The 144,179-nt window shown below is 33.0% G+C and overlaps 3 protein-coding genes across 3 annotated transcripts; 2 read left to right on the forward strand and 1 right to left on the reverse strand.

Moving 5' to 3' along the window:
- Positions 1 to 530: 530 nt before the first annotated feature.
- On the reverse strand, positions 531 to 110,592 carry LOC147072625 (adipokinetic hormone/corazonin-related peptide receptor variant I-like). Its single transcript, XM_085946244.1, has 7 exons — positions 110,209 to 110,592; positions 46,178 to 46,405; positions 13,996 to 14,200; positions 11,711 to 11,864; positions 8,290 to 8,468; positions 2,445 to 2,530; positions 531 to 773 (listed from the first exon to the last, which is right to left on the reverse strand). The coding sequence occupies exons 1-7, from the start codon at positions 110,590 to 110,592 to the stop codon at positions 531 to 533; spliced, it is 1,479 nt and encodes a 492-aa protein (XP_085802370.1).
- LOC147072626 (lewis-type alpha-(1,3)-fucosyltransferase-like) lies at positions 61,163 to 61,978 on the forward strand. Its single transcript, XM_085945934.1, is given in 1 exon segment — positions 61,163 to 61,978. A coding segment is annotated over 1 exon segment (816 nt).
- LOC147072627 (lewis-type alpha-(1,3)-fucosyltransferase-like) lies at positions 70,887 to 72,035 on the forward strand. Its single transcript, XM_085946231.1, has one exon. It carries the CDS (start codon positions 70,887 to 70,889, stop codon positions 72,033 to 72,035), a length of 1,149 nt encoding a protein of 382 aa, XP_085802357.1.
- Positions 110,593 to 144,179: the final 33,587 nt, after the last annotated feature.

Consider the following 144,179-nt stretch of genomic DNA (forward strand, 5'->3'; position numbering starts at 1 on the left):
GAATAATTTGGTAGGTAGGTAGGTAGGTATCTATGATTTTTGTAAGACAAACGTATTAGGTACGTAGATGATTATACTGCCGTATTGCATGGACTATAAAATGAGCCGCTGCCATTTTCACCTCCATTACATGTCGTCAAGTGGTCACTCGAATGTGGGAAATGTCGCATCGCTATAGACGAATTATTATTTTTCCTTCGTCTGCGAGGTCGAACATTGACGGACTGAAGATCGGTAATAGGATTTGCAAAGTGCACTCTGGTGGTTGTTTTTCTATGATGGGCGATCGACAGATCTACATCACATCCGTGCGATGCGCCGCCGTTTTGACGATGTACACTCTGATAATTAGTGCTATGAAAAAAGTCATTTTTCTTAATGGAAACTCGAAGCATTTGATCGCTGTTCGAATCGATCTGTTTATTGAGGGTGTCGATGCTGGCTTGACTCCCGGGATCCGATCTCTTATCCGAGTGACAGTCGTAGCAGTCATCGGGAAGAGAGAGAACCCCCGGAGAGGAGGCTCTGTCCTATCTCCATCTGGTCTGGTGCCCTCTGCTCCTGTACTCCACAAACATGGAGCTGTCGAGGCTTCTTGTGGTAAGCAAACCCTGATGGGCAAGCGTCCTGTGCAGATCTTCGGGGCAGTCTCGCATATCTATCGGCTGCGGGTTGGGGTCCGAGTGGAAAGAAACAGAGCACGTCGCAAAGTCCGTATCGGCCATTTTGGAAATGCGGCCCATAAAAGTAATCTGCTCCTGGATGCGGACATGCTGGAAAAAGTCATTTTATCAATTTAATTACCATTTACTTAGAGTGTACCTAATATAAGATATATAACATAGATACTAACAATTCCATTCTACAAAATTATATGTATTAAAATCTTCTTCTTCCTGTCGCTAAAATCCTAGTGTGTGGTTGTGGCCTCCTCCAGTACCTGCCTTCATATATGTCTGTCCAAAGTTAGGATTAGGATGCCCAAGGTCTTTAAAATAATCTAACCCATGGCCTCCACAAGATGCGGCTGATATGGCTCCAGCCTGAGGGCCCGGGGTTAGAGGGGCCCGGCCTGGGAGGTCGACAAGTTAAGTGACATAAACACATATCACAAATTGTCTCCAATAGTAAAAAAGTCGCCTGCGGTGCTATTTTACTTGGCAACTAAGTATTAATATTTCCATTTGTAATACTACATATTTATACATATTATTTTAAATTCTCTATAACTCCTTAGTTATAAGCAGACTTGAGAGTGGGTCTATCGATTTAGACCCTTCAGTTGAAGTACGGCCTTATGGTGGAGAGAGTCCAAAAGAATTTTTTAAGACTCCTTTACTTTCAGCTGCATGTATATAATCCGTGGCTCTATCCAACTAATTTTCTCTTAGGGATGCTTACATACTGGAGCTTAAAATTTAGAAGGGATCTTTATTTAGCTACATATTTTTTCAGACTTATACGCGGCGTAAATGTGAAATCTGCCATTCTTGGTGGTGTTGGCTTGTGTGTCTCTGATAATTACCTTAGGAATCGAGGGCATCCGTTGTTTGTTCTCCCACGGTGCAGAACTAATCTGCCATTAGTAATGCCAATTGGGAGGGCAGTAACCATGTTTAATGAAATCGCTTCGGATATTGATATATTCCACTTACGTGAGGGTGAATTTAGGTGGACATAAGTTTTTAAGATAGGGCCTATCAAAGTTCACTTTGTGTGCTTCCATCTACTTTTATTTTGTTATTTATTTTCTTTTTGTATTTCTTATTTTATTACTTATTGTATTATTATAACTCACACTTTTCTGTATTTTTATTTTTAAAAACCACTTATATTATGTCATGTCATGAACGCTTTGAATTTATAATTTGTTATGTTCATTATATGTAAAATAAATAAATTAGATTTGATTTGAATTTGATATGATATAATACATAACATATTTATCTGTCTATTGATATGATAATTGATATAATTAAATAATAAATCATGTGCAGAAATTTATTTTAAGTATTTTTAGTGTGTTTCCAGACTAATAAAAATGGCTATTTATCGAATATATTGAAGGGTCGCATGTTACTTGACTACCACAAAAAGGGATCGCGATCAGTGCTTCTTAATAGAATGCCGAGTGCCGATAAGTCAATAATTCAAGTAGATTTATTTAAAATTACACGGAACGCCCGTAATTTGACCTTTCGCAACCCTGGGGTTCCATTGGAAACTACCATTTAGGGAACACTAGTGTAGAACATCACGGTGTCCCTAACCTAAGTGCAATGTATGGGAGCCCGCCAAACATCCTAGCCTGGTGGCCTGCTTCAGGATGTGGGGGCCATGATCTAACCTGACAGTATCCCTCTGCCTCGAACGAGATTATTGTTTGTCACCAACTATTCTTAGACAGTTGACAAAAATGATGCTATGAATAAATATGTACATACTTTGTGATTATTTCCTCGCGATGTGTTGACAACTCGGTGAATATTGTTGCAGGTTCCCGTACTCCGAGTTGTTGTAGCAGATGCAACTAAAATAAAATATTAAATTTACTCGGAAAACATTAACATAATAATTATTTACTACTTTGAACTCTAACTCAACAGTTACAGTATCTTCATTTATAGTTAATAGTTATCTTGCCCGTGCTTTTCATCTCGAAAGCTTCTAGGCAAGGTCTCAATATATTTATGTGATTTTGTCAAAGCCTGCGTGTTTGTATTTATTTCACTTTCATCAGTCATTGAGCCTCATGGCCTGCGGTAGTGCTAAAAAATACATTACGTATTAATATTTATATCTAAAAACTAAAATTACCTAGAACAGTTTTGTCGAATAATCACTTCATCCAATTTTGTTGTACAGTTTCCAAGGCAAACGATTATTGGAGGAGTAGGAGGATATATAAAAATTTGTTTAAGGTGTAATAGACTTCAAAGGTTCATAATATCTTGTCAAGTAAATCACACAAACATCTCAAAATATATACGTTGATCCCAATTGTAGGCAGGTAATTTTCACCGCTCTAGATTTAGCTTTTTTGGAGTCTTCGAATTTCTGAGAAAATTGTGTTTTATGGTTTAATATAATCACAGATTTGTATAGATATAATAATACCAAAAGCACTCTGTAAAATTAAAAATGGCTCAGAATTTCTATCGCAATTTTAGGCATAAAACGTTTCTGCAAAAATTTACAGTTTGTTTAAAAATGGCACCACTATATATTATTATAAAGTCATTTTATAACAAATTTTGAAAGTGCGTTTTTTCTAATGATTTTGTTTTATGTTGAAATAAATCACAGGCGGTGTAATTTTACTTCATGTTATTACAAATTAACTCAAGAATTTCTGTGTTATTATTGAGTTAATTGTAACCTTTTTTTCTCATAATATAATAGGTATTTATGTAAAAATATTTTCATAATTCGACACCTCCTACGTATAATATTGTAACTAACAAAATGACGTTTTTCATTTTTCGTATCCATAGTATGTATTACATATGATGCCATTTACAGAATTTCAAAATTCGTATTATAAGTGTGATTTTCAAGCATTGCATATTATTGTATCTCAAATTTCTTGAAATTTTTCCAACGTGAAGTATGGTAACGTATTTAGCAATACTATACGCGGGAAACGCGCGGAGATCTTGCCGCGCGGGTATATTGTTACTGCTAATTACGATACTTCACTTCGGACGGGAGGTGACACACCGCTACCACTGTGAACTTTCGGTTATATTGTATTTTTGTATGGTTTGGTAAATATTAAATACCATACTGAAGAGATCTAGACAATGACAATAAATATTGCGCAATATATCCGCCCCTACAGGACTTTAGTGTCAAGAATACAAAAATTGATAGAAAATCTATGCGTGCAAAAAATGTGTGATTAGGCCAGATGGGACAATTAATTATTTATTATTTTTGTGAAAAATCACATCAAGAGGTACTGTTATCATAAACTATGAGATTTATAATGCTTTATAATATTTTTTTTTTAAAAAAACCTCAATTATAATGGTTAAGGTTTCGGGTGATCGAAATAAAAGTGGTAATATGTTGCTAAATTAGCGATAAATGAAAAGCAATGCAGAGTTTTTACTGAAACTCAGTCGTGGCGAAGTTTTACCATTAAATATCATCTGACGAAATATCAAAATGAAAATAACATGGAGCTGGTTAAGGTCTGCAAAAAAAGTTTCTAGCTACATTCTCTATTTGTGACCAATTCGTATTCACAGCTTTGGACAAGGTGGATAATGATCAACGAAGTTGACACAAAAATTGCAATGTTGTATTAACTGATGATATGAATACCAGTGTTTCCGACCATGTTAAGTCGATCCAACCGGTCGAATCAGATTATATTCGACAGCGATCAAGCAAACTTCACTTAGATGGCGACCTGGATTTTACCCATTTATTTAAACTATATAATAAATCGTATGAACCCATAATATACACACATAAAGCTCAAACAGAAAAGCAGTATCAATTATTATTTATAATGAATGAAAATTTTAAATTGTGTTGTGACCAATCGCGAGCCGAATACTACAAGGTTCTAAGTGTTCGTCCTTGAAAAAACAAACCCAACAATGAAGTAGTATTCTAAACTGCCTCATTGTTACTTTTGTTTCTCCAAGGACAAACACTTATAACCTTGTAGTTCTCCACTCGCGCAATGTCACATTTTCAAAAACTTACAAGTCCGAGTAGCATCCACGGAGCAACTCCCAGTTTATGGCAAGAACCTTGCTCGTCAGTTAAGATTATTTGATAAACATGATGTTCAATCACTACACGGCAAAATTGTATCTGCGAATTTCGACTTCCAAAAAAATTTGAATGCCCTTCACGGAAATTTGAGTGAGTACATTTTATTATAAACGTAAATTATCAGTTTGCAATTTCACAGTTTTTCAATTTACACAAAAGGTAGCTACATGATACATATAGCAGGAAGCTGAAGGCAAACGAGGTACAAATGAGGACTCAAGTTGCTTACTTATTGTGGTCTATAAGCAAAAGAATTCAGGTTTTGCTCTAACAATATAGGCCAGAACAGAAATCGCATTGTTTATGACTTTAAAATGACTGTATTTGGTCCATAAATACAATGTTAATGTAAAGCACACATTTTTGGAAAGGGGACATACGCAAAATGAAGAGGACTGCGTTCAAGCCCTGATTGAGACATGTTCGACAAACAAACAAATTTTTGCACCTCCAGAATGGTACTGTTTAGTTGGATGGACAAAACAAGAAGGAAAACCTGAGGATGTGGTAGAGATCAATCACGTAGCATGTTTGATTTCAGAGCTCTATTAAATTATCATATATGGACTAATACAAATTAATATAAATTACAATGATCCGTTTAAGATTAATTACAAGTGCGACTTGTCCAGCACTGTCTACTCGACCATGGTCGTGAAAAGTAACACATAGCACACGCAACGAGAAACTTCATTTTCGGTAAAGGTTCTTTATTCACAAATATTGCCAATTCCAAAAGCTAAGACAGATGATGAGACTGCATATGTGCAACAATGGAATCATTCCTGAGCGTTATCTTGAGTTTTTCAGTAATTTTATACCTGTTAATACCTACCACTGAAATTCCACCAGCAGTTTCTGAGAAAGATTGATTTTATTATTTGTAAATACGAACACCTATAGCAAATTGTGTTTTTGTAGGATGAAAATAAAATCAGCTTAATAATTAATATGTCAGTGTAAAAAATCTCTTTTCGGTTGTAGGTTTTAAATTGTGCATGCTTCTTTTTTCGCATCATATAATTGAAAATAAATTCCAAACTAAAAATATAGTTGCAGAATAATTTCTTTTTCAGTTTCACTTATATTTTAACCTGAAGTGCACCCTTCCACTTAATCACCCATTGTTATTCTCTTGTCTGATTTTCCTTTGATATTTGATATATTATTTAACCAAAAACGTTGGTTTGAAGTGATTGTAATTTTTATTTTTTGCTTTTAATTTTATTTCAATATTTACATACTTCCTTGAATTGGATTTTTGATTGAAATTATTTCTTCTCTATTTTTTTCTGTATGTTTAATTTTTATCATGTCATGAAAGTCTTAAATTTATTTAATGTTTTATTAAATGACAATAAAAGCAATTTTATATAGAGTATTTTTTCCAACCTACCTATCTGACGACCCATACCATAACTTTTAATTATTGTTATTACCGAATTATGATTTTAAATACGCAAAAAATCCTAGGTGAAGGATTGTATCTAACATATACAATATATTTCACCAAAACCATGACGACGTAAATTATAATAAGTATCACATACAACTAAATGCATGTAAGAGGTTCCGCCGTAAACTATTGTATGTGCTTTATACAATATTTCGAACGAATTCTTTTCCGCACTATAATGTTGTAACTGCATTTTCTGATTAACCACAGAAAATATTAGATATCCTTTAATGCAAAACAAATCTATTTATATATAATGTTTGAGGCTTTCACGGTTGTTTTTTATCGTAGTATATTCTTGGGTTTTCACCGTGTCTCCTTCTTCCTTCTTTACTCGACGTTTCGGGCTCGTTGCAGAGGCCATTATCAAGAGATATGTTTTATGATGAAATGTAGTGTATGTATGTGCACTATCAGCAAAATCTAATATTCGAGCCAGTATCCCCGGTCGTAATGATCGACAGATTACTCTGAGCAACGTTTGCTCTTAGATAATCGGATTCAATTTGACATTCTTAGAGCAACGTTTACATTCACATACATACACTACATTTCATCATAAAACATATCTCTTGATAATGGCCTCTGCAACGAGCCCGAAACGTCGAGTAAAGAAGGAAGAAGGAGACACGGTGAAAACCCAAGAATATACTACGATAAATCTATTTATAATTTACAATTGACATCCCAAATTTGGTGCAAAACATTCAAAAGGTCGACTTACACCAAGCTTTTGTATCTTTAAACCGCTCTCCTGTAAAGTTGCGATTTTGAAGTTACAATACTCTACGTAGGAGGTGTCGATATTTAGGTGGGAGTAAAATTTTGGGTGATTACCCGAACGGTATCCATCCTTGGAACAACCCTGGATTTAATATACCTACTCGATTACTGTGCATCTGATGCTGGTGGAATATTCGGCTATATTTTAATTTTGTTTGACGCAGTCAACCAAAGTTGGCGCAGTGAGATTAGGGTAGGTAACAAACGGAACATTGGTACGTAGCGTGTAAAAATTGAAGTAGGTGTCATAAAAATAAATTTCGTTACTTTGCAATATTAAAGCTATAAACCATTTTACATGCTTTTTTGTTGATTTAGAAGGCGTTATTAGAGCTGATAAAAATACGCACAGGCTTTGGCAACATCGACAGAAAATCTATTTATACGAAAATTTGTATTAAAATATTCATAGAAATTCTTAATTTCAGGCACAAAACGGTATTTGCCAAAAAATATTTGCAATTATAATAATCATTGGTCATTTCAGATTTAATTTCATATATTATTTGGGCTCTGTGTCAATAAAACTAGGTTCTTTTCAACTTCGTTCATAAAAGATAAAAAATTTTGTTAGGGAACCTCTCAGTTAGAAACCCCATATTAATAATGTTAAATTCATCGTGTACAAAATTAAAACACCCGCCGCACTCCTCAAGTTAGTAGCAAATATGCGAACTGATAATTAGATCAGAAATTAAATCGTTAGCACTTAGGTATATCTGAAAACCGATCACGAAAACATTTATGTAGGTTTTAGATCGATTGAATAATAACAACAGATGAAGGGCGCAGGTTTGACGTCTGCTATTCAACAGAAACTCCCTTGGTGCTAAAATTAGACGCATTCTGTGATTTCACCCTATATCGCCGAGTCGCTACGAGAATATTATGCAGTATTTTTTTTCAACCATGTCCGATCCTAATAAGATCATTAATAATAATTATGTGTCCGCGGAGTGGCGGTTTGTATTGACAGATTTTGTTTTTACGAGAAATTGATGTCAGCCACTTGCTCAATTCTGTGGGGTTTGTGCCTTACACTCGGGTGGTTGTAGGTACTGTAATCATAATATTATATCAATAAAAGACTGAGATGCAAAATATACAATTTTCAAAAAAATTTAAGTAATAAAACATATTTATTTTGCGGAAATAATATTACTTTTCGGTGATTTTCACGGGTGGAAATCGTAAAATTTTTTTTAGCAGCGGAACTTTTTTGATGACATCGTCTGGTAAAAGGTTTATTTGATATTTACCGGTCAACTTCCGTTTTGGAAATAAACATCCGCAGCAGCGACCGCACTCTCGCCGGAAGTTCATGGCGTAAGAGCCGTACACCAGCGGGTTCATGCACGAGTTCGACACCGCCATTATAAAGAACAAGTCCTGTAGCCAGGTGTCTACCAGCATCGCACTTTCACGGTCGAACATGTACCTGAAATAATTGAATTTTAACTATGTATTATTAAAGTTAAACTAATGTTACATGCCTTGATACGTTTACACTTAGTACAGACCAACATAAATATCCTCACAAACAAATAATTATTGTATGAAACGGTTTTATTCCTATTTGCATTATTGTCTAGATAAAATATTTTAACATAAATACGCATATTAATAAGCATAAACAAGCAATTAGTGTGGCCATGTTAGAATGATTTTTTTTACTCTTTCATCGCAAATACCGACACGCGATTTCGGTTACGATGTGGGTTACATAAACTACATATTATTATAATTAAAAAATAAACTTTACTGATTGGGCATGCGTTGAGTTTCAAACATATTATTCTATTTTGTGCACGTGCGTTTTGTAGAGATAAAAATGCATAGACAATAATTGTATTTATTTGGGGAAAGGTGTACTTTTGTAAGGTTTATAATTTTTTTTAAAACTAATTCTGACAAGACCATAAGGGCCGCGACAAAGGTTTGTATCAACAGATTTTTTAATTGATTCAAAAAAATACCGATATTCACGACTAAACGTTATCTAATACACATCCCACATTCCGTTAAGCTAGGCCAGGGGAGGGCAAACTACGGCCCACGGGCCGCATGTGGCCCGCCGGGTATTTTTTTGCGGCCCGCCATCATTAATTGTACTTCTGATTACGAATAACTTTTGACAATAGATTAAAATTTGAAGAATTTGTTGTTTCGTAAATGTATTATAAATATCAGTACGTCTTCCTTGCGTCTCATCTCACACTATGTAACCACTATTTTCTACGTTGAACATCGTGACACATTTAAATACTTTTAACTCCGCGTTGTATGAAAAAAAATATATGCCCATGATATGGTAAAAAGTTTGAATGGATTTCAATTAAAACTCAAGTTATTCCTTCGACAAATATCGAATAACAACGTGGACCAGTTATAAATATTTCAGAATATAAATTTGAAGAATATGGTAAAATTATTAAAGCCCTGAATGACGATTTTTCACAACGATTTGGCGACATCCGAAAAATTGAGACAAGTTTAGCAATAGTACGCGATCCATTTTCAATAGATGTTGATAGTGTACCGACAGAGCTACAGCTTGAGATTACTGATCTGCAGTGTGACACTGATTTAAGAGAATTGCATCGTCGTGAAGAAATCTACAAAGTTTACAATGCCCTTAATTGAGACAAATTCGACCAACTTAAAGATTATGAAAGAAAAATGTTCGTTATTTTTGGATCAACCTATATAATATGTGAACAAACATTTTCGATCATGAACCTCAATAAAAATTCTTTACGATCAAATATCTCCGATGCCCATTTACAAGCAGTTTTGAGAATATCAACTACAAAATTAACACCTGAATTTAAAAAAAAAATGTTAAAAAATGTACAACAGTTTCATTCTTTTCATTAATTTTTTTGTAATGTTTATTTTTCGTGATAATAAATAGTGTATATCTAAAAATTGTATTTTACTTGCGGCCCGCCGCTCATTTTGATATCTTGAATTTGGCCCTCCATCCAAAAAGTTTGCCCCCCTCTGAGCTAGGCTATAGTTTTTTCGCAAGATTTACGAATATCAGATTTTTTCTATATTTATATGTATTCATAATTCAGAAATATTCATCATTTTTAAATGAAATATTTCGCATTAATCAAAGACGGGTCCATATTTGAATTCCAGCTAGTTAAGTATGTTCCGCGGATTACTCGGGTCTTGATTTTTTTTTAGAAAACCATAATCATTTCGAATGTGTTATTATTTCAAGCTTTTTTTTTAATTAAACTATTTTGTTGTGTCAATAACTCGAAAAAGATTAAAAAAACCATATGCTTATACTGTTTACATGATAGAGTACTCATACAAAAAGTGAAATATGAAAGTTCGAATATTGCTCGGTCCAACTTTTGAATAGAATTCATTGATGATTTAATTCGGATACTGTTTTTTCAATCAATTCATAATGTTTTAAGTTGGTCTTTAAATAATGACGTAGGTACTACATAACATTTTGATCGTAATCAAAATGTTAATATAAAAATAGCAACTGACGTAAGAAGGTGTTTGGTAGAATTAATTAGGAAGCTCTCAATCCTTTACTGTAGGGAATTTCTGTCGACATTAATTAATTGCAAAGTATTTTTACAAAAGCATTATCGAAATAGTGCTACACAAATACATTTTTATTGTGAAACCTTTCCTCAATAATTATTATGAAATCAAAATATTATTTTTCAACATTTTTTACTTGTAGTCAATTTTATATGTGTCGCTGAGTTTCAAACCCCGCTATAACACTTTTTTGAAATAATTAAGATATATATATCGTTGTATTCTTTATTAAAATCTCTACATGAAAATTTTATCGCCTCTAGCAAAATCCGCTACGATTAACTGTTATTTATGAAACAAAATCAATGTGTCTATCAAATCTCGCTATAACACTACTGAAACATTCAAAAACCTTTTTTGTCCAAAAAGTTTTTATTGATTTTCTCAACATAATGAAAAAGTATTATAGCGGGTATTGAAACTCAGCGACACATATTTTGTATAGGAAAAAATAACACAGTACAATAAATCACTACGTAAGGGTTGTAAAAATCTTGAAGGCCCTCATTAAACAATTAATACTTGCAGTTGATTTTCCTTCAAAATATTATTAAGATTTTTTTTGTGTTCTTAATTTACCATTTTCATATTATTTGTAACACTTAATTTCATTTTGTTTGATATTTTTATGAAAACTGGTCTGGAATGGTTTATTGATAAATTGACAAACAAAATATTTGGTTTACCAGATTCAGGATGATTTAAGCATCGAGAAAGATTTCTTATAAGTTGTAGGTATTTCGTAAGCTTTTGATTTTTATGAAGAATGCATTTATTATCAAGTACTGTGAGTTTTGGCTATTTAGGTTTTCATGGTAATATTAATCAGTAGAAATATATGAATGATTTTATATTTTTGACAATGTCCGAAGGAGGTATACAAAACTGATCCCGATGTTTTTTCAAATACTTAATGTGAAATAAATACTAAGCATTGTGTTTTATTTTACTAGGTATAATATCGTTTTAACGAGATAAAATTAATAGTTACTAAAGAAAGGCAAGGTTTAAATAAAAAAAATATGCGATAATGTTGATGCATTCAATTTAAGAAATGATTAAATTGGTTAAAACAGAATTCCTCGGTGAGGATTATTAGCTTACCATAGAGTCATGACAGTGTAGGGCATCCAGCACCAGGCGAAGACAGAGACAATAGTGATGGTCATGCGAAGAGTTCGGCTCCTCGCTCTCTCAATGTTTCTGATGTCCGATCGTCGCAGTTGTATCCTGCTGTTATTCGGTCGGTATCCGAGGTCTGTCCAGATCCATAAAATGACAACAATATTTTTCTAATAAACTTTCATTTAAAAATGTTAACAGTTTGGACCTGTTATGGTTTGCGCCTGCTGTTGCTCTAAAGCACAATCTCCAAAATTTTGAGGCACCAAATGGTCATTCGGTTTCAGTTATTATGTTAATTGTATTTCATATATTGTCTTCAAATGCAAATCTTTATGTTGAATATTCCATGTAGTGCCATAAAAAAATCCATGTTCTTGGGAACAACTTGTAATTGATTGTTCTGGATATTCACCCACACTTTGATTCACGAAATTGATATTTTTAGCAGTACGTTAAAAGTTTTAACGGTTTGAATTCAACATTACAAAGATTACCATCTGACTTGAATTTTCCAATTAAATTATGAATAGTAAGCTCTGTTGGTCGATTATTTTAATCATAAATTTCACGTAATGGCCGAAATGTAGCTCGAATAGATTCATTATTGTTGTAATAGAATAATATAGATGTTAAAAATTCGTATACGTTGTACAACTGTGCATTGTTCCATGATGAGTTGCCGAACAATACTGAACACAAATGTCAATTTTGGTGGGAATCAGAATAAGAGATGACTGCTATGACGTTTTAAAAATTTATAGTAATAATTTGATAACCCTTTATATACAACAGATTCATTATTTATTTTTTGCTGCATAGCAATACAGTTGGCAGTGATCGTGTGTTTTTCGTTTGCTAATTCTTAGGCATAGACCGTCCGGCTCCATCGTCTTTAATGAGTGCGGGTCTTTTTTATTGGATTGAATTGCCTTCCGCGACAGCTACAATCACCCCTTTCTAGTATAAAAAGAATTTCAAGAAAAGTCACGGAACAAAAAGTAGATAGTACAAAAAGTGTCATTAATACTATCCTTCAAATTTCATAAAGAATATACGTCTTCTCTATATTTTAAGTGGCAAAGTTTCAACAGATAAAACAAAGTTGCTTTTTCTTGTGATTTTTGTTTTAAAAATACATTAATTATCTTTAACCTGTCTTTAAAAGTATCATCGGTGATACGTCAAAGTCTTTAAATTGATAAAATATATTTCATTATAATGTATATAGTATTATGTAATAATTTGAATAGTGATTTGTAAGAGTGAGAGTATAGTAATATAGATTATAGAGAGTAGAATTTTAATATTTAATTTTATCACTTTCACTTTAAATAATCAAATAAAAATACTTAAAGAACTATTTTTCTGAGTTAATATTTTATATACTCGTAAGTAGGTGTTTAATATTTAAAATAAAAATGATCAGTGACATATTATATTAAATTCCAGTTGACAAGTTGACTCGCCGAGGTACTACGGTTACTCCTATGTTAAATCCTTAAATACGAAGATCAGTAGTTTCTGTTCGAAAAAAACCAAGGTTAAGCCCCGGACCTGACTCGGTCTGAAGTCTTACAACCCATATCCGTTAAGTATTGTTATAAAATTTCAATCAGCTTTAGATTGCTTTTACAAAATAATCGCATTTGAGGATAATATTATCCATGTTGTATTTTAACGGCCCACATGCTCAGCGTACGTCAAAATGGAGCTTTCATGCTATTTTAAAAGCATGATCCTGGACATTCCTTAAACGTTGTAGATAATCTTTTAACATAATTTTGAAGCCTTATTATCATTTATATTTATTTTAAACATTTGATGGCTGCATAAAGTATTTTTATTACATAAAATAGTATTCTTTTAAACCTCTCGCTCTTTTTAGAATATAGTCATATTTCAGTACGTCCATGTGAAGTGGTGTTAAGATTAGATTAGGTTAGATTAGGTAAAGTTAAGATAGCCCATTGTTAGTTCATCTAAATAATTTATTGTAATATTAATAATGTATCGTGTAGAAATATATTGAATCGTCTTCCAGGTGGAAGCTTCAGTGGTTTCTGTATACAAATTACTTCAGCAATTTTATACGGAATAAAGAAACATCAATAATTTGCCTAATCCTGATAGTTTGTATTTACTTTCATACATTTGGGCCCCCTGTCAATACAAGGATATTTTCATCAACATCTTTGACTGTGTATCTACCATATTAGAAATTTTCTAAAATATAGGTTGCAGGTATTTGAAATGTTATCCGTTACCCTTTGTTTCTCTAGACTTGCTGGTGATCTCGCAGAGAATGCGGAAGTAAGCGATGCTGATGATGGTTAGCGGGATGAAGTACATGGCGGCGACGCAGAACAGGTTGTATGTGATCTCTTGTGCCTCGCTCGCGAAGAATCCAAACGACACGCACTGCTCGAAGTCAGGAGTCGTGGGGTGACGCGACACGTGGAACACGAAGCTCTGAAACAAAGATTCCGCGATCTTATATTAAAATTTGTATATTATCACCTGATCTTTGCAGTTGATATTGGTAACTTGGAACAATACCCTCAAGATATAAAGGATAGGAAGCAGAAGCTTTCAAATGAAAACCAAAACTTGGTTTATACGTTAAGTACTTATTAGTAATGCTGTCACAAAAATAGGAAAAACATCAATAGCCACTATCGTATCAATACTATAAGTACAATTTTCATAACTGAAATATTTGGTTTTGCCAGGAACGAATTAATCGTGAAAGGAGGGTATAACCTGCATTTTCCCAATTTATTCATTAACACCTCTCTCTCCTGGCTGTAGGCATCACATTGCCAGACAATGTGATTAATGTAACGTAAATGTCTAGTGTGTAGTGTAACAAAAATGTAATTCTGTATTATTAATAATGTAACTATTTATGTCTGTAGTTTAAAAAGTGTATGTATACTTTTGTAAACCATTGTAAAGCAAAATAGCCCTCCATTAAGAGAAGAGCTCAATTGCTTCCAAATAAAGAAAAAAACTATAAGTATTGACACCTGTATTTTTTTATGGGAAATCACAATCATGGCATAATATTTTTTTTTTTTTTTACAAAATTGGAGGTTAAAAACTTTAATTACGACAAATGTTTTAAAATTACGATTAGTCTGATTTCATCCTATTTCATTCTGACCATGTCCGATCCTAATAAGATCATAATATGGGCCTCTACGGAGTACAGGTTTGTATTAACATATTTTGTTTTTACGAGAAATGGATGTCGAACACTTTTCCTTAACCTATTAGTTCCATACTCTGACACATACACAAATTGAAAAGCAATATTGTGTACTTGCCTGACCCAAGATTCAAACCTGGGACCCACGATGCTATAAGGCCGACGCTTTAGCCACGCCCCATTTTATATTTTGATATTCGATTAAATAAAATACTAGTTAATGTTTGTTTTTTAGAATTATTAATAACCATGTCCTTGCTTTTTCATACAAGGTGGTTGTTAGTAATTTTGAATAATCGCAAACACCCAGGCTTTGAGAAAAACACATAAATATTGTGTCCTCACCGGGTCGAGCCCAGAACTCTCGGGTGGAAGGCCAGCGCCTTACGCACTTCACCAAGAGACCTGCCTGCTAGTTAGTTCATGTTACTCATCACACTGCGGGGGTAGGATGTGTTTGACACGTCGACCCAAAACAGCTCACTGTCGGTTTACTAGCTTCTAAAAGGTTTATTTATCAATCGATATTTATTTAATATTAGAAAAATACCACCTACTTTATATCTATATTCTCCATAATAATCATTATTATATATTTTTTGGGTGATACCACTGTGTGCACATCTTAATCTTTCTTTCCTCGAGAATACCAACGTTCTACCCCCTTCTAGATTTTTGTGTTTATTCCCGACCCTCTCGATATCTCAATTTACTAGAGTTCAGATTTCTACTTTATTATCAAATTTTAAGTAGGCAATGGATAATTGGCGGAGTTATTTTAATACACAGGAAAAAATCACCACTCCGAATTGAAGATGGAACATTATTTATATTGTTAATGTAGTATGGACGTATTTTAACATATTAAGAGGATTAATTGGGTACCTACATACTGTGACTTAAATAAAATACTCACACATGATTAAATATGTGAATTTGACATTGGTAATCATGAGTTCAATTCTGTGATCGCCGAGTTCATAAATCGAGTAAGGTAATATATTATGTAGTTAGTGCAGTATATCAGCTATACGTAGAAGATTACGTAGGTAATAATTGATCTATATTCATATCTATTCACCATAAACCAATGCTAAGCCAGTCGGAGTTAGTTTATTATAGTCTTACTAATTCGACAAGTTCTCATTGATATTCGGAGCTAGTAATCGCGGTGGGATTTGGAAGATTTATATTATACATATTTTTAATCCGTATGAAATTTTCTTCGTGAGTAGATACCTGACATATATTGAAAATTATTATTGAGAAAGACGTAGACGAGAAACAAAATTAGGCAACCGAATTAATAAGAGCTTAAGCTATAGAAATCCATTAAAAAGTTTCTGAATAATAATGATAAAAATAATATGCAAATTAAATGACATTTTTTTGATTCCATTGGCAATTTAAAAAACTCTCTCGGTAAAATGTAATGTTGAAATGTCAGTAACATTTACATAATAGGTAGTTAATTTATTTCCACCATTGTCTTGCACAAATTACTGCTTTAAAAGATTCAAGCTTTAAAATTGAAGAGGGGTAAATTGAAATGGTGTCTAGTCTAGTTACTCGTATTTTTCTTTAAATTGTCATGTAGCTGGGAACAAAATAACTTTTAAAAACTTATTACGATATTTTAGAAATATTTTATGATGATTATTTTGATCAGGAAAATAACTGTAGAATCTTCTTTTTTAACCTTAACGGCCCACGTGCTCGTCGTAGGTCAAAATTGAGTTTTTATTGTATTTTCAAACCATGATCCTGGACACTCCTTAAACGTTGTAGATAATCTATTTATATAATTTTGAAGCCTTATTATCCTTTATAGTTATTTTAAACATTTGATGACTGCATAAAGTATTTTTGTTACATAAAATAGTATTCTTTTAAACCTCTCGCTCTAATGTTTTAGAATATAGTCATATTTCGGTACATAACTGTGCAGTGGTGTTAGGATTTTTTACGTTTATTAATTTTTAAACGCATTTATGAAACCATTAGTATAATTTACTACGAGATATTTTTTGTAAAATATTCACGATAAAAAATTATATTGATAATCTCTGTGATCCCAAATTTGACAAGAATTAGGCATTTTATTATTCCAAAAATCGGCAAGATTAACACATTTGAAGATGATTCTAAAGATATTTATTATAAGCTATGTCTTTGACCGTTCAAGTGTGATAAATATCTTATGAATAATGATTGCTTTATAATAATTATTGACCTAAGAATAAGGTAGTGTTTTTTTGAAATACGCCATTTCTTTTGTCATTCCCCAGTGATTAAGCTACAACATACGGCCGTAGCCATAAATTGACAAACTATAATTAAAGTAGGGAGTAAAATGATATTGACGCGCGTTAACATAATTTTACTCGCTACTTTAATTATAGTTTGTCGATTTATGGCTACGGCCGTATGTTGTAGCTTAACTACTAGGGAATGACAAAATAAATGGCGTATTTCAAAAAAACACTACCTTATTCTTAGGTCAATAATTATTATAAAGCAATCATTATTCGTAAGATGTTTATCAGACTTGAATGGTCAAAGACATAGCTTATAATAAATATCTTTAGAATCATCTTCAAATGTATTAATCTTGCCTATTTTTTGAATAATAAAATGCCTAATTCTTGTCAAATTTGGGATCACAGATATTATCAATATAATTTTTTATCGTGAATATTTTACAAAAATTATCTCGTAATAAATTATACTCATGGTTTCATAAATGCGTTTCAAAATTATTAAACGTAAAAAATCTTAACACCACTGCACAGTTATGTACCGAAATATGACTATATTCTAAAACATTAGAGCGAGAGGTTTAAAAGAATACTATTTTATGTAACAAAAATACTTTATGCAGTCATCAAATGTATTAAATAAATATAAAGGATAATAAGGCTTCAAAATTATATAAATAAATTATCTACAACGTTTAAGGAGTGTCCAGGATCATGGTTTGAAAATACAATAAAAACTCAATTTTGACCTTCGACGAGCATGTCCCCCCTTATTTTGGAGTCTACCGATATAAATAGACAGATCATACAAGGCTATAAGATAAGCGGTATCCTTAAATTATTATATTGTAATCGTTACAATCGTATTTATATTAAACAGATATCCAAAAATTATTATTTCAAAACAATATTTTCTTCAAAATTTTTGGTTGGCGCTAATAACTCCATCCTGTTGTCGATTACCTTTTATTAATAATATTCAAAATTAAACCAAAAGTACGTAAAATATCCGGTTTACGTTTATAATCACAGCTTTATAAGCATACAGTGGATGCAATCCTTACAGCGTTTTTACAAGGAATGATTAATAATCAACTATACTATCTACTATATTTGTATTTATTGTATTAATCGAATGGCTAACATCCAATCGTCGTTAAAAGTAAATTATCATTAATTCCTTCTATGGAGGTACTAAATTTAATAGTCTCCGCGTATGTTATTTAGGTTTATGGTGTATCCACACGTGTGAGAAAACGCGGAATTTTATCTAAGTAATCTTTTTCTTCACCTTCTTCTTGGTGAGAGAGATGCGCCTAAGCTTTTCGAAATCACGCGACGGCTACGGTGATGGTCCCGTCGTCGGCAATAAACATGTAATCGATGATGCAGCTGGATCCGACGAGTAGTCAGACCATCACGGTGCTCCGCAGTTTGTTCGGCTCTGCATTCGCAATTTGAAGAATCGCTGGAGTATTTATGTTTCTTCATACAGTTTTTTTTTTTTTTTTTTTTTTAAATATTAGAAGATTTATATTGTACTCGTATTAACACATAATAAATTATTATTTACGTAAAGTGGTGAATCTTCATGTGAGGGTATATAGCCTTACATCATAATGATCTCTAAAACCTATTATAGCAGTATCGCCCGGAATTATCCCATTTCCGATTGATCTCGATGAACACCCGGTTTTCTAAACCTGGACAGGTGACATAGGTTGGATTTGACAGAATGGATAAAATTTACGATAAAATCTATGGTGTCTTAGAAATGGGAAATTCAAAGTGTGAAATTGACTTTTTACAATTATAACTACCTTAATATGAATGTTTATTATAATGAATAGAGAAATACGTCAGCATCGGTAGGTGGTATTTAACTATTTTCATTTAACATCATAATATTATTGATGAATTATTTTCTCATTACGTTTTAGATAAATATACCTACTATATTTTTATATAGTGATGTATTTTATACATCTGCTATATCCTATTATGACCCCAAATATTTGGTCTATAACAAAGTTAATCGTATTTTAATGACATTTTAAATTTGTTGATAATTATTCACAATAATATTTGTCACTTTTAATTTTTTAAATCATGCATTATAAAGAGATGAGAGAGGTGTTTCGACAATACATTGGACTACAAAGGTGATCTGGTTATACTTGGGAGAAAAACAGGTGAATTTACATATTATCATTTTCAGATCTCTGGAAGCTGTGTCAATGTGAAAATCCACTAAAATCCACATGTGTATAAATTATAGTAATGTAAGTTGATGTACATACAGTAAGTGAATAATAGTATAAATTAGATATCTAAAGTTTATTCATTACAATAGTATTTTCCATAGACTACCTACTTGCATACCTACAATGGTTTTGTAATTGACATTGTATTCGATATTTCATTGTAATCTTGAGCGCGGGTTCGCAACTTGTGAATCGAGAGTTACGAAAGTTCACCGATTTATACAGGAAACATATTTTATTATCGGTTGTATCAGTAATTTTTAACGGCTTATTTACACTTTTATGGTTTTTTTTTTTAAATTTTATGTACTTATCTAAATACCGGTTTCATTATATGATTGCATATTAATCGTGTATCATAAGCAATACAAAATTTTATCAATTAATTATCTTTACACTCAAAAAGATTCTCTATGGTAAGTATTTTTCCAATATAAAGTCAGTTATTACATAGAGTTTATAGAGGTTTAAAAAATGAATAACGAAAAACAGAAATAAAAGTATTTGTTATAATGTCTCATCTATTATATTATTGGGTATAATAAAAAATAATTTAAACTTCATCATTTTACGATAAAATAACCAAGGAGTAAATACTTTTATTTCTGCTAATATTCTATTTTCGGACGCTCAATTTTATTGTTTTTATTTTATTTTTTTTATCTTTTTTAACTTTATTTCAACTCGCAGTAGAGGAATTCATTGAAACAAACCGTGGTATAATCATGATTAATGAATGACCACCGAGTGCATTAAGGGAAGATTAATAAACTATGGACATTTCAAGTAAACGGCTACACAATATCTTTCACAAACATTAAATATAGCAAAGGAATATCAGACAGGTCAGGTATCAATGACTAGATGCCAAGATTATTGACTGTTGATCAAATATGCACTGGAATGAACAATTCAGTTTAGTGGTTTGGCGATGTATCTATGCATGACTATTTACGAAAAGTCAAGTTAAACATCAGTCAAAATAATAAAAGAAAGCAAATACTGTTTTGTCAACTGGTAAAATGAATGCAACTATTTTTGGCGTTCCCGAGGAATCATTATGATCGATGGCCTACTTTTAAAATAGCAAGACCATAACCAGGACTTATTATATTATAATCGTCAAAAGACGAACCGAATAAAAAACATCTAAGATTGGCGCACGAATAAATTTTCGTCCAACAGAACAAAGCACCGTCCCGCAAATCGACCAGTGCAATGGTAAAATTTGATTAATGGGCTAACTAAAGACTGAAAAGAGAATTTATATACTTACTAAAAAATAAAATTATGTTGTCCTAGAAAAATATCTCATTTAATTTTATCACTACCATCGTATACGATTCACATCATCCGTATTCCTAAAAATACTATTAGATATCATGTCATAAAACATTTTTGACATAAGAGTATTTTTGGCCAAATTATTGGCTATTTTAAAATGTGAAAAGTTACTTGACTTATAAGTTTTAAATTATAACGAAAAGAAAATACAGTCTCTAATATTATTATTATGAAATAACCTTGCATTAAAATAGGTGCATCCAAATTAGGGTAAGGTAAATATTGTCAAGAGATTCAGCGCTCACTATAATAAAGTAGTTATTCATGCTAATTTTTTTCAGCTCAATCGTACATTACAGTACCTAATATATATATATATTATAATATAAGTCATTAATTAATAATAAGTAATATACTTATAATTGTATCGATTATTTCTAGGTTTTAGATAAACGATTGATTATATTAAGCTATTTTTTCTCATTGCGTTAATAGATAATAAAATCGGCAATTGATAGAGATTAGGCAGTAACGCTTAACCTAATATCCGGTGGTGGCTCTGCTAACCATCCTCCAATATTTGATGATTTTGTCTCGACCCTACTGAAAAAGACAAGTACGGAAACAAGCCCACAGGCCAAGTATGTATTGTATTGTATTGATAGTGCGACGTTTTCCGCGACATTTCCGACGGTTTACAACCCCTAGTTAAACTGGCACGGCTTAAGAGATCCAGATTCGTAAGTGCTTTGAGCATTGTGAAAATAATATTATTCAGAGAATCGGAATGTCTCTGAAGCGCTACTTGCAAGACAGTTTCCCAAATAGACCAGACGCTGACTGAATTTTGTAGTGTTTTCATTGTCGGTGTGATATTGATAAATTAAGTTCATTGTAAACGACAATACAGACTAAATTAGAATATTACACAATATTATAAAACTATGTACGTGCGTTAGAAGTTATACTTCTTTGGCGTAACAAAAGAAAAACAAAACTTGTGATAAACTAGATTCTTTGAATAGCTGTTAATTATCTTGTTAAATTACACACTCAAGAAAAAGGATCGCCTATTGGAACGCCGTTGGCTTATTTCTATATACTTATATTACTAAATTATAATAACAATAAGTATAACAAAATAAAGAAGTGTAACAAAAATACTGAATAATGTAAGACATTCGCTTCGAAATATGCAGAAATATTCAATAATTATGGCATTCCGCAATTCATTATTAACCGTCGATGGTATAAAAATGCACAAAATCATTAATAATACATGACTGAACGGCGTATGGTTATTACTGGTATAACCCTTATTAATCTTAAGATCTAAAGAAAAACTTTTGTGCTTTTTTAGTAAATACTAATAAATCGTATTTCTTCGTGTGCCGAATACACATTTACATCACTACAGACATTATAATTGCATTATAATCAATTCATCGATCTTACAGAAAATGATTCGTATGTTCTATACATATTTAGAAGTTGTCTTTATTTTATTTAAGTCCATTATATTCGAATACCCACCCTACGTTTCATAATGCTCTGATACTTGATGATATGTCATGATTAGGGAATCCAATCCCGGGATCCCGGGATCCCGAGCTATTTTCGATACCTATGAATCCCGGGATTGATAAACTAAATTTCGGGATTTCGGGATTGATTTTTTTATCAATTTTTATGGAAAATATAACAGAAAAAATACTTTTAATACAAAATAACTACATTAGAAATAAACTGAGTTTGAATGAAGTTTGATGTGTAGGCTGCCGATTCATTTTATTTTTCACATAGATTATTAAAAATGAGAAAGATTGGTAAAAAAACAATGCTTCGCACTTTTAACAAAGTAATTCCACCATGATATCATACGTTTTACGGCAGTTTCATATTTGGCTGACTAATTAGATTTATGAAGCGGAAAGGCCATAAGTACGCCATGATTATTTGCTTTACTATTTTAAATCTCGCTGATCTATTCATTATGTCTTTACTATCAGAAATAGCAATCTCATATAAAATTCACATTATTATTTATATTACAATATTATTTACTCCATTAAACTTGTGTATTTCCAAGATTTAACGTATACAATATTAACAATAAATGTCTTAAATAGTATAAATTATACTAGATTTATTTTTGACCGATTTTATCAATTATATTTGTAAATATAAAAATTTTATATTAACAATGGAAAAAAATCCCAATCCCGGGACCAGTCCCCGGATCCCGGGATTGTCAAATTGTAATCCCGAAATCCCGGGATCAGAATTTTGGCTCGGGATTGGATTCCCTAGTCATGATGGATTTTGGTCTCATATTGCCTATATAGATGGCTACGTAACATTCTAGGTACATATTCCTAACTACATCCTTTACATTTAGTAATTTTGTTTTACAATGCAGTTTGTAAATTGTATTCATAAATAATAATTATTATTTATATGTTATATTTTTAAGTGTAGGTACTTATTCATGTAAAATGTACCCAATAAAATATTATTAAATTGTCATTTATCATTTATATACATCGATGAAAGTGGAGATATATTTTATTCGTGGAAGTATTTTATAACCTGATCCGTTAAGGACAAGCGAGATATTCCACGTTGTAATTTTATTATATCACGCACTGTTAAGAAATAATAAAATACGTTGAGAAAATAATGATTTAGTTGAGTGTGTTTCTGAAACGACGGTCGGTGGTCCGTTGCCGGCCTGCAGACAATATCTGTCGGACCGCGAATAGAATAATTGTTACTTATTTTAAAATGCATATTATTATGTCAAAAATTTCAAACAAATCGACATTCAAAAGATGAAATATACAGATAGTATTAATCTTTTAATGACACTGTTACGTTGCGTTGGGACATAAATAAAATACAAACATTACCACCGTTTTTCATATTACTAAATTAAACATCAATGAAATTATTATCCGGATCAACAACTGCATATTGATATGAGAAGACCTTTTCGGTCTTGTCAGTAATAAAAACTAAATAGATGTCACTGCAGTGCTTCGTCTCTCCTAAGCAATACTTAAACCATGGTTATCAACTATTCTGGCAAAGATTCAATAGCAGATTTGGCACTGTTATTAACAGTTTATTTACAGATCGGTAACTGCTTATTTTTCTTACCAATATAATTTTCATTGTAGGACTGTTATAATACGTCTGTTATATATATTGGTAAAGTTATAATACAAGATTTAAGAAAATATAAACTAAATACTATTGGAATAATGGTTTTTATATTACGTTAGCAGTCCGCGAAATATTTCTTATATTTTCACCGACCCGCAGGTCAAAAAGTTGTGAAACACTGATTTAGTTGGCAATGTACGTTGATAGCTTTGTGTAATACCCTACCAAGGAATGTTTATTGGCATTCTACAATTAAAATTATCTAAAATCAGTCAACTAATATTTGTAAGGGTGTAGGTATATTTTGCACAAAGAATAAAAATAAGTTATGATTGCATGAAACGTTTACTTACTGTGATAGTGAAATTTACGAATCCGATTACGTCGGTTTTTTATTGTGTAGGTACTTGGTTTAGGGCGTTTAGGCAGTCAAGCGGTAGTCACTGTTAAAACAAAGCGGCTGGCTAAAGTTATATCTCGAAACCGTCTATTTACCGTCAACTTATCGATAGTATAGCAAAATAATCAATGAAAAAGTGTAACAATCATAACGTAGTGTTAAATGTACAAATATTACATAATATTAGAATAAATATGGAATTATTTGAAAATAACTTCTATTCGGAAGCATATCATATATTAAATTTGGTTACAGTTTTAAAATGAAGTTATCGGTATACGGCTATACGGCAATGGCGAAGGGTGTCTTTTGAAGGTGGGTAGGTTGTGATAGATAACTGAAAACAAGTCCTAGAATAGCCATAATTATAATAGGAAATGCTATTTGAATCTTGATCGTCTTCAATATACTAAACAAAAAATATATATTCTACCTTTTTATTATATAATGATATTATACGAAAAAAGACAACAGGCACTGAAATAGATATTTAAAACAGTAATACTCAACCGCCTCAAACGCAATTTGAACTCGATCTAGAAAATTGTGCTCTCACAAGAGTTGGACAGTTAGTCCTCGGGACTGCGGGACGAATCCAGTGCATCGAAATGAATGGTAAGATCTATTAGAAGGAAGTATTAACCAGAAAAAGCCTCGGGTCACGTGATATTAATTATAATGACAGTGGTTTTGACGTTGTGTGTTTAATATTATTATGTTTTCTACAATACATGTGTAATTATTGTTTGTATGTGTTGTGTACGTGAAATGTACCAAAATATTTAAAGCCTTTGTATTATATCTTGGTTTCTGCTACATATTACTAGGTAGGTACCATTACTATTGGGCCATTAGGGGTAGATACACCATGTCCGTGTAGTCGGCAGTCAATAATTGTGACGGCAAAAAACAAACGTGGCCATCTCCATCACCAGTGAAACTGAGTAAATCAACTTTTTTGTTTTTGTAGTTAATTTGTACACGTAAGTTGATAATTTCCTAATTTATGATTATATTTTATTTTAAAAATACGAATTAAACAATGATCAATAGTCGCGAATTCTTAACAAACAAGATATTTATGATTTTATGTTGGAGATGGCAATGTTTGTTTTGTATCATCTGGATTTGACCAGGTTCGAAATAAATACTATTGGACATGGACAGCTTTGTTTTGTTTTCGATCGGTTTTTTTTTGTATTCTAACACACAGGGTTATGTTAAAATAAACTTTCATATAAGGTATTCTATTAAAAAACAGTTTATTTAAAAAAATTAATAATCTTTTAGTTTACATATTCAAATTAGTTTACAATTCAAATGATACATCTTAATAAACTCTATAGAAAATTAAACATGAGGCAATGGCAAGAAAGAAGAATAAGTTTACATTAATAAAGAGTAAAATACTCGAGACAATGATATCAAACACCAATTCTATTTTAAGAATGAAGAATAATAAAGCAAAAACTTGAATTAGAAAAAGCTAATCAGTACTTACGTACGTTACTAAGTAGGTACCTACGATATTAAATCACTTTTACTTTGCCAATCTTCACCGTAATGTTTATTCAGCAAATTGTTGACGTCTGTTAACTTGGCTGGTTTGACGGATACTCCCGGTGGTATTGGCTGAGGGTCAATTTGACCTATCATTTTCCCACATTTTTCAATTCGTTTTGACACTTCTAAATCGCAATTAACAAAATACTTAATTGTCATCGTTTTACAATTTCGATTATTATTTTTTGGGCGTTTTCTTTCGGCATTTGTTGTTTTAATATATTACAGTACCTATAAAATTTTGTTGCTCAGTTTTCTTTGAATGCTTATAAAAAGATTTGTGAAATTCAAAAATGTCATTTGACTTCAATTTGGCACATAAAAAAGCATTTTTGTTGTGGCAAAAGCGCAGTTTTAGGTAATCATGGAGCTGCGTACCAGGAAAAAACAACAATATAAATGTATAACTTATTTCATAATTACAAGTAAGGGGGGGCATGCCCAGCGTAGGTCAAATAGAGATTTTGTTCTATTTTCAAAGCATGATCCTGGATATTCTTTAAACGTTGTAGATAATCTATTTATATAATTTTGAAGTCTCATTATCCTTTATATTTATTTTAAACATTTGATGACTGCATAAAGTATTTTTATTACATAAAATAGTATTCTTTTAAACCTCTCGCTCTAATGTTTTAGAATATAGTCGCATATAAACGCATTTATAAAACCATCAGTATAATTTATATCGACATTATTATAGTGAAATATTTACGATAAAAAATTATATTGATAATCTCTGTGATCCCAAATTTGACAAGAATTTGGCATTTTATTTTTCAAAAAATAGGCAAGATTAACACATTTGAAGATAATTCTAAAGATACTTATTATAAGCTATGTCTTTGAACATTTGAGTGTGATAAACATCCTACGAATAATGATTGCTTTATAATAATTATTGACCTAAGAATAAGGTAGTGTTTTTTGAAATACGACATTTCTTTTGGCATTCCCCAGTGGTTAAGCTACAACATATGGCCGTAGCCATAAATTGACAAACTATAATTAAAGTAGGGAGTAAAATGATGTTAACGCGCGTGTTTGAACATGTAGCGTTTAAAAAAAATTCGGTTAGGTACATTCACATATCCCGGACACCCAACTGTCAAGACAACCTTACACTGAACGTGCTCTACTAAACCAAACCCAGCTTCGATTGACCGCCTTGAACAATTTACATCACTGAGCTAGTCGAAGGGTGGAAGCTGGTCGTGTGACTCACACGTATCGACCGACGGCACGCTACCAGGGCGTCATTAACGTCAGGTCGACCGGAGAATTGAGCGCAGAGGTCGGGTCGGGCTGTGCGGCCCCGACTCCCCTCCCTACCCGGACTAGCCGGGTGTCAAATGGATATGACTAAGTTTGAAAAAAATCACATCTTTTATTTGATTTTTTTAAGCAAAAATTGAGGAGATAGCCATGTCTGAACTGAATATTATTATATAAAACAACACAAGCAATCATACCAACAATCTCAAAAAAGCCATTGACTGGAGATGGCCACGTTTGTTTTTTAACGTCATATATTATATTACATTCCCACATTTATTATAAAACATATTTATGTCATTGGCAAATTGAATTATTCTTGTGGAATTGTCATGTTATTTATAACCTGACGCACTATTTTGATGATGGCAACAAAAGCAGAAGATCGACCTGAGTGCGCATGCGCAGACGTTAGTTTCAAAGAGTTCGTAAACTATTTCCGGCGCTAAACAAGAAAGCGGCTTTTTAATATGAAGGCGAAGCAGGAGTCCGGCCCTCTCAGTTTTTAGCTTTCGAACGAAGCAGACGTCTCTCTTAAGGCCATTGGACCCGTTTTTTCCTGTCTTCTCGGAATCGTGGAAATAGAAAGCACTTTTAAAACGAACTGATATACAATAAACTCTTTATTTATTTAAAATCTAATAAATAATATTCAAATAAATCTTTTTGTGTCATTAAAATTTTCTGAATCGCTTTACTTTTTAAAATAAATGACAAATAGTCGGGTCCTGTTTCCGAAATTGGCCAAAACGACTGTCACGCCACAATGGATGTTGAACTTAATAATAGTTTTGCAGGTATATATTGCATGAAAGAAATGCGTGAAATAATACATTTCATTGATTAACTCACGTACTTTTTTTAATATCAAAAAAATAAAGATTTTAAAGCCATTTTAGTTTGAGTATACATCAGCCAATTTTGAATGATTTTTTCTCATAAAATAATGTATACTGCACAATAAAAATATTTTTTTATTATAATATAACATTCAAGTAATATTAAAAATATTAATTTACAATAAAAAATCAATAAAACCCTATAAATTCGGTACAATTAGTGACACTGTATTACCAAAACACGTCGTACATTTTCATGTATTTATCCTGTTTTCAGACAATTTAGAAATATAATTATTTTGCAAAATTAACAAAAAGAGACCATTTGATCGATTAATCTATACAGTTTTTCTAAAATCTTATTTCTAACGTTAGTAGGCTCTGGAATTTCAAAGGGATAGGACGTCTTTTTTTTTACAAAAATTATTCCGCCGCGAACATTATTTACTTTTATTTATTACTTAAGAAACTCATGGAAAAATGACCTTTAATTGCATTGCAGTAACAATCAAATTGGCAAGTTTCAATTATTTGAATATATAACATTATCGTTCTGTTCGGACCACAAAACGCACGCCAGGTGTCATAATTTGTATCAAACATCTTAACGTACCACTGAATGTCAAACTGAGAAAAATGTAGTTTTATTATATTATTTATTATATTGTAATACAAATGGTTGCAGCATGTGGGATATTGAAAGATAATTGAATGTAATAACCACGATGGCTACAAAGAAGTCCTGAAGGTATACGTTCGGTGCAACATTTATAAAAAAAAATATTTTGATAAGCAGTTTAGATAAAATATAGGTGGACTTTAATTGTTTTGATAAATACCTACTTGGTTGGGCTTTAAGCGATTTGAAAAACTTTGCATGTACTTAATACAGTTTTTATGTACCTGGGTGGCCAGTGGCGCACCCAGGGGGGAGGGGGGGCAAGGGGCCCTGGCACCCCCCAAAAATGAAAATTATCAGAATGATTTTAAAAATTGAAATTGAAAGCCAATAAACTATACCTTTGGGCTTAGACACATAAAGACACGACAAAAAAATGATTTGTAATAATTCTCCAGTACCCTTTTTAGAAAAATGTCTTAGATTTTAATTTCTAACACAAAAATTTCGAAACACTAATGTCAGGTTTTTTAGAAACACAATCCCTAATGGAACTGTCAAAAAATTCTCGGTGTCCACCCGAATTCCGGAGTGGTGTAGGTCATGGCTGGGGAGGGCTGACAGAGCTCTAGCCTGGAGGCCCGGGCTGTGGGGGGCCCGGCGTGTCGTGTTGACCAGATAAGTGAGATAAACACACATCATAAATTAGCTTTAATAGTAAAAAAAGTCGCCTGCGGCTCTATTATACTTCATGGCCATAAACATTTTCAATTACTTATATAATTGTGCAATATATTTTTGATTATTATGTGTCGATATTCGACACTTCCATTATTAAAGTAGATGTATTAAAAATCGCCAATAATCCACTGTATGAGTACCCTTAATTTGAACTGAAACACAATTTGAAGAACGTAAATGTAGTGTTTCAGACTGCCTTTAATCTTAGCGGTAGGTAGGGGGCCCGCCAAATATCGTAGCCTGAGGGCCCGTTTCAGGATGTGGGGACCATGGTGTAGGTACATCGAGTGCAATAGACAAAAGACCGATAAACGAGAAATTAGGCTGTGAAGAAGAAAAAGATTCTATGGGACTAATTTACATTCTCCTCCTTGCCCCCCCCCCAATATTAAATCCTGGGTGCGCCACTGTGGGTGGCCATGTTTTATTATTTTCAAAGGGACGTATCCAGGAGTATATTTATTGGCATTATCAATAGAAACATAATAATATTATTTTTCAAGGTCTATTTATTATCGATCTTAAGTGGTTTATGTCACAAATAGTAAATTGGTAGAAACTTTAAAGTAAAATACGTTTTCGAATGCTGTCATCGTAAGGGCCACTGAAACATGTGTCATAATTTTATTAATCGTTAAAATAATAATAAAAAAAGTCTTTTGGGACACAAAATCACGTATATGTTTTATGATATATGTATTTTTCGGATGGTTTGTGGTAAAAACTTTTTTTTTCATACTGCCACAATTCAACTATTCATAATTAATTGTTTGTTAAATTTTTCATTGTGATCTTTGACTTAATAGGTAGGTGATAAAGTTTTTACCTTACTTTATTGTATTAATTTATTGTTAAGTGAGAATTAGCTGCTTTCGTTGTCAGTGTGTATTTGATGAGTGCGCATAGTGCCTGACGATGTCGAAAGGCGAAACCAGGATCGCATAAAACGACTTAAATGAAATAGTACAATTTAGTAGAATTTAATATATTTAATGCCGAGTTGAATTGAATGGAATCACCTTAGGCATTTATTAGTAATTATTTAACACAAGTAAAAAATATATTGAGGTAAGAACCTAGTTCATTGAATAATAAAAACAATATTACTCTTTACATCACAACTGTCAAGATTTATATGAATTTTATATTGCCTGAACTCATTGATCCTAGACTAACACGGTCGATGGATATAAGAAACCCTCAATATCATAATTATATTAGATGCTATCAATAGAAAAGAAAAAAAAATAAAAAATAATAATTTATAACACGAGCGGTGTTGGATTTGTTGTCAACAAAGCCTGGAGGGACCGCATAGTCGAGTTCAACTGCATTTCTGACAGGGTCGCAAGCGTGATACTTAAAATCAATGCTAGGTACCGCATTCAGATTTTGCAAGTATATGCTCCGACACAGAGCTATCCTGATGAAAAAGTGGAAGAGTTTTACGAGGAAATAACATCCTTGAAAAATAAAAGTAAATGCCACTTCAACATCATAATGGGAGATTTCAATGCACGTATTGGATCATACCAAAGAGATGACGTAGCGGTCGGACATTTCGGACATGGCTCAAGGGATGGTAGAGGGGACATGCTTGTGGAGTTTGCTGAAACCAACAATCTTCACATCATGAATTCCTTTTTTCAACATAAACCTACACGTAAATGGACGTGGAGAAGCCCGACAGGAAGGACCAGCGAAATCGATTACATCCTCACTGACAGAAAATATACATTTTTAAACTGTAAGGTGATCAATCAGTTTAACACCGGCAGTGATCACCGGATGGTGAGATGTAAGATAAGATTGAACGTCAAATCAGAAAGATCCAAACTGCAGAAGAAGTCAAATGCTCGCGTATACCTGCAGAACAATACTGAATTCCAAAATGAACTCAAAAATGCACTATCGGCTTTCTTAGATGAGAACGAAACCGTTTCCCTATCCAACGCGGAGGATATAACGAATATTATTCTACAATGTGCAGAAAAAACAGGCGTAAAAAGCTCAGAAGTTACACCTTCCACCAAGCTTTCGAAGGCAACATTGAATCTTATGGAGCAGAGAAGGAAAACCAAGAGCGATAGACAGGCGCAAAACGATATGGAGTTTTCATCACTTTGCAAAACCCTCCGAAGGAAGATTAGAGAAGACCTTCGTAAATTCAATGTAAACCTCATACAAGCAATTGTGAAAGCAGGCAGAAGTTTAAACAAAAACAAGCAATGCTTGTCGATAGGAAAACGTCAAATCACAGCACTAAAAGCAAAAGATGGTTCTATCGTCAGAAATTGGGAACACTTGTTAAGCCGAGTTGAAGAGTTCTACAGCGATCTCTACAGTGATGACACTGACAATACGACTATAGACTTAGATCTTCAGAGAAATGGAAATTCGGAAGACCATACTCCCGAAATTACATCCTGGGAAGTAACCCATGCTTTAAATTACATGAAAAGTGGGAAAGCCCCCGGGGAAGACGGTTTAACGATAGATATCCTCAAAAAAGCAGGAAAGGATGCAAATGAAGTACTTGCACAATTGTTCACAGCCTGCATATGCAAAGAGGATGTCCCAGAGGTATGGAAAAATGCCAGCATTGTCATTCTTCACAAAAAAGGTGACAGAGAAGACCTAGCAAATTATCGTCCAATAAGTCTACTCCCTATTCTCTACAAGACGTTCACAAAAATTCTCTCAAACCGTCTGCAAAATGTACTAGACGAGAACCAACCGAGAGAACAAGCCGGATTTAGAGGAGGATACAGCACTATGGACCATATCCAAGTCGTCAGAGAAATCATAGAGCGGTACCAGGAATACAAACTGCCACTATGCATGGGTTTTATAGACTATGAGAAGGCGTTTGATTCGATAAAGAAATGTTCAATACTCGACGCACTCAGAAAACAAGGAATCCCTGGACGCTTTATAAATATTTTCAATAATATATACAGTAGCGCAACAGCATCTGTAAATCTCCATAAACCATCGCGCAGATTTCCTATCAGCAAAGGAGTCCGACAAGGTGATACAATCTCACCTAAACTATTTACAGCTACCCTTGAAGACTTATTCAGGCAACTTGACTGGAATGACAAAGGGATCCCCATAAATGGAGAATACCTGAGTCATCTGCGCTTTGCCGATGACATAGTAATTTTCTCGCAAGACTCAGAAGACCTCCAAAGCAGAATGCAGGAACTCGCTGAAGTAAGCAACAAAGTAGGTTTGAAAATAAATGTAACAAAGACGAAAGTCATGTTCAACTGCTTTGCAGGCCAAAAAGAGATCCTCATCAATGGCACTCAGCTCGAACAGGTGAAAAGCTACATCTATCTGGGACAACAAGTATCTATAGATGGATGTATATTTGATGAAATTGTTCGCAGAGTAAAGCTAGGCTGGAGTGCTTTTGGCCGCCTGAATAATGTCTTCAAAAGTGACCTTCCACTGTGCCTAAAGCGCAAAGTGTTCAACCAGTGTGTGCTTCCCGTGATGACATATGCGTGTGAAACATGGACCCTAAGTAAAAGAGAGATCCAGAAACTTAGAGTAGCACAACGTGGTATGGAGAGGTGCATGCTGGGCATAACGCGAAAGGACAAAAAGAGGAATGAGTGGATAAGGAAGCAGACAAGGGTTTGCGATGTAATAGAGTTTATTAAAAGCCTTAAATGGAGATGGGCTGGACACATAGCTCGAAGAAGAGACAATCGTTGGACAAATCTAGTCATCCAGTGGTATCCAAGAAGTACAAAACGTCCACAAGGTAGACCTAGAGGCCGCTGGATCGATGAAATGATAAAGTTCTGCGGAAGTACGTGGCAACGCAATGCACAGGACCGAGAGAAGTGGAAGCAACTTGAAGAGGCCTACATCCAGCAGTGGATAGATTCAGGCTGATGATGATGATGATTCTAATACATTACATACCGTTAAGCCTGTACACTAATTAAAGAACCAATTATTAATTTTCTATACACACCAATGTTCCGAAATCCTCCGCGGCGACCAAAACGTACTGCCGTCAAATACACGTTATTATAATAATGGTTTCTTAAATCTTGATTGTTGTGTAATAAATTTAAAAAAAATTGTACCTCCACAAATATTCATTGAATTGCTTTCTTTTATGAGTCATGTTTTTATAATTCAATAAAAACGCAATAATAACAGAAATCTTTTATGCATCTTGTGAATGTTTTAAACTTATAATTTGTAATGTGAGCTCATGAAAAAATGAATAACTTTTGTATTCATACACACCGATATATATAAATAATATACCAATTTGAAACACCTCAGAAACATACATAAGTGTTAGATTTTTTTTGAAAAATATTTGGACTGAATTTGAACCCACAATATGATAGGTTCAAGAAAAGGTGTCACTTCACAAATTCAGCATATCAATAATATGAAGTTCTTATTTGGAGGTCTACTATTTTTATTCTTATAATTTATTCTACCTACCACAAAAATGTTTATAAAATTTGTTAGGAAAAAAAATATTATTAATTCAACACTTTTAAAACCTCTGATTTCGTATCTTCTCCCAGAGACACCGAGCGAAGCGATTTTTGTTTTTTTATGCGCGCTCCGCGTATTGCTATTTTGTTGTGGCGCTTACGTCAAATTTGATTCTTACGAATGAACCCATAGGCCTTAAGTTCCGAGCCAAGGGAACCGGGGCACATGGCCTTGATTTCCTGACGTTTTGGAGACGTTGATGATGGCCCACCGAAGGACGTCCCCATCAGGCCAGGAGATCAAAGGAAGCCCCATGGACCTGACGCATTCGAGGACGGCGAAGAAGACTGAAGAGCATATTTGTATTGGTATTACTTGTTATATCTTCACGTTACAGTCCACCGAGCTAGCGTTTTTATTTGTATTTCTAAAATTGTTTGATTATTATAGTGCGTTAGGCGCTCGTAATTAACTAAATTAATATTCACTTTTATATACTTTCACCCGCAAGCTATTCTTATATATTAATTATACTTCTGATCAATTTCTTTATACGCGTTTTATTTATATTACCTTATCACTATAATTGTCTCTATGCATTTCATAGAGTGGCGCTCAAATCCGAGATATCTATTAATTCCATTTGTATTTTTTTTTAATACAGCAACATCCACGAATGAGTGAAGTAACCGGACAGGTAACTGATGTCTTAGAGGTATTGTAAATCTACCCACGACCCTGCATTTTCCCCGAGTCTCATGCTCTCCGCGCTCCTATCCCATTCCATATCCACACTCCCCGTACCCAGGCGCACCTGCCTACATACTTCCCATACAATTTCCACCTTTCCTTCCTATTCTTTCTACCCTCGTTATTCATACCATAACAGAATATAAAATAGTTTTAAAGTTTTTAATTAAATTCGTTAATATGCAATTAAAAACTATTTTTCTTAAGAAGGTAGGCTTTAAATAATCACCTAGTACGGAGTCTTTGCCACTGGTATACTATATCTATACTCTGTTATGTACGTGATCGAATGTTTCTTATAAATCTAGACAATTCTGCGTCAATCGTAATCAACCTCATTTGAACCGTAGCAGATAACTGGTAAGTCGTTGATCTGCAATAGTGACGTTAATCACTCGCTCGTAAAACTACGAGTGTGACGGCTCCACGGCTTGTATTTTCATTTCACTTCGATTTCTATTGAATAAGATTACAATCGTGGCTAAAACATTTTGTATTTTAATGTTTAACATGATCGATTTTAAAAGTGCAAATATTAAATGCTTGATGTAACGCGTACGCAAAAGAAAGGGTAGTATCTTAAAGTCTCAGATTTTGTACTAGTATTGTATAAAACTGTAACTGTATAAAACAACTGGAAGATCATTGGTCAGCCATGCGTGATGCAGACGTTAGCCATTTTAAAAACTGACTTTTACTACAAATGTGAAAGAAACAGAAAGCTACTCGTCATTCTCAATATGGCAGCGGATGTGTGTCAATTTTGATTTCAATACAATTTACATCGAACTAACAATCGTGGCTAAAATAGTTTCATTACAAGAATAAATCAAACTTGAGCATTAAATCAATAGTAGGTACGAAATAAGAACATAAGAAGTTTTCTAGTAAAGATAAATCATTGTTAATTGAAACAATATGCACAATAATGATATCTAATGCCACTAATGGTATATTAAATCAAACAGTTTAACCCAATTATTTTATTGGTATATCTTAGTAAAAAGAAAAATGATATTAAAGGAAGTAAGAAATACTAATAATTATTAAGTAATTGAATTTGTTGTTTTTATTAGGTTTTCAGATTATATAATATTATATATTCTAACACCAAGACTGGTTTAGTCTTATGACATTATTACGTCGGTAACTAAAAGAAAAACATGTTAATTTTTATTCATTTTGTTGGAAATTGCACATTTACCGACTTTTTGGTATCTATGTCATAATGTCGTAAGATGAAAACGATCAGGAGATCAAAGAATTATATCAGAGAAAGTACTAAAATTCAAAGATTATCTGCGATAAATTTATTACGAAGTACCTATTTGTTATTTCTTGCAATAAATATAATATATTATGTATTTTGAATGATAACCAATGATCAAATAACCGTAACCAATCACAGGTGATTCATTCATTCAATCACTATAAAAATAATACTGCAATATCGACTAATAATAAATTACTAGCTGAGCCAGCTGGCTCTCGCCAGTCTGTCTCGCTAGGTCTTGCAGACGGCTTGGCGGTGTTGGATTTTAATATAATTGTGAAGTATGCATAGATGGCGCCATAGTTTTCTCTTCGGGATGGGTTTTTTATTCACGTCAGACAGTTTGACATTTCACTGATAGTAGTAGAATGAGGTTGCGGAATCCTTCATCCAGCAGTGGATTGATCCTAGTTGATGATGATGATGATAAAGATATGAGTATGTAGACAAATATAATATCACCAATTTTGATAAATACAGCAATGACAGATAGGAGTAGAATATGGGTAGGGAGGCCTTTATCCAGCAGTGGATTGGATCAGGTCGATGGTGACGATAATGATATTAATATGTAGATAAATATAATATCACCGATTTTGATAAATACAGCAATTCAAATGACAGAAAGGAATAGAATCAGGCTAGGGAACTCTTCATCCAGCAGTGAATTGATCCTAGTTGATGATGATGATGATAACGATATTAATATGTAGATAAAAATAATTTCACCGATTTTGATAAATACAGCAATTCAAAAGACAGAAAAGAGTAGAATCAGGCTAGGGAGGCCTTTATCCAGCAGTGGATTGGTTCAGGTCGATGACGATAATGACAATATGAATATGTAGATAAATATAATATCAGCGATTTTGATAAATACAGCAATTAAAATGCAGAAAGGAATAGAATCAGGCTAGGGAGGCCTTAATCCAGCAGTGGATTGGTTCAGGTTGATGTCGATTAGGATGATATAAATAGGTATAGTATCACAAATTCGTTTAACTGCTAGTAGTAGAATCAGGTTGCGGAACCCTTCATCCAGCAATGGATTGATCCTAGTTGATGATGATGATGATAACGATACGAATATGTAGATAAATATAATATCTCCGATTTTGATAAATACAGCAATTCAAATGACAGAAAGGAGTAGAATCAGGGTAGGGAGGCCTTTATCCAGCAGTGAATTGGTTCAGGTCGATGATTATGATGACAATATGAATATGAGGATAAATATAATATCACCGATTTTAATAAATACAGGAATTCAAATGACAGAAAGGAATAGAATCAGGCTAGGGAGGCCTTTATCCAGCAGTGGATTGATCCTGGTTGATAATGATTTAAATAATATGTATAACACCAATTATTGTTGAATACCTTTTAAATATTTTTGGGTTATATGAGCTAATTGAATGTATATAAGTTTCATTGGTTTAAAAAATTATCATTTAACAGCCATAAAAAAAATTTTACGTTTTCAAATTTTGAAATAATATTCTATGGTTGATCCAGTGTTGCCATGTCTACTGAAATTTTATGTAGATCAACTAATATTTTTTGCCAATATACTGAATTTTTGATTTTTTTTCGAATTTCAAGAAATTTACTGAAATTTGTGTTTCTCCATAATTGTAAATTAACTGATGATTCTTTTAATAATAAACTTGAAATGATTTTTGCATGACCTTTTTTGATGTATTACACTTTTAAATTGACATAAAAAGCATTGTAACTCTACCCAAGAGCGCCATTTTACCAATTTATATCATCATTGTTTAGAATAAATTAATATTATTAGTTATTGTTATTCTTATTAATTTTGAATCATATCTAATAAATACATTTTTCAAAATCTACTGACATTTTATGAAATCTACTGAATTATTTGTCAAAATCTACAAATATTTTTTTTTTGACTTAGCAACACTGGATTGATCGCATAGTCAGTGTTGCCATGTCTATCTACTGAATTTTTAAATTTTGACTTGGCAACACTGGGTTGATCGCATAGTCAGTGTTGCCATGTCTACTGAAATTTCAGTAGATCAACTGATATTTTTTGCCATTATACCTACTGATTTTTTTTATTTTTTTTCGAAATTCAAGAAATCTACTGATATTTGTGTTTCTCCATGATTGTAAATTAACTGATGATTCTTTTAATAAAAAACTTGAAATGATTTACGCATGACCTTTTTTGATGTTATACACTTCTAAATTGACATAAAAAGCATTGTAACTCTACCCAAGAGCGCCATTTCACCCATTAATATCATCATTGTTTACAATAAATTAATATTATTAGTTATTGTTATTCTTATTAGTTTTAAATCATATCTAATAAACCACATTTTTCAAAATCTACTGAATTTTTTGTCAAAATCTACTGAAAAAATAAATTTTGACTTGGCAGCACTGGGTTGATCGCATAGTCAGTGTTGCCATGTCTATCTACCGAATTTTTAATTTTTGACTTGCAACACTGGGTTGATCGCATAGTCAGTGTTGCCATGTCTACTGAAATTTCGATCTATTGAAATTTTTGTCAGGAAAAGAAGAAATTATGATTATGAGAAGACACTTGTGAGATTATGTCAATATGCACGCTTTCACCAAACACAATCGTTGAATTTCATACATTTTTGTCAATCTGCTGATATTTTGAAGAAAAAATCAAAAAATCTACTGAACTTTGAAAATTTTAGTTGGCAACGCTGGTTGATACCATTTAAATATATGTTTGGGTTATAATGAGCTAATTAAATGTATATATTATGTTTCATTGGTACAAAAAAAAATCATTCAACAGCCTTACAAAAAAAAAACAAAAGTGACATAAAATTTAAAAATTTTATTCTTTGCGTTGAAATGACAATACGTGCGCGCCCGCAGTGAAATGAAATAAACATTTTTAATGTGAATTCGTATAAATGTTATTGTTTATTTGAATAATTATAGTAATCTACGGGTACTTGTTATAAATGTGAGTTATTATATAGTGATGTGCATTTTTAAATCATTATGAGACGTAAATAATATCACCTGTGACCTGTGAAACAACAAATGACGGGTGGTACCTAGTTTTTAAAAGTGATTTTTTTGTGACTGTGTTAAGTATTTCAAAATTGTGCTCACTTCAAATTATAGTTACTCGAATGCATCTGATAAGTAAATATGTGGTAAGTCAATTGAAATACCGTAATTTAGTATACATGGCGTGATAAATACGCGCAGTGTCAAAAGACTACCTTTCCGTCAGAAGTGTAGAAACTTAACTTAAACAAAGAACTTAATTCATAAAAATTTAAATAAATCAGTTCTAATGTGTTTATCTGTTAATCTTACTCGTATTATGATTAGTTTGTGAAAATCGATTGTATATATTATCGGTTAAAACGCATTTTAAATTTAAAGCGGCCATCTTTGGTTAGTCGGTTTGAGTGTTGCAAACATTGTGAAAAAATAAATTCCCGACATAATCAGTTGTCAATAAAGTGGCGTGTCGCTGGAAAATGTATCGGGAAATGAATAAAAATCACCGATTTCCGGTCGAATTTCGTCAAACGGCTGTCAACTATGGTTTACCGATATTTCACGATCCGAGAGCCGATTTTTCATTTAAACCTATTGGACATGACGAATAAGGCACACAATCGCTCGCAAAAACGGGCAAAGCTGTAGGATAATAATATATAGGAGATTATGTAAAAAGTTTGCGTAAAATGTATTTTTTTTTTAAATATATTTAATGTTTTATAAAATAAAATTCGTAAATAGTTTTATCAGTGTGCATATTATGGAAAAAGACCTGATAAATAATTATTAATAACTAGTATTCGTAAAAAATAAAGATAATACCTATAATATTGTGGAAGGTTTGCATGTTTAGTATTAATTGTATTCGAATTAATGAGTTTACGTGATTGACCATGTTCTTTTAAAATTATAAACACCTAAAAGTTAGTATACTTCGTTTTATTAAGTACATACTTTTATGAATTCAGTTTTGAGAACCTTTAAAAGCTCCCGAAAAGCTTTTCATCCCTCGCCAAAATCCATAATTTGGCTCGAGAATATCTTCCTTTGTTAATAATCATTGTTATTTAAATTAGAATTCAGATAGAAATGTCTAAGTGAAATATATTAGATTTATTGAGTGCGAACCAATATAAGTAAATTGAAATGACCTACCTATATTATTTAACTAATGAGTTATGATATTTGCTAGAGAGCCGGGTTTGTAAAATAATCACAGGGTAGTGTAACTAAACAGATACAATAATTGAACTCGTATAAATAATGATATAATGGTTGCAATTCCAAATTTAAACCAGATATTTAAAAAATAATAATAAGTAATTACCTTTTTAATGTTAAAATAACTTTGTAATACAATATGGCAATATGAAAATAATTCTAATAGGAGTAAACGTCAAACAAAAGAACACTAAATTAAAATCGAATCTAAAATATGCAAACGTTATTAATAGTATTCTTTCTTTCTTTCGACCATGTCCGATCCTAATAGGATCATATGGGCCTCCACAGAGTAGAGGTTTGTATTAACAGATTTTTTTACGAGAAATGGATGTCAGCCACTTGCTCAACCTATTAGGTCCATACCCTGACAGACACAGATAGAAAAACAATATGTGTACTTGCCAGACCCAGGATTCGAACCTAAGCCCACGGCGTTATAGTCCAACGTTTAATTCGCGCGGCCACCATAGGTGGTATTAATATGTAGTAAAAAAATCAGAATTGGATGGAACGAACAAACAACAAACTTTGTATTTTATATAATACTAATTTATAAACCTTTGCGGGTATGCGCACAACAACTGACAAAAGTTTCATCGGAATCGGATGAATGGTATAGGAACGCATACGAATAGAAGAAGATAGAATAGAAGAAGAAGAAGATGGTTGTACTAATTCAGAAACCTTTGCGGGTGTTGGCACAACAACTGACGAAAGTTTCATTGCAATCGGATGAATGGTATATGAACCATGCGAATAAAAGAAGATAGAATTAAGAATAAGAATATGGTTTTTCTAATTCAGAAACCTTTGCGATTGTGCACACAACAACTCACCAAAGTTTTATCGCAATCGGAGGAATGGTATAAGAACGCATACAGGATAGACAGACAGACACTCTTTTTTACATATAAGACATACTGTAAGTTACTATGCCTATAAGCTTCGCGCAAGTGCAAGCAATAAGTTGACAAAGTTTTATCGCAATCAGATGAACGGTATGGCAGCGCATAAAGTACGAACAAGCAAACATTGATTTTTATATATTAGATATATACTTAGGTATATTTATTTAGAAAAAAAGAGTACTCTGTCATTACAGCTATTCATCAATGTGCCATAATAGATAATTCAATAGAAAGTAGGTTCACATACAATTTGCACCGTTAGTGTAAAACCAAAGTATATGCAAATTTTTCAATTTCGAGATTAAATGCAAAACAACTGCAAAAGTCATGAACTTCATAATATAAAAGTGAAGTAACTGAAAGAACATGCAATTAAATGTAGATATAAACCAAATATAATGGTTTTTTAGAAGCTCTATTTCTCCTGATAAAACGAAGACTTGAAACCCTAATATATACAAAACATTTCTTTTGCAGATGCCGTGGTTTTACACTCACGGTGCGAGTTATAAAAAGGATAAAATAAATACTCTATTACTGAATAAGAAGAAAAGAAAATATTATGTTATCATTAGCTTGGTCAGTAAATATTGTATGGATAATAATAGTCGAATTGGTTTATATAGTGCCACAGACGATGTCATGTCCACATACCATTAATATGTCGATTTTTTTGTTTCCCTCGGTGGTGGAGAAACGGATATCCTCTAGGTACCACATTTTATATTACACAGCGCCGTTAAAGAAGTTTCATCTTTAAAACAAACAAAGACCAAACGGCTAAATATGATCCATAAGTGACATTGAGTTTTACTAAAATCCCAAAATATGTTTTCTTGCATATTATTAAGTACCTACCGTACTATTACAATTATTAAACTGTATATTTTGTATTTTATTATAGCTTAGAGTTAACAGCTTCATTTTGACGGGGCGATATGTACAATTTTATTAATATTAATTTATTGACTGTGTTTTTGTATTGACTCTACTTACATTTATTTTCGAATTTCTCATAAAAAATATGTAATATTATGTCACATTGCGTGAGACAGAATCTTATTCTTTGAAGATTGCTATTTGTTTCGATAAATACTCATTCTCTTTTTGTCATGCATAATTGAAAAAAAAAGATTCTAATATTGAAGATTTCTTTGTATTTTCAAACACTTTATTTTAAGGGAACAAAAATATTTTTTCAAAGATTTCATACACAGAGGTATGGAGCCCATTCTGGTACGACCTTTAGCCATGAAGTTCCAATGATGATGAATAAGAAGAAGAATGATGCTGATAGACAAAAAATAAGTTTTTAATACTAATGTGTCCCCATTTTCACTAAATTTCGCCGCCAAACTGGAAAGGACCTCCTTTCGGATACCCAGCACCAGCATTCACATCGTCATTATCTCCAGCCATAGTCAGCATTATCTCGATACCTACTTTGGCAGTTTATTTCGAATGGACTGCCATCGTATATAATCGATTGATACCTACTTCGAAGAGCTACGCAGCCCTCTCGGAATATTCTTAAACTAGCGCTACGCTCCGAGCCTTAAGGGCCTCCTGAAGCCTAGACGTCGTTTGCTTTCTGCTTCTAACTTGGAGCCCCCTTTTTTTAAACCAACAGCGCACGGAAAGGTAGCTGTATCCTCGTAAGATGGACTCGCGGAAGACGTGCCGCCCAAACCTTGGGCCTCTGCGCTGCCATCTTGTGCAGGCCCCCTACGACGCCACCGATACCCAGTCAATTCTAACAGTTATAAGCAGTATTGCACTTATACCTAGAATCAGTTCTGCTTTCCACCAATCTAGCTCCTATGCTCCTAGCACGAAACAGTCTCGTAAATTCAGTGCTCAGTCTATGCAAGAGTTTCAGTGAGTGTGGATGACATCCGTCAGTGTACGTTGGAGTGCCAACGTCGATCTATCTAAAACTGAAATTTTTTAACATATTCTTATCGCTGTATTATATTGAGAAAATAAATCCTGTTAAACTGTTCTGCTGTGTTTCTGTTTCCATGGCCCACTTCCCGATAAAAATGTAATTTGGCTATCATCGCAAGAGAGCGATATATCCGGTGACAGTACTTTATCGTAAAATAATAATTCTATACCTAAGAGTTGGACTACTTAATCACCAAAAAGAAGAATTTCGGAAAATGCCAACTACAATTATTCTCCATGTCTTTAATATTAATGTAAAATCAGCTTTATAATTTTTTTATATTTTGAGGGTATGTTATGAATAGTGTGAATTGGGCCTGACATATATAATATTTGATAATTTAGGTTAAATCTTTTTAAGTACTACCTAATTTATTTTCATAACAAATGTACTTAAAGCTTTCGTACTCTGAGGTACAGATATAATAACGTAGGTAGGTACTTAACTTAATTAAATACTTGATACATTATGCGAAAAGTCTCATTCCATAGATTAACAAAAACATACCACCTGTCAATAAATTAAACAAATAAACTTTTTTATTTACTTGGTATGATATAATATTGTTAGATGGCAGTAATCTGTTATTCTACACTCTCTCTCAAATCGCCGCCCTCCTCCGAGCGACAATTCCAATAAAGGCGAATTCAATAAGACTTTGGTAATTTAATACGACTGGCAAGAATTCTTTCCTATTTTGGTATGTAATATTATTATGTGTTCCCTAATATTTCTCGCGAATAAAATTTTCGGCTGGATATTTTATTTATTTCTTTATACCTAAGTCAACTTAAATATTATACCAAGAGAAGAAAATTTTCATTTAGAATACCATGAATCACACTGGGTATCAAATCTACATACTCACTACTGAATCACAAAAATATGCTTTTGGAATATACATAATTGGATGTGCACCGCTACTGAAACATTTCTGTAAAATGTATTTTTTTTTGTTGAATTCTAGTAAAATATAATAATGTGCATTTATTATATTACGTTTCTTATGCTATGTTTATTTGTATCAGATAATACAATTTATAATCCTTATGATCGATCGTGGTAAGTTTTATCCTTTTATAAATTGTATGGGTTGAGTTGTATAATATTAAACTTTCTTTAATCCATCTTATATTGGGGGGCTTTCTTGATGTTTGTGAATTTTTACCACGTTTTTATTAGCTCGTATTCTTGTTTGTCCAGTACACGTTTTTTCTTGTGTGTCCAGTACATTTTTTTTCTTGTTTGTCCAAGATGTGTATTGGACGATTGAAGATTTTTAACTAACTTCCCGACTAGCTAGACATTTGAAACTTTTAGAATATATCAGAACACGACGACAATGCATTCTTTTAATACTTTTAGCCATTTTTAAGCAGAATTGAATTCATTTTCAGTTAATTCTGTTTTGTATAGAAAGTTATTTCTGAAAAAAATCGTAAATGTAAAACACTATTATTGGTTGCTAAGGGGGTTCTAGCAACTAATTTATTAATATATACGTGCGTTACTATGGAAATCAATATGAAATGTCAAAACGACATTTCAGTATTCTATATTATTTATTCAGTATTTTTCTCAAGTACAAAAAAAAGTATTTATAATAGGCACATAGGCGAATTATTCAATGAATTATAAAGCCTTAGATTGGAAAGTACAACATTGGAAGACTCAATGCATAAAATCAATGTTGCGGGAATTTTAAATATTATATTTTTTTATATTTACATAAGTACCTACCTACCTTTTAATAATCCAAAGTCAACATGAAAGACTTTTTCAACAACGTCCTGATGTATTTGTGGTTTTATCTTTCGGGAAAAAAAGAAATGACTTCTTTTTTACGCATGAATTTTTTTCCGCATTGATAAAGATGATCACACAACTCGATTTGCTGACTTATATAATTGAAACGTCAAATGGTATATCGGACAGCAGGCTGCTGACAGAATATGCACCCATAGATAAAAAGGTAGGACAACTTTACTATTACGTTCAAAGTACCAGGATAATAACATTATATAGAAATTAATAATAATTAACACGCCGCTTATTATGGTCAAGTCTGTATGATGGCGTTCTATAGGTCAAATGACTTTTGGTTAGAATCCCGCCAGCTGGATAAAATTTACAAAGTGGTCTTTTCAATGGCCACAGTGTGTTTAATGAAACTCGAGCAAATACCAGCAACGAGGTTGGAGTGACAAATACATTATTCAACTTTTTGCATAACACTCAACCTAGTAGCGATTCTGGAATGATTTTAGTATGATAGGATATTCGTTTACATGTAATATTAATTGGTAATAAATGACTCCACTATTTTAAAAATATGTTTACTATAAAAAAGTGAATATTCACTATATTACACTAAAGAGATTTATGTGTTAAACTGAAAATAGCAGCCTGCTGTTAACATTCATGTCCTGGATGCTTAAAATACATTGGACGCTAAATATTAAGATGCTTAGGAAGCTATTCGATATAATTAGCATGTTATTTAAATGTGGTATTTAAAAAGTAATTATCTAGTCAGCAGTCAATGTGTTCTGATAAAGCAATGGTGGCTAATGTGTCAAAAATGAGTGTACATTGAAGACTCGCTCGGTACTAGTGAAACTTTTATTTAAGGTAAATGCTAAAACGGGTGGCTTTTTTATTTCAGTAAACAAGATATTCACCAAAGTTTTACATACTTTAAAATTCTCATATCTTTAACAATTAATATTAATTTTAAAAAAAACAAGAATCTTGACCACCCTATTTAAAACAAGTACCTAAATCTTAAATTGATTTTATTATTTCCAACTGAATTGCTAAACGTATTGAATAAACGAAAAGTTGGTTGTAGACGTTATTTTTTCGTATTAAAATATAAGACATAACAGTCTTGACAAGCGTAGCAGTGCGTAACAGTCCTACTAAAATAATATTTATTTTTATACGGATAATTTAATCATTACGATAGTAATCTTCTTTCAGCTTCCCTTATACTCGTAAAGGTATTATATAAAAAAGATTTATAAACTGAAGGGTTTCTTTCAACATCTTTGGTTAGTATTTTTTGTATTCTCTGGGTTGGCTACTGACAATGGTCTTTCCATTTTGTTTATATTATATTGTCTAAATTAACATGTCATTTTCGCTGATTAGATCATGGATAACTAACCTTCGATTGAAAACTGCAAAGAATAAGAAGAATATATGCGTACCTGAGGAATACTACACAAGAATGAGACTCCCCACGCGCACACGAGCATGTTCCTGCCCCGACGCCTGGCGTCCGTCACCCGCAGCGGATGGAGTACAGCGAAGTATCGGTCCAGCGACACGCAAATGAGCACGTTCGAAGACAGGTAGAGGCCGAACGCGCGAAGAAACAGGAACACTTTGCAGGCCGCATTGCCCGCCATCCACTTCACTGTTATCCTCCAGCCGATCTGAAATAGCCATCAAATTATATTTTACTAGACAATACGTGACAGAAGTACTATTGGGCAATGAGCGCTTTGCTCGTCGGTTTTTTTTTTAATTACATAATTTCAAGGTAAATTATCATAATCTTACAGCAACTCAAAATATCTATTGAGGGTAACACTAATGGCTAATGGAACATCCAATTGTTTGACGTAAAATGGATGTTTCTTATAAACTTTTATTTTTCTACATAACAACACGAGGTCTGCAATCACCGCTTCAAAGATAGACAGTACGTCCGAAAATCTGAAAAAATCAAACGAAATACAGACCTTCTTAATATTTTACTGTATTTTCCGTATCTTGTAATTCTGGTTAAAAATCGAAATTTCTTATGCTTTTTTAGAAATTTGTTTCTTGGACCTACAGCAAAACAAATCGGCTGCTCCAATTTAAAAAATATTCGTGCGCGATATTAAATTAATAATATTTTAAAATTTGAATGCTTTTCCGCGGCCAAAAAATATTTTATAAAATAACGCTATTCGAACAATTACATAAATAGGTACATAAGTTTGTTGTTTTTATATCTCTATATATATATTATCTATGGACGGGGAATCAAGTTTCTATTTGTAGAGGGTCTACATCTTTTAAGTTTAACTACTACAGATGATGATACGCATGTATCATGTTACCTTGAGCTAAAAGTCCCGCTTGTTTTCTTGAAAACCAAAAGGCACGTTTTAAATCAGGTGCTCGCCTACGTCTCGAAAACCTACATCCTATTAAATAAGTATTATTTAACGTTTACCTTGAAATTAATTTAATTTAATTAACCATTGTTTTTATTAAACGAATAGTTCACAAGAGTTGAGAATATGCCTAACATTCTTACATCATCGTCTTCCTGAATCTATCTACTGCTGTATTAGGGCCTCTCCAAGCTTATTACACTTTTTTCAGTCCTAAGCATTGCGTTGCCATGTAGTTCTGCAGAACTCAACCATTGCATCGTTCGTGCGGCCTCTAGGTCTACCTTTCGGACGTTTTGTACCTCTTGGGTAACACTGGATTACTAGATTTGTTCAGCGATTAACCTTTCTTCGAGCTATGTGTCCAGCCCATTTTCCTTTGAGGTTTTTAGCGTACTCTATTATGTTGCAAACCCTTGTTTGTTTCCTTATCCAATCATTTCGTTTTATGCCCGCTCTCGTTATGCCCAGCATGCACCTCTCCATACCACGCAGTGCTACTCGGATTTCTGTTTCTGGATCTCTCTTTTACTTACGGTCCATTTTTCACACGCATATGTGATTACGGGAAGCACACACTGGTTGAACACTTTGCGCAATGCGCACAGTGGGAGATCGTTTTTGAAAATATTACTCAGGCGGCTGAAAGCACTTCAGCTCAGCTTTACTCTGCGAACAATTTAATCAAATATACGTCCATATAAAATGTAGTTTTCACCTGTTCGAGTTGAGTAGCATTGATGAGGATCTTTTTTTGGCCCGCAACCCAGTTGAACATGACTTTCGTCTTTGTTACATTTATTTTCAAGCCTACTTTGTAGTTTACTTCAGCGAGTTCCTGCATTCTGCCTTTCAGTTCAGTGCAGTTCTTGCGAGAAAATTGCTATGTCATCGGCAAAGTGCAGATGACTCAGATATTCTCCATTTATGGGGATTCCTTTGTCATTTCAGTCAAGTTCAGTCAAGCCTGAATAAGTAGTCAGAGGTAGGTGTAAATTGTTTAGGTGAGATTATGACACCTTGTCGGACTCCTTTGATGAAAAGAAATCGGTTACATGTAAGTTATACGTATGCAGTTCATCGTGGGACACTTATTCGTGCGCCGCAGTACGTGAAACATGAGTTCGTATAATATTTTATCAAATGACGAGTTCTTCGTTGAACATTTCACCGTGGAATACATTTGTACGTATCTTACAAAATGCGGCGATATACTTTGCAAATAGTACTGTTCCAATTAGATTAACCCCAACCTAATCTAACCTAACCTAACCAAGTAAAGATATCTCATAAAATTCGCCACATGTTGTAGCATACTTACAAATATACTCCACGGTGAAATGATGTTCAACGAATAACTCGTCATTTGATTAAATGTTACACGAACTCATGTTTCACGTACTGCAGGGCACGAATAAGTGCCCTGCGGTGAACTGTTTACGTACAAATTTCCCGATACGTAAGAAATCTGCGCGATAGTTTATGGAGGTTGACAGATGCTGATGTGCTACTGTATATTATATTATTATTTAAAATATTCTATATTATGTTGATTTAATTATGATAAATAGTTTATCATAGGTAGAATATTCATAAGTTCTACATACAAATTACTTTTTTATTTCATGGTAAGACACCCTAAAATCTGCTGTTTATACGAACTTATAATGTTCGGTGGATGTCCGTGGCAGCAAATAACTAGGGATCAAGAAGAGTGAAAACCACTAGAGGAGGTTTTCATCCAACAGTGGATCCCACTCAGCTGATGATGATAATATACATTATACACCATTGCAATAAATATAACAAAACGGGACATGACGATACGATATGATAATCACGGTTTCTCAAAGGATTCTATTCGTCAATAATAGGCTTGCGTGAAGACTAATATTTGCATGTGTTGAAGAATGGGAAGCTGTTGCCAGTCAGTGGACCGTGGACGACTGAAGTAGAGCTTCGAAACCGGTTTCAACCGAAACCGCCTAACCGGGTAACCGCGGGTTTTTAAATTAACCGATAAGCGGTTAATTTCATACTGTTAACCGCTCTTCTGAGTTCTTTATGACTCTTTATAACTCGCTCAAAGAGACAAACATAACAAAATATTTGTAAAAGCTATAGTCCCTGTAGAACCATTAAAATAGATGATCTCAGGCTCATCTCCATAGAACAACGTTGCTGTCGCTATGGTTAAAAACTAAAATAATATCGGCTTTTCCATCCCACTCACGTAATACTATAATACCTAATTATAATGGTGTAATAGTTGATATCGATTGATATTTCATTGCCAGACGATAGCGATATAATATATCGCTATTATCATGATGACTGTCTAAAAGCATATTCATGCAATAAAATTAAACATTATGTACACGTCGGTGCAAACCCATAATATTAAGTAATATTATAACCATTGTTGTAAAGTAAACTAAAATTTCAGAGGCAGTGTTGTCTACTAGAGTCTGCGGCTCATCTCATGCTTACAAATTTTACTGGAAAGAGAGACATTAAGAATAATACAGGTAATTTGACAAGGTTGTGAAGTTTGTAAATTACAGCCTAGACTAGTGATGGTAAGCCATGTGCATACCAAAAAAATGTCAATATCTGGTCGGTACGTAAAACATCCCGGTTGATGTACCACCTAGTAAAAATGAAAATTTGAACGGTTTTTTTAAATATGGCTAAAAAGGTCCCCATATTACAATTTGTCAGGAATTTTCATTCTCAAAGGTGATATCTTGACTCTGATTTCGGGTGATTTTTTCATAATAAGAGGGAATATATTTTTCAGAAGAAGAGCTAAAATAAAAGCTCGTGGCCTGGTTGAACACATTTTAGGGGAGAGGAGAGAGAGTAAAACACTAAAAAAGGTTCGCCAAACGAAATGCTCTTTGCTTGTATCTTGTATTATTATTATTGTGAACAATTGTTATGAAATGAATGACCACAGAATCCAGTTGGTGTGGAGCAGACTGAATATTAAAAAGGTATGATTATTGAGGCTACGAGTATTAGTTTGAAAGTTTGTAACATTCATTTTTACATATTTGTTTGATTTTTCTATAGATTTTCAATCTGTAAGTACTTTTCAATAGTATGTTTATTCATAAAACATCAAACTCAGCTCCGTTTTTTAGTTATACCTACCTATTATATTTGAAATTCTAAATGTGCTTGACAGATTTTGCGATAATTCCAAAATGGCGGAATAAGGAGGTTACTAACAGTATTGAATCGAATTCGAAGCTAAAATAAATTTTATTGAGTATTCAGAGATGATGAAAACGTTAATATTGTTGATTCTGATTGTGATTAGGATTGGATAGTTTTTCAACATGTAAGCCGTGAAATAACTATGTACATAGGTATATTTTTTGCAAAGCCTGTTCTTTAACATTATAATAAGTTTGTGGTGAGCAATTTCTATAATTCTTTAAATACAACGCTTATAGAGAAAACGCGGATTTACAGAAGGTCATCAACGGAAACCTCGATGTTGCGGTGAAAAGATCGCAAGGACCGATGGGCCCAACACCCGGTTGAACGAGAAAGATCTTTCTGTCTCGGTTGCAGATGGCGTGGCGTGTTGGTGAGTATTTTATTAAGTAGACATTATCAGCTTTCAATCAGATGAAATGTGACCAGTTAAAATAAGTACATTATTTTATTCGTTAGATCTTCAATCCGATGTAGGGCATGGCCACCTCACGAAATATACATTTTTTTTTTAAAAATAAACATGGAAGTTAGTCACTTGCTAAAACTATTAGATCCATGCTTTGGATCATTCACACCAGCAATGCATGACTTCATAAGCGGACACGTTAGCACTCGGCCACAGTTAGTACCTATCTGCTGGTAGATAGGTACCTTCATACTCCTCTAGATATCGATATAATATCAATCACTTACTCATTCGCCCACGTATGAACATAAAAGGTTGAGTATGTTTGTTGAAAAAAACAATTTCCGCTGTGGCAAGACTTAACACCCTCCGCCTCAGGGTGAAAATGATAATTTACCGTTTATATAATATTGCCAACCCTTTTCAAACCACAATTCATACAAATTTAATATTATTATCATAAATATACTGTGAGATAAATAGAATTGTGTATTTCGGGCATATTATAATAACAAATACGTAAAATATTATAGGTACTGAAATTATTATTGAAGGAAAATAAAGGAAACAGATGATCATAAGCGCAGTGGCTAAAATAAAATTGCACTGAAACATGGTGATAATGGGGCGTGAGCCCAAAACCGGGATTATATCTCAAATTATTATGGCTTACGATATTAATTCTACGAGAGATATCATAATATACTCGTATAATGAGCGTAGCAAAATTATTTTGACGTTTTTGTATTGCCTTTTTTATGGTGATAAAACAGTAACCCCCAGGCCAAAAACTCCCCAGACATAAACGTCCCAACATTAGCCCCCTGGACAATTAACTCCCGCATGTTAACCTTCGTATATAAAAAAGCCATACAATTAACTCGTCACATTTGTAATGTGTGCAGATTAAAAGAAATAAGTAATATGATGAAAAACGTATTCATAAGTAGGTAAGCACATGAAATTCAAGTATTTAATTGTAATTAATATGTAATTTTAAAAAACTTGGTCTATTAATTGTTATAGTTACAATATTATGTCCACAAATACCGTCATATAGTGGTGTGCAAGGGGCGTTAAATGCCTACAGGGACGCCCTAAAGCCCGCTGGATAGACATGCTCATAAAATTCAGCCGATGGACGTGGCGGCAAATAACTAAGAATCGAGGATAATGTAGAGAGCTACGGGTAGCTTTCATCCAGCAATGGATCAAACCCAGCTGACGATGTTGTTGATGTTGATGATGATGACTTGTCTACAACTTTAATCTAGTCCAAATGTTATGTCAAACGATTTTGCGAGACCTACCATGTAATATTATAATAGTGTTACATATACATATAGTTTGATACATACAAATTAAAAACTACTAAAAAGTCATTGTTGCAATTATGAATGACGCAAAAATATCTACGTAATAAAAATAGAAATTGGTCCTTAGAAAATCATATTTCATATTTTAGTGTTTACCTCAGAATCGTTCAATATCGCTCATGAATGAAATTGCTTGTTTTTGTGTGTTTATTAGAAATTTAATACATTTTTAAGAGAGTTCTGTATTTTTCGGATCATTTCCACAATATGTTCCAGACCTACACTATTGTGTACTTTATGATGCTCTGCTCTCCTCTTGTTCATATAAATTGACTTGGCCAGTTTTCTGCTTCGTGAAGTACAGCTACGAATTCGTTAACTTTCAATCGATATACATCCAATAACTGTATTTTTTGATAGTTGCACTGTATTTGAATACGTCATTTATACTTTAGCAGGTAGAAAACCTAGAATAAAGACGTTTATTGTGTACCTATTAATCAAATTATATAAATACCAATGAATATTTCTTGATTTAACAAAAATGGTAAAACCAAAGTTGAGATTTGAGAGTACGATGTATTATGTTTTTTTTTTTTACATATTATTATTAAAATATCTCAAATCATCTTAATTCCATTTTTAACAATGACAAAAATAAATTAAAATAACACAAAAGTTTTTGTAAATGCTATGATAGAAAGTTTGCAAGACTTGTACCACTTGCAAAATCTAAACAAAAGAGATTACAATAATAAATTATGCAAAAAACTCGCATAGAGGGTTGAATCTATCACAAATATTGATTTCTTACGCAATCATATAAAATCTACATTAAGCCTGATATGTAACTGTGATAATTTTGTGTTATGTGTATATTGTGCCTCGGACCAAACTTGTATGACTGCAGGAAAGAGGCAACGAAGATCCATACAGAACTCATTTTGGGGCAATCTCGGAAATACCTATACGATATGATTTTTTTAAACATACCGAGACCAAGTTAGCCGCTCTAGCTATTTAGCTTTTTATGAATAGTTTTGTATTAATTTGTACACATGTCACTAAGTTTTTGCTGTGTTTATTATAATTATTAGAAGATTAATACAATAAGAAAGATAAGAACTTCAAATTGTGAATTTAAAAAAAAATCACAATTTGAATATCTGTCAGTAGGTAATACATGATAATAATTATAAAATTAAACTCTTATTAATAATTGAAATAATAATATTATACAAAAGAGTTTTTAAAAAACAATAATGTAAAATAGTATTACAAAGTGATAAACCTCACAGATATAATATTATTTAATAATTAATAATCCTCTTGCTAAAAGTGATTGAATGTTGGTATCAAGTTGATCGCTCAACAAGAGTTAATATTTGAATAGGATTTGAATTATTATTGAGTGATTGGCTTATTAATTTACACAGCGTGCAGCCTCGGCTAAAATAATATTATTAGTACTAAATAATCATACATCCACGGAAATGTTATGTCCTTAACGCATTAATCGAATATCAATGTAATGAAATGATATTAAAAATATTGCTTACCAACATTATTAAATTTAAAAATGAATTGTACAATTACAATTTAAAGCCTATCTTTAGAGAAAGGGAATCTTTAGGGAAATTTCGCCAACCCTGGTCTACATGATAATTTTTGTGAAAAGATAATGATTTGAATGTGAATATATTTAAAACGGCCGAAAAATAGATTTAACAAAATCATTAATTTATGTTTATAAATAAGGTTTCTGATAAGTATATAATTTTAATGGACTAAAAATATTAATAGATAATTTATTATTATATTGTAGGTATTCGTTTAATTCGTATTTTCCCAGAAAAGAATTAGAGGTTAAAAAATAAAGCCTTGCAAAGGGTGGGTGCATGAAAAGGTAATATTAACACACTGAGTAATAACGAAGTTTATAAAGCTGGTTTTCTCGCTAATTTTTAATTAAGGATCGGAACCTTTCCCACTTGACAAGGGGACATTATTAAATAATTATTTAAAAGTTAGGTAGATTTTTAAATACTCGGCATTTTACTTGACTTCCAAATTAGGACAGACCGATTGACATTACCTTTTAATGAATGTTATAATTATAATGAAATTATTGAGTTGTCGATAATATTACAGTCATCTTTTTGTATGGCGGCGGGGCACAGAACACAAAACAAAAATTATCTGAAACAGATGCATATTCAAACATACGACGTTTATATTCATGTATGATTATTTATAAATTACTAACGAATACCCGGCATGCGTTGCAATGCCACTTAAAGAAAGAAAGTGTTTGTGTTTTAATTCTGTTTATTGAAGTGGTTTAGGATACACAATATTTTTTGTTTTTCCGTCTGGTACGTACACGAATACATCAGAAGGTTTTCCAACGCATGAGTAGGCCACATACACTTGTCATTGTGAGAATCATGGATTTTCCAAATTTGGTATAGGAACGCATACGAATAGAAGAAAATATAATATAAGAAAGTAAAGTTGTAATAATTCAAAAACCTTCGCGGGCATGCGTACAACAACTGATCAAACTTTCATTACAATCGGATGAATGGTATAGGAACGTATACGAATAGAAGAAGAAAAATATGGTTGTACCTACCAATTTAGAAACCTTTGCGGGCATGCGCACAACAACTCACCAAAATTTCATTGCAATCGGATGAATGGTATAGGAACGCACACGAATAGAAGAAGATAATATAATAGTAGAAGATAAAACGAAAGAAGATAGTATAGGAACGTGTATAGGAACGAGTATAGGAATGCATACGGGACAGACAGAAAAACAAACATTATTTTTTATGTATATAGACTAAGGTTAAATTATATAAATGCATCAATAGCCTGATGCTGAGTACCTCCGCTACACGGAAGTACATTGAAACATGTATATGTCTGAGAGCTATTGTTTCACCCAAAGCCGGGCAGCTCTCGAAAAAATTCGAACGTTCGCAGTTCATAATATTTATACCTTAAAATTGTCGCTATTCCCACGGCGACCAGTGGTGCAAAGGCAGGGCGTTTAGCTGCTAACCGAAAGGTTGGTGGTTTGAACCCACCCGAGCGCGTTATTTTGTCATGTGAAAAAAATATCTAAAATTACGCCATAAATAAACCATACACAATTTTTGATATTTTATAGATAGAAGAATATTTTTTATCGTCAATTATTGTTTATTCTAAGCAGGTCTTGATGAATTATATCATTAACATATTAATAATAAAGTGTCAAAATGTTATTTTTCATATTACAAAAGCGGTCAACCATGCAAGTACCATCCGCCCGCAAAGTTGCTTAACTTCAGTGATCGGACAAGAACCGTCAGCCGCCCGGCTGGTAACATTCTGCGTTACATTTGAATTTTGTACACAGAATTTTATTTTAATGCAAATGTCACGGCGAGTTGAAAAAAAATACATGTTAAAATAAGACAAAAAATACTCGCACAATATCTCTTGATGCGGTTGTTATTATTAAAATTGTTTATTTTAATTTCATTTATATAATTCATGAATAAATATTCTATTATTTATTCATCAATAATTCATTCATTCATCAACCACCAGCGTAACCTTCATAAATCGTCTTTAAAATCTTCTATTAGCAAGGGTGCCCGACAAGGCGACACGATTTCATCCAAATTATTCACCGCTACTATGGAATATGTATTAACCCGACTTGACTGGGAGAATAGTGAAATCGCCATTAACGGCGATACCTGTCACCTGCATTTTTAAGATGGCAATGTTGTCTTTGCAAATGACCCATAAGATTTTCATAACAGGATGCAGGACTTTACAAATGAAAGTCGTAAAGCAGGCTTATATAAATATTATGTCTCGAAGAGAAAAGTAATAATAAACTAATTTGCTGATCTAAAACTGATTCACACCAATAGCACTCGCATCAATTAGATCAACAACTACGTATATCTGTAGAGGTTTACCCAACTCTACAGCCGACGGATTATTGTCTGTGGTCATTTGTATAGCACAGACAATAATACTAACAAATTAGTTGCATTTTCGGCATAGAACACTGTACAGGCATATTCACGCGCAACTCAGTGAATATCCAATACAAATATTAAAATCGCAATGTAAACACCTATAATCTAAAATGTAAAGCTACAATATAAACCCAAGAAAATACATCACTGTGTCTTATTTGTATTGTGCCTCGAACATATAATATCACACACACGATGCAACTTTCTGCATACAATTAATAGATGTTGGATCTACACACCGAACAACAAAAGACCTAATATCTATATATCTTGGACAACAAAAATGTCAATCGACGGAGGTATGAGTGGCGAGATTGGTCGCGGAACCAAACTGGCATGGAGTGCATTTGGGTGCCTGAATAGTATCTTCAAAAATAACTTCATTGTAATGTAAAATAGGGACTCTTCATGTAAGAGAAATTTAAAAAAAAATACCAGTAGCGCAACGTGGCATGGGAAGAGGAATGCTGGGCATAACGACTAAATTTCACAAAAGATACCAATGGATAAGGAAGCAGACAAAGGAACGCGATATGATATAGGTCGCTAAGCAAATTAAATAGCAATGGGTTGAAATGTCAGTCGGTGAGTGGACAGCCGCTGGAAAAATGCCGTCATATACTAAATGGTACCCGAGGGGCGCTAAACGTCCACAGGGCCGCCACCTGGATAAACTAATCAATAATTTTTGGTGGATCTACGTGGCAGTGAAGTCAATAGCTTGGGACCGAGATAAGTGGAGAGAGCTAGGGGAGACCTTCATCTAGCACTAGATTGACCCCGGTAGATCATGATGATGAATAACGACTTTGTGTTCAAATAATTGCTTGAATTTAGTTGCACTTGAAAATTTGAGTAACCTTCCATTTGATTAATAAATAAAATGTTGTATGGGTACTATTAATTAATACCTAGTGATTAACCATTAAATACATATTTTTATTTTTAAATACCTCAATAGTTAAAATATGTGTATGTATTTCGTTTACAACATTGTACATATTTTTATGCACTCATTAAATCTTCATTTGGACATTCAACTTTCACTTTTTGGCACCTTCCGTCAGTGAGTGACCATTTTATTAGAATTCTCTATTCTATTTACAATAATTAATACAGCATGGCCACATGAGCAAGAGGTTTCTTCACAATATTTGTATTTTTTTTTAATATAGTAATAGGTACTAACTGTTTGCGCCAATTTTTACCTTAAATTCCCACTTATTCACACTTCTATATATCTTCCTGAAACCCTTTGAAACCTTCTTGAAACCTTTTGTATAAATAACTTGTATAAATAGATCTATTATGTATTTACTTATACATAATATATATATATATATATATATATATATTCTTTTATTTTTTATGTTACTTTTTTATTTTTCTTTTTTATCTTTTGTATATCATTTAATTATGCATTATTCTTCCTCATTTTTCTCATGTAATCTTCTTATGTAATTTCTTTATATTTATGTTATTTGTACTCTCTATCTTGTTAGGCTTAACTATATTATAATGTATATATGGAAACTTTGCTGGTTGCAATAACTTTTTATTATTATATTTAAAATTTCTGTAATCAATATGTAACTGTTTGTTTTCCTTAATAAAAAAAAATGAATAAAAAACCTTATAACCATGAACTTAATTGACTTTACTTCGCTAGTGTCAGGAATGCAACATTGGCACCATACTACAGTCATCGTAATGATCTCTAAGCGACTATTCGGTAGACAGTCTTGTAATAGATTTTATTAGTTACACAAGTTTTAAATTTGCTTCTATGTGCTACTTTTTCTTATGGTCACTCTTTTAATTAAAGTCATGGAAGTTAAATTAAATCACACTTAAACGCATGGCGGATTAACGGAGGTTTCTGATGTACTTTTTCTATAGTTTTATATTATAATAAAGCATAAGCAAAATAGTGGGAAGGAGTTCTAGCTTGAAGTAGAGTAAGAAGGGATAGGTATATTATAAGAAAAGCACAGGTAGTCGGGTGAATCGGGCGCAAAAGGTTCATGATACTAGGAATTGCTAACTCATAAATCAAAAGAACGATATATTATCTAGTCAGGAACTGCTGAATCTTTTTCAAGACGTTCAAATAAGTTCAAACCATGTGTGTACATAATAATATAATAGGTATGGGCCAAACAGCGTGGTGAAACATAGAATACATCAATGATTCTTAAAGTGTGCGCCATGTGCGAATAGTTTCGTAAAATACCTGATAGGTACCTAGCATTCTAAATCCAATTTGATGATGCACTGTCAAAATGATAAATTTGCATGCCTCGGTAAATTATAACTTCAGGCGATAGCAAACTACTTAGCAATAGCAAAACTATTACGTTCCAATTTTAAAAACATTATTTTGGTCATATATCATTCGCATTACGCACTGAAAATATAGTTACTAACAAATTATATTATAAGTGCATACAAAATGTTTTCCTTGAACGAGGAATGAATGATAATCGGATGAGATATGCCAAACTAAATGGAAAGTAAGTACCTATCTGGTTTGCAAATCTGAAGAGTTTAAACAAAGCCCAATATCACTCAGTTTTGAAGGGAAATATATAAATTAGTATTAATTAGTACGCACAACATAGCTTAGCAAACACGAATATTATTGTCGTTTTCATGAACATAAAAATATGATACTTACTTTAATGTTGTTTGACCGCACCTATAGCATTTTTTTATTTATAAATGTTCTCATCGTGAAGGAGAAATAGAACATTCTTTTCTTTTTAGCAAGTAACATGTTATAATAATTTGACTATAGCACAATATAACTAAACATGGAAGCTATCACATGTGATTATCAAGGTCTAGTTTTAAATTGGTTACGATAAAAAAAATATATATAAAAAACCGATACAGGGTATCATAAAAAAACTTCACACAAAAAGCACGCAATGGAATGAAAAACTTTGAATATCACTGTTACTACAAGCATCTTGAAATACTCAATTCAGCCGAAGCGAACGCGAACAACGGAGAGTTTCAACGATCATTTCAGTTTCGTAAACGCTATGGTATGCTGCGCTGTTGGGAACAAGAATGTGCCTAGAGATTTAAGACAATTTATCAATAACTGGCATAAATACTAACGCACGTAGGATTTCTGCGTGTTGTTTTCTTATATCACACAATATAGCAACCACTTTGACCTAACCTGTAGAGCGGCCGTCTTTATATTATACATGTAAAACCGTGGGTTGCAGATTCGAGCAGTGGATCGACCCCGGCTAATGATGATGATAGTGAAGTCACGAATAATATTCGCAAAAGAAATTAATTAAAATCATAAGTATCTAGGTCATGGCCCCCACATCCTGAAGCGGGCCCCCTACATATCGCTAAGTCAGTGTGACGTTCTACAGTACTTAATACTACTTTTAATAATAAGTAATACTATTACTAAATAATGTACGCGGTAAAATTAATGTGTATATTTAATGTTTTTCGTATATTCAAATACATCCATTTGAATTATGATGTTACCGAGTATTGATACACTGATTGACAATTTACAAAAAAAATTACAACCACATAATTTTAAATAAAAATATTACTGATGGAAAATAGCACCACATGCGACTTTTCTTTAATATTAAAGAAAATTTGTGATGCGTGTTTATCTCACTTATCTGGTCAACTTGCCTCACCGGGCCCCTCCTGAGCACGGGCCCCCAGGCTAGAGTCCTGTCAGCCCCCCCCCCCCCCTTGTGGGGGCCATGATCTAGGTCTATCACTGCTTATAAATAGTATGCAATTAGTTTTTTAAATAATAATTCTATTGTCGTTGATTAGCAGAATTATTGTACTAACGAACGACTATTTTCCGACTATCTTTCTTCAAGGCATGCTCGCCTTTCATTCTCTTAAAGCTCGTAGGTCACTTCTGCTCTTAAAGCATTTTCACCTGCTCTGCTATCATGCGGTATAGTTTTCAACCGGAATTATGGTAAATTTGTATTTATAAGGACCCGTTAATAATAACATGCGTGGTCGCAGCCATGACGTCTTTTGGATGAAAACTGTTTCCTCCTGAGTGAGGGCTGTGCGGGAGACCTGGACATTTTTAATGAGGTGCTATGTAGTTTAATTTATATTTTTATTGAATTATTCTTTTTAACTTCTTTTCTTTTTAACTTCTTTTTAACTTCTTCTTTTTTCTCCTTTACTAACTTGCTTTTAAACTGTTATTTTCATTCTTAATGCCATATTATGAACATTTTGAATTAATAATTTGTTTTACTTATACCTACTCAATATTTATAATATTGTAGATGTTTACTCAACTCTACAACCGAGGTATTATTGTATATGTTCATTTGTATAACATAGACAATAATACTAAGCGAAATGAGTCACAATTGAGTTGAAAATCTGGCCTCCAACGGTACAGTAATGCGAGCAACCCTGCATAAAGTTTCGATGTCAAATTCAAACTCATAATGTAACCTTCAGTAACAGAGTATAAAAACAATGTGACAGTCTTGTTTTAGTGTCGTGTTAATCTTAAATGTTTTAGGACAATAATATAAAACAATCCATATCAAAGCTGTGTCTCATTTCAATTGTGTCCCCAAACATTATATTATCAGTATTATCAGTTATCACACACACGAAGCAACCTTCTACATAAAATTAATAGACGTTATATCTTCACAACCTACAACACAAGATCATTACGTCTACAATATACAATATACAATATATAAATATGTAAAATATTTTATTAAAAAGTACCTATTAGTTTGTGAAAAACTATTTGTCATTTCAGTTATATAATTAAAAGTTTATTTTGTTTTGTTTATATCAAATTTGAGCTCTTATATCACTTTACAGTTATGTGATATTGTTGTAATTTAATTTCAACATAGTTTTTTGCATTCATACCAAATGTCTAATCTAGTAAATTTTTATGTCTATCATATTGCTGAATAGTATGTGCATAGTATCCTCTATATAGACAAAAACAATATCATGATCGTGTGTTTGAATGCTAATGATCACTCCCGCGACCCGATCGATATTCCAGCGATATGTTTACTTATCGACAGAGTCTCCCGCTAATGACCCTACAGACAGCAGCATGAATGGCTTCTTTAACGTTACAATAACGCATCGATTAGATTCCGATACACTCATGCCGTACTTTCAGATGGATGACGTTAATAATAATGGAGTGTCGCCGAGAGATAATCCCAATTGGATTCTTCCAGTGTTTAACCGCGAGAATATTAAACCGTTCTTTGACATATATGACAGAAAAAAACTACCGGTGGCATGGTTTTCGTCCAACTGTCACAGTGCAAATAAAAGGGAGAAAAAAGTGAAAGATCTGCAACAATTTATATCAGTCGATGTTTACGGAGGGTGCGGTCCTCTTAAATGTCCAAGATCAAATAATGAAAAGGTCTGTTTTCAAAAATTGCGCCAAGAGTATTTTTTCTATCTCTCTTTCGAAAATTCAAACTGTGACGATTACGTCACAGAAAAGGTTTCAAACGCTTTAGAAAATGACGTCATTCCTGTCATTTATGGAGGAGCCAATCTAACAAAGTTTCTGCCCCCAAATTCGTATATCGACGCTGGAAAACTGTCCGCATTGAACCTTTCAAAAAAATTTACGTTTTTGATGAATAATCCAGAAGAGTACGCGAAATATTTTTAGTGGAAGTCATTTTACCATGTTGGAACCCCTCCTACTCCATTTTGCGAACTGTGTAAAGCTTTGCATACCGGTAAATCGAAGGTGTATGAAAATATTGTAGAGTGGTGGCATGGGAGCTTAACTCATCCAGTATGCAGGTCGCCATAGTTATTCATTGAAGACAATCGGTACTAGCCTAGTGCAGTTGTGATCGGTTGCAGTAAAAAACCACTACCTATATAATTTTAGGCTTCTCAGATAAAAATATGCAGTTATAAGAAATAAATCGCATATATCATAGAAGGATTGATATCTTAAAGATCAGAGAATTTTCCCGGAAAGTGAATGATGCGAATTAGTTATTTCTAAAGTGTATATTCCAAAATTGTATCTTCCCTATAAATAATTTTACCATTTTTATCGTCGATCTTGACTAGGTGTGGTTTCTAAATAAACATTATTTATAATTATTTTGAAATAACGAATTACGAATAATTTATAAGTGAGACTTTAACATTAACGCACTAAGTTAGTAGACGGTGTCTTCATTTAAAAAAAAACCTACATCTGGGTTTAGTTAGATTCATTTTATTATAATCGACGTAATGGTTGGAACTAGCTTCAGTGACACTTGCATTTCTTTTAAAGTCCACTCACTCACTATGTGACGATTTAATGTAAAACTCTGCAGCTTGTGATTATTACTCTTGTAAAAATATTTATATGGGTCTTATACAATATATCCATAATATGTTTAAATCGATATGCAATACATATTTCGCTATTCCGTATTAAAAGTTTTCTTACCGATAGTACATTATGTATTACTTATTAATATCAATGTCGGAATTTTATTACCCAATTCAACTACCAAAAACTATACTTGACAGTACTTAATATAATATTAATATTATGGCAGTAGTCTAGGTACCAATAATATTCCTATCCATACACAATGCCCCAATTTTCCATCAATAACAAAATATTTTCTACAAAACATCAGCTATCTGCTATAATATAAAATCGCAGCATCCGACCCCGCAAGTTCACAACCCCTGCTCACAAATAAATATTACCAAAATCATTTACACGCTGCGCCTTTCGCGCGTGTAACGAAAACGACCTGCTGGCAATGTTATCGCCCCAAAACCAAAATCACCTCGGTTCTGAACAACGGGACTTTTTAAAAATCAAAAGAATATCCTCGAACATTCTAGAATCTAGACATACCCTCCAACATGCTTTGCTTCTCAATCCGACCCTTCAGAAATGTTAAAATTAGAAAAGTTAGATAAAGGAATACTTTTAAAAATCAGTTAATTAAAAATTCGCCACCGAGTTAGAAAGTCACTTTTCTTTTTTTCTTCTTTCGACCATGTCCGATCCTAATAGGATCATAATATGGGCCTCCACAGAGTATTTTTTTATTAACAGATTTTGTTTTTTACGAGAAATGGATGTCAGCCACTTGCTCAACCTATTAGGTCCATATTCTGACAGACACAAATTGAAAAACAATATGTGTACTTGCCAGACCCAGGATTCGAACCTAGGACCCACGGCGTTATAGTCCAATGTTTCACTCGCGTATAAACATATTTTAATTAGGTACCCGCGCTAAATTCGTATCTTTATCACATGTATTAATAACGATATTCCAAATAAGTTAGAGCACGAATTATTCGTTCCTAATGAACTTACCCCTAGTCACTAGTAAGTGTTAGCGTACTCCAGTGAAACGGAAAATAATTTTCAACAGTAGGTGCGACGAAATTTATCACTAGTCACCAATCGGAGACCGACGGTCGAGGTGTCTGCACGTCGATTTGTTTTATCATGACCTCGGATGAAAATATTCTTAAATCGTGTAAAGATGACTAAAAAATTTACATATATTATGTACTTAAAAAAGAAAACAATGAAAAAGAAGTCAATGAACATACTATTATTATTAGTAATATAACAATAAACATTAAATGGACGCATATTGGATTTTTATGACAAATTATATTTCGTTCAGCACGCGTCATTTGCACAATCCGCGCATCGCCTGGCCATTAGACCATGCCTCAACTGAAGTATAGCCTTAATAATAAATAATTTGTAACCCAACCACGTGATAGTGAAATAAAAAGTACAGTGCAAACCTAATTATGGCTTCTTTATTGGCCATATCCGCTCCTTAGTTGGAGCATATAGACTCCACGCGGTGCCTCCAAGAATACCTGTCGCTAGCCAGTCTTCATGCATCGTTCCAGGTCAAACCATCGTCCCGTAGCTCCGCCGTATATACTCTATATATAGTACTTAGCGGCCTTCCAGGACGCCGGAATCCGATTGACTTGAAGAACAGGCAAACCAGGTTGAAGTTGTCTTCTGGCATCCGCAGCATATAGCCGAGCCAGGTCCAACGTTGCATCTTCACTCTCAACGTGATGAGGGACGTTGAGAGTGAATAGGCCGAGTAATGTGCCCAAGGTTAGTCAACCTCCCTTTGAAATTAAATATCTCATGACAATCAACGCTTCTTAGAACTAAACTTTAACTATATAATCATAATTTATCTCCCATGTTTAATTGTGTATTTCAAATAATAAATAATGACATCGTGCGCTGTTTGTTACATCGGAAGATAAAAAAACACGGATGGTTGCTTAGAAAATGGCGAGCATTTATTGGGACATAAATTAATATTACATTGGTTGTTTACAAAGATCTGCAGGTGCATCGAAAAATGGAGCAGCTGCAAAAAAATATATAAAACGTACAACTTGTTACGTATCTGCACTAGCTCTGTGTTCTATTGATTTTTATAAAAACTAAATTTGACGCCCTGTCTGTCGAGTGCAAACATGCACTCGTCTAAAATTAAACAGAACGTCTCACTTCAGCCAATCAGCAACGAGTCGGATCATGGGACATATCCGCGTCGTCTTAACATATTGCGGTACGTAACAAAACTTAAATATTATTATTATTATTATTATTATTATTATTATTATTAACGAATAATTACATTTTAGCTTGATTTTTGCTTGCTGTCTCGTAGTCAATAAATTACATATTTCTATGAGTCTGCCCGATAATGGTACCGGCTTCTTTAGGGCTCCATAGAATTAGATCTTTAGAGGATGACACCTTTCGGTGGTGATTCAATCAATAAGGTTAATATTAAAAAATATAATTTATATCTAACCACAGCGATACCTGATATTACAATCTAAATACTTGTGGAGATATTCTTGATGAAAGTTAAATTTATGAACATTTTTTTTTTCATAAAAAATATTGCTTTCATTAAAGGGAATTTTGCATTTTAGCATCTACGAATGGTGGATATATAATTATATTAACGGCCTAAGATGACGAAATTCAAATTCTGTGTCACTGAAACCAATCTTTATTGAAGTGTAGGTATACATCGGAAGAAAACGTTAATAATATTTTCACTATCTTGTTTTTTTATTATTGTAAAGTAGGTAGATAAAGCTTCTGTTAGTGCAAATATGTGAGCAGGTATCTGAAAAATCTTATTTTGCATTCGTATTTTTAAACTTCCTTACATATATATATATCGTTAAACTCTATGTATTTAAAATTAAATTATAATTTTATTTTCATTTAAAGATAAGTTCGGCCCTGCCACTAATTTTTACAAAAAAAATTGATGACATTTCATTTTGATTTCCATAGAACCGCATATAATCTAGCTGCTAGGACCCCTTTAGCAAACAATAAAAGTATTTTTTATGGATCTCTGGAATCTATGGAATCTACATTGTGTTCAAAATCTTTGGTACCTATCTATCTATTTTATTTATATGCTTTCTATATCTGCGATATATCCGCGCATTATAAAATATGACTATCATTTCACTATCACTATCAAACCACCCTATACCGAACTCAGTCTTAATCGAGTGTATCACGAGCCCCTTCGTGTCGCTGTGAATCATCAACTGTTTTCAATATGCATTCGCATTAATTTATTAATGAAGTTTCAATTTTAATTTTATTAATAATGTACTACATTAATTATTTAATTGTCTTCATCTATACTGTATGGTATGAGTGATGATTGTGAGTTAGACAGTCATCTTCGTGGCCTACCTCGACTCTGTCGCCATTCAGCGGCACACAAGACCTGTCTGTGTCAGTGGAAAACTCTTGGTAGTATTATATATTTAGTCCGCTATTTGAAGGAATCTCTTCCACATAATCTCCGATCTACGATCAGACCAAATATCAGCAGTTTTCATCCTACCTGCAAGCTATAAGCATGTCTGTTAGAAAAAATGGAGTCCAATGTAGTCCTTCAGCATAAAATTTCTTATGTTTATCTAATAAATATTTTATAAATACTTCTCTATCCAATGAATTTTTAATGAAAATACTACATTCGTAAATGAAATTTATGTATCACAATATCGTGGTTTCCAGACGTAGGCTTTCTTATTTTTATTAAATGTAATTTAATATTCCATATTTTTATTGCGCACTGCTTTTACGCTCATTACTTCTTTTCGTATATTCTTATCTTTCGAATATTGTTTAAATTTGTTTTGAGACGTCTCTTATCTAAAAAGATATTATATCTAAATAGAAATGACCCAAAGATAATCTAGTAATAAACAACTGCAAGTATTATAAATAGTGCTGACTATGCTAAACAGTCAAATAATGATTTTGATGCATTAACTTACATGGGATTACCTATTACATTTTATAATAGTATTATACATGTAAAACATTTAGTTTCTCATTCGATAAATATTTTGATTTTGAGAAAGGCACATATCGGAGAGAGTGAGAGAGCACGGAATGGAGATCCCGCAGAATGATTGTGAAACCGGCAAAAGACTAATAATCTGTAGCTATGTATTTAAGTAATAAGGGTATAATGCCATTATCAAGACAATGCAGATGAATTTATACGGATTGACTGTGCTTATAATATTAGATATGTATAATAGTATGTTATTTACTTACAAAAATAAACGATAATACCATCTTTATAATTCATTATAGAAATTATTGCAAACAAAATAATATTATTATGAAAACTTATTGAGCCCTTTTCAATCCAAGACCTCAGATTTTTAAAATAAATTAAATTAAAAACAGTACATAATATAATATAATATTATCACATTGCCTACTTACCATGATAAACAGTTTGTTTTATTGATTTTACTTATTGTACATATACTTACATTTGTATCAATTACTAGACGACTAGAACAATAACTTTTAACACATACAAAATAGCAAGCAATCTAAAATTTAAAAAACCATTGTTTACGTAACATTATTGTCATTTGACGAAATTGTAAATAATAATATTGTCTTTATTATAATCATAACAGTGGAGAATAGTCTACCTACTAGAGGCACCTAGCGAAAAAAATACGAAGCTTACAGTTTGAAACTTACATTTTAAAGTATATCGATTAAAAAATGCATAAGTAGCTAAATTCATTAAAAAATAAATCAAAGGTACACTTTAAAAAAATATTACGTGTTCCATAAAGTACAAAAAATATTTTGCCTGTTCATGTAAAATGTAAATCATTAAATTTATGTATTTTTTTTACTAAAATTGCTTGAATATATGTAAGTAATCCATATTTTCTTTCATAATATATCAGTATACTTATAGTGTCGACATTTTTTTTTTAATTAGGAAATACATAACTTGATGCTTTCTAAACAATCTCAATTTATAAGTACAACAAATTAAAAGTGCCTAGCGTTGTTCAAACAATTTAAATAGTCTGAAAAAATCAAATTTAAAACCTGTCATTAATCGTCTTTATATAAAGCAGTGTTTCCCAAACAGTTGATCGCTTTTTTCCAAACTATAATAAGTAAAAAAAAATGTGTTATTATTTCAAGCAAATATTTACTTTAATAATATTATTGTGTGTCTCAAATCGTAACTATTTTTGACCAAAAATCTTCCGCGTGTCACTAGATAACTTACATACCATAGCTTTCCAACCCCTAAGCTAGTGTACCGTGACGTGTTTTCTTGTCAACAATTATTTGCGGGAAGACGAGAACAAAAAGTTTTAAATCAACTAGTCCGTCGTCCATAATACCTATTTACAAATATGAACAAGAAAAGGGGTGCACTTTTTTAAATATATAACTTGGAATTAAATTACAACATATTATTAGATACTAAATTAAAATAAAAGCGATATGTTGCACTAATTCTATATCCTCTAATAACGATCAAGATCGGTTTCGTCCGCTTCAATAGAACATTGAATATGAAATACACATTCTTGTAATATACTACAACAAATTTACGGCTATTTATTTACACGTTTACCTTCAAATCTGAAAAATTCGGAGTAGCTTATATTCCTAAATTGGCCTTAAAGCAGGATTAAAATTTTACCAAAGTTTACCGTAAACAATATTTTACAAGCGATGCTAAACGGCCGACTGGCTGTCAAATTATCGATTTCATTATCATTTTGAAAGATTAATTCTAATATTTATGGGACATCGCCGTACATTTATTAATCCTCTTCGCTATTTAGGCATTAGGATAGGACAAGGAAAAACATGGAGGGGGTTGCCATGTAAATTTTTGTTATTTATCGTGTTTGGGATAAAATATTGCTGATGACAATTAATAGCTCTAATAAATGTTGATACCGCTGAAAGGATGATTCTTTTCATATAAATATAACTTATCGCCAATTATTAGCACTTACGTCAATCATCAATAAATTATTTATGCAAAGATATTATTATAGGTACTAATTTAAATAAAGCCAAAGTACTTAGGTCAATTTCTTTTATTATGTTAACTGTCAAAATTAGTATGCATTATCCACTTTTATTTAATAACTGGACCGGTTTCGTCCACCCCAGAGGGACATTTTCAACTAAGATAATATAAAATAAAATAGACATGTGTAATTTATAATAGACAAACTCAAAAAGAGACTAAAATATTCAAAAATTCATTAAGTAACTATCAAACAATAATAATATTATGTCACTCACATTTAGTAATTAAATTGAATATTAATAATTTATCATAATATATCATTAATAGACACTAAAACCAAATTTATAATTATTAACAAAATTACAAGAACATTATAAAGCAATAACCACTTACTTACTAACACCTTAGTACCCTTAGGTATATCACAAGACAAGTACTTTTGATTGATCAATATTTAATTTAATAACATGACACATTTAATTAATAATAGATTTATAAATTTACAATATAATAAGTATTATATTAATACTACTTAATGGACATTTTTGAGCAAATAATGAAACAGTATTAATTCTAACAAAAAATATGAATAAAGATAAAATAATAAAGATAACAATATAATGTACAGCCTTTCGTCCACGGTCAGAGCAGACCTTAAGACGGCAGTGACGTAAACCACAAGTGGCACCTGCGATTTCATGGGCCTACCTTATAGCTGAGACGTATAGCCATTATATGCCTCCATAGCGAAGCCCGTCTGCTCCTTGCTGAAATTTGCCTCCTGGAGCTCGAGTTTTGTGGTAGATGCCAGCATGTTAAAAATGATCACTCGAGGCTCTTTTTTTGCAGCGATTTTTACGAGTATTTCAGCATCCGAGATTTAAAAAGCCATTATTAAGTGTTTGGTCTCGTGTTCAGGTCGGGGATGAACGATGATTCCCCCTTTTCTAAAGTTTCTGATCGCTGTAGTCTGAACCCCTATTTCTCAGGGGTTCAGTGTCCTTTTTAGGAGAACTTTTATAACTTCAGACGTCTTTCTCCTTCACTGTGGGGGGGGGGGGAAAGGACAGCAGGCCTAAAGACCAGTGGCAATGGGGCTGGAAAAGGAAGTTGGGATGGGTTTCCCGTGATTGGAGGAGCCATTATAGTCGAGGTTAACGGACGCTGGCGTTTTCCTAATACCATGACCCATATCGTAGCGGCAGTAGTGAGATCAGCTACGAGTGTCAACATGCTGGGTTTCGGATTACAAAGCACAGCAAAGATTTACACGTGCTAGGTTTTACTAATTATAGGTGTAATATTCGTTATGTGGATTCTGAAATAAGAGTTTAACTAATAAGGCTGAAAATCTTTCCTCCAATGATAAGGCCAATCTTTTAAAAGTAGAGATGATTTTATTCTGATTAATAATGCATTGCATTTCAAATACACGAGTTTTGACATTTTTTTGGTGTAAAAAATCATCAAAACTCAATTATTTTAGGTTCAGCAATAGTTTGGAAAGGCTTTATTTTATAAATATCCCCTCATTTGCATATATATAACTTTGAATGTTGATTCAATTTATTGTTAACTCAGATGACGAGGAGAAGCAGTATCATTCCAAAATTGTATTATGAAAATAAAAAAAAAATAGTTTATCATCAGTTAAAATCTGGATCTGGAAGAACCTTATTTGATGGTGCCATAAATGTGTCAGTAAATAAAGAAATTTTGGTTGTAAATAGTTTTTTTCCAGATTATTTTATGATGTGATTTAAATGAGTAAATATATGTGTATATTATTTTTTGTGCTGTCAATTGATATTTTTGACCCTGATGCTCCATCATATTATGCTTCCACAAAGTATAAGGTAATTATTAAAAACGTTTGTGTGAGGAATGGTAGTTGGCCGATCGTACAAGTCATTAGGCACTTGCTCTGGATCAAATAAACGCAGAAAAAAGAGTACATACCCATTATACCAAATAATTAACGAATATTTAATTATTATTCACGTACCTACGTCCTCATATGGTTTTTCAGCTATGATTAATATTAATTACTAATAGTTTTATTGCTCGTATGAAACTTGAAGTGTGTACGTAAAAAGATAACAATATAAAGTAAGATAAAAATAAACTGCATACTTACATATACAAAATAACGATAATCATTATCTCTACGTCAATTTCCCCGCCTTTAGATAGTGCATTCTACTATGATAAGTACAACCAAACGCAAATTGACACTATCAACAGACCTTCGTTATAATTAAAAACGTTACATTTTTTATGTACTGTGAAGTCAGCCGTCGTAAAGTTTAATACATTTTTTGTGTTACAATGAAGTTAAAGGGATTTAACTATGCATTCCCTTTAGTACTGTTAATATTGTCTACTGTGTCAGTGTTATATTTTGTGCGAACATTAGAAAAAATCAAAATACATCCCCGAGCCCAGCCAAAAACTGAAAGAAACCCATTTGTTAAGTACATTTTGTTCTGGAATACAGTTTTTGGTGCGCACGATTTTAACTTCGGGTTTGGTAGAGAACCGTTTATCAAAAACAATTGTCCCGTATTCAACTGCATTACAACTGACAATAAGGATTTGATTTCTATTGATAAATTCGACGCGATTGTGTTTCACGGACCGGAATACCGTCCCACGAAAAAAGAAGATTATCCCGCGATGCGTGCTACGTTCCAGCGGTATGTTTACTTGTCAATGGAGTCCCCAGCCAATCGGCCCATTTACAGCAGCATGAATCGCCTCTTCAACGTTACAATAACGCATCGTCTAGATTCCGATATACATATGCCGTACTTTAATTTGGATGACGTTAATAATAAAGCAGTGTCGCCAACATCTAACCCAAATTGGATTGCTCCAGTGTTTGAAACTGAGAATATTAAACCGTTTATTGAAATATTCGATAGAAAAAAACGACCAGTAGCGTGGTTTTCTTCCAACTGTCACAGTGCAAATCACAGAGAAAAAAAAGTGAAAGAATTGCAACAATTTATATCAGTTGATATTTACGGAGCGTGCGGTCCGCTTAAATGTCCAAGATCAAATGAAAATATCTGTTTTGAAAAATTGCGCCAAGAGTACTTTTTCTATTTCTCTTTTGAAAATTCAAACTGTGATGATTACGTCACGGAAAAAGTCTCGAACGCGTTACAAAATGACGTCATTCCGGTTATTTATGGAGGGGCCAATCTAACGAAGTTCCTGCCTCCGCATTCGTACATCGACGCTGGAGAGCTGTCCGCTTTGGACCTTTCGAACAAATTGAAGTTTTTGATGAAAAACCGGGAAGAGTACGCAAAATATTTTTGGTGGAAATCATTTTACCACATCGGCAACTCTGTGTCACCTTTCTGCGAGTTGTGCAAAGTTTTACATGACGATAATACTAAATCGAAAGTGTATGAAAATATTGTAGATTGGTGGCATGGGAACTCGACTCATCGAGTGTGCAGATCGTGATAGTATTCTATCCATAAGTACACGGTGAAACATTATACACGTTGACAACTAGATACTAACAAAAATAGATACCTACTTCACGTCGCGTAAAATGGCAAGATATCCTGTCCCCGTTTTACTAGTTCTGTGAGAAAGTGAAGATACTCATTTAATAACAAAATAGGGTTAATATTATTATTGTGAGTTTGTCAGAAAGCTATCGTGTATTATAGAATTATATAAGTAGTTATCAATCGTATCATCCATAATATGCCAATAATGTAAACAGTGACGTCCCTAGACAACATGCCGCCCCATTTTTATCATCCTTTCATGACGCAAATATCTAAGAAATGTGTTGTACCTATGGATACATTACTAACAAAATATATACCAATAATTTAAATGCCATCCCTACTTCAATAGACAGTATTGCAAATCCACGGTTTCAGATATATTTAAAAATCCACCTGACAACTTTCAAAACTCGCGATGACTGGCAAAAGTATTCTGATAAATTAATTAAGTACTGTATGTACCTACCTTTAAATCAAATATAAATCGCAAATCTGCACAAGTCATTGCTGGTCATCAAAGGCGTGTAGTCCAAGAACAACGGAAGTAAACTAGACATCGCGAACCCGACAAAAAAATTACTGTCCTGTTAAACCTTCTATGTAAATTAATACATTTTATTTCCAAGTAGTGAGTTGAAATTTTTAATAGAAAAATATTTCCGTTATTACTAAGTTTGAGTACCTATTTCTATCTCGATTTATCGCCCTCGAGTAGCTGCCGCTCCCAAGCCACGCTCAATCTGCCTACCCCCACGGGACGTCACTGAATGTGAAACTACTGAATTAAACATATTTATGTACGTTTACTACTTCTTGACTGATACAATGTTTTTGCTGAATACATTATATTATTCAAATTCATTAAATTAATGACATTATTAAATATACAAAAGAAGAGCTATCATTAAACTCTGAAGACTGCATACTGCGACTAAAACGATAATAATGAAGATATTATTAATTTGGTGCAGTATTGATAACTATCATGCAGGGAAGTATTGAGGGTAGCAGAGGTGTTGGTAAAATATGATTATCTTAGATATGCAAGCTTCAATAATTGTTCAATATTCGAGACGTTAAAAAGTTACTAGGTAATATGAATGGTACAGGAAAGTAAAAATTGTTAAATGAAATTTTATTATTTTGCTATTAAGTATACAAATGTTGTTTTATACGATATAAACATTTTTTTAAAATTGAATAAAGAGCGAATAATATGTGCTGGTCAGGGAACGCTTTGATAAAAATAACAATAATGTTATTTTTAATAGTCATTTCTGTATGATAATGTGCATTCAAATTTGTCAAGTAAACGAAAAGCGCATTCAATGTTTATAAAATTTGAAAAAAATCATTCGGGATTCGTGTTTCTTGCATTTCACGGCCTGACCATTCTCTAGTCAGAAACTAAAATTTGCTTCAAAGCCTCGGTTGTGGCGGCTGGCTTTACTATGTACCTATATTGTATTAATTTGTTCTGAGACACAGACCAAAAGTTTATATGTGATGTATTGGGCGGAAAGAATTAAATTTTAATACAACATTATGATTATTATCATTATTTCGAAGGAATATTAATAATTTTGAGCTATTATAATATCGTGGGCCGAGTACTTAAATGTCCTAACAGCATTTTTGGGTATTATCATGTTTTTCGGTTTTTAGATAGTTCAGTGTTCAATGGTCCTATCAGTATACGACATTCAAGTATATTTTGGTTAAATAATTTGCTATGGACGAAAACATTTTGTTCTATCAGATTTAAGATTAAAAATTTCAGTGCTTAATTGTTCGAACAGTTTCAGCCAATCACAGCTCGTCATTATTGCTGTTAGAACATACAAGCATAGATCAATGTGATAGTTTCAAGTGACGTTTAAGTACTTGTTAAGATTTTTAGTGAGAAAAAACATTATAAGAGGCCTTAGTTGTTGAGTTATACATGCAATATGGATAATTTACTGTCGGGTGGATATCGAAAAGGAGTATTTTGAAAATGAGTATGATAAACCTAAAAAAGACCGTTGTGATGTTTTTGAAGAAAACAAAACCAAAACAATAAATGAAATAACTGAACACGCCATTTCAAACATGAAAACACAAAAAGAATGCGATGAAGAGAGAAAATTAATGTAAATGTGGCTAGTATTTGCTTTGATCTTGAAAAGGTTTTTGCGTTGCCACGTGCAAATATAATATCTTCCTTTTACTATAGTATAAAACTTAATTCATATAATTTAACAGCCCACATAAAGGCGGGGTCAATGAAAAAATGTCACTGTGCTCTTTGGTGTGAATGAATTCATGGTAGTAAGGGCATAGATATTGCTTCAGCATTGATAAAAATATTGGAGAATATTTTGGAAGATTTCCCACTTGTCCGATAATTTATACTATGGTCAGATTCGTGTGTGCCCCAAAACAAAAATTCAATAATTAGTATGGCACTCCTGAAATTCATGGAAGATCATATATCTATAAAACAAATTACTCAAAAGTTTTGTCCGCCTGGGCATAGCAGCACCTATTCAGGAAGTAGACGATATTCACGACCAAATAGAAAAAAACACTTCCCACTTGGAAATTTACAGCCCTTAGGACTCGTAAGGGCTTTAAAAAAATTGAATAATAAAAATCTCTTCAAAGTAATTCAAATGGCTTGGAAACATTTTAAATTATTTGACTATACAGCTAATTTCTTAGTATTCAAAGGAATACCTTACTAAATCCTGAAAATTTAAGAAAAATTTCTTACAAAATACATCACAGCGACGATAATTTTGGAATGGTCCATCTTGCATTAAAATCAAGAGACATCTTACAAAGTAACTTAATCTTCAAACTTCCTGAAATAAAAACCTGCCCAGAACCCAAGAAGTGCTTACTCTCACCGGAAAAGGTTAATAACTTGAAGAAATTACTAAAAGTTATGCCACCAGCTGAAATCTTTCTAAAACCATATTTCAGAGAGCATAAAAATAGTGCAAAAAAATAGAAACAAAAAATTAAAGCTATAATGTAGTCATATTATATTAAAAATAAGTTATTTCTAAGCTGTTTATAATAATATGTTGTTTCTTACTTTTGTTTTATCAGTTTCTTACATAAGTTTTATCTAGAAATGCTGTTAGAACATTTCTACCATCAATATGTGTAGACTTAAGGTCAGTTTTGTTCTATCAACAATTTCCATATTCTGTTTTTTATTGTTTTAGTATTTTTTTCTTCTTGAATAAATAACTTTTTTTATAATAATGGATATTATTTTTTTACCATTTTTCATGAAAATTAGAGGAATGTAAGCTCACAAAACTACAAAGTGCCAAATCTTAAAAGTGCTCTGGTGATAAGCTACAAAATTTCTGTTGGAACAATTAAGTACGCGGTCCACGATATGACAAACCAAATATTTATATAAATAATAAAGTTTGTCTTATTCTTAAGGGCTATAAATAGTGCCGTATGAATGTCAAATAAGAATTTGTACTATCTTTGCGAGCTTAGCCTAGATAATAATATGAAGACTTTGTAGGAAAAACGTATATTTTGTCATTATGGTAGCTTGTATTTTCTCATATTAGAAATAAATTAAAACAATACACTTTTATTGTATAAATTATATATTTTATGTGATCGTTAAAAATAATAATTTCCAAGATGAGAAAATACACCTTATCATAATGAAATATACGTTTGTCTACAGATTATCTCGTAAAGATACACATTTTTTTATGTTTGAACTTCACACATCGTCGCTATAGGATTTGTTTCCCGAAAAGACCAAATGTCAATTTTACAGGAGACGAAAACAAATTTCATTGTCGTATATTTAAATATCAGTAGATGTATCAATCATTCTTTCTACACTGTATGATTGCAACATTATCTAAGAATAGATTCCAAGAATAATATACTGGTATAAATCATTAAATGCACAGAAAATACGTTTTATTTACAAGTACTCACTATGGATATTCGGGATTTTTTAGCGCTCTCTCAGAATAATGGATATTCGGGACAAAACAAGGACGTTCGGGATTTAAGACCGTAGCATATTGCTGCACGGCCCACGGATTACTGAGTGGTTAAAAAGTACGCGCCTCAAATGTTATATTTATTTACACGATAATTGTTAATAATTACTTTTACTATTTAAATACTGAATGATCGTAATTACCCAAGTTCGTATGTAATAATAACATGCGGCAATCGCTTTTCGGTTTTTTTTCGGATTAAGTAGTAAAATAGTTTTTAAGTAATTAACTATTTTTTTTATTGAATGAATAATTCACAAGATTTAAGAATGTACCATTCTAATAATTGAACATACATAATTTTTAAAATCACTTCTGCGAAAATATATTATAACCAATAGAAAATATCTTTTTGAAAAAAGTAAGACACCCGGCCGGAATCGACCCTGCATCTCCTGGGTTTACGTCCCAGTCCGCGAATTATCCACTATGCTACGAGGTGACATACTTATGACGACAAACTTTAACTATTGGCCTTTTAATACCTGCTCATCAGCATTCTTCAAAATCAAGCGACTATCGGCGATCGTTTTTTTTATTAAATAAAAGTAGGTACCTACTACTTCAATTAACAACCGAAGTCACAGATTTCTCTAATATTTTATGATGGTACTTACTCGTACTTGCTAACAGTTTTATATTAATACTTTTTCCAAAAAAAAAAAATCTATGTATATATATATCTATATATCTCTATACTTAACAATTAAACTTATTATAAACCACCAAATAATATTATATATTTATTATTGAAAGGAATATCAACACAAAATAATAGCATGTATAAATTAATTACCATTGGATGCTAATATTAGGTAGGTACCAATATCCTAATTATATAATATTCACCAAATAAAAATAGTAGTATAACATACGTATTACATTAAATTAACTATTAACGCATTCCAAAATAAATAATAGCATCGCCTTTTTTTTCATAGAAATACCTAGATTAAAAGTAAAATAAAGACAAACAAAGTTTCATTAATAATAATTTGAAATAATAATTATTTTTTACGTCATAGTAGTTTCCGGGTCACACTGTAGAATTCGTATAACCGTTGGGATTTTGTGTCATTTATCAAAATAAAATGCAGTTATTTAGGTTAAAATACTCACTTCCATAACTCTACTGTAAGTTCAGGGCGAACTGGTGATGTATCAGCTATGAATGATCTCTTCAAAAACTTAGCCAGAGATCTATTTCGACCGAAATTAACTTGGATATTCAGGTACGAATAGTTGGACATTCGGGAGAACACCACAGAGTAATTGTAACTTAACATGGCGTATTCGGGTTTTTTAAAAAAAATATCTCTGTTCCTAGACAAAAATATATTGTTTTTATAAATGATTTCGGTCGAGTTCAATAAAAAAAATTGAACTGCATTAAACGAATTTGACAAAAATGGATATTCGGGAAACAAATCCTATAGCGACGACATTACTACGACCCTTCAGTACTTCTACACCACAATAAATATTTATTTTATTCCAGGAATCGTATTGCTAAATGAATTAGGCACTACATCTACAATGATAAATGATAATAATAGTGATATAATATTTACCTTGTAATTATTATCAGAGCAATAATTAAACTAGTAATTAAACCTTAAATATGTGAATAATAATATGATTTTGACCTTTGATGTGTTTTCAAAGGTGAATAATTTAGTTACACTGAGCAGGTAAACGCCATTTAAACAGGTCCTGATAAAAATTCAAAGCTGTTATTTGCTTCACTGATAATATAATAGTTATATCGACCGAATATTATTATAGTGACTCAACTACTTATGCGATATGATAAGTGATAACAACACTGATAACTATATTCGTATTTTAATAAAATCGAATATAGGGTATACAGTACAAAGATTGTCTCTAAAAAACTTTAACGGAGTATTTATAATAATAATATATCTTATTATATAATATACACACACATGGTCAAATCCACTTACTTATATATTGTTTGATAGAATAATTTAATTGACTAATCTATAAGATAGATAAGATTTTTATTATTTATTTATAATAATGAATTCTTTATTGTAAATAAAATGTATGGGTACTAATAATAAAATGGATTTAAGTAGGAAAAAGAGGTACAGTTCGGTTATGGGGAATTCAGCGGCAAACACATTTTGAAAATAGCCGATATACTGGATAATTTGTTAGGTTAACCTAACCAAACCAAACCTAACCTAACCTAACCTAACCTAACCCAACCTAACCTAAACTAACCAAACTAACAAATAATCCAGTGTATCGGGTATTTTCAAAATGTGTTTTCCGCTGTATTCCTCATAACCGAACTGTACCGAAAAAGATAAAGAGAATGTCAAAAAGGTATAGATCTCTGAGGATGTATTAGCGATTAGCCGAACTGAGCACAGAACTCAGAAGAATACGTAGAGTTTTAGTATGTATAGATAGTATTTCGAACACGTGGCGAATCTCTCACTTACTGGTATTTGATGAATTTAAAGAGATTCGAAGCGGCTCGTGGAAAACGAGCTGTTCATAATGTGCACTCTAGGGCTTCACGCTTTAAGGGCGGACGTGCTCAGCGTAGGTCAAAACGGAACTTTTATTGTATTTTCAATGCATGATCCTGGATATTCCTTAAACGTTGTAGATAATCTATTTATATAATTTTGAAGCCTTATTATCCTTTATATTTATTTAATACATTCGATGACTGCATAAAGTATTTTTATTACATAAAATAGTATTCTTTTAAACCTCTCGCTCTGATGTTTTAGAATATAGTCATATTTCAGTCCATGCATGTGCAGTGGTGTTAAGATTTTTTACATTTATTAATTTTTAAACGCATTTATAAAACTATTAATATAATTTATATCAACATTATTATAGTGAAATATTAACGATAAAAAATTATATTGATAATCTCTGTGATCCCAAATTTGACAAGAATTAGGCATTTTATTATTCAAAAAATGGGAAAGATTAACACATTTGAAGATAATTCTAAAGACACTAATTATTATAAGCAATGTCTTTGACCATTCAAGTGTGATAAACATCCTACGAATAATGATTGCTTTATAATAACTATTGACCTAAGAATAAGGTAGTGTTTTTTTCGAAATACGCCATTTCTTTTGGCATTCCCTTGTAATTAAGCTACAACATACGGCCGTAGCCATAAATTTACAAACTAAAACTGAAGTAGGGAGAAAGATCATGTTAACGCGCGTGTTTAAACATGTATCTAACTGAATTTTTTTTTAACGGTACTGCAAATGCAATAAAAGCTCCATTTTGACCTACACTGAGCATGTCCCCCCTTAAGCAATTTCAGATGCCACAAAAATTGGTGAAACAGAAATAAATAAGTTAATTTTTTAATGAAATCGATAATTTCATTTTAAGGTATTTAAATCACAGGAGACATGTGCAGAAGAATTTAATGACATTTTAATAAATATATTCAAGAAAACACATACAAAATAAGCTCATTGACACAACAAGAGATGGGAGTACGAAACCATATTATTGTTAGCTGGAACTATTTTACTATAATAATTTTAAATAAGAACTTAAAACTTGAAAAAAATAATAGTGATTTTGCTAATAAAACGGCCAGAAAAATCATAGTTATTTGATAAGTAGTTTTTTTTTGTTTATGTAAACCAGTGGTTCCCAAACATATTATGCACATGGACCGCTTCTTAAAGCAAAAACCTGATCACGAACCCCCAAGTGAAACATAACACATAATACACATAACTGCATAATAGAAAAAAAAATATTAATTTAATTTTGATGTGTCTTGAATTGTGTGTCGGTGTCACGTATCGGTGATGTAAAAATAAAATGTAAATAAAACATGTTGATATTTAAATGAGTATTTATTGAAATAGTTATAACTTTTGTTTTAAAACCAAGTTCTTGAGAACAACGTGTACTGGATTATTCTGGATTTTCGTCTACACTTTGATTCACAAAATCGATATTTTCAGTAGCACATTTACGTTTTTAACGGGTTTGATTCTTAAAATCACAAACATTACCGAATTTTCAATTTAAATTACGTTTGATAAGCTCTGTAGGTCGATTATTTTGACCATAAATTGTAAGCAATGACCGAAACGTAGCTCGAATAGATTCATTAGGTATTGTTGTGATAAATTTTAACAACTTGTATACGGTGTACAAATGATGATTTTCCAAAGAATACAACACAAACGTCAATTTTCGTGGGAACCAGAGAAAATGGCTGTTATGACGTTTTACAAATCTATAGTACTAATTTGATAACCATATACAATCAAAATATAAAAGGTTGTTAATATACATAATACATGTTTAAAGAGCCGATAGTTTTCCCTATACAAATATGAATTTGTTGCAGTTCACATAATATCTTGTTAAGAGAGAGGCTTCTGTAATTTATGTCGTATAAACATAAACGCAACATCTAAATAAGAACCCTTCACCAATTGTATATCAGTAGCACTTTAAAATACACTAAATTTTCAACATAAATATTTGACCACACGATTCCAATACACTTAGGTACCTACTATACAAAATACATAACTTTGAAAAACCTCATAAATATACCCATTACATATCAAAAAGCTCGAAAGAGAATTTCGGGCTCATATCTTTATCAGGATATCATGACATTCATACAATATAATATAGGGATTTTAATACCGGTATCCCAGTATTTTTCAATACCAAAATACCGGTTTTTATAAAACGTTTAACAGAACTGTAATTTGTTTGTCGAATGTATCTGGTTATTTCCATTGACCTTCTAATTAGGTGACTAGTAAAGACACGCGCAGATTTGCAAAATAGTTTTAAATTTATCCAAATATTTTTGCATTCTTAGATGAAAGTATCGGAAATTGCGCTTAAATACATACTGTTCGTTTGTATAATCATAAGTAACCGTAGCCCTAGTGGCGAATATTTATATTATAACGTAATATAAATATTAATTCTACTATAACGGACTTGCATGTACCTAATTTTTTCATGTTTATCTACTCAATGGTAGTTTATTGAATAATAGAGACATATAATGTTTTTGAACAAGAAAGTGAGCAATTTCGTGTTTGGTTTTACTTGCGGGATAAAAGTAAAGAAGTTTTTAATTGTAAAAAGTGCAATAAAACAATAGGTGGAATTACCAATGGGGCACATAATATGGGAATGGGACGACTGGCCTCCGGACAATTGGACGCCGCACTGTCGTAGACACGTGTAGACGAGGTATTTTAATCAGCTTCTATCTACTACTTAGTAGTTTGAATTCATTTTACTCTTAACTTAATGTATTCTTTATCGCGGATTGAGAATTACCATGTCTAAGGCTTTATATAAAATAAAAAACTCTTTTTTTCGTTGAACTTAAACATATTATGCACGATTAAATCATTGTTTACGTCTGCATATTTACATTCTCACCAAATATTAAATCATAATATCGTCACCGTTCAGGCAAAAGTCACCAACCCTGAAAATGGCAGTTTTGAGTTGAGTATGTCACCCGAAGCGTAAAATTATGTTCTTTAAGATGCGAAACTCACCACGGTACATTAGTTAGTAAAATTTTGCTTAAATCCGAATTATTTGTTTTTCACTAAATGACTTTCGATAAAATCTTAACAAGCAAAAGTCATTATAGGTGAATAGACATTATTGACTATATAAAAAAAAAAAATCCTTCGTTATAAATATACAAGCAAAAGTCACTATACTATGGATGGTGAGTTTTACTGATCCTTCTTTTGGCTAACATTGTTCAGATTATTAACAAGCAAAAATCACCAAACCATAATTGAGCTACCTTGCCTCCTTCAAAACCTTCCAGATGTTTTAATTAGCATCAAAAAGTAAAATTACCTTAAAGAAATTATCAAGAAGACATGAGAAAATAATTTAATGTAGAAAAACCTTAAAAACATTAAAATTTGATTTTTCCTGCATTTTCAAACTTTCAAAAAATTGCGATATCTCAAAACTATGTTTTTAGGGTTGGTGACTTTTGCCTGAACGGTGACGATATAATCATTGAAATATAAATAATAATATTGAATATTTTTTTTAAAGTACCTATAAGTACCTAACGTCTATTTATTTTCGAATTCCGTGGCGTCCAGTTGTCCGGTGCCAAATCGTCTTAAACCCCATAATATACATCTAAGAATACTTCATGAAATAAATTTATTGAAAGATCATTCCAAAAAGAAAGTACCAATGGTTTAACTTCATAATAATATCTGTATTTGTAAACATCAGCATATCTACTATTTTATCTAATATTTACCTATTTTAAAAGTTACCTGCATAATATTATATTTAGGTACTTATTTAGATATTTTAGCTATAAAATATTAATATTTTAAAGAGATTTTTATATCTATATTATTTATTGGTTTCTGTTTTTTTTATATTTTTCACGACTACCGGTATTCAATTGAAAATACCGATATACCGGTATTGGTATTTTCCCTACCGATCAATCCTTAATAATATATAATGATGATAGCCTGACCACTTCGTTGTAACAACGTCTTTTGTGCGCTCTCAGCATTTTTTAAAGAATATTATCATTCATTTTGTTGGTGTTTAAAAATCAGTCAATAATGCCAACTGATGACAAATATGAGCAGTGTGAGGATGTGTCGGTTCCTGAGAGAACATTGCTTTTGGTAGAGTTATTAATGAAAAAAGTGGAACAGCTGGAAGAAAAAATTAATAATCGTTCGTGTCAGTGCGTACGTCTTCCCCCGCTACCGCCTGCCGCTCCACAGTTCAAGCCGAAGCCACTAATTGCACCAACGTTAATCGGCGTAATCGGCGTTAATGCAGCTGTTAATGAGCCCAAACCACTAACAACTCAAAAAAACTCGAAGACCTGTGCAACGGCTATAGTAACAAGATCCCAATAAAGGAGATTTCAGCGGGAAAGCGAGATGTCACTCCCAAGGCCTCGACGTCTCAAAAATCTGAGGGGACACCGGTATCAGGAAATGATGTATCTCTTGGAAACTCTACTACCGGTGAAGAATGGTCAACGGTAGTGAAGAGGAAGAGGGCAGCCATTGCGATTCGTGGTAGCTTTGGTGGGGCAGTGAGGGGGGCGGAGGTGGTTAAAATGATCACTTCTACCCCTTTCATCGTGACACCACAGTTGCAGACATGAACAATTATATTTAAAAAATTACTAATTGTACTGCTGATTTCACAATAGTTAAACTGAAGTCAAAAGGTGATTACGCTTCATTTAAGGTAGGGATCTCTACTAAGCTAAGCACGTTGGTTTTGAAGGCGGAAAATTGGCTCTGCCATTTGTTTATTAAAGAATGGGTTGCCAGGATGGAAACACTACGGCTACCGAGTAGCTGACTTACTAATAACAATAAAAATAATAATTGCCCTAAGCAATTATTATTCTACTACCAGAATGTTTGGGGCTTGAAAACAAAATCTGTCGATTTTTTGAGTAGTGTTTTGGGTGATGACTATGACATCATAGGGTTAACTGAAACATGGCTCAATAATAGTGTTTTTAGTCATGAATATTTTGGAAGTGAGTACTTAGTCTTTAGGAGGGGTCGAGACTCCGGCGCAGGCCACAGGCAAGGTGGGGGTTGTCTTTTGGGGATAAGAAGTATGGAAGGGTTACAGGCCGAACGTTTTCGTGCTTTGGAGACTCAAAATGAGGACCTTTGGGTGAAACTGACCTGCGACGGAGACACTATTTACGGTTGCGTCATTTATTTTCCACCAGCAAGTGACTTGGAGGTGTATAAGTGTTTTATTGAGAGTATGCTATCTAATATCAACTTGATTGGAGATAGAAAGATTATTGTAATGGGAGATTTTAATTTAAACTCAGCACGTAGTGGGAAAAGAGTCAGCGATGACCTTGAATTTCTGTGTTCTGTTTTTGGATTTTCTCAGCACAATGATGTCTCTAACTCTAGCAATGGACTTTTGGATAGGGTATTTAGCAATATCGATTTATCGCTTTCACGATGCATGTCTCTTCTTGTACGCGAAGATGTGTATCATCCAACTTTTTTTTTTCTGCTCAGGTTTCGGTCGACTCGTCCGCTTCAGACTCCAATTCCCTCTTACAAAACCAACCAATTCGTCGGGTGGAGGTTTGAAGGCGGAAACTTCAAGCTACTTTACTCATTGATGAGTGAAATGGACTGGAGTGAGTTGCTCGAGATTTCTGATGTTAATGAGGCGGTACAATGTTTTTACAATATTGTATATAATATTTTTGATCAATATTTTTCGAGGAAATCGCCATGTCATGGTGGAAGGCGATACCCGAGGTGGTTTTCTCGGGAGATTATTGGGGACATTAAGGTCAAGCATAACTATCATACAGCATGGAAGGCTGGGCATGATCAGACTGACTATATCATGTTTAGCATCTATCGTTCGATAGTGAGACAAGCTGTTCGACGGGCCTATCGAACATATATGGAAACGGTAGGAGATTGCATTCGCGAAAGGGCGAAGAGGTGACCGGACATGGAGTGCCGGAAGCCTTTGCTGGTCATTTCAAGTCTGTCTATGCAAGTAGTTTTCCAAATCTGGAACGTCAGGAAAACTGTCATGTGGTGCCCAATCCGTCGATATTTTTTCAATTAATGAGGGCGATGTACTTAAATTTATTAAAAAAAACTAAAGAATACTTGCTCTTTGGGACCTGATTTTGTTCCTAAATTTTTTTTAAAGTGTTGTGTTGACTTTGTCAAAGGCCCGCTTTCATATATATTTAATCTCGCAATGGAGACAGGTATCTTTCCGGAAACGTGAAAGATGTCGAAGGTTACTCCAATCTATAAGAGTGGTACATAGTCATCAGTGGAGAATTACAGGCCGGTAGCTGTTCTCTCTGCACCAGCAAAAGTTCTTGAGATGATCATGCAAAACATGATTTCTCCAAAAATTGAGTCATTTATAATAAATGAACAGCATGGATTTAGAGCAGGCCGATCAACGGAAACTAACCTGATGGTATTTACCGATTATGTGTCATCGGCACTGGATAAAGGCCACCAGGTTGACTGTTCTTACAATGACTTCTCGAAAGCATTTGACAAAGTCGATCATGACATCCTGATGGAAAAACTCCAACTTATTGGATTGTCGGATCGATTTTTGAAGCTATTCGGGAGTTATTTTAGGAACCGTCAACAACACGTATCGTACGGCCTTTATCAGTCACAGACCTTTTACACATTTTCCGGTGTCCCCAGGGCTCAAACTTAGGGCCGTTGCTGTTCACGATTTTTATAAATGACATAGCATTGGTAATAAAAAATTCTATGTTTTTGTTATTTGCTGATGACTTGAAACTCTTTTTGGAAGTAAGTTGTCACCTTAGAGATAGTCGTCAGCTCCAATTTGATATATTAAATTGGGGCAGGCGTAACAAACTAGAATTTAATATTGATAAATGCAATCTTTTGTCATTTACCAGAGCCTCAAAAGTGTTGTTTTTCCAATACTCGATGCATGGTAGAGTTCTGTCACGAATATCATCTGTAAGGTATCTTGGCATTACGTTTGAGAGTAAACTGACATTTATTAGCCATATAGTTACCATTTGTAACAAAGCGCTTAAAATGTTGGGCTTCGTCATGCGTACTTCCCGGGTCTTTTCAGATGTTACGGTATTAATTTTTTTATTTAATTCTTTAGTTCAAAGCAGACTTGAGAGTGGGTCTATTGTTTGGGCACCGCATCAGTTGAAGTATGGTCTTATGGTGGAGAGGGTACAGAAGAAATTCTTGAGACTCCTTTACTTGAGGTTGTATGGATACTATCCGTGGCTTTATCCAACTGACTTTCTCTTAGGCATGCTTACATACTGCAGTCTGCAATTTAGAAGAAATCTTTATTTAACTATGTATTTTTTCCGACTTATACGAGGTATAAATGAGAACTCTGCCATTCTGGTCAGTGTTGACCTGTCGTCGCTATAGGATTTGTTTCCCGAATAGACCAAATGTCAATTTTATAGGAGACGAAAAACAAATTTTATTGTCGTATATTTTAATATCAGTAGATGTATCAATCATTCTTTCTATACTGTATGATTGCAACATTATCTAAGAATAGATTCCAAGAATAATATACTGGTATAAATCATTAAATGCACAGATAATGCGTTTTATTTACAAGTACTCACTGTGGATATTCGGGAAATTTTTAGCGCTCTCTCAGAATAATGGATATTCGGGACAAAACATGGACGTTCGGGATTTAAGACCGTAGCGTATTGCTGCACGGCCCACAGATTACTGAGTGGTCAAAAGTACGCGCCTCAAATGATATATTTATTTACACGATAATTGTTAATAATTACCTCTACTATTTAAATACTTAATGATCGTAATTATCCAAGTTCGTATGTAATAATAACATGCGGCAATCGCTTTTTCGGTTTTTTTTCGAATTAAGTAATAAAAATAGTTTTTAAGTAAATAACTATTTTTTTATTGAACGAATAATTCACAAGATTTAAGAATGTACCATTCTAATAATTGAAGAATTGAGAAAATATATTATAAGGTATCTACTACTTCAATTACTAACCGCCGTCACGGTCATTTCTCCAATATTTTATGATGGTACTTACTCATACTTGCTAACAATTTTTTATTAATACTTTTTCCAAAAAAAAAAAAATCTATTTATATATATCTGTATATTATTATATCTATATATTTCTATAATTGACAATTAAACTTATTACAAGCCACCAAATAAATATTATATATTTACTATTGTAAGGAATAACAACACAAAATAATAGCATGTATAAATTAATTACCATTGGCTGCTAATATTAGGTAGGTACCAATATCCTAAGTATAAAATATCCACCAAATAAATAGTTACTAATATACATATTAAATTAAATTAACTATCGGTGCATTCAAAAATAAATAATAGCATCGCCTTTATTTTCATAGAAATACCTAGATTAAAAGTAAAATAAAGACAAACAATGTTTGATTAATAATAATTTGAAATAATAATTATTTTTTACGTCATAGTAGTTGCCGGGTCATACTGTAGAATTCATATAACCGTTGGGATTTTGTGTCATTTATCAAAACAAAATGCAGTTATTTAGGTTAAAATACTCACTTCCACAACTCTACTGTAAGTTCAAGGCGAACTGGTGATGTATCAGCTATGAATGATCTCTTCAAATTTGATGAATTCACTATTAAAAAAATAGTAACGTTAAAAACAATATCAATAAGACGAAATTTGAAAGAAGTCTCCGGACGGCCGAAAAATATGAAAGTGGGCGTGATTGTTTTAGAGCTAGACAGCGTGAATGTGGGAGCGAGATGCACGGCATGAGCGCGGTTTGATTGGCTAAAGTCATATTCGGGAAATAAACACTCAGTCAGAGATATATTTCTACCGAAATTAACTTGGATATTCAGGTACGAATAGTTGGACATTCGGGAGAACACCACGGAGTAATTGTAACTTAACATGGCGTATTCGGGTTTTTTAAAAAAATATCTCTGTTCCTAGATAAAAATATATTGTTTTTATAAATGATTTCGGTAGAGTTGGATAAAAGAAATTGAACTGCATTAAAATGTCGATTTCGACAAAAATGGATATTCGGGAAACAAATCCTATAGCGACGCTGTGTCCCCCTGATAACTATCTTAGAAATAGAGGCCATCAGTTGTTTATTCTCACAAGGTGCAGAACCCATCTGCCACTGGTAATGCCAATTGGGAGGGCGATAACTGTGTTCAACGAAATTGCTTTGGCTGTTGATATATTCCACCTACGTGAGAATGAGTTTAGGTAGACGTTGTTTTATAAATTCTTAAAATAGGGTCTGCTTTAATCATCCGGTGTACTTCCTTGTACCTATCTAATTTATCTACTGATCTATCTCTTTTTCTGTAATACCTACTGTTATATTTATATAAATTTATTTCTAAATGTCATGTTGTGAACGTCTTAAAAAATTAAATTGAATATTCATATTGTTGTGCAATAGCAAAATTTATTAATAATGGATAATTTCGAGTTGCTCTAATATCAAATTAATATAATGTTATCGTGGAAGTTGGTACATATAGAATCGTAGATATGCTTTAAAATATATCTAATATATAAAAAATAATATTTGTTTGTGTGTTTGTTTGTTTGTTTGTTTGTTCGTATTGAATGCACTGCCATACCGTTCATCCGATTGCAATAAAACTGTGTCAACTTATTGCTTGCACTTTCGCGAAGAGTATAGGCTATACTAATATATAAAAATGAATGTCTGTCTGTCTGTATGTCTGTCTGTCTGTGTGTCTGTCCCGTATGCGTTCCTATACAATTCATCCGATTGCGATGAAATTTTGGTAAGTGGTTGTATGCACACTCATGAAGGTTTCTGAATTAGAAAAATCATCATCTTCTTCTTCTTCTTCATTCTATCTTCTTTTATTCATATGGTTCCTATACCATTCATCCGATTACGATGAAATTTTGGTAAGTGGTTGTATGCACACCCATGAAGGTTTCTGAATTAGAAAAATCATCATCTTCTTCTTCTTCTTCATTCTAGCTTCTTTTATTCGTATTGTTCCTATACCATTCATTCAATTGCGATGAAATTTTCATCAGTTGTTGTGGTAACACCCGTAAAGGTTTCTGAATTAGTACAACCATCTTCTTCTTTTTCTTCATTCTATCTTCTTTTATTCGTATGGTCCCTATATCATTCATCCGATTGCGATGAAACTTTCGTCAGTGGTTGTGCCAACACCCGCGAAGGTTTCTGAATTTGTACAACCATCTTCTTCTTCTTCTTCATTATATCTTCTTTTATTCGTATGGTTCCTATATCATTCATCCGATTGCTATGAAACCTTCATAAGTTATTGTGGTAACACCCGTAAAGGTTTCTGAATTAGTACAACCATCTTCTTCTTCTTCTTCATTATATCTTCTTTTATTCGTATGGTCCCTATATCATTCATCCGATTGCGATGAAACTTTCATCAGTGGTTGTGCCAACACCCGCGAAGGTTTCTGAATTTGTACAACCATCTTCTTCTTCTTCTTCATTATATCTTCTTTTATTCGTATGGTCCCTATATCATTCATCCGATTGCGATGAAACTTTCATCAGTGGTTGTGCCAACACCCGCAAAGGTTTCTGAATTTGTACAACCATCTTCTTCTTCTTCTTCTTCTTCATTATATCTTCTTTTATTCGTATGGTCCCTATATCATTCATCCGATTGCGATGAAACTTTCGTCAGTGGTTGTGCCAACACCCGCAAAGGTTTATGAATTTGTACAAACATCTTCTTCGTCTTCTTCATTATATCTTCTTCTATTCGTATGGTTCCTATACCATTCATCCGATTGCGATGAAACCTTCGTCAGTTGTTGTGGTAACACCCGCAAAGGTTTCTGAATTAGTACGACCATCTTCTTCTTCTATTAATTGTATGAGTTCCTATTCCATTCATCCGATTGCAATAAAACTTTCTTCAGTAATTGTGCCAACACCCGCGAAGGTTTCTGAATTAGTACAATCGTCTTCTTCTTCTTCTATTCGTATGTGTTCCTATACCATTCATCCGATTGCAATGAAATTTTGATCAAGTGTTGTGCTCACGCCCGCAAAGGTTTCTAAATTGAGACAACCATTTCTTCTTCTTTTTCATCTATTCTATCTTCTTCTATTCATATGCGTTCTTATACCATTCATCTGATTGCGATGAAATTTTTGTAAGTTGTGCGCACACCTGCGAAGGTTTCTAAATTAGTATTATATAAAATACAAAGTTTGTTCCATCCAATTTTGGTTTGTTACTGCATATTAATAACATTAATAACGTTTGCATATTTTGGATTCGATTTTAATTTAGTGTTCTTTTGTTTGACCTTTACTCCTATTAGAATTATTTTCATATTGATATATTGTATTACACAGATATTTTAATATTAAAAAAATAATTACCTCTTATTATTTTTTAAATATCTAAGATAAATATAACCACGAAGCGACCCTGTGCGAAGCCGGGTACTTCAGCTAGTATATAATAAAATATACGATAAAATTTCAAGAAACTATAATTAACAATATTGTAGGTATCTGTTGCTCGCTCAATGTCACTGCGATGACATGCTAACGATACTTGAGCAGACAAATATTTTTAATATAACAACAACAGCTGCCCGACTACAATAAAAATGAGCAACACAAAATTATGTTAGATTTACATAAGGAGTTCAAAATTGGCTCTTAGTCAGGAACACTTTAAATTTATTACTATTCATTTTAAATATAAAATATTATGTAATTACTTATCTTCTTCTTATTGTACCATCCCCTAGCGGAGGTCGGCCACCATCAAGGTGATCTTATCTTTGTCATCTGCTACCCGGAAGCGTTCGGTGGAGCTGCACTCGTACCAATCACGGAGGTTCTTAAGCCACGAAATGCGGCGCCGTCCTCTGCTACGCTTCCCATTGATCTTTCCTTGAATGACAAGTTGGGGAATGCTGTATTTTTGTCCTCTCATAATGTGGCCGAGGTACTGTAGTTTCCTGGTTTTGATTTGTTACCCGGTCAGTCCAAGGAATTTTGAGGATGCGTCTATACAGCCACATCTCGAAAGCTTCAAGTCTCCGTGACATCTCTTGGTTTAGCGTCCATACTTCCATACCATAGAAAAGAATTGAGAGCACATAACAACGTACCATACGCAGTCTCAGACCTAAGTTAAGATCTCGATTACTAAGGAGGCGTCTCATTTTGAGAAAGGCGCTCCTTGCGATCTCAATTCTAGTTTTTATTTCCTGAGACTGGTCCCATTTCTCATTGACCCATGTACCTAAATATTTATAATGGGTCACACGTTCAATTGGTTCGCTGTTAATGACAAAATTTGTGTTGGTGTCTGGTGTCGCTGTTTTTGATACTAGTAATAGTTTTGTTTTCTTGAGGTTCATTTTTAAACCATAAGAATTACTGACCTCATTAACTTTTTCTACCAGTTGATGTAAACTTTTTAAACTATCAGCAATCAGCACAGTTAATTACTTTTATAATATTATAAGCTTTGGTGGCGAGCGGAAAAATGCTGATTTCAAATAAAGAATAAAAGGGTGCTTTTTAAGTAGGTAAGTAGGAAAATTAATAAGACTTAGTGTGGAATTATTAGAAAGTTTAAGTCTAGCAATTAACCAGTCACTGAGTAGTATTTGCTTATTGGCTACAATATTTAAAAAAAATAGCTAAACTATTTAAACATCACATCATTTTGTTCAGGTTCTTCACCACCATATTAAAATTTCTTAGGTAAACAAACATAATAATATGTACTTAGAACATTGGTTTTCATTGATATTTACGTACGGTCCTAACAGATGACAATTTATAAAATGATAATTTTATTCTTATCAGGAGTCCCATCTTCAGAAGCTTTCAGCAGAAGGCTGCAAAAATTACTGGCTACTTACTACTTACATAATACGAGTATGTATATGGTATAAATCCAACCCTATAGATTGATATAATGCTGTGTCACGTTTACTTAACACTTCTGATGCTCGAGTTTTGTGGAAGTTATCCTTGAAATAACATTCAACGAGTTTAGTTTTGATTCCTATCTAGTCAGTGATAATGTCAATAATTCAGACATGGGATGACATTTAGAGTAGCATTTTCTATATTGTGTCTGGCTTATTTTTATGGAATATGGGTTTGGCCTAACATTGCTGTAGGATATTGAATAAAAATGGTGCGAAAGACGTACTAATGACGTGAATATTGAAATAGTATTAAAGGGTACAAGGGTTCGGCCACCAATCGAGATCCTATTTAATATTTTCATCATAATATTATATCGCTCGTCAACGGTGACAATTAAAGCGTTTGTAGGTGTCGAGTTTTATAAAAATTCCATCTGAGGTACCGCAGGGGTCACACGTCGGTCTTTAGATAGAGGTACTGTATACATACTATCAACTGAATCAACTTAATTTAAATGTCAATAAGTGCTCGACAATATCGTTCTCCAGAAATATCAACCCTATTTATACACCTAATGGATAATACGACGAATTTTAATAGACATTATCAACGAAACTATCAATGAAGCATTGAAATTATTTTTTTTCTTCGGATTTCTATATACCATTCAGAACATAACATTATAGTATGAGACGCGGAGGGGGTCGCGACTTGTTGAAGTGTGACACGGACTTCTCTCTTTGATTGGCCCTCAGAGCTGTGAATATTATACATGAGTGAAGGTCGGATGATAGCATGGTGCAATAGAGTTTTCCGGTTAGCGGATGTTGCAATAATTATCAGGGAGGATGATGATTGTGAAGATGAATTAAATTATTGTATAAAACTGTACTTTTCTATTCGTCAAAATAAAATCAATGAAAGATAATGGACATAACGTACCGTCATTGCAACTAATAACGGATTTAACTAAAAAGGGATTTGATGATTAATCTAAAACGCAAGAGTAGAATACTATAAAAAGTTATTAAATTTGCCTTTTCAAATATGATCAAGAAAATTTTATTGTGTAGAGCTAATACAGCCTAAACAAATTATGAAAATTATGGTTAAAAGGATCAGTAGTTTTTTCATAAACTATGAAACAAGAGGAGAAAATTTCCATTTTTCGCATAAGTACAACAGTGGCGCTTGTCTCAAACTAATATTTCCTTACCCCGCGCGGGGAAAATAGATTAAAGATTGCATTTGAATTACTATGTTAAAACTCTATTAAAGAGATACATAAATTAGTGGTTGCTCATGATTAACATCTCTGTTAAATTAAAACATTTACATGTTTGCGTGTGAATAATAGGTATATAATTGTAATATTATTATGTGATAATTTCCGTTCTGAGGTAAATTATCGAATGAGAAAGTTGTTTCGGGGCCAACTAGTTTTATTAAAGTTAGATAAATTTCTATTGGTTTAGAATAATTTAGAGTGGTGGAAAAATCTCATAGGAAATTTTGATGGGCGTAACGCCTCTGCATTATCGTTTTAGATTAAGGGTTGCCATCCCCTTATTTCATACACGAATACTTATTATGATAGCTTATTAGAAAGCTAAAAACCTTTCCTTTCATTTAGATGCATAAAAATATACAAAATCGACCATTTTTTATGCGTCACCCTAACTGCGTATTTACGAAATATATTCCTGAGGCTATAGAAATAACCACGGCTAACGCGTAGTTTTGTGAAAATAATATAAAGTAGCTTCAGCTAGACTTTAGTAAAAGTTGTTTCTATTAGAAAGGTGTCGTAGATAGAAGATATTAAACCTAAGTTTATCTTTTGTGCGAAAGGGACAGATTTGCTATCCCTATCGGACTATTTTTTACTGGATCTCAATCCCGAGGGTATAAAAAGGGACACCTTTTCTATACAAGCAACAGTTTACCAGCTCAGCAGTTCATCAAGTCGTCGATCCTTCGGCAATAGCGAGACACGGTTTTCAGTAGCTTTCGCGAATAGTCGTACAAATAAGCCCTCCTTCGGCGAGGCGACCAGTACCGCGAAAACCAGTTAAAAGTGCGCATTCGTACCGCGAAAACCAGTCAACTGTCAATTGTGACGTATCCGCGGAGGAATCTCTTTTTCATTCCGCTCCGGGGCGAGACGTGTGGACTTGCTACGCATTTCCTCGGATGACGCAATCGAAATAAATTACGCGAGAGTTTTTTTTAAATGAAAACAAATTAATAAATTTAGTTTATAATTAATAATAATAAACTTTAGAAACTATTTTATAATTATAATAACAAATTTTGAAACTATATTATAAATAATAAACAAACTTTTAGTAAACAAGTTTGTAAATATAAATAAACTATTAGCAAATAAGTTTGTAAACATTAATGGCTTTTAATAAATAGGTTTATAAATATAAATGAACCTTTTGTAAGCAGTTTATAAAATAAGAACTATTTTTTAAACTTAATATTATGTGAATACAATACGATTGTGACATTTTATAAGAAAATATTTTACGTAATAAAAATATTTATCGAACATTTACGTGTACATTCCTCGAATTGAGTGTGAACATTTCGAAACTTTTTGAAAGGTTTCATAGAGATTATATAATAATCAAATAAATAGTTTACGGGCATCTTCATATGTTTTAATTGTTTGAACAATAATAAATAACGTGACTGTGATACTGTGAACATAGAACCTGAATAAATTTGGTATCACACCAACCAAAAGTTTTATTTACGGATAATCAAAAGTTGTGTTACCATAAGGGAAATCCACCTCCTAGTTCATCCCTAGTATCCTTAGTGATAACCCGGTTAACATTTTGAGCTAGCCGCGAGCCGGGTCACGTCATATACTTAGTCTTAAAAATCGACCAGTTTTCCCATCTCTAGTGTACACACTGTACAACGGTGTACAGAGGGAGGAAAGTGGCTGCAACATGTGATTCGCCATGGGCGGGAAGCCTTATGTGCATTTCTCGCACGAATACGATGAAAGCCGACGAAGGCTGACTTTACTTACTAACACCCTCGAACTGGTAACTATTCATTTTTTCTTGTCATAACATCTGTGAGTTTAAATAAAAACATAATAACCACTTCTTGCGAATAAGCTCCGAGGTAAACAATAATAATGTGGATTTTCCATTGTTTACCGCTGTAGTCGGATTATAAGTTTCATCCAAAGAATTGTATGTTTTCTTGCTATTGTTTACCTCTAATAGTTATGGAGTTACAATCACATTTTAAATTTTTAACTTCTATTATAAGACTACCGAATATGAGTTACAGCTGTTTACCACATAATATGCAGGATAAAATTATGAAGTAACAATATAACAATAACTCCATTTCACCATTTTTGGATTTACAATAGTTTAACTCTGGTATACAGACTTATAATAATACTAGCTGAAGTACCCGGCTTCGCACAGGGTCGCTTCGTGGATACATTTATCTTAATATGAAAAAAAAAATAGTAATTATTTTTTTTATATTAAAATATCTGTGTATTACAATATGGCAATATGGAAATAATTCTAATAGGAGTAAAGGTCAAACAAAAGAACCCTAAACTAAAATCGAATCCAAAATATGCCAACGTTATAAATAGTATTAATATGTAGTAAAAAAATGAAAATTGGATGGAAAAAACAATCAAACTTTGTATTTTATATAATACTAATTTAGAAACTTTCGCGGGTGTGCGCACAACAACTGACAAAAGTTTCATAAACCTTCGCGGGCGTGCGCACAACAACTGATCAAAATTTAATCGCAATCGGATGAATAGTATAAAAATGCATACAAAGAGAAGAAGATAAAATAGAAGAAGAAGAAGTGAAGATGGTTGTACTGATAATTTAGTAGCCTTTGCGAGCGTGCGCACAACAACTTACCAAAGTTTCATTGAAATCGGATGAATGGTATAGGAACGCATACGAATAAAAGAAGATGGTTGCACGAATTCAGAAACCTTCGCGAGCGTGCGCACAACAACTCACCAAAGTTTCATTGCGATCGAATCAATAGTATAGGAACGCATTCGAATAGAAGAAGATATAATAGAATGAAGAAGAAGAAAATAGTTGTACTAATTCAGATACCTTCGCGGGGGTGCGCACAAAAACTTACCAAAGTTTCATTGCAATCGGATGAATGGTATAGGAACCATACGACTAAAAGAAGATAGAATGATGAAGAAGAAGAAGAAGAAGAAGAAGATGGTTTTTCTAATTCAGAAACCATCGCGGGTGTGCGCACAAGAACTGATGAATGTTTCATTACAATCGGTTGAATGGTATAGGAACCATACGAATAAAAGAAGATATAATTAAGAAGAAGAAGAAGCGGATTAAATCTGAATTCGAGACCCCCACCACGCACTTCGGCTCGTCGGCTTCCGTATACCCTCCAAATTCTGTCTAAATCCTACGGCGCGTGTAGATTTCTATAAAGAAAAACCGATACGACGGTACAAACATCCAAATATATTTTTCAAAATTATAATAGGTATAGATTATGTAGTTGAATTTTATGCAGTCGGGTCATATTAGTTGACGTAGTTTATAAAAAAACCATTAACATAATATTACAACAACTAAATAGATGTTCAAAAACTATTTGGCTGATATATTATATAATATGCCAATGCCAAAATATCTGTATTTAAAAGAATCATGTTTAATATTATTCATTAGACGGTTGCTATATTTTAGATGTTCTCTTAGCGTACCTACTTCTTTATAACTATGGACATCTAGAAGGCAGTTGACTTTTACGAGCAGAGATAAGATTACACTATCATTTCGGTATCCGATTCATCATTTTCTCATATTGCTAAGGGAGGTGACTACATAAAGCTGCTGATATACATACATTGCGAATATAATAAAATAATATTTGCATATATTCTTTATGAATAATTCAAAAAGAGAAAACTATATTTATTGCTATAGGTACCTACCAACTAAAATAGCGCGTGTGAATAAAAAACAGCTGAAATCCCAAAAGGTTTCAATTCATTTTTTATGCTTACTGGTCTGAGAATAAAACCTTTATAAAAAAGGAACTAGGTAAGTAATATTTCTCTCGAAAATAACACGACTATGCCATTCATACTCCTATATATACATCCCTACAAGAAAGTCGTTTTTAGAGTGGCATTAAATTTTTTGATTGTAGGAAGATAATAAGAATAGTTCACATGCCGTAGTTATTATTATTGGGATGATAGGATAACGCGAAAGCATTTAATGCTATTTACGACATTCAAATTCAAGTATCAGTTTGTCAACTAATTAATAATTATTTATCTTTGTATTCGAAAAAAGATACTATGTAGAATATAAAGGCCCATACCAGAAGAAAAAAAGGGAACTAGACGGAAAAGGATAATATATAAAAGCTCTACCTACAGCCTCTTCCAAGAAAAATGTATCAACTCATTCGTTAAAATTAGTAGACTCCAATGAGCGGGGCATGAAATACGAATAAAAAGTGAGGGTTATCCTGGAAACCGGAACGAACCGGATACCGGGTGATTAGACGGAAAAAGAATGCTTCAGGAGTAGATACCCAAGACTAAAGTCGCCACGCACTCAAGTGTGATTTGACTGAGTATACAAATAGTTTCCAATTCAAAGTGCCAATGGGAGAGAGGAGCACAGTGAGCTATCAAAAATAAATGATTTTATTTAATAAATTAATTATAATTTTACAAAAAACGAAGAGAAAATAATACAGGTATACACAACTATGTGAAGAGTTATTCGTGTCGTGAGTTACTTATTTACGACGCCCAGCAGGATATTTTTTCAAAAAGTTTTTTTCTAGTGGTTAGGATATATTTCTTAAATCATGTGTGTTAAATAAATATCCATAAAAAACTTACTTAATTTATTTTAATTTTGAGCCCATAAATTATATCATTAAAATAAACGTGGATATAAAAGTAATCATTATATCCAAGATTCCCAAACCGACCAGATTTACAAGAAAAGTATTTTTCTTCGTACCTATCTAGGTGCAATGTTTTTGAGATATTAATATTATTCTGATATTTCTATAAATACCTACGAGTATTTATGTTATTTATATAATACGCATAGAGTAAAAAATAAATTGAAAGAAAATCGTGAATTCCAAAAAGGAAACTAAATATAAATGATAATATACAAAAATAAAAGACGAATGGTCACCGTATGAATGATATTATAATACTAAAATGGTTAAATGAAAAAGATATTTTATTTTTCAACGTGAATTACCTACGAAAGTGGCTCCAAGGTATCACGATAAATCTGCTCAGAATTTCTGCATGGAAAAATAAAATTGGCATAACAACTTTACTGCCCTACAAATGGAACGACGAAGAAAAATATATCACAGTTTTATGAAAAAAAAAAGAATTTTAATTAGAACAAAGCTGAAAAAGTATTGCGATTGAATTAACACATTCTGAAGAGAAACTCAAACTGTTATTCTCATTACTGTTGTTTAATTGAATAAATTTCTTATACCGGTTTTTTATTTAATCGCACATGAAACACAACACAACAAAATGATAACAAATTAATAATTATTACGCGGAAGTGTTGACAGCTGTAGTCTATTTAGATTTTTTATATTACTCGGAAACTACTCACTTTTGAATATCAATTGGATTCATATTTCCTTTTCTTATAATAAAATTGTACTGGAACAGGTTAATATTATTTTGATAAAATATATTAAACAATGGTAGGGTCGATTTGGTTACGAGTATATAGGTTGAGCATGTCTTACTCTCATCAGTGTCTTCAGATTTATGATGCGTTTTGTGTACTTACTGTGTATACTGGTTAGAATAAAAGGTATAATAAATATGAATAATAATAAAGCCGGAAAAAGAATGATCAATTTTATTTATTCACGCAAAACCAGTGTATTTTGCCGCCAACATGGCAGTTACGAATGTCGAGATACACATATAAATTTAAAAATAAAATGTTGAGTTTTGGGAATTCTTCTAAAACTAAATTTAATGTACAATTATTTATACTTATTGACTGAAATGATTTATATAATAATAAAAAAAATAAGTAAATTTATGTAAAAAATTGATGGATCAGAAAAATCGGAAAGAAGACATATTTTTAATCAGTCGTAACGTTGAAAGTCCAAAGTACGCTAATAATAGACGATACAATATTAAAATCAGAAACCCATTTCATGTTACTACTTATTTATCGTTTCATGCACTAGTCTTGGATCATCAAATACAAGTCTTTCCATTTCCATTGGTCAACGCCAATTCCACGTCTTTTGCTATGCCAAATCTGCAGCACGTAGATTGCTCTTGTAAAATCTTTATAATGTGAAAAGGGATAAGCTACGTACCATAACGGAATCCGCGAGGTTATGCCACATACTCATTATTACTAGGGCGATCCATTCGTTGCATGTACAGTTGGGTTTCAGGAATTCTCGAGAAATTTTCGATATTTTCCATCTCGAATCTCGAGAATTGAAATTTTTAACATTTCGGGAATTATTGGATCTCGAGAATCTTTTCTCGGGATTTCTTTATTATCAAATACTAATTGAAAAGACGATTTTTTGAAGTCGCAGCTGATTCTATTCTCAATTTTTTGTTCACAAATTGTTCCTATCCAGCGTAAGATAGAAGATCGTAGATCTAGCCATTTGTTATTTGCCTTTAAATATTTGCACAATCTGGTAAACAGCTGTCGTGACCGTGAGAAATATATATTTTCTAGACGTGTTCCAAAACAGAATTAATTAGAGAACCCAAAGTGTACCTGGTCCGTCTTTTTTCCACAAGCAGTCAAGAAAAGGAAACAGTTTCCGATTCTGATGCTGCTGCCGAGTCCGTGATTGTGAACAACAGTGGACATGGTATGAAAAAAGTGGACAGAAAACACAAAACATTCAAAGACCGATCGGGGCATTAAACACAATTAAGCCAACGTCGACTCAAAATTAGTGCTATTTTTCAACATCAGGGAATTTTGTGTCTCAAAAGCGATTGTCAGATGCAGCCATTAACGGCCCACATGCTCGTCGTAGGTCAAAATCGAGTTTTTACTGTATTTTAAAACCATGATCCTGGACACTCATTAAATGTTGTAGATAATCTATTTATATAATTTTGAAGCCTTATTATCCTTTATATTTATTTTAAACATTTGATGACTGCATAAAGTATTTTTGTTACATAAAATAGTATTCTTTTAAACCTCTCGCTCTAATGTTTTAGAATATAGTCATATTTCGGTACATGAATGTGCAGTGGTGTTAAGATTTTTTACATTTATTAATTTTTAAACGCATTTATTAAACCATTAGTATAATTTATGACGAGATAATTTTAGTAAAATATTCACGATAAAAAATTATATTGATAATCTCTGTGATCCCAAATTTGACAAGAATTAGGCATTTTATTATTCAAAAAATGGGCAAGATTAACACATTTGAAGATTATTCTAAAGATACTAATTATTATAAGCTATGTCTTTGACCATTCAAGTGTGATAAACATCCTACGAATAATAATTGCTTTATAATGATTATTGACCTAAGAATAAGGTGGTGTTTTTTTGAAAAACGCCATTTCTTTTGGCATTCCCCAGTGGTTAAGCTACAACATACGGCCGTAGCCATAGATTGACAAACTATAATTAAAGTAGGGAGTGAAATTATGTTAACGCGCGTGTTTGAACATGTACCGTACAATAAAATGTAAGTAAATACAATAAAAACTCGATTTTGACCTACGACGAGCATGTCCCCCCTTAACAGTCTGTATTTTTAGTAATATTATGAGTTATTTATGTTTTCTTACTTATATTTTGTTTGGCTTCTTACTTAGATAAAAAAACATATTTTTTTGGAATTTGCTTACACTAATTTTACGATTTTTTTTATATTTTTTTTTTAATCAAGAGAATTTCCGAATCTCGAGAATTCAAAATTTCATATTTTCGGGAAATACCCTACTCTAGTTGCGTGGCTGACATAGCAAGAGCAACAGGTATGAATATTGCTACGAGGCTGAATCATGACAAAGTGAAGTGAGTAGGTCATAACTAGATATGGTGAATACAATTCCAAGCTATTTTCCTTTAAACTGAAGCCACTCCCGAGCTACCCGTGTGGTTAGAGCATTTCCCTTCCCTTATAATATACCTGGAACTGAAACCATGTTGGATCCATGCAGAACAATTATTTTATTATTACAATATAATGTTTGAGACTTTCGCGGTTGTTAGTTATCGTCATAGATTTTTTGATCGTCAGCGCATTTTCACCCTTCTTCTTTCGTTAACGTTTTGGGCTCATTGCAGAGGCCATTCATAAGAGATAATAATATTATACTAGCTGAGCCAGCTGGCGGTCGCCAGTCTGTCTCGCTAGGTCTTGCAGGCGGCTTGGCCGTGTTGGATTTTAATATAATTGTGAAGTATGCATAGATGGCGCCATAGTTTTTCCTTCGGGATGGGTTTTTTATTCACGTCAGACAGTTTGACATTTCGCTGATTTGTCATTTTTACGATTTGCAAATCGTCTCTGCCAATATAAATTTGGACTCATATGCGTGGTCTATTCAGGAGTCTGGCCTTCACAATATCGTCTAACACCGCCTTTGGCTGCTATGCCTAGCAGAACAGCTGGCAATCACCGATTGCTACAACTGACATTTTAATTTCAATACAATATATGTGTAGGTATGTGCAGTTAAATATGCTAAATAAGTATACATCTAAATCATTCGAATATAAAGCGATATATCCAATATAACGTGATATTAATTTCCTTCAGGTCCCACTGAAATAATAGAAGAAGATTAGCATTGTAAAAAATAAATTTAAACATTATTTTGTTTCATTGTCTATAAAAAATAAATGCTTGCAGACATAGAATAATATCTAAAAAATCAAAATTTGAATTAAAAATTAACCTTAAACAATATAGTTTCCCGGTGCGGGACATTCATATCGAGACAAATGTTGATAAATAATGAAGCAATACATATTATATCTGAGAGGAATAGAACAATTCTGATAAGAATAGGAATTTATAAGACCTAAAGATGTGGAATCAGCTTAAAGAGGCCTTCATCCAGCAGTGGATTGATACAGGTTGATGACGATATAAATGGGTAGGTATATAAAATCACAAATTTAAAAAATAATGCAATTTATATGACAAAGTATAGTAGAATTAGGTTGGGATGACCTTCATCCAGCAGTGGATTGATCTTGGTTGATGATGATAATGACGATATTACGAATGGGTAAATATAATTGCAACAATTTTGATAAAAATAGCAATCATTTAACCGCTAGTAGTAGAATCAGGTTGCGGAACCCTTCATCCAGCAGTAGATTGATCCTGGTTGATGATGATGATGATTAGGATGACGATAAGAATATGTAGATAAATAACATAAGCATTTTTAATAAATATAGAATTTCAATACTGTCAAGATTACAATCAACGTAGAGAGGCCTTCATCCAGCAGTGGATTTATTGAGGCTCGTGATAATAATGGGATTATATATAGATAGTTTGATAATAATGTCACTGATAAATATAGGAATTCAAATGACAGAAAGGAATAGAATCAGGTTAGGGAGGCCTTTATCCAGCAGTGGATTAGTTCAGGTCGATGTTGATAACGAAGATAGAAATAGGCATAATATCACAAATTTGTTTAACCGTTAGTAGTAGAATCAGGTTGCGGAACCCTTCATCCAGCAGTGGATTGATCCTGGTTGATGATGATTTAAATAATATGTATATTATAACACCAATTATTGTTGAATACCTTTTAAATATTTTTGGGTTATAATGAGCTAATTGAATGTATATAAGTTTCATTGGTTCAAAAAAATTTTCATTCAACAGCCGTACAAAAAAAAAGTGACATCAAATTTTGAAATATTATTCCTTGGTAATCGTTAAAACGCCGATACGTCGTGCGCCCGTGTTTTATTGAAATAAACAGTTTTAATCGGAATTCGTATAAATGTTATTGTTTATTTGAATAATTATAGTTATCTATGGGTACTTGTTATAAATGTGAGTTATTATATAGTGCTGTGCATCTTTAAATCATTTTAAGATGTAATCTCAGCTACAACTTCGTATGATGACGGATGGTAGTTTTTAAAAGTGCTTTTTTTGTCACTGTGTTGAGTTTTATAAAATTGTGCTCGATTCGAATTATCGCCACTCGAATGAATCCGATAAGTAAATATGTGGTGAGTAAATTGAAATAATGTAGTTTAGTATACAAAGCGTGATAAATACATAGTGTCAAAAGACTTTCTTTCCGTCAGAGGTGTAGAAACTTAACTTACAACAAAGAACTTAATTCATAAAAATATAAATAAATCAGTTCTAATAATATGTTTATCGGTTAATCTTATTATGATTAGTTTGTGAAAATTGATTGTATATCGGTTAAAACGCATTTTAAATTTAAAGCGGCCATCTTTGGTGAGTTGGTTTGAGTGTGAACATTGTGAAAAAATAAATTCCCGACATAATCAGTTGTCAATAAAGTCGCGTGTCGCTCGAATATGTATTGGGAAATGAACAAAAATCACCGAATTAGAATGGAAACTAATCGTGCGGCTGTCAACTATAGAAAACCCATTTTAAACTATCCGAGAACCGATTATTTTTTTGAACCCATCGGACACGACGAATAAGGCATACAATCGCTAGCCAAAACCCGTAGCTGTAGTATAATACTATATAGGAGATTGTAGTATAATGTAAGGGTAAGGTATATAAACTCAAAACGGTTCTAGTATTTTTGATATGACAGATAAGCCCGACCATTAAAGTTTTTCTGCTTTTTCTGATTAACTGGGTAGGTTTTGCTCTTACTGGCTATGTAAATTGTCTTATCAGAATATTTGTTTGCTTGGATAGTCTTTGATACGTGTGAGATTTTGCCTAGTAAATACGATGATTCGCCGGCATCAACATCAAAATTAAACCCGGTCGTTGAGCAGGCTGATGGTGAGATGATGCCTGTAAGTAACGATTAGTATGGGTTAATTTTCAGTAGACTGTGTGACTCTGCTGGTGGTGGATTTGGCCCAATCAGGCATTCATACAGATCTGATTTTGTTTCCCAAAATTTTAAATTTCTAAAAAAACTCTCCGTAAACTTAACATTTTTTGTTTTTCTCCTTTAAACGGTAGTTTTTATTTGATTTCATATATACCTATTACACTATTATTATAAACATATTAATATATTTGTTTCATTTTTAGTACTCATTACATTGGCAATGTGAAAGGCCTGCATCGTTCGAATTTAAGATCATTTTATGTATTATCTAATGTTGCAAAGTGCAAAGTATTGAGGCAACCTTCCAGGTTTCCGTGGTGTCATCGAAAATATAAAAAGATCACAACTTGTTTGCAGTACATTTGACTGAATAGTAATATTTCTTCGAAAGAAACCTTATATAGTACCTAAATCGTCAATAATTCAATCATCGTACACTCTTTACAATCACATATTGATACCGATTCATATCAATGATGGCTGAAACCCTCGTCGAAAATCGGGAAATCAGCAAATGAGAAAATATTTAACTCTTAATCATACTATGTAACTTCAAGACGGCTTGATTGTGAAATGTTAGACCAGCAGTACTTACATACTTCCTTTACAGCAAGTATTTCTCCAAATTTTGACTTAACTGTAAAGTGAAAGCTACGTCGCCATTTGCTGGAAAAGATAAGGGGTCGGTTCTCGACAGTTATCCCTCCGCGGCACAAGACTAACACCCGCACACCGAATATTGAACGTTGCGCCTAAAATGCGTGAACCGGTAAATATTTTAATACAAATAGCCCAAATATAAATTTCATAAACGTATAGTGTTGTACGAAATAAATAAACAAATCATAATTATTCCATTGCCCTACATGCGTGGTTTTGATTTAAATTAAAAACAAATACCCTTATATCTGCCTGCGTATAATTAATATAATATTCCAACCAGAAAAATGTTTATTGAGCAGCTCAGCGTGATATGAAAGGGTGCATGCATGCCGCACATTGTACACAATTAATAATGGGACAATTACGGAAGTATTAGGAAAGTGAATGTACAATGTGCCCGTGATATAATTTATAGTAGACTGGTAAAGTTCCCTAACAACCTTATATGGAAATGGAAAGGATACGAATAGGCCTGATAAAATGATTAAGTCTTATTAATCAATATCAATCGAAGACTTAAAAAAGTCCAAAAAGTAGACATAGAATCAACTGAATCGCCGAGGATAACTAGTTCTGCAAAAGTGTACGGCAACTTTCACGTACCTATTGGTAGTTAGTCAAATACGTGCGAATATAAAGAAGATAAATACGACAAAATTATTTTTATTCTTTTATTATTTAATGAAAACCCGCGAACTGCTCTTGCTCTACTAGTATAACATTCGTGTCAAGTGTAGCACTAAATTTAAATTATATGATTATCCTTATAACAGAGAGACACGGAAAGTAACCTTCATTTCTATTTCCATTTTATATTACCCAATTTTTACTAACCTTACGATTACATATTATTATATTATAGTTCAATTCAATTCGTCTTAATACAAGTATATACTATTATACCGATATTAATTTGAACTACCAACAGTATTATTTGCTTATTTTCCATTCACCTATAAATTTGAAAAATTATCATTGAATATTATCAATGTTAAAACATTTCTTAATATTCAGTCTCATTTACTTAATTTTTATACGGAGTCGAGTCATGGACCCTGAAGGCAAGGGAGCAGAAGAAAATTTATGCATTTGAGATGCGGTGTTGCCGCCAAATGCTTTGAATTTATTGGACAGAACACAGGATGAACCAGTCAATCATCAAGAGACTGCAGATAAAGGAACGGCCCTCGACAATATATTATATGCGACGCATTCTGATGTTTTTTGGACATAATTATTGTCCGGCGCGGACCGGACAACCTGGGTAGATTGGTGATTTTCGTGGCCTCCAAGGAAAGCGAAGCAGAGAACGAGCGTCGGCGTTCTGGAACGACCAAGTGAAGGAGTTGACTGGGTGCACTATTCATCTGTCCTGATAGAATCGGAAGATCGAAGAGAATATTTAGTCAAGTCATTCAACCAGCAAAGACATCAGTATAATTTAATCTATAATCACGTGTTTGAAAAGAGTTCATAATTTTTTTACATTTAAAATGAATCCTTATCTCGATTTAATTAACTCTGACACCGTTAATTACCGTATAATATATATTCAATGAGAAAATAATTTTATTTGGTTAAACGTGTAGTTGTAGAATCTTAATAACATTAATTATTATTGTAAGATTCTACAACTCTTTAAATGTATACCTATTTATATATTGCTGTATAACTTTATGAGAAATAGAACTAGTCTCAGGAAATAAAATGTAGAATTGAGATTGCCAGGAGTACCATAAAATCAATCGAATGAGAAAAAACTGAGAAGTTATGCGTAGTATCAAAACCAGAAAATTATAGTACGAAAGGACCCATTATGAGAGGACAAAAGTAAAGCATTCCCCTACTTGTCATCCAAAAAAAGATCAATGGTGAGCGTAGCAGAGGACGACAATGCAATATGTAGCTTAAGAACTTCCGTGATTGGTACGAGTGCAGGTTCACTAGACTGTTTCTGATAAGGCAAAGATCGCCCTGGTGGTGGCCGACCTCCGCTAGTGGAACGCACGATAAGAATAAGATGTAAATTTAGCTGCTCTTGTTTTAAATGAGACAAAAAATACAACAGTCTCACTCGATCAAATCATCGGTATATAATGGCCGTTGAGAAATAAAACATAATAACTGTGAAAGTGCAGCGTATTTTTAATATACATAAATGAAATATTGTTTTGAAAAATATGGCCAAGTTTGCTTAAAATTTATGATTCAATTTCATCCGTTGAAATATTTTTAGGTAAAAACTACACAGTCAAATAATAATAAATTATTGGTTTTTTGAAAATAATTCAAACCAATATTATAATATTTTGTAGGACGGTCGCTTTTATGTTTACTTTTTACAACGTTTTTATTAGCTCGTATTCTTGTTTGTCCGGTGGTTGTTTGTCCAGTACAAATCTTGCAATCGATTTTTAACTAACTTCCCGACTAGCTAGGCATTTGAAACTTTTAGAATATATCAGAACACCCTATGGTCCTAGCAACTAAATTATTAATATATACGTGCGTTACTATGGAAATCAAAATGACATTTCAGTATTCTATATTTGTTTGTTTGTTTTTTATTTACTTCATATCAAGTACAAGTTTCAGCATATTGAGCATAATAATTCAACAGAAAATTTAAAAATGTTGTATATAAAAAGATTTTTTATCTTGTAATTATTCGTATTTATTTAGAGAATTATAATATCACCCTGCTTACCATATTTCCAGATCTAGGTACCAAGTATGTGCTCCAGATTGAGTTTGCTTAGGAAAACTATATTAATGTCATTGAGCAAAAATGTGAGATGTATTTAAGTGTATTAATGCCATCACGGAATTATCTGAAATCTGACACTTTGATAAGTCCGCGTCGACACTCGGATACTAAAGACTTATGGCAAATAGACTTAGGCTAACTCTGAGTCAGTCAAGTCTGCTCTAATCCGTCCAGACTTTGGTATTGCTAACTTTACTAAGTATTATAATGCAGTGGTTACCAACTTTTTGGCATCTTGTTCCTTTATCATGAAAAAATTAAAAATTATAATTTTATATCTCGGCCATTATTCATTAAGTTTGACGTTCATTTGAAAGAAATAGACTCGATAATAATTAACTTACGATTAACTGTATCAACAATCGAACTTAGTTTTAAAAGTTTTAAACTAAATTATGATACAAATATAATAATAATAAATTGATGATTGATTTTCAAAATACATTTTCTGTCAGAACAGAAGGTAGGTACTCTTATAATACCGACACCTAATACTGATCGATATTATATTATTTTGTACATTTCTCATGACTGAAAACCATACCTTTAATGGAAAAAACGTTAAACGAAAAAACTATAATTATATAAGTGAAACCTACAGTAATAACTGCAGATACAAAATCTGTAAAATATCATTTAGATGTATAAATTTTATGCAATTATAATATAATATTAAATTTATGTACCTAAATTGAATTTAGTTCAATTCAAAAATTATTGTTACCAATTCATGTTCATTTTTAAACGTTTTCACTTCAATTTGTGCGCTCCTGAATTGTCTACCAATTGATTTGAATACTTATATAACTATTTGCTAATTTTACAGAAACGTGACGATTAAATTGATATTTTCTTATAAACCATAATATACGTTTTACTATAGGTATTTATTATGGCTGACGTCTAACGAAATGGTGTTTTAGTCGCTTAATCCCTTCTAACCCTTTATTGACAGTTAGGTTTAACCGATCCTTTTAATACAACCATCGTATGTACGCGTTCGCGCACATTATTTTTTTCCGATTAGAAAACAAATAATCTTGGTACAAATTCACTATGTACATATTGTTAGACAGCACCTTCACTGGATTTATCGCCATAGAGAACGTTGACAAAATTCTAAATTTGACTTTTTTAAAATAGGTACTTCTTTACGGCTGTTCACAAACTATTTTTTTAATTGAATATTTTACCTAAATATATTTGAGGCTACCAATTTCCATAAATTATAATAATGTGCCAAATTTTAATCTTCTGATTATTTGAAACTACAATGAAACAAATTTAAATATTTATTTTATTTAGCAATCTGATATTATTACGTGAAAGATATCATCATATAACAACGGGTGATATTATTATTTAATATCTACATATTTATATAAATCTACTGCTGGATAAAGGCCCCTCCAACTTAATTCCTTTCTGTCATATGAATTGCTACATATCCTATCTTTTTATAACGTCATTATCACTATCAACCTGAATCAATTCACTGCTAGATGAAGGCTTCTCTAACTTGATTGTATTGTTGTTGTCATAATATTATATGCTATATTCATCAAAATTCCTGATAATATAAATCTACCTATTTATATCGTCATTATCATCATCGGATTGGATGTATTCACTGCTAGACGAAGTATTTTCTAAGCAAATTCTATTTCTCTCAGATTTATGCGATATTTTATCTATTTCATTCAAATAGTTTTGTTTCAAGATGAACATCCCACACCGGATAACGTTTATTGTTTTTACGATGATGATGTGACCAAAGACTAAATTTTAGTTCAAATTTCATTTTTTAATATTATTTGTTGTTTTTATTACGGGTAGACAATTAAATAGCGTATTGTATAAATTTATAATTTACATGCAGTGACGTCCTTAGACAAAATGCCGCCCCATTTTTCATACAGTATTTTTTATCATCCTTTCATGATTTCAAAAAGAAAAAGAAAAGAAATATGTTCTATTGTAATGATATGTTTAGTTTGAGATCGCAAAGGTTTAGGCATTATTAAATCGATAATCGATGACGGCGTGACGCTTCGATACATACTGAAATCGTGGAACCGGAGTAGTAGGTGGGACGCTCTAAGAGGAGGGTGCATCTTTAATTTCGACAACCAACGCAACTTCCTTGCGTACTGGTTAATAACTCAGACTGTAATTCATAAATTTGCACGTGTCGTTTCTGGTCACCAAAGACGTCGAAGGGTAACGGAAGTAAACTAGACATCGCGAACCCGACAAAACCAAGGAGCTGAATTTTTAAAAATAATAATAGCTATTTATACCTATATATTCCACATGATTCTCCTCGATTTGCCGCCCTTTAAGTAACTGCCGCCCCCAGGCGACGCTCAATCTGCCTACTCCCACGAAACGTCACTGTTTACATGGGTAATATTCCTTACCTAAATGAATAGGTAACGCGGGAGATTAATTCACGTTATATTGGATAGAAATAAAATGTGCGATAATCACATTTAGGTATTGCATTATATTCGAATGATTGAGGTGTATAATTTTGGCATATTATTTAAATGAACGTACTTTAATGAAAGATTTATATACCTACAAATAAATTACATCAAAATGTCAGTGGCAGTAAAAGGCGATTACCACCTGTTCTACTAGGTCTAGCAGCCTGTGGTGATGTTGAACAACATCCTGAAGACCAAAATTTTTAAGGTCGAAATACCATTTAGCCAAAATTCCGAAGAGTTAAATGACTACGCATATGGCCCCAAATTTATATTGGCAGTAACAACTTGAAAATCGTCACAGTGACAAATCATCGTGATATCAAACCGGTGGGGATGAGTAAAAGTCCATTCCAAAGGGGGAACTACCGCGCCATTAACGCATATATATTTTTTAGATTTACTTTACAATAATTATACTAAAATCCACAATCATGTTGTTGGGACGCCAGGCTGGCTATGCTAGTAATTATGATCAATTTAGATATTGTTTTCTTACCTCCAATGGAATCATGACGAATGTAACAATCAAGTCGGCCAGAGCTAGATGAGATATCATCAGGCTTATTCTTGACTTCCGACGACGCGATCTGAACAAAGTCACAAACACTGTCGTATTCCCTATCGCAGCGATCACAAACAAGATGCTGTAGACGACAATTATTGCAAAAGTTTTCTCATTAAACGTCGGTGGGTGAATGACTGTCGCATTAAAATCAAACATTATCTCACTTGGTAGAGATTCTGTATAATTAAAGCTCGATACGATATTAGCGAACATTCTCTCTTCATAGTCAAACACATTCGGTTTATAGTCGTAAAAATATGAAGAAAAGTTCTTTTCCACAACCGTCAACGTACTTTCCTTTTCGGGGAAAGGCATTTTTGTATATTTAATTATGATTTGAATTTAAAAACACTTTTATAATAAAAAATATGCTACTCTTCGTTTCAGAAATTCACTAAGATTGATTTCGAAAGTTTTCAAGAAAGAAATTATGATATTTTCAATTTGATTATAAGATGATAATAAACACATTTTATTACAACTTTTTAGTTATTTATTATGTTATTATTAGGCTACTTATAACAAAGATGTTTATTATTATTATTAAATAGTTTTTAATACTTTAATTAATATTACAAATTATTCGGATTTTAATATTAAAATTTCGAGATGTTTTATAAATTTTGTAAGTAATTGGTAATACTTTTCATTGGTATTTTCAAATAAATTTTGATGGTCACAAATAACCCGAAATTAATGTTTAGCTGAACACCGAGTAACTCAAAAGCTTGAAAGTTTGAAATTTATAACGTGAATGCCGTCGAAAGCTCAGCCAGAACGATCTCAGCAGAACGAAGGCTTCGGACGCAATGGGAATCGGGAGGATGTGGGCAGCCTTCCTCGCTGCGCATGTGCCGTGCATCTCTACGACCCTCCATACATTACTCCCTTTGCGAAAGTTTCAACCTGAATTTCATGACATCTATCAAAACCCCTAACAGAGAACAATTTATTAACCAGGATTATTTATTATTATGGTGATAATAACGAGCCAAAAAATGGAATGTTTCTTCGAGTAAATGCTAACCCTTTTAAAGGTATTTTATTGGGAAATTAACATATTTATAATACATTTTCATCAATTAGAATAATGATGAAATTGTGTAAAATTATGTTCAATAAAGAATAAAACATTCTCAAATCCTGTTTATTATTTTATTGGCAATTAGTGCAATCACGTTAATACAATTTAATGTTGGCAAGGTAAGTATATTTATTATTTATACATTTTTTTTATTTTTGGTACCTTGATTTCAACCACGAAAGCCAATTGCCAATATTACAGAAATTTGTAAAACGCTTTAGCAGCATCCTGTTAAGTGATGTCGTCATAATTATGAAGGATGCAGGTGGCAACATTAATAAAGATCATTTGCCGGAATCTGATGGATGCGGGTTTGAGTCCTGTCCTGTATCAAGATCTTTTCTTTTTTTCCTAATGCTACTGAAGTGTTCCCTAATTATGAATACAAGTAGATCTTTGGAACAATGTACTTAATAAGGAACACCATTTTGAACTTTCACGTCACGTAGTATTTTGTAATAAATTTTTATTTTGCACCCATTTTGAGACACACGCATTATACTCAACCCATCAAACACCAAAATATGTTGAGTGATTTCCTAGTAAATTGTATAGTGAAAAAACTTTCGATTAAATAATATAACAATCTGTAGATAAGTCGATGCTTAGATATTTTACTAACAGAAAGAGATTAGATTTTTTTCTTACAAACTATTCCCTTTGGTAATCTTGTATTCTTGAACCCGTATTAATGTAATTAACTTGTAAAAGGTTCATCAAGTATATTTTTTGCCAGAAATAAATTATGGGTTTCAGTACTATTAGACTGTCTCACCCATTATGAAATAAACTTTTAGTCCCTATTTCACTGTTATTCACCATATAATTTATGTATATCATATATAATTATTTTTTTCAAACCGTATTAATTGGTAAATATATTTTTACTTTTACACTGTATTGTCGTTCTTCACTTTTTCTTCATATTCACTTCTTTGTCATAATAGAATTGTTTCTGAATAAATAAGTAATTTAATAAATATCACTACCGTTTCAGTTAGGTTGAGTCAACTGAGTAAATGATATTATTATTTTGAAACGGACAACACCGGCGCTCTGAATTATATGTCGATGGTATTTAAAATTTGAGCCACGATCCGAGAAAAAAATATTATATCTCAACACATAAAATTGTTTGTAATTTATTTATTTACTTTTGTATTTATTAATAAAAACAAACATTGTAAACCTAACAAATCAGAATTCAGGATGTTCACAAATTGAGATTTAAATTGAAAAAAAAATTCTATTCAAACAAGACAAATAAAAATACACCTCACAAAAGAGAAGAAACTAAAAAGACTTTAGGTATATTTCAGAAAATTGAGAAAACTCATATCTAATAAATCTGTGAACTTTATATATTATGTATTTATTATTCAATTCGTACATTCTAAAGAGTATTTTGGCTTATGTATTTTAGAGGTATTCGAAAAGTACACCCAACCATTTTAGCGGGTTTTGAAATTACCCTAATTTTTGATCATACGTAGTGACGGTTTTTTAATAAAACAGTTTTTCAATTTCTAATATCTCTATATATATATAAATCTCGTGTCACGATGTTTGTGGTCGAACTCTTCCGAAATAGCTCGACCGATTTTTATGAATTTTTTTATGTATATTTGTTAGGTATGAGAATAGGTCAACAAGTATATTTCATACCGCTAGGTGATTAGGGTATCTCTATCCAGAAAATTTTTCTTTTATTTTTTTGACAATTTTTTTTTGTATTTTTTTTATTATTTGGCATAAAAAATACCTATAACCCCAAATTTTCACCCTCCTACCCCCACCCTCCCATTTTTTAATCGCGATTTTATTATTTTTGTATGAACAAATTTAACCGTCGTTCGTATTTCAAACAGAACGAAATTATTTATGTTGTTGAATGACAGATGGCGCTACGTCCGAGAAGAATTCAAGAGAAGCGTCGCGTCATTTTGACATTTCATTCGACATATCACAACGCAGTGCGTGCAAAATTTTGTACGATTTATTTTAATTTATCTATTTTTATGTGCGTGTATTACAGTGCACAATGCCAGCAAGACGCAAGGGGAGCCATTTGGGCCGTCGAACGAATAAAGCAACAAACATGCGAAATAGTAGAGCAGAAAGAACAGACGAACAAATCCATCAAGATAACAAAAACGTGCGTGTAAGCATGTCGCAATTGCGTACATCTCAATCACAAGAGGCACGAGCTGAACAAAATCAACAACGACAATTGGAACGGAGCTAGGCGCACCAATTCGTAGTTAACACACGCAGAGCAAATGACCGACAACGCCAACAAGTACATCGAACATTTACATCCGCTTCGTTCCTTCGTCTCGCATTCGAGTACGAGCCAGATAATGAATATTCCGCTCATTGGTGCTGATTGGTGCTATGGACAAAGAATGTCCCCATTGTCATGCGCTCAAATTCAAACATGAGTCAGCCGGGATGTGTTGCGCATCAGGAAAAGTGCAACTACCAGAAATTGAGATACCACCAGAACCATTGAACGGCTTGCTCATCGGCATGGTTCCAGATTCAAACCTGTTCCTGAAGTCTATTTGCACATTCAATTCATGCTTCCAAATAACTTCGTCCGGAGCAACAGAAATAGTTCATAATACTGCGGCAAATGGTCAACAATTCCATTCTACGTTCAAAATCAAAGGTCAATTATACCACAAAGTAGGCTCATTGCTACCAATGCCAAACGAACCACATACATTTTTACAAATCTACTTCATGGGCGCGGCGGTGAGGACATCAATCACGTGGATGCACGTTGCGGCTACAATAGCCTCAAGTCGCCTAATGCCAGGCGCATCGTCGGCAAACTGGACGCCCTGTTGAATGAGCACAATGAATTATTGAAATTATTCAAAGCACACATGCACGAATTGCGAAGTGACAATCACGCTATTGTCATTAATCCTGATAAAATACCAGCTGGAGAGCACGTACGTCGATTTAATGCGACTGTTGTTGACGACATTGCTGGAATCATGGTTGGCGACCGCACATCGATGCTCTCCAATATCCGCTAATTTTCTGGAAGTTACAAGACGGATATTGCATAAATAGTAAACAACGAGATCCTGTCACAGGTAATTCATTCATTATGAACATCATTACTCATTTTGAATTGAGAAAATGAATGGTTGGTGTTTTTTTGTTTTTATCGGCGGTCATCGTCTACAGCGCTCTATTCCTCTTTCTGTCATAGATCCCATCCCCACACACTTACGATACATTCGTTATTTTTTATTTAATAACCAAAATATTCACTAGAAATAATTTATATGGCAGAACAACGTTTGCCGGGTCAGCTAGTAATTATATAATATTATCATAATAATATTATACATAATATGTCATATATGTATAATTTTGTTATGAATATTCGATATTTTTAATGATAATGTTACCCTTATCTCAATTTTATCTATGAATATTAATGAATGAATACTATGAATTGTATAGAGAATAATACAACCATTTTTGCGACAGATTGGTAATTTGAAATTGTCTTTCTGATTGTTTCGAGCTCATGATTATAACAAGAGAAGATTAGTTTTTGAAAATATGAATCAGCCAAATATTTGCAAAAAAAATTGTTACTGACACCCAAAACTGTTTCAAACGTGATGCATATGCTAAAGACCTCAAAATAACTTGTTATGTTATCGAAATAAGCAAATTGAGTCGACTGACAGATTGTCTTTGCGCTTCTTGGGCGCAAATTCACATTAAATTACGTCATCCCTTGCAGTGGTTCTCAAACAATATCAAATCAATATCAAATCAAATCAAATCAAATTTATTTATTTTACATATAATGAACACAACAAATTATAAATTCAAAGCGGTCACGACATGACATAAAATAAGTGTTAATAATTTTTAAAAATAAAAATACGGAGAATAAGTAATACAATAAGAAAATAAATAAAATAAGTAACAAAATAAAAGCAGATGGAAGCACACAGAGTGAACTTTGATAGACCCTATATTAAAAACTTATGAAACAACGTCCACCTAAATTCACTCTCACGTAAGTGGAATATATCAATATCCGAAGCGATTTCATTAAACATGGTTACTGCCCTCCCAATTGGCATTACTAATGGCAGGTTAGTTCTGCACCGTGGGAGAACAAACAACGGATGCCCTCGATTCTTAAGGTAATTATCAGAGACACACAAGCCAACACCACCAAGAATTGCAGATTTCACATTTACGCCGCGTATAAGTCTGAAAAAATATGTAGCTAAATAAAGATCCCTTTCTAAATTTTAAGCAACAGTATGTAAGCATCCCTAAGAGAAAAGGTCAGTCGGATAGAGCCACGGATAATATCCATACAACCGAAAGTAAAGGAGTCTTAAAAATTATTAGGTACGCCTTAAATTATTAAGGTTGAGTTTGTCGTTCATCATATGGATATGGTATACAAACCATTGCAGTAAAATTACTCATTGTAAACGGTAAGATAACTTAAGGATTGTTTGTCAGTTTCATATATTTTTTTTATATTTTAATTTCCACTTTCGCTCTCCGCTCTCCGATAGGCACCCGTGTAATCTCAGCCAAAGCAAACTTGAGTGCATACTGCATGGTAATCTCAGTCATAGGTAACTACTCCTGAAACATTCCCAAGCATAACAACGGGCGATGCTTCACAACAAACGTGGGGTCTTGCAATACGCCGAAATATAACCTGGTGGTGCGAGGAAGTTGGTTTGGAGGATCTATCCACGATATTTTTATTAAATTTACCACTAAAATCCCATTTTACAGCGTTAAAAAGTCACAAATTTATCAGGTATTCGTCACACTCATGAGCATTTCTATCTTATTATCCATCTCGGCAAATAATTTTTTTAACATAAGAACATACTAATAGAATTTACTGAATTTTATTAGACATTACAAATTATAGATTAAAGACGTTCACAACATGACATAAAATTTATTATAAGGAAGAAAGAAAAAGAAAAGTAATAAAAGGGATTAATATGAAAATATAAAAAAGAACATAATATAAACATACAAAAGCAGTGAAAATACAATTATACATCTATAAAAGTTGAAAGAAGTACACCGAGTTTGCTAAGGAGACCCTATTTTAAGAATTTATAACATAGCGCCCACCTAAACTCACCTCACGCAAGTGGAATAAATCAATACCCGAAGCAATTTGGATGAACATAGTTATCGGCCTCCCAATTGGCATTACCAGCGGCTGGTTAATTCTGCACCTTGAGAGAATAAACAACTGATGCTCCCTATTTCTAAGATAGTTATCATGACTGCACAGGTCAACACTACCCAGAATGGTAAAGTTCTCATTTATACCTCGTATAGGTCGAAAAAAATACGTAGCTAAATAAAGATCTTTTCTAAATTGCAGACTGCAGTATGTAAGCATACCTAAGAGAAAGTCAGTTGGATAAAGCCACGGATAGTATCCATACAACCTCAAGTAAAGGAGTCTCAAGAATTTCTTCTGAACCCTCTCGACCATAAGGCCATACTTCAACTGATGCAGTGCCCAAACAATAGACCCACTCTCAAGCCTCCTTCGAATTAAAGAATTAAACAAAAGTTTTAATACCGTAACATCCGAAAAGACCCGGAAAGTAGGTACGCATGACGAAACCCAACATATTAAGCGCCTTGTTACAAATGGTAACTATATGGTATTCAACCAAACTCATTTTTCCATGAAAACTTTTCTAGTATAGGTCCCGAACATGGTCTACGATGTTTCATAGTATCTGATTTCAACTTAACGTGTAATGTGTTGAGATAATAATAATATGTTACTCTGACCGTGCGTGACTTCATTAAATTAAGATTATTTGGATTTTTTTAATAACTTGCAGTCACTGGGAATCGCGGTTTACATTTTATAAACCGTTGGTTCTTTGACGTCGGGGTCGGTTCTCTAGATAGGTGCCATGTAAGAGGGACAATATGTACGTATACGTACATACGCTATAATCGACTGTTATCTTTGCTGAAGAAACATCATGAATTATTCAAAACCTGTAGATACTTCGTGCAAGAATGTACGAGGGAGTATTTTGTATTTTCACGTTTTCCATTCAAGAACATGATTTACATTATTATTAACATATTATTGTTATTAGTTGTAGGTTTTTGCTACTGCTTTACAACTCTACTTCACTGCGAATATTCACACATTCCTTTACAAAAACTCAGGTGTGACATAACGCCTTTAAGAGGGAATAACAAAATGTAGGAAACTCTAAGCTCTTCCGTTTCACCGTGGAATAATTTCTTCCGTCTAAAATAAAACCTTCAATTGTTTTCTGATCTGGACTCAAAAGAATGATGACCTTTGAAAAAGATTACATTACTAAAGCAAACATATTATGTAAGGAATTATTTTCAGGTGATTCAGCTTCAAGTAGACTGTGATTTACTAAATTCGCCAAGGACGCTGACGCATTACAAATCAAACGATAACACTTTTCTTTATCCACTACATAAAAAAAAACAATTTTCTATGTCTTATGTAAATACACATTTTGATTTTCTTTTTGCACTCACAGCACTGATCATCGAACCACATCATTCCACCACCGTGCAAAGATTTTCTTCAAAAAATATTCTCTTGGCTACGCAACCTTCGTAAGTGGCTCAATTTCCAAGATGATGTCGATATGATACGACTGGTCAATGATAGAGAGAAGTACCTACTGTAATTTGGTCAATAACTTTCGACAGAGGACTTCACAAAAATATAATAAACAATTATATTATGATATTAATACTTTCGACCGAAGGTACTTGATGGAATTTGAATTTAAATTCTAATGGATTCAAGCTCTGTACTATTCCATTTAAGTCGTTTTTTGCGACCCGGGTTTCGCCTTTCGGCATCTTCAGGCGTCGTGTACACTCACCAAAGGCAAACACACACTGACAACGAACACCCTTAACTCTACCTTATATAGTAAAACAATACAATAAAGTAGGTAAAAACTCCATTACCTACCTATTTAGTCAGAAATTACAACAAAAAGTACAATAAACAAATTATGAATAGCTGAAGTGTCAGTAAAAAACCCAATTAGTAAAACCCCTATCTTATTAATAACAATACACTGGACAGCATATTATTTTAATAAATCGTCAAACCTAATAAGAGGTCAAAATTCTTTATAACAATAAAAAATACTACACTCAAGAGGTGTAAATCATCAATTCTAAGAAAAATAATAATCGAGTTAACTAATGAGATGTCTATAATAATACTACTTACAAGGTACCTACTTTTATTTTTTAACAAAAACAAAATTATACATATAAACTCGCTTAATATAATATAATATATAACTCACCTAATATAATATATATATATATATATTATACAATTATGCATACCTAAATCCTCATCCCTAGACTCTCATACAAATATATATAATCTCATACAAACATATATAAATTGTGTGTCAATACAATTGACCATCTCATATGTAAGCTCTGCAACTGTGCTCTATTTATTTCTAATATTTCTTGGTAGAATAATTTATAATCACCCGTATGACTGTGAAGTAGTTTTGCACCCTTTTCAATGTCAAACGAAAATCAAAAAACGTAAACATAAATAATAAAGACTCCATAGAGATTAAAAATAAATCCGGTATTTACAAATTAGACTGTAACAACTGTCCTAAATTTTACATTGGGAAAACTACGAGGAGCCTAAATATTAGAATTTCAGAACACTTAGCAGCCCAAAGATTGGAGAAGGATACTTCAACGTTTGCTAACCACTTATTAAATGAAAAACACACGTTTGACATTGAAAAGGGTGCAAAACTACTTCACAGTCATACGGGTGATTATAAATTATTCTACCAAGAAATATTAGAAATAAATAGAGCACAGTTGCAGAGCTTACATATGAGATGGTCAATTGTATTGACACACAATTTATATATGTTTGTATGAGATTATATATATTTGTATGAGAGTCTAGGGATTAGGATTTAGGTATGCATAATTGTATAATATATATATATATATATATATTATATTAGGTGAGTTATATATTATATTATATTAAGCGAGTTTATATGTATAATTTTGTTTTTGTTAAAAAATAAAAGTAGGTACCTTGTAAGTAGTATTATTATAGACATCTCATTAGTTAACTCGATTAATTATTTTTCTTAGAATTGACGATTTACACCTCTTGAGTGTAGTATTTTTTATTGTTATAAAGAATTTTGACCTCTTATTAGGTTTGACGATTTATTATAATAATATGCTGTCCAGTGTATTGTTATTAATAAGATAGGGTTTTTACTAATTGGGTTTTTTACTGACACTTCAGCTATTCATAATTTGTTTATTGTACTTTTTGTTGTAATTTCTGACTAAATAGGTAGGTAATGGAGTTTTTACCTACTTTATTGTATTGTTTTACTATATATGGTAGAGTTAAGGGTGTTCGTTTTCAGTGTGTGTTTGCCTTTGGTGAGTGTACACGACGCCTGAAGATGCCGAAAGGCGAAACCCGGGTCGCAAAAAACGACTTAAATGGAATAGTACAGAGCTTGAATCCATTAGAATTATATTATGGCGTAATAGTTATTTAATGGTTTGAAATAAAGTTATTTTTATTAATCTTACTTTAGGTAAGTTTATAACCGAATAAATAGTAACTTACCATTTTCGTTTAAGTATCTACTCAACTTTTGAATGCGTATCGATCATATTATGAGGAAAGTTTAATAATTATACTTATAAATTTAAACAACAATATACGCAGTGAAGGTAAAAAAGTTACTGTGGCTAATAAATATTTCGCTCTACAGATTAATTTGTAGCAAAGATCACATCCGTCTTTTTGTGCCCAGGTCGTCATGGTCCTTTGATATAATATTAATAATTATATTATCAATATGACGTTTGTTTGTCATGATTTCATGGCTACGAGATCAAAAAAAGATGATTTGGTAATAAGCTAGACTTAATTATTATGTATGCCTTGGTCGCATTTTTCTTCTGTGGTAGTGAATAACCTTTATTATTAAAACTATTGCGGCATATTTTGCGATTAAAAACTGGAGAGAACAATAATCCTAGGATAGTTTATTGATAATAACTCATTTGGATATCCAAGAGACGTTTGAAATTCATTACCAATAGTTTTAAGGATATTTTATTCAATATAATAATAGTTTAATTTCATATCGTACGAATTGTATAAAAAATGTTGAATTTTCCTTGTATATTTTAAAAAATACTCTAAATATATTTCATACAAATATGTTCCACACAAATTCACTTGATCTTTACTAAAACACATTTTTTCTTAAAGAAAAATAGAGCGTACTGAAATCGGTCGGCATATTTTCTTTATTTCGACCACGGCTCCTATTAAGAAGGATAAAAATGTACGTTTGTGGAATAAGCACAAAGGTAATGAACCGGATCGAATAATGACTTGTGTACAAATAAACCCTTTCAAGTGAATTGTGGTGCGCTTTCGAATACTTAAGTTTTTTATACGAAGCTCGTGCGACGGATTCTGGAATAATCCCTCAACAATTAATAGAGATGCCTATAATAATAATAATAAAAACCATAAAAATACCATCTGTTAGATATTCTCGCTGGATAGCTTAACATTTTTTTTACTACATACGATAGCTTTCGTTTATTTATAAGGAATTCCATACGTGCTTCAATATATTTGATTGAATTCTGTAAATATTATGCTTAGAGTTGAATATATATTTTCAAGTTGATTCATACTGTATATCAGGAATCATGCGTTACTCCTCGGAATTACATTATCCGAGAAGTACATGTGCAGAATGTGTATATTTTGGACCACTTGATTAATAGGTAATTATACATATTACCCGAGCACTGTATATAATGACCATAATATTACATAAACAGTGATAAAATGTTTTTAATTTATCATTTTTTGTCGACTCAACGGGTAATGTATTTTATTTGTTTTTAAAACTCAACTGTTATCAACAATTATTTTTACATTCAGCATACAAGGTTATCAGTCCTTGGTAGACACGATCCCGCCAACATTGTTTTACCGAAATTACTTTGTAGTGGTAGGGAATAGGCTACATGTTACATGTCATGACAAATATTATGTCGTCCTTTAACAAAATCTCATCATCCATTGATGATCAATCATACTATTTATAAAATTGAACTAACCACTAACTCAATTAATAATATATTTGGTAATTTAATTTGTATGCTTCCACCAAATCCAAAAGCTGAGGACCATTCAATAGTGGTAAAGCAATAATTATAATTGTGTAAGGTATTCTGTAAACTAGGTAACACAGTTGCGACCCAACGCCTTTGCAGAATACTAATTGATACGACATCCGTGGAATGTGGAAATAAACTATTTATTCAGGAAGCTATTGAATCTTTAGACCGGAATTTAGAATATCTCTGCCGATAATATTCATACTATTATATTGTGTTTTGAATCTTTTGTTTATAATTTAACATCTAAACTAAAATTAACCACAGGTATTTAATCCGGCGCAAATCAAATTATTGTTTTCAAAGGGTTTGTGGTTACTTTGTAGTAAGTAATAATTTGTGGTGATATATTTTCAATATATGACAATAAAAATATAAAACTGGTCGTTCAGTATAATCTTTTTTCGTTATTTTTTTGTGTTAAATACTTCCCGCAGCCTGTCATAACATTATTATCTTCTTCACAACTTAAGCAAGTATATATACCAAAACGTAAAATATTTTACGTGTAGGTACTTAAAATGTATGCCTTAGCGTGCGTCATATCTTGATATTCTAATCTATTATGAAGCCTTAATGAAAAAAAAAATCCACTACAATATTTTCCCTCGACCATCTGCAATGTCTCCACACTTTTATCTGCATGTATCGTGGCGTTACGAAGGAAAAACGTCCTTCAAATGTCAGCTAAGACCATCCCAGGAAGAACTTTCCAAGACCTTGCATGTTTGAATCATAGTTTGACTTCCATCATTATGTATTATTTTCTATAGTCTTTTTGTACAATGCCGTGATTTTACTAAAAAGTAAATAATATACATATAAGCAAACTTAAATATGTTTTTCTTTCCACTCGACATAATACATAAAAGTATGGGCTCACCTCTCCTTAACGGTGGGAACAGAAACGGCAAAATTCGTACAATTTCGGCAATTCAACAAAAAATAAGCATTTTAAATATTCAAATATTCATAACCAATACATACCTACAAATATAAAGTTCTTCTAAATCAAGTATTCTTAAATGTAGTATGTACCTATATATACTAATAAAAAATATCAGCTTAGAATAGATTTTTCCGAAGTTATACCTAAAAAGATATAAGACATTTTTATGGCTTGCCAACTAGATTTCCAACATTAATTGATGTTCAATGCGATAACTGTATTAAAATAAATGTACCTATAATAATAAATATTAAATAATAGGAATAGAATTGCTACAAAATCAAAACGATTCGATGAGCAGTTGCCCTACAAAACCTACGATCGTCGCAAACACCACCACCTATCAACCATTCCGATATTTCAAAAAAATGCACAAAATTTAGAATTGAGAGCGATCATTGCATTCACACGTAAAATTACTGCCATTTATAAATAATATTCATTCAATTAACTATTTTTTCATCCAACAAATAATTCACAAGAGAGTATATAACTATAATATAATAATAATTATAATAATACTAATAACTAAACATACATAATTTTGAAGAAGATTAACACTTTTGAGAAAATGTATTATAAACCAATAGAAAAAATCTTTTTGAAAAAAATAAGACACCCCAACAATGTTTTCATAATTATATATGTTCAATATTCATTCAATTGTTATAATCGTGTAGAGCAATTGAAAATGCGATCATTGCACAAGTAAAACCAATTAAATGTACGCATACAATTTGGTTGCGATGATCGCCATTTAAAAACTGTATTCAGAGATATTGTGCAAGTATTTTAAATTTATGTTTACGGTTTTGTTTCAATACCATATGAGCAGAAAAATATACAATACGATTATTATATTATCCTGCGATTCGCGAGATAATAATATGCGTGGGACTATTTTTATTTCATCCAGAATAATATATTGTCCACGAAAACACTCGCGCTCACAGTTTACTAGCATATTAGAATGGCCTTATTATTAGTTTAAAGAAAACAGAATCCCTATTTGAATCACACGTGACTGTCAAACACATTTTTTGTATTATTTTGAATACAGTATTATTCTACAGCTCGATCTGAATTCGACGCTATCCAAGAAAATTCACAAAATAGCTACACAAAAACACTATGAAAAAATATTTTTATAACACATTTATAAAGAATACATAATAATATTACCATGTAAAATTGTAAAATATAAATCCTTCTATGATGGAATAAAAAATAAATCATACAAATATCAAATTGCATGTGTATAATACTTACAAAAGATTTTTTTTTCAATTTCGTGATCCCTTCCAAATAATACGATTTCTCCAATCCTTCAAAACATGCGTTAGAATTGATGTAATTGACTCTATAATTAATTTACTTACAATCTAACAGTTCACTGATAATTGAAAGGAAAATATTCTAAGCCGATAACTACCTATTACCGATAAACTACCGTTATGCATTCATGGACCTCTTTAAGCTTTCTCATTTTCTAAATAAAATTTGTATTTCCTAACGGTCTTCTATATCGGGCAATCTTTTAGTAGGCTAACACGAGGCCTTGAGTGAGTGAGTCAGTCTTGTCGTATACTTTTTTTAAAATTAAATTGATGAAACGCGCTGTTCCAATATGTTAAACTATATTAAGTATATCACGTATTAACGACAAAAACTAAAATATTGTAACCAGTGGACTATTACATTGAATAGAAAGAATTATGAGAATGAAAAAAAAACTAGTAAATTTATCATTTGTACATTGATACTAGTGGTATTCCACACTCTTAGCCACCTCGGATTTCACCAAAGGACCACCACACTAAGATATACCAGATGATATTATGTGTAGACATAAATCATTAAATTGTCTATGCTTGCGACCGATTCCCAAAGGCCAGAGAAATTTTTAGAAAAATATAGTGATTTATTTTGTTAAAGGCTATAAATAGGTAATTTATGTCATATTGTGTCCATTTGAGTTTTACCAACCATATAATTAAGTAGTAAATCAGTGAATTCGAGGAACGATACAGTTTCATATAGCCGTGAATGTATTGTTGAAGATGTTCTTTTCCAGTAATTTTCCAGTATACCTATGATAGAATTTAAATTTCGGCATGTGTAAACATCTTGAAAACTGATAGTATATCAGGATAGAGGAATAAAAATATTATAGAAGATGCTAAATTGTCATCAAATAAGTTACATAAAACACTCATATTATATTTTCCATGACATTAACTAATGTTTCCACTAAGACGTAATTCATCAGAAATATTGAATTCATTAGTTTTGGATTTTGCGAATGACCAGAAACATTTTGAGTTTTGCTTGATGGATGCTAGTAAAATAAAGTTTTCATAACACTTTTTGGAACGCGTTTTCGCTTTTTTCTCAAAGTGAGAAATGTTAAAAAGTCTTCGTATATTTTCCACTTTTTATGATACTTTACTTTTTATTTAAAACTTTTATTACGCGCTTAGAAAACTAAGGCGGGATAACGATGTGTTGCAGCAACTGGGTTCATTTCGTACATTAATATCTGTTCACTGCCATAGTTTTTTATAGAAATAATCTAAAATATCTTACATGTTCTAGTTTGATAGTGAGGTTCTCCGCAATACTTTTGTGACTTCAGATTTAAGTTGAGTAAAATAACAAAAAAAATACATAACTATTATGATGCCTTACGAAATGTAAAAAACATAAAAAAAATTAAATTAAAATAAAATTTGATAGATTTGTGATCGATTAGGTGTATTAGAAATCACAATTTTAAATTATATACTTATCAAATATAAAAAAATATCAATATAATGTAATAAATTACGCTAATGAAATTCTGTCATAGAGGTTTTACCTCACCCTTAACGCAAGTCCGTTATAAAGATAAAGATAAAAGAATTATTAAACTTATTTTACCCTCATTACCTCATGTCTACACACCCTTTACGTGGGAGTATATTATCATGTTATAACAAGCGTAAGTCTCATATCATAATGGCCGACGAATCGAACTAAGGGTCGAACCTATTTGAGAAGCACCTTTCTTTTAAAAACTGATGTAAAATATACCAGCATTAATTATTGGATTAAGATTGTTGCCAGCTGCTCTTGTCAAACTATGACTTTATAAATAATTATAATCACATAATAAGCACTAGCAGGCGAATGCCAGATATTTAAACTTAGGTCATTGCATTATATTTGATTGTAAAAAAAATCCACGTAAACGATAAGAATAACTCAATATATTTACGTTATCGTATTATATTATACGATTGGGTGACCCAGAGATCTTTGGTACTGCTATTTCAAAATTATTGAAGACATGCACTGAATTCACATTTACATGAATAACCAATTACAGTTTTATAATAGAGTTCCCGATAACAATGGCTGTACTTATGTAGGTACATATTATAATCGATTATTTTATCAAAAAGCCATATTTTAAGAAAGACAAATTTCATCTTAATCCTACTTGAGAACGTACTAGTCAAAAAGTATTGCGTCTTCGTGAGCACTGCACGTACGTTTTGATAATATATTTGAAAACTATAATCTGATTTAATATTAAGCTTATAGTGTTCTCCATTACAGATAAAATGTATAATTATATAACCTTAGTCGAGATGCCGCCAAGATTATTATACTAGTTAGTGTATTATTATTTTTATTTAGTAATGTACGCAGAGTTCATCATTTTACAGCTACGATTAAATTTATATCATGTGATTTGCCCTTGTTTTAATCATCTGATCACCAACCTTTTTTGGATAGAGGAACCCTTACTCAATCTTGAGAAAACCCTTCCTGGCTCACACATATATCGTCTCTGTCTGGCAGAACACACTAACTGGAAAATACTTGTTTTCAGTAATTTGACTTTCAAGTTTTTCAGATGTTTGAAATAGTCTATCATGTGAGTTTATTAAGTAATCGTAAAAAGGATGACTTTAGAATAAAGACTGTTTATTTATTAAGAAGGTTTAAGTAAAAAATAAAGTGTTATTTTGTGTTTTCTGCCAGGAGAAAAGTGCAGAATATTCTAAAGCCATTGTCATAGTTTTAGGGAAAAATTTTAGTACGTAAAATTATCCAGGTATTTTTATAAAAAAAATGAGAAAGATATATACTGCATAGTATATTCATATAGAGCGTATAGATTATAAGTAGGTACATGTGTAAATACAAACTGCCACTATGCATGGGTTTTATAGACTATGAGAAGGCGTTTGATTCGATAAAGAAATGTTCAATACTCGACGCACTCAGAAAACAAGGAATCCCTGGACGCTATATAAATATTTTCAATAATATATACAGTAGCGCAACAGCATCTGTAAATCTCCATAAACCATCGCACAGATTTCCTATCAGCAAAGGAGTCCGACAAGGTGATACAATCTCACCTAAACTATTTACAGCTACCCTTGAAGACTTATTCAGGCAACTTGACTGGAATGACAAAGGGATCCCCATAAATGGAGAATACCTGAGTCATCTGCGCTTTGCCGATGACATAGTAATTTTCTCGCAAGACTCAGAAGACCTCCAAAGCAGAATGCAGGAACTCGCTGAAGTAAGCAACAAAGTAGGTTTGAAAATAAATGTAACAAAGACGAAAGTCATGTTCAACTGCTTTGCAGGCCAAAAAGAGATCCTCATCAATGGCACTCAGCTCGAACAGGTGAAAAGCTACATCTATCTGGGACAACAAGTATCTATAGATGGATGTATATTTGATGAAATTGTTCGCAGAGTAAAGCTAGGCTGGAGTGCTTTTGGCCGCTTGAATAATGTCTTCAAAAGTGACCTTCCACTGTGCCTAAAGCGCAAAGTGTTCAACCAGTGTGTGCTTCCCGTGATGACATATGCGTGTGAAACATGGACCCTAAGTAAAAGAGAGATCCAGAAACTTAGAGTAGCACAACGTGGTATGGAGAGGTGCATGCTGGGCATAACGCGAAAGGACAAAAAGAGGAATGAGTGGATAAGGAAGCAGACAAGGGTTTGCGATGTAATAGAGTTTATTAAAAGCCTTAAATGGAGATGGGCTGGACACATAGCTCGAAGAAGAGACAATCGTTGGACAAATCTAGTCATCCAGTGGTATCCAAGAAGTACAAAACGTCCACAAGGTAGACCAAGAGGCCGCTGGATCGATGAAATGATAAAGTTCTGCGGAAGTACGTGGCAACGCAATGCACAGGACCGAGAGAAGTGGAAGCAACTTGAAGAGGCCTTCATCCAGCAGTGGATAGATTCAGGCTGATGATGATGATGATGACATGTGTAAATAATGCCAAGTAGAAGACGTCATATGAATAAAGGGAATTTCAGAATAACTATCATTGATGGAAAAGTAGCATCGTTAAGGTCATCATCATCAGTCTGAATCAATAATTTGCTGGATGAAGCTCTCTCCAAACTGATTCCACTTCTCTCGGTCCGGTGCGTTGCATTGCCATGTAATTCCGCAGTACTTAACCATTTCATAGATCCAGCGGCCTCTAGGTCTATTTTGCGGACGTTTTATATCTCTTGGGTACCACTAGATGACTACATGTGTCCCTTTTTCGAGCTATGTATCCAGCCAATTTCCATTTGCGGGTTTTAGAGAACACTATTACATCGCAAATCCTTGTCCGTTTTCATATACAACCATTCCGCGTTTTGTCATTTCGCGTTATGCCCAGCATGCACCTCTCTATACCACGCTGTACTACTATAAGTTTCTGGGTCTCTCTTTTACTTAGGGTCCATGTTTCACACGCACTTGTGATTACGGGAAGCACACACTAGTTTAAAATTTTGCGCGTAAGGCACGGATCATTTTTGAAGACATTATTCAGACGGTCAAAAGTACTTCAGCCCAGCTACACTTTGCGAACAACTTCATCAAATACACATCCACCGACAAACACTTGTTGTCTCATAAAATATCAATTGAGTCACTGCATATGGCTCTTGCCATATTCATTGCCAGATTCTTTACGAATCATAAAATAAATTGCATCTCTCATAATTATTACGAACAAGTGTTTCAGCAGTGGCTAATAGAAAATTAACCATGTGAATGTAGTCAAGTTAGGTGGTGATTCGTGAAAGGCATGACCACTTCTACGACAGGAAACACTTTCCTGGTTTCCTAAGATATCATCATCATCATCATCAGCCTGAATCTATCCACTGCTGGATGAAGGCCTCTTCAAGTTGCTTCCACTTCTCTCGGTCCTGTGCATTGCGTTGCCACGTACTTCCGCAGAACTTTATCATTTCATCGATCCAGCGGCCTCTAGGTCTACCTTGTGGACGTTTTGTACTTCTTGGATACCACTGGATGACTAGATTTGTCCAACGATTGTCTCTTCTTCGAGCTATGTGTCCAGCCCATCTCCATTTAAGGCTTTTAATAAACTCTATTACATCGCAAACCCTTGTCTGCTTCCTTATCCACTCATTCCTCTTTTTGTCCTTTCGCGTTATGCCCAGCATGCACCTCTCCATACCACGTTGTGCTACTCTAAGTTTCTGGATCTCTCTTTTACTTAGGGTCCATGTTTCACACGCATATGTCATCACGGGAAGCACACACTGGTTGAACACTTTGCGCTTTAGGCACAGTGGAAGGTCACTTTTGAAGACATTATTCAGGCGGCCAAAAGCACTCCAGCCTAGCTTTACTCTGCGAACAATTTCATCAAATATACATCCATCTATAGATACTTGTTGTCCCAGATAGATGTAGCTTTTCACCTGTTCGAGCTGAGTGCCATTGATGAGGATCTCTTTTTGGCCTGCAAAGCAGTTGAACATGACTTTCGTCTTTGTTACATTTATTTTCAAACCTACTTTGTTGCTTACTTCAGCGAGTTCCTGCATTCTGCTTTGGAGGTCTTCTGAGTCTTGCGAGAAAATTACTATGTCATCGGCAAAGCGCAGATGACTCAGGTATTCTCCATTTATGGGGATCCCTTTGTCATTCCAGTCAAGTTGCCTGAATAAGTCTTCAAGGGTAGCTGTAAATAGTTTAGGTGAGATTGTATCACCTTGTCGGACTCCTTTGCTGATAGGAAATCTGCGCGATGGTTTATGGAGATTTACAGATGCTGTTGCGCTACTGTATATATGATAAGATAAGATATATCACAAACTAAACAACTGCGTCTTTCATGTAAGAAGAGTCACGTGAGCTTTGTTAGTAGAAGCACATATTGAATTCGTAGTTAATTCGAGCACGAAGTTGGGAATACAGATGGGTGGAGCCCATACGTGTCACAACCTTCGGCCACGAGGTTCCTACTATGAAGAAGAAGAATGATGCTAACACTAAAGTAATCAATACACTGCCTGGCACCATGCCTATTCTTGAAGACAATGGCCAGCGTTAAATAATATACAAAGTCATACTGCGTCTCTCATATACATACGAAACTAAGATGCTCACACAGTGTAACTGCAGTTCCAAGTTAAGTAAGCAGTGAAGAGTTGGATTCACGATTACTTCCGGTGCTGCTACGGTGACTTTTTGTGTATTACTTGCTATCGTCTTAGGTAGACGAATTACAAACTAGACCGTTAGGAATATCATAATATTGTGAAGGTGAATCAGAGGCGCGCTCGCGGTGCCCATCGAGGATGTGAGGAGGGAGAACCACGTCGACTCCTTGGCATGGTGCTATATCTTTTCGTGTATACTATCGTCTCAGGTAGATGAATTGTAAAACAAACTTTATATGATTTCGACGAATCCGCTGTACGCGCGGGATTCTCATCAAGTACCAAGTTACGGAGGTGAGGATTAAGAGTCACGACCACTTCCCGATCTGGTACCATAACTTTTCGTGTATACTGTTATCTCAAGTAGACAAATTATAGAAGAAAGTGTGTCTTTCTGATTATGTATACGGGTTGTTAATAACCCACCTGGACTACATGAAAATAATCTTTTTAACGTATTTTATACAATACATGTGGCTTGTTGTCGATTTTGATTATAAAACAATAAATGAATCAATAAAAGGACTGTGATGATTAAAAGCAATATTTATAATTGCTAACCAGGCTCTGTCAATCTCTCAGATCATATTGTTTTAGAGACTATAGACACTAAGTCGCTTGCCAGTATAAGGTGAAAAGCAAAAATAGTTCTGGCAGAAAACACTAACTCTTAGTTGTTTTTCCAGGCAACATTTCGTAATTTTTCATTTAGTGCGTTTGCATAAAACTGTTTTTAAGCAAATGTATATATTATAAAAAATAGGGTGTTTTTCCAGACGGTAAAGTTTGAAATAAGGAACATTTTGGTATAACTAACTCAATATGTCATTTTTTTGAATTAGTGTCTTCTACCAGAACACTGACGATATTAATGTTCAGAAATGTAAATTACAATATAATAGGTATATGAGTAAAATGGCAAGTAGTGAGTGTAGTGACATAAATAGGAAAAAGTGTCACGAGTAAGAATAGATACTCAAAATGCGATGTCTCCGATTTTGAAATTCTTGACAGGCGAATTATCTTAACATACTAAAACTATTGGGAAGATTAATGAAGACATTGTAAATAGTATAGAATTTACCTAATCATGTACCTACTTATTGTAACTGTAAGGTTATTGTGACATATTTTAAAAGCTTCAATAGAAACAATATGAGTAAGCTCATCGATGACGTTCATTGCCTACTGCCAACTGAAACCCTTAATTTTTCCCTTTCATCCCGTGCATCTATAATAATGTCTACAAAGCGATACGAACCAAACAAGACTTTTGAAATGCTTAGTGGATTAAAAATATGTCACGTTTACTCTTTTTTTCGCTGGATCGGTTTCAACATTTTCCTTAACTACCTTTTGTGATTTTTTGCGGTACCTCAGTGCTGCTTTGTAATATAAATGATAGAATGATGTTGTTTTTTCTTAAAAAAATACCATTTCTGTCTCAGGTGTAGATAAATTTTATTTAGATGTTTATATAACGGACTTGGCTCAAATTGTCATGACAATTCCAAAAAATGCACTCACTTGTTTCAATACGCTCATTATTTTCACTAATACTGAATTAGATAATCAATGATCATCATCATCAGCCTGAATCTATTCACTTCTGGATGAAGGCCTCTCCAAGCTGATTCCACTTCTCTCGGTCCTGTGCATTGCGTTGCCACGTACTTTCGAAGAACTTTATCATTTCATCAATCCAGCGGCCTCTAGGTCTACCTTGCGGACGTTTTCTACCTCTTGGATGCCACTGGATTACTAAATCTGTCCAACGATTGTCCTTTCTTTGAGATATGTGCCAGCCCATTTCCATTTGAGGTTTATAGCGAACTTTATTACATCGCAAACTCTTGTCTGTTCCCTTATCCATGCATTCCTCATTTTTTCCTTTCGCGTTACACAGTGAGAGGTCACTTTTAAAAACATTAGGTATTCAGGTGGCCAAAAGCAGTCCATTATATCATTATATAAAGCCAATAAAACTTATGTTACATACTATAATATATTATTTAGTTACAATAAATAATGCTCCTACGGGATTTGAGATTATTTTTACAGACCTTTTTATAAGAAACGTTTTTAGTAATCCACCCAACTTAATGGATCAATGCTTTGAGTCAAAGTGCATAGATAGATATACATACAGACAAAGTCAGTGATTTGATATGCGTCCCACGAATTTATGGGTGATTTGATTGAATTCACATGTAGGTTTTTAAGTAAAATCGCCTGAAAGGAAGGAGTGTTAGACCAAAATTTGTCAAAAAAATATAAATTTATCATGGTTGGGTGTTCGATTTAGAGGGAAATGAAAATAAAAAATATAAACACAAATATAAAATAGTAAAGTTACAGAAAATTCGGAAAAAGTTTATTTATAATATTATAAAATCATTCATAACAAAAATAATATCCACATGCTTATTAAGTATGTAGGTATGTAAAAAGTACAATACATACTAGTTCACTTGGCTGAATTTAATTTTATAAAATAATAATTATTAATCTAGACGTAATATTATATTCTACTTGTTGGCACATCACTCTAGCTAGATTATCATTTCGGTTGTAACACCATTATCATGACCATAACGATAAAAGATTTGCATCTGTTGAACTAACTTACAGGAAGAAATGGAATCCTACCTCTTACTCACTATATAGCTACTATTCAGAAACAACATTAATTAGCATATGTGAAAACCGTGTATATATCGTTAATTTTAATTTTAAATAGTAATAAGTAAACTACCATGTTCGATCATTGATGGAGCGTAATATGAGTCTCCACAGAGTGAAGGTTGTATTAATAGTGACGACGCTTTTCAGTGGAATGTAATAGAAGGAGAATGATTCGGATGCTGGGGGGTGGGTTATACCAAGGATTCCAGGCACTGACCATTAATGATGATGAGGCTGGATCCCTGATCTGGTTCACCACCACTACCATTCTCGCGCGACAACTGTTTGTTGAGTCACTCTGTGCGCGGCGATTGACAGTCAAAACCAGTGCATGTAATGGTGTCTTAACGTTTTACAGGTTACATGTGTTTACACTAACATGGTTGAAGAATCACTGCCGGTTAATAGTATGCCTGGCAAGGATAATGGTGTTAAGTGTGTAAGATATTTATAGTGGATTAGTGCCACCATTATTGGCCCAACCAAATAGGTTTTAGTTTTTACGAAAAATTATGTAAGTGGCCTACTCACCTTGTGTAAAGTATGCATGGTACATGCTCTAGATTAGTGGTTTCCAAACTTTACGTTACTACGCCTCCCTTTTAAAACAATCTAATCTTGACGCCTCCCCACCTCTTTATTTCATTAAATACATTTTTACACAGAGTGCTTTTTTTACTAAACGGGCTCGATATATGGATTTCATTGCATCTATTGCAGAAAATTCCGTTTCGCATAAATATGATGTTACGAATGGTAGCACTACCTACATGTATTGCTTTTCTTGACAAAGTATTATATTATTCTTCAGTTCAATTCAACCAAAATTGAAGGTTTTTGTTTCCATATAGCTATTGTTATTAGTCAGGAAATACACTACAAATAATTATAAAATAAAATTCTACATGTGAATTATCATCAATCACACACACCACGCAATCACATCAAATTATATCACACATACATTATAAAATGCTAATATTCTGTAACCGAAACAGCGTCGCAGGTGACTTTTTTACTAATAGAAAGAATTTGTGCTGTGTGTTCATCTCACTTAACTGGTCGATCCGCAACGCTGGGCCCCTAGGCTGGAGCCCTGTCAGCCCCCCTCTTGTGGAAGCCATGCACAATATTATAGAAATTAGGTATAATAGAATTAGTCTCCATATCTTTATTTTCAATTTTTTTTTTCAATTTATTTATTTATTTTACATATTGTGGACATTACAAATTATAAGTTTAAGACGTTCACAACATGACATTTAGAAACAAAGAAATATTATTAAAACAGTTTTATGTACAGTATAAATGTGTAAATACAAAAAATATTAAGTATATAGGTACAAGGAAGTACACCAGATGAGTTAAGCAGACCCTATTTTAAGAATTTTAAAAACAACGTCCACCTAAATTCACCCTCACGTAAGTGGAATATATCAATATCCGAAGCGATTTCATTAAACACGGCTATTGCCCTCCCAATTGGCATTACTAATGGAAGGTTAGTTCTGCACCGTGGGAGAACAAACAACGGATGCCCTCGATTCCTAAGGTAATTATCAGAGACACACAAGCCAACACCACCAAGAATGGCAGAGTTCACATTTACGCCGCGTATAAGTCTGAAAAAATATGTAGCTAAATAAATATCCCTTCTAAATTTTAAGCTACAGTATGTAAGCATCCCTAAGAGAAAATCAGTCGGATAGAGCCACGGATAATATCCATACAGCCGAAAGTAAAGGAGTCTTAAAAATTTCTTTTGGACTCTCTCCACCATAAGGCCGTACTTCAACTGATGCGGGGCCCAAACGACAGACCCACTCTCAAGTCTGCTTCTAACTAAGGAGTTATAGAGAATTTTTAGTACCGTAACATCCGAAAAGACCCGGGAAGCACTCAAGACAAAGCCCAACATCTTTAGCGCCTTTTTACAAATGGTATCTATATGACCACTAAACGTCAGTTTACCGTCAAACGTAATTCCAAGATCTCTTACAGATGACATTCGCGAGAGAACTCTGCCATGCATCGAGTACTGGAAAAACAATACTCGTGAGACTTTAGTAAACGATAAAACATTGCATTTATCAATATTGAAGTCCAGTTTGTTACGCCTGCCCCAATCTAATATATTATCTATATCAAGTTGGAGTTGAGGACAATCGTCCAAGGTGACAACTTCCATGAAGAGTTTCAAGTCATCAGCAAACAACAAATTAAAATTATACAGGTTAGCAAACAACCTAACTTTGATAGAACTGTTTTCTTATGTAATTTTATAAATTATGCACTTCCAAACTGCAAACCTGTGGCTACATTATTGTGTTAAACTTTTCGCGCCTCCCTTTGCAACAGTCCGCGCCTCTACAGTTTGGAAATCACTGCTCTAGATCATAATGTGCATTAAAAAAACAACATGTGTATTTACTGTAAAATATGGTATGTACCTATTAAATATTATACGATTTGTATAAATTTTACATGTCCTCCGGCATTAAGAATACTAAATAATTAATAAATTAATGAAAACCATAATTGGAACTGCAGAGTCAACGCTTGGAAGAAATAGAGGCTTTCGAGATGCAGCTGTATCCTGGGCTGATCATATTACGAATAAGTACGATTTGAGACCAGTCAATAAGACAAGATAATATACAACCATACTTCAGCAATATTTTCAGCAATTAGAAATATCTATAATTTATTGCAATAATTTATAATTCAGGAGAGGGGGTAGAGGGAAGCAGAAACGTAGTTAGAAGGAATTTCTCTTGGATATTGAAGTTAAAGTCCCTCCACCAAACCCACCCTCGGTCTTAATCGAGAGTATCACGGGACCCGTCAATTGGTGATGTGAAGCATCTAAGAATTGGCCTGGGAGTGTCCTGGGAGAAGATGCCCAAGACTTAGATTGCTACGCTCAAAGTGAGCTCTGACTGAGTTTACTGAGTTTACTCTAATACAAAGTGCCAGGGAGAGAAAAAGCATATGGAAATTACTAAAAAGAAAATTAACCTACTTGTTTTTTAAATTAAAGAACGAAGCTAATCATACAGGCAGCAAAATTTATGTGAAGAGATCCTCACGCCCGTAGTAAGACGCCGCAAATTTTTTGAAAGCAAGATAATTGGCCTTAGTAGCAACCAGGTTGGACGGGCCGATGGGTCCAACAGCTGGTTGGACCGACCTGAGCATTTCCTCCCGTTCGGAGCACATACTCAGACACTCCCATATGATGTGGTTGGCATCCTGTATTTCCCTTCCGCATGGACATGTCGGGTCGGGGACATGTCGGGACATGTCGGGTCGGGGTCTATCCTGGAGAAGTCCATCGGTATCTCGATGTCCTCACCAGAGGAGTTAGAGTCTTCGTCTTCTTGTAGGGGGGGGCGCCTGATGGTTTCTTGATTTAGGTTTTTTTGCCTCCGGTTCCGTGATTGTGGTTGGAGAAGTAGTTTTTGTCGTTTTCTTTGTGGGTGTTTTGGGCAAACGTTGCTTTGTTTTGGCAGTTCTGGCCGAAGATGGTGCGTAGGCGGTGGATCCTGAAGTGGATGCCGCGAGGGTTGGGGAGTTGTCGGGGTCGATAGGATTAGGATCCTCCTGGGGAGGAGTGCGCATCATTTTGGGCATGCGATAACGTGAAGGCGAGTAGATAGGGATAGAGAAGCGAACGGATGGAACCTGTATTGATTTGGATTGTCCGTTACACGGCCGGTAGTTTGGCGTCTATACAGTGTTAGTGTTTTAACACTTTGGCAATTTTTGGGATGGTGTGAGTGGCCGACGCGAGGCTGTAGTTATGTTATGTATATAACGCGGCTACCCACCTGGCTATCAGGGGTGCTCAAGTCGGGGGTCGGGGTCCAGATAGGGTCCCTTGACTTCCAGTCAGGGAAGGTCAATTTGGGCCCGCGGTCCAAAAATGGTCCCTATCCAAAGTGACCGCCCGCTTTGGACGGCCGCCAAAATGCGACTGACACAAGAAATTTTAAAAAAGGGCGTGGATTTTGGAATATGGATTTTTGTTGGAGGGGGCTTAATGATTTTGTTTACTTTTTCAGTGTTGGCTTGTAAATCGTTAGACGGTGATTGCTTGGTAATCACTCGGCGGTCTTGATCGTTGATTGGAGAACACTTGTAAGTTTTTTGTAAGTAAGTTGTAAGTTGTTGATAATTGTTTTTTAATGTGGTAGCGATGGCAGTAGACGGCGGGTTCAAAGTTCAATGTTATAAGTTTTTGGCGGTGAATTACATGAAAACCGTGGAAATCCTTGTGGTTATCACACATTCACGTATGGAAAAACCGTTGCTTCGTTGGGCAGACGGTTGCTCACTCGCCATGCGAATTTGAAGCGCTTTTGAGCGTCTAGTTTGCACACAAAAGCAGATTGGTATCACTTATCACAAAAAGTCACAAAAGTCAAAAATTCCCGGGAAAAGATGAGGCACTTGGAAATATGTCAGATCGAAGTCCAGGGGCAGGCATGGGTAATAGAGTAAAACGGGATCAAAAACAGTAGAAAGCTGGGTCAGAAGTGAGATATTATCGAAAAGCGGTGAGTTGGCGTAAAAACAGTTGCGGAGCGACACGAAACACGTCTACACTCGGCAAGAGAAAGTATAATCTCTTGGATAGGCAACCTCCATTAGAGGATCAATGTCCATGGCAATTGGGTACTGATACGAATGCCCCAGAATAAGGAGGTGCTGCCAGTTGGCCGCCAACTCTCGTTGAGAGAGGGCACAAAAGGAAGAAGAGATTACTGGTAGAAGCCAATTAACGAAATAAATCCACTTGACAATAATATTTAATTGTGAATATTATACTAATAATATTTTATAAATGCAAATTTTAATAAAAAAAATATTGTAAACGTGAATTTTTGTTAAAAAAATCTATTATCCTAATAAGAAGACGTTAAGATAGAAACCGGACTGTTGAGTCAATGATGAAGAAGAATTTTACCGTTCGATAGAATTAAAAGAGTGGCACGCGAAACTATTGTCGTGGGGTTTTTCTTCATTCCAAGGAGACGTGACTATTATTTATAGTTAATAGTATTTCTTAAGCTTGAACTAAGCATCAGGCCTAAGTAGGTAGTAAAAAGGTTTTCGTCCGATCGAACCAAAATTTATCTCTCTGCTGCTGTTTTTATTCACGTCAAACTACACACAAGTCTTTTCTTAAGCCATCCTAAATGAAAATAGAAATGTTGGCGGACTTTTTTGTAAGTTATCTACATATTACTTTATTTACGTGAATACGATAACAAAATATTTTTTTAAATTTTTTTAGTTGTTCATAGTTATATAAGAAATATCGATAAATGTGCCGCAGAGGTGGACATGAGATTTTACAACTTTCTTTTTAGACCAAACCAAACCTAACCTAACCTAATCTAACCTAACCTAATCTAACCTACCCCAACCTAATATTACCTCATATTATAATCTTAGTTTGTGATAATGGTGTATCAAAATGTATGAAAATTTCAAATTTTTAATCAACGATTATTGAATCGAAAAGCCGATGCGCCGATAGAAAAAGGTGTGTATTATAATTGTCTATATGGAATAAACTGTTTCCATAAAAAAAATATTAAAGCTCGTGTCCACCTCTGCGGCACAATTACCAAATTATCAAATTATTCAATGAGATTTCAATCAAAATTTACCATCTATATATCTCATTATACATCTACTTCCTTAAATTCGATAGTTAATAATATATTGTTATCGCAAACTAGCCTAACTATTTTTCATTCAAATTACCGCAGCATGGAATATCTCATGGATTTTGCCAGATAACACAGTATCTAAAACGCCGCTGCGGAGTTCTGCTGTTTGTTTTATCTCGCCATTTTTTTATTCATTGGATCTGAAATACAATTGAAAAATAAAAAAAATACTATATTACAAAAATAAAACAAACAATTTAATTTAACATTTTATCATAATTAAAAAATATGACAAGCCTCGATGAAGTATTCTAGGTATACACCAAAAATCGTTATTTGACACATTTTGTGACTTAACTACCTGACCGAACGTTACACATTGTACATTATTTGCATGGCGAGGAATTACGTATGTTTTCAGGAATGGATAAGAGGTTACAGAAGTTTCCTTAAAAGTAAATAAAAATTTATATAGTTTCTAACATTGTTTGAAAAAGTTTGGCGACTTTGACGGTCTTATTTTATAAAATACAAGTGATATTATTTATCCGTTATTCACACTGAGAATAATATGTTGTCACCGAATCTTCTTAATGCATTTGTTATGAACATACACAGTTTGAAAATACTTCTGTGAAATATTCTTTTTCAAAAAAATATAGCACCCACGAGGATTTGAACCTGTCATATGCCTGACTATTTAATTTGCGGCCTGGCTACTAAGCTATACGTGCCCTATCTAATTGCAGCGAAGTTAACCAATGTTTTTACACTACTTTCTGAAGCGTTTTCTAAATTGCGTTACTTATTATTGGCAATCAGGTTCTGTATTTTAAACCATCGTATTATAATTAGGTGCCTAAAAAACTAATCGGTATCAGAATCACTCACACGATTTAAGAATCTAACATTCTTTATTGATTATACATAACTTTAAAATGCTTCTGAGAAATATATAACCACTAGAAAAAAAACTTTTTGAATTGTCGCAATTAGATGGGATTCTTATGTAGCTTAGTCAAGTGGTTAGGCAATAATATGTTCAATAGTGGCTTTTAATACCATTTTTTTTTCAAAAAGATTATTATTGGTTATAAGTAATTTATTTTCTCAGAAGTATTTTCAAAATTATGTATGTTTAAAATATATGCTTGAGAAGAATAAGTAGTTTTATTTTTAATTAACGCAGAATAATGAGTTACAAAATTACAACTAGGTACTATAAAGTTCCTGCATAACATGATTTTGGAAAAACTTCACTAAGTCACCCAGTATTATAAAAAGAGACGCAAAGTATGATTTTTGACAACCGACGATGATACTGTCGATGCGCTGGGATTAAGTTCTGTGCAAAACACGGCCTCACAAATTGCCGTGGAAGTAATTACGTGCTGGCAAGCTGAGCATGTTGGCATTCCTTTGTTACACCTTTCCCAGGTATATAATAACAACGCAGATTATTATCACACTGAATACTTAAGTCCACGTTTTATGATTGTCAACGGGAACTGACTGACGCTAAAGAAGTCCCTTTTAATATTTTTTTAATTAATTTCACGCAACGTTAATTGCACGTTAAAACCTTGGACTACACACATCTATGTAGGAACGTATCAAAAATATTATTTTTAAGAAAACTGTCAATATTTCAACATACACACACCTCCTATGTACATAATATATATCTAGTTAATAATAATACAGTGAGCAAATATAAAAGTTTGTAAAGAGAACTAGGTAATAATATACTTATAAGATATTTGAAAAACACTTTTATTTAGTTTTTATGAAATCCTGTAAACCAAAAGCGACTCTCAATTGCCAAGTGAGTTTTTTTACTTTCCTATTCACGTCATGTGCCTCTATTTCTCGCTCATTTAGTCATTAATGTCTAGTAGACTAGACAAAGTGCGCTGACTCAAAAATCCAACCGCACTATTTTATAACTCTTACATTAACAATTATATTTATTAATTTATAAACGGTGTATGATGCACATATGAAAGAATATATATACAATACAATTGTAAAATATAGTACATAATAATATAATATCATAGCCTGGTAAAATAATTTATAAAAGCAAAATACCTATAAAATCAAATGCAATTTATGGTTACATATATCGTCGCTATAGATTGGTTTGTCGAATATCCGTTTTTGTCGAAAACGACCTTTTAATGCAGAATGATTTTTTATATCTAAGTAGACTTGAACCATCCTTTTCTCTAAATTGCGTTGTAACGAAAACAGCATTCATATGCTGTAAAAACAACAATTTAAATACCTTCATGTATTTAAATATAGGATAATCAAATTTGTTTTTTGTCTCCTGAACATTTGACATTTGGTCTATTCGACAAACCAATTATACAGCGACGATATATAAAAGGCATAGCATAATTTTTATGGAATTTAGCAGTTTCAGTAAGTAATACAGAGATGAATTCATCAATATACCTACTTAATATCAGAGAAATGGAAAAGCGAAATCAGGAGTGGGCTGAAAGGGATGTATGTCATCAACATTAAATGGAATCAATCCACAATTATAATAGATAAAAGAGGTGTCCGTACTTCTCGGTCCCTAGTTCTTCGCTGTCACATAAATATTGTATAACTGAAAACTGGTTCCATGAATAAATAGAATATGATATAATAGAACATGAATAAACAAAACAAGATATAACAGATCATGAATAAACAGAACATGAAAAAACGGAACATATAAACAGAACTATGACATTTCAGAAAAAATATAACATTTAATATTGAAATCGATGAAATCGTAGGTATCTTTATATTATGTTGAATAGATTTTTAATAACACAGGTTTTCAATACGCCTCAAAAAATCAAAAAAATCAGTGCGCGAGTCTAATATTGACATGAAATTTAAACTGAAGTCCCTACCTGCTCTCTCCTTTGTGCCAATACCAGATATAGAAATAGTTGTAGGTATTTGTTCAACTAGCTGCCACATTTCCATTATTTTCATTCATTCATTCATTTTAGTTGTAGTTTTACAAGGAAGTTCTCACATAGGTACTTCTTCTCAACCTACACCGAAGGAATTTTAGTAAGATCACCTCTTTTTCCAATAATTAGATTTTCTATTTTTTATAATTTATGGCTACGGCCGTATGTTGTAGCTTAACCACTGGGGAATGCCAATAGAAATGGCGTATTTCAAAAAAACACTACCTTGCTCTTAGGTCAATAATTATTAAAAAAACAATCATTAATCGTAGGATGTTTATCAGACTTGAATTGTCAAAGACATAGCTTATAATTAGTATCTTTAGAATTATCTTCAAATGTGTTAATCTTGCCCATTTTTTGAATAATAAAATGCCTAATTCTTGTAAAATTTGGGATCATAGAGATTATCAATATAATTTTTTATCGTAAATATTTCACTATAATAATGTCGATATAAATTATACTGATGGTTTTATAAATGCGTTTCAAAATTAATAAATGTAAAAAATCTTAACACCACTGCACATTTATATACTGAAATATGACTATATTCTAAAACATTAGAGCGAGAGGTTTAAAAGAATACTATTTTATGCAATAAAAATACTTTATGCAGTGACCAAATATTTAAAATAAATATAAAGGATAATAAGGCTTCAAAATTATATAAATATTTTATCTAGAACATTTAAGAAATGTCCAGGATCATGTTTTAAAAATAGAATAAAAGCTCCATTTTGACCCACGCTGAGCACGTCCGCCATTAAACCCACTATTTAATTGTAATCACTCAAGATTTTGGAACCTATTAAATGAACTAAGGCGGGATATAATTTTCCAGCGATTATTATTAGCCAATGCCCACAAATAATGACCTCAAAATTAAAAAAAAGGTATGAGACCCTTAGTAATCGAGTGGCAATACCAATTCGCACTTAAATAATTCCATTGCAATCAGTATAGGTACTATAAATTATTGAGCTCCATCAGCATAATTTTCTAAAACCATAACTCGTTATCAGAAACTATATTATATTAAACAGCACTTGCCTAGCCCTCTCAAATAAAAATTCAATTCAAATTAAATTTTAAAATAAATTAATTCAGTACATACCTAGTCCTGTACCACAGGTTATCAGTAGGTAGCTCACAAAATATCCAACACTATATATGTAACTTAAAGCCCCTTCAAACATAGCATCAGCCTTTACTTTATCTATATAATATATAACCATATACTTATTCATTTAATTCTAGAAAGCACGATCCGACCGCCCGATAAATAATTATTCCATACATACCTACCTACAAAAATAATCGTCAACTTAACAACCTCGCAGCCTTCAAAAAATTTATCTATTCACAAAAGTCTTCGCTCCAAGCACAAAGTTACAAATTCTCAGAACTGCAGCCCTTAAATCAACCTTTTTTTTACCTACCTAATAACAATATCCTGAAACAAATTGGTTTTATATTCTTCATTTCAAAACATATCTGTTTTGGTGGTAATTATTGTATGCGACGATTATTAATTGCTATTGTGATGTTCTGAGGGAATGAGTTAGCAATACTAGTAACTTGTAGTAATTAATAGTACCTACCAACGTATGCTCTAATAACGTTTAGTAACGTCTGTCTACCTACCCTAAATCGCAGCGTTGCCAAACTGATTTGATCCAATTGCTTATTTGAAATAAATTTGTTAAAGTAGGTAACATCTTTGTTCTAAAATGGGTAAAAAATCGCCTGCCAAATCTGCCGAGGGCTCAACGATTAATTCCACTAGTCAAAAGACGCCTTCGTCTCTGACAACAGTGACCGTGACAGCAGTTACGTTTTTGGTGACCATCATCACAGAGGTTACGAAGGCTTCCGCAGAACTGGAAGCCCTCAAAAATGTCAGTCGGTCAGCAAAGGAGTCGATATCGAATAGTCTGGGCGTAATCAGGCTCGCGTGTCAGGCTGCAGAGCTGGAAAAACGCGAGCTTGAGAGCGCCCTCATCAAATCTAAGGCGCGTGCTGAGGCGACCAGAGATCTGCTCAATCAAGAAAAGCGTCACACAACGCAGCTCTCAGCTGATCGCTGACCTGTCACAAGAATCTTTAGTGAAGCACCTGCGCACACGGAGAGTGAACTGTCACCGCAAATCCTTACCCCTAAAAATTCGCGTAGTGCTGGCAACATTTCGCTGCGGCCAGCACAGCCGCATTCAGCCAGTTCCGCAAGACCCGATACTGTCATTCCCAATAGACCCGTACCGGCAAAGCGTTCCTTTGCGGAAGTTTCCGGGGCTACACGATCTTCTAGGAAGCCTGAGATTACACCTGTCTTGGAGTTCCCGGCTTCGACTGCAGCTGCATCGGGGAAAGTTCGTTCACGTCATGCTATGATTTTGACAAGCAAAGACAATAATAAGGCAAGTGAGGAGGTTGAAAAATGTATCAGAGAAACGGTGGACGTCTCCGGTCTAGGGATCGCTGTCGTGTCATTGGCGAGGGCGACTCACAACAAGTGCATCGTCAAAGTCATGAGCGAGGACGACTCCCGGAGACTGGTGGACGCTGTCAGCGGCTCAGAGGTTCTCACCGCATCGGTCAGCTCACTAAAAAGGCCGAGGGTTGTCCTAAAGGGTATTGAGGAAAATTTTGATGGGGAACAATTGATAACTGCACTACGTTATCAAAATGCTTTCATCAGAACGTCACCGAACGATTCCTTCAGGGTTGTG

Source organism: Rhyacophila brunnea, unplaced genomic scaffold (genome assembly GCF_057557595.1).
Source record: "Rhyacophila brunnea isolate RB1 unplaced genomic scaffold, BYU_Rbru_1.0 scaffold_19, whole genome shotgun sequence".
Lineage (NCBI taxonomy): Eukaryota > Metazoa > Arthropoda > Insecta > Trichoptera > Rhyacophilidae > Rhyacophila > Rhyacophila brunnea.

Coding starts and splice junctions, on each gene's coding strand:
- LOC147072625 (XM_085946244.1), bottom strand. CDS start 110,592: ATGCCTTTCCCCGAAAAGGAAAGTACGTTGACGGTTGTGGAAAAGAAC. Junction 14,201..46,177: donor TCTTGTGTAGTATTCCTCAG/GTACGCATATAT, acceptor TCTTTGTTTCAG/AGCTTCGTGTTCCACGTGTC. Junction 2,531..8,289: donor TCCAAAACGGAAGTTGACCG/GTAAATATCAAA, acceptor ATTTTATTTTAG/TTGCATCTGCTACAACAACT.
- LOC147072627 (XM_085946231.1), top strand. CDS start 70,887: ATGAAGTTAAAGGGATTTAACTATGCATTCCCTTTAGTACTGTTAATA.